The sequence below is a fragment of the Stegodyphus dumicola genome, chromosome X2 (assembly GCF_044657685.1).
Source record: "Stegodyphus dumicola isolate Sdum_Otavi_A_Nest chromosome X2, ASM4465768v1".
Taxonomy (NCBI): Eukaryota; Metazoa; Arthropoda; class Arachnida; order Araneae; family Eresidae; genus Stegodyphus; species Stegodyphus dumicola.
In genome coordinates this window covers 86672824-86817002 of record NC_140781.1, presented here as the reverse complement: position 1 = coordinate 86817002, position 144179 = coordinate 86672824, and the positions used below count along the sequence as shown (strand labels likewise).

At 33.4% G+C, this 144179-nt stretch overlaps 2 long non-coding RNA genes across 4 annotated transcripts in view; both read left to right on the top strand.

The window, feature by feature from the left end:
- The first annotated feature begins 33413 nt into the window (after positions 1–33413).
- LOC118187336 (uncharacterized) lies at positions 33414–103454 on the top strand. 3 transcript variants are annotated; one of them, XR_004757925.2, is made up of 4 exons: positions 33414–33594; positions 35434–35635; positions 61336–61510; positions 102972–103454. It is a non-coding gene; the product is annotated as an uncharacterized LOC118187336 (long non-coding RNA). The 3 variants fall into 3 exon arrangements; XR_004757926.2 differs by lacking the exon at positions 35434–35635; XR_015038869.1 differs by lacking the exons at positions 35434–35635; positions 61336–61510.
- Positions 103455–142386: 38932 nt separating this feature from the next.
- LOC146992809 (uncharacterized) overlaps positions 142387–144179 on the top strand; it is a 6105-nt gene continuing 4312 nt past the window's right edge. Inside the window, exon 1 of the long non-coding RNA XR_015038949.1 lies at positions 142387–142456. This is a non-coding gene — a long non-coding RNA (uncharacterized LOC146992809). The remainder of the gene's footprint in view (positions 142457–144179) is intronic.

The following is a 144179-nucleotide window of genomic DNA, read 5'->3' as shown; positions in this document are numbered from 1 at the left end:
TTGTAGTGTTAACAGTTCTCTATACTACATACGGCTTCCTGTTAATATACGGCCAATCTTCCAAGTTTATTATTCCAAAGTTAAGTTAGAGTTTAGTTAAATATTTTTATATTCTTACGTTCAGACCACAAGTAGTTGGTCTCTGTATTCCGAAGTACGGAAATTATTGTAAAGAGTGAAAAATAAAGGGTTTCGTATACCCTTCCTGTGTATCTTGTCTACTTCCCACATTTATTGAACATAGCTTTAGTAAGCTCCCTGTTCCGAGTCAGGTCTGTGCATGTTCCCAAAGAAAGTAAGACGGAAAAGTGAACCTGATAAAGTGACTAAATTCATTATAACAGAGCTTAGTACACTATGAACAAAAGAAAGATTTTGAATACTATAGTTCGCAGTCAGGTAAAATTGCATTCTTATTTTGGTTGCTAAGTAACTTACAGCCCTCTCGATTGGATAGGTATAGTCTATAATTAATCTTTTTCTTGAAGGCAAAGCATTTCGAAATGGGTGATTTGTTCCTCAGATGCTCAGTATTTCCCGAGTATTGGCTCTTTGGAGAGAAAGAGGTATATATTCCCTTACTAGTGTCAATATTGATATTATTCAGTGCTGAATGAAATCTGGCATTTGTAACAGAATTTTTCGTTTATATTGCAATTTAGTATTGGAGTTAATTTCATTGGGGGCTTTTTGGGGGGGCGGGGGGCGCAGTGGGCAGCTCTAGCCATTTACAGGCATTGACCACTAAACCCGGAAAATATGGTTTGTTTATTATGGAGGCATCTTATATGTGGACCACGGTTGTCTCCTATGACGATATAAGGTATTTTCTACCTCCTTTCTGCATGCCTTCGTGGTGCAACGGTAGCACATTCGGTACACATTCGAGAGGTCTAGGCTCGAGTTCTGGCGAAGGCATTGCTCATTTTTCATACATTATATTTCAAAATAACCTAATGAGTCTATAATGGCGCCCGAACTAAAGAAAACGTGGTGGAGGATGATTCTTCACCACCAAGATTTGGCGATTGGGACCATAATCCTCAGTCACCTCTTAAAAGGGGGAGCATATAAGGTATTTTCTCCCTCCTATCTGCATGTTTTTTGGCGTTTTAGCACCTTCTGCGCATATTCGAGAGGTCTAGGTTCTAGTCTCGGCGAAGGCATTGCTAATTTTTCACACCTCATCTTTAAAAACAATCCTTATGATTCTACATTATCCACCACCTTTTAGTTCGGGCGCCACTCTAGAGAAATTAGGTTAATTTGAAGCACGAGACATGAAATATGAGAAATGCCCTCGCCGGGACTCGAGCCTGGACTCTCGAATACGCGCCGAATGTGCTACCGTTACACCACGAAGACATGCAGAAAGGAGGTAGAAAATGCCTTATAAAGAGAAGGACAAAGTACATCCGTGCTTCCTCCGAGATTCGAACCCGGGTCATTCGGTTCGACAGTCAGAGTCGTAAACACTTTCCCGTCTGGGCGGCATAGAACAAAAAGCAAAACTAGAAAAATTGACTTGTAGTTATAAAATAGTTGTCTGGTATACAAATAATTAAAATAAAATACTTCAACGAAATTACCCTTAGAAACAAGACTATTGCACATAGGAGTGTTTTAACCGTATTTGTTACCGTACATTACTTTTTTCTGTCATTTCCGCGTTAATTCTTCCTGCCAATTGGAGATGGCATCTATCTCTTCCATACGTCTAGAAACCTTTTCAGTGTGCTTCAAATGAAAATAAAAATGGTTGAATTAAAACATTATAAATTCCATTGTCCTTTTCTTCTAGCATGCTTCTAATGTTAAAAATGAATTTTTAATTTTTTTTATCTCTTTGTTGTACGTTAGAGAATCTAGATCAGAAATGAATACAAGTTTAATGCTTGAATGCTTTCTTCAAGGTTCTTGGTTTCACACAGCATCTTTCCTTTTGCCGGTTTTAGGTTAAGTTCTTTTTTAGAAGGTCTTTAAATGTGAGACTAAAAGTAAAATCCAAACTCTATAAATAAGTAAATAGAGGTGCTAGAAAAATATTTATTGCTGAAAACTCAGCAGAATATTCCTTATCTAAATTTCTATGAAAAGCCTGACAACCGGAGTTATTCCACAAACTAATTGAAGAAAATTCCAAATTTGTTATTACTACAGGCTCTGAGATCTTGTTCTTTTATCTATCATGCAAGGAAAAGATCTTACTAAGCCGTACGACTTTTCGCACAGGCATGAAGAAATAGCGCACAGAGAAAGGGTTTAAATTGTCCTTTTATTTGATTAAACTCTTTAACAAAAATGGACCTACTTCGTGCTCACAATAACATCGTCTATTTGCGGTGGGACCTTAAGAATAAATTAACAGTAACTTAAGTGGCAAAGAGTAGTGCTGGACTACATAAAACACACAGGCTGACTCAGCAACCTACACGGGCGACAGTCTTCAAATAAATGGTCAGAAGGCGTATCAGCAACGCAGAGTAACACCAGGAGGGCCAAAATAGCAACGTGCGTTATGCTAGCGAAATCAAGCTCTGACTAACTTTCTCTTTCGCCTGTTTAAATACCCTTCTTCGCTTTAACTTAATTTGCGTCCTGGAGAGGAAATGCGAGGTGTATTTGAGGAGTTCAGAAACGATAACAATGATAAGAATAATTGGTTATTTAAACTAAAAGAAACGCTACAAAACTATAAATAACTTCTGAAGAAGTTAGAGATAAGGAAATGCCAGAGCATATTTGTTTTACATTTTCGTTTATATGTATATGCAAAATTTATGAAGTCGATATCTCATGAGAGATAAACGTGTAGATTTCTGTGTTTACAATCATTCAGATCTCGTAAAATTACTGCAATGATGGTAACAACAAATATTAATGGATGTTCAAGGTTTTAAACTACAAACGGAGCTCAAAATTTACATTTAATATTTACCTTCATTTTTGAAAAGTGATTTTTCAGGTACATGTAGGTTTGAAAAACCGAAAACTTTCTGAGTATGTATACTGAAGGAAAGGACATTGAATGAGACTGAGATCCGTGAGAAGAGTTGATTTTAAAGATGGGCAAAAGAGAAAAATGAAGCTATTCTGCTGCTTTAATAAAAAAATCTTGCTTATTTTATTACCTCTTCTTTTAATCATTAAACCAATAGGGAGCCTATCGCACTATTATTATTTTTTAGCTTGTCACAGCTGAAAAAAAGGATATGGATACTCGATATTGTTAGTGGCACAAATATACTCTTGTAGGTCGTGAAACATGTAAGAGTATAGCACCTTATCTTCAAAATATAAAAGCTACTGTTAGGTATAATTTAAATACAAATTAATATACTGCTTTCTTCTCATATCATATCGAAGAGGTAGTGGAGAATTAAGCTGGCTTCCTAAAACCACCAGCATTTTATATACAGGGTGGTCATAAAAATACTTCCCAAATATATGAACCCCTAGCGGCCTATCCGCGCAACCATTCGAAATGAAATTTCAATTATTATTATTTGAAGGTATGCGCTCGAGATTGTGTTGATTTGAAACAATAGAGTTCTTACGCTTAAGGTTTCAATGAAAAAATTTCTACACTTTCGAAACGCAAGATCCACGTTTTTCCTGCTGAAACTGATTAGCGCACTGGAAAACCATGACGGCGTTGGAACGATACACGTAAATTACCGGTGTAAAACAGTTGCAGAGAAGAGTATTTTAAAAGACCAATGACAGCCGAAGAGAAGAAAGGGGAAAAAAATTGGAATCACAAGTTTTCAAAGTGTACAACATTTCAAGATAGAGACATCTCCCATATCATAATAATATAACATTGCAATTTCGTGGCCATCTCAATCCCCACTGTAACCGTAACAATGAGAGCGCTACTGTTTCAAATCACCATGATCTCAAGCGCATACCTTCATAATAATATCTGAAATTTCATTTCGATTGACTGGGCGGATAGGCCTCTAGGGGTGCATATATTAAGGAAGGTTTCTTATGATCAACCTGTATATATATAAGATAAACAATATGCAAAATAAAAATCCTAGCTTTAATCTGTAATGACCCCGTAAGTTCTTATTTAATTTGGTTATTTCCTTTTCTATTCTAAAAACAGTAACATGCTTACAAAAAATCTCTCTGAAATGTGTTGTTTTAAAATTAATTCCAGCAGTATGATTCTTAAATAAATCTCTTGATGCATTTATTAGCATAACGCTTCAGTCAATAATAATATTAAAATTTGGGAACAAAAACCTTTACTAACCAAGAGAAATAAAGCATAATTATAACTTCAGTATTGCCAGTCTTGTATCATAATGTAGTTTATGCATTTGTGTGATCCTCAGATGTCGCCCGCCGCTTCGGTTCCATTACTATATATAATTTTGTGAATATATGGAAGCTGTGTTCACAGAATACTGTAACACTTCAGTATGTCTGTCTAACGAAATTTAGTTTCGTGCATCTACGACGTCGCCATTAAAAATATTATTCAGCATCATTTCTACATCACCGCCCTTCAAAATGTTTCATTACAGATATGAATAAAAATTTGCTAAGTCCATATATATACTGGTGGACAAAATTAAGAGATGGAACACCTTTTCCCATGTATCTCGAGAAATACTGGCTAGAAATAAATTAAATAGGGTACGGTTATAGTTTATTGCATGACAATAACATGTACAAAACAACAATAAAAATTCCATTCATTAGCAGGAGTTATGGCCAAGAATCCAATATGGTCCAAACCTGAGGTTTAAAGATGGCAGTGAAAATGTGGCTTGTATGGTGTTTGGTCGCCTCTGACAAACAAGATGCACAATGAGTAGCTATGCTGTTAAATAGTGAGTTCAGGAGTGCCTGTGGAAGTCAGACCCAGTCCTCCACTAGACCAGATTTTAACTCCTGAATGGTTCTGGGTGGGGGTTGCCATATTGCAATACCTCTCCCGAGAGCATTCCAAGCATGTTCAGTGGAAATAAGGTCAGAATATTTGGCTGACAATCCAATCGGTGAGTATCCTCGCTTTCCAGATAGTCATCAACCAAGTGGGCCATATGTGGTCGTGCATTATTGTCCAGAAAAATGAACTCAGGGCCAACAGCAGCCATGAAAAGTCGCACATAGGGTTCTATGATATCCTGCCTGTACCTCCGGGCATTCACGGAACCAATGTCGAACACATGGAGCGGTGTGCGGCCATCTTGCATGAGCCCTACCCAGCCCATCACTCCTACACCATCATATTGGTCCGTTTTCATGATGTTGCTGATATGGTATCAGGTCCCGGGTTCCCTCCATATCAATAATCCCCGAGCATCAGAGGGTAGACTGAATCTGGACTCATTCAAGAAGAGAGGAGGCGTTAGTTCAATAATGATGTACTCAGTGTTGGTGTTGTATGCACCACTGTAAACGCTTTCTTTTGTAGAAGAGAGTGAGTGGAAAGTAAATAGCTAGCTTTCGGTTATAGAGTCCTGTTTTAAGAGCCTTCTGGCAACTGTCGTACTTGAAACTGATGTTCCTGTGGCAGTAGAGAGGTCACGAAAAAGTTATGTGGCTGTAGACGTCATCTGGCGCTTGGCTGAAAGTACCTAATACCGGTCGTTATTGGTCCTTGTGGCTCCTGGTCAACCTTATCCTGGTTTGCTGGGCACTGTCCCTCTATTTTTAAACTGATTCCACAAATTAGAGATGACATTTGGTGTTACATCGAGTTCTTATGCAACCTGATCTTGGGACTGCCCTGCCCACGATTTTCCCTCTCATACCTTCTAAGCGATGATGTGTACTCATTTCACCTATAAAATACCAGAAAAGAACAAGATTATTCAAGAAAGATGATAAAAGTCACTTCTGTGTTGCAGAGCGGAATGAACTGACCAGCTGGGACGCGGACCTTTATACCTCCTGCTGGCGTAACGATGCCCAGAGGAATACGTAAACTCATCTCAGTGGACACCAGTACCATAATGACATATTATGGCAACCAACTGTCCAGGTTTTGTGTTGGTATTTTAAGAGAAATATGGAAAAATGTTTTCCATCTCTTAATTTTATCCACCAGTGTATATATATGTAATAATTTTTAATGCGTAGTCGTGATGGCAGAGTGGCAGGACAAGAAGATGACGTTGACGCAAAATGAATTTGACGAATTCCCAATCTTTATATCACGCATATAAAACCATCTTAGTAGATCATTATCTAATCATAATGAAATACAGAAAATTCCATGTACACTGATTTTAAAAAAAGTAAAACGTAGGCATTTTAGATAAGGCAGCATAAGCGAAAAGTGACGCACAGTACTTTGCAAGGTGGAAGCTAGGGAAAGGAATGACGTAGTTTATTGTGCCAAGAGTATTTATACTGAGGTATAGCTAATCTATGATTTTTTAATTTTAGGCTGTTATATAACATAGAACGATCTCGAATTTGGGAGAACAGATGAATTTAGGGGGACAGCACCAAATCTAGAATAGTTAATTCTGAAGTCGCCAATTACTCTTAAAGCAGCTATCGTATTTTGTTATATCTTACATATATATGTGTGTGTGAAATTAAACTTTTGATATATATTTGCAAGGGAAAGGAATCCATATTCTGAGATCCCAGCAACCTGAACGTATGAACGTATAATCAGCGTCTAATGTTTGTTAGTTTCAAGGGGCCCATTTTTTTTTCTCATTAATCATTGGCAAGGTTGAAAATAAATAAGTAATTGTTTTAAGGTCATTAACTCTTTTTTTTCTCTCAGGTCACTGTTTTATGGATAATCTATTTGATATTTCTGATGTAAAGTTAAAAAATGTCTCTGCAAATTACCCTTTTTAGTAACGGCTGCAGAGGCATTACATATTAACACTCATTGTAAGAAAATAATTGTACGTAACTTAACCGGAATGCAAACTTTGGCCAAAGTATCTGTTCAGTGGTCTTACCCATTCGATCATTGGCAACGGAAAAGGTATTAAAAGGGCTTCAATAACTGAATGGAAAGTAGACAAATTTTCGCTATTTAAGGAATAGAAAATGAAATACATTAAGCAGCTATCAATAGTAATTTCACTTTGCAAAATTATACAAATGTAAAGTGTTTTACACCTGATATACCCTGTAAAATCATAAAGTTTCCATACAGAGGCATTCGTGGTTAAATTGTTGTTTAAAATATTTAAAGGATAATATGAAATTTGATATTTTCGAGAGCTTGAAATAAATCTAATCTCTCTATGCCTTTTCTGAATTGTATCATTGCTTTCTAGAAGAAAAATTTTATATAGCTTTATTATGTACCTACCTGGAATTGCGTATTCCATGAACATGGTATATTACTAAAATAACTCAACACAGTGCGACCTTTGGTGTCTCCCTTACTTAAAAATATGATTATTCACTATCTTTATTGTGTAAAATCTCCTAGTCCATAAGAAAAAGAAAATGGAATTTTTGCAGCCCATTCGTTACATGTATGTCTCAGATCAAACTGTGATAGCGCTAATTAAGCATGGACCTTATAAGAAATAGACTAACCCAAACGAATTTTCTTCCTCGTCTGAGGCGTTGCCGGCTGTCACCTTGATCACATCCGGTAGAGTAGGGACGACTTGCAGAAATTTAGCATTGGTTGCCTATTGCAGCGTGTATAATTGTCAAGAAAAAGCTGGTTGTAACGCCTCATTTCGCAAATTAGAATTTCTCCATATTTTTATTTTTGAAATTGAGATTGATTTTTAAAAATTTAGCATATTTATCAAGCATAATTGACGTTCCAAATAATTATAAAGCTATTGCATGCTTTCAGGACTGGATATTTTTTTTAGCTTTTCCTATGCTGTAAGGAAATTTGTAACCACTTCTTTTAGAAAATAATATTTTAAATCTGAACTAATAGAAAATTTCAAACAAGCAATTTTCTCTTGCAATTTTTATGCTTTTTTTTTTTTTTTTTTTTTTTTTTTTTGTGTGTGTGTAAATAAGTAAAAAATACTAAAATATTTAAAAACGAATTTTTTAAAGTTGTGTTTAAAATTCTAAATTGTGCTGCTTTTTTAAAATTATAGATGAGTATTATAGCACAATTTCTGTAAAGGAATTTTATTTCAATTATATTTCATAACACATCATAGTGATAAATACTTTTGACTCCTTAATAATTTTTATACATTTAATTCTAATATTAAAATTGTATTTAACCGTAATAATTAATTTTGTTTGTATTTTAGAGCGATTATTTTTTTAAATTTATTTTTAGTTCTGCATAAGATTTTTTTTATTAGCCTAAAGGGGCGGTAGTCTAGAAAGGCTGTTAGTTTCGAAGCAGCATTTTGCGCTGTTTTAAAATATACAGCGCCCGTGTCTCCTTGCAAATTGTTGTTACCAAATATTATCTCCCTGTATTATATGTAAAGAAATTAAATAATGAAGAATCTGCATGAATACATGTATGTTTCTCGCACTGTGACAAAAACGACAGTATCTAGAGCCATCAAATTTTGAATAATGTAATCCTCCACCCGAACATGGGCATCTGGATGGCCGAATTTCGAATTTGTTTTAATCTATTTCATATTTCGTAAAACTTTAACGATTTTTTATTAACAAACTCAACGTGTTCAGAGCGAGCACTGTACGGAAAATAACATTTTTATCTCCAGTGCGGAAATTCTAAAGATATGCTGTTTTCAAATGGATGTGGTTTACGGGCGAAGAACATGATATTCAATTAATATAGGTAACACACAAAACTTTAAAAAAAGGTTCCTTTTGGGCGCAATATCAAATTTGAGTGCTTCTAGATTTTATTTTATATTTTTTTTCTTTCATTACGCTCAGAAAATTTTATGCTCCTAATTTTATGAATTATTAAAATAACTAATCCACTTTAATGTTAAGAATTTAATGATCATATAATCAAATAAATATGATCGTTTTGTAATGTTATTATAATTTGGAAAATCACTGCCTGAAAATGTTCAATAAATTTTAAAAAAATTATCAGATCTTGTTTAATTTTACATTATTTATTTCAAAGCATCGCGTACTATCAATCTTGTTTAATTTTACTTTATTTTTACGCAAAATTAAGTTCATAAATTTTGTGCTTAGAGTTGTTACCGTTTTACGAAAGTAAAGATGTTTGTATAAGAATTACGCGTGAAAAAAAGGGGCGAAATGCAGTAAAAAGTGCTTTAATGAGATATATTAAATCCTATTTGGAAAAAAACTATGGCTTTTATAATCTCATCACTATACAACGTATCACATTTAATAATTAAAAAGAGTTATGTGATACAAACGCCATAGGTTTCAGTGTTAAAGTAAACCAGATCGTCCCTACTCTTTCTTGACGAAATGTCGGTGACGCGCGCCCCGCCCACTGGGTTAGTCTATCTCTTATAAGGTCCATGTAATTAAGTAAGTAGTTGCATTTACTGGGATGGCCAGGGTCTTGTGGTCACCGATAGCTTGATTTTATGATTTGGTTTGTGTGATTACGGAAGAGCATCAACAGCAAGGAGAGATATGCCTTCGTGGAGGACTTTCTAAGGTAAACTAACTCGTATACATGTTACGCATGGGGAAAAACACGAAAAACCCCATGCAGTCAGATCTTTCGCGGGATTCGAACCTCGGACCGAACTATCAGTGTTCAGCGACGCAACAGCTCGGCCGCTGGTTGGCGTGTGGTCACCGATAAAATATCCCCATTCTTCCAACAATAGCCCACCAGCGGCCGAGCGGTAAAATCGCTAAACACTGGTAGTTCGGTCCGAGGTTCGAATCCCGCGAACAGGCTGGCTGCATGGGCGTTTTCGTGGTTTTCCCCATGTGTAACGTGTATACGAGCCAATTTCCCTTAGAAAGTCCTCCACGAAGGCATCCCTCCTCTTAGGCAGATAGCCCTCGAGGCTTTGCCATAATCACACACACACACACATCTTACAACAATAAATTTTCATGAACCACTAGGTTTTGACAATAACCCCATTTAAGCAGTACGATTATATTTGAAACTAGAATGGAACTCGAAGCACAACTATATTAGTATTCCGTGGATTTTAACTCTTTAGTGATTGTATAGGGTTATTATTTAAATTAACCAATTATTACGATCTCAGTCTTTGCTATAATTTCTCTGTTCTATACTCCTCACCAGAATACATATGAGATAGCCAGTATTTAAAACGTGGTTTGGGAGTTTAAGATAGAGAGTGTTTCTGGCTGTGCGTGCACGCTACATTTAATTCTTTCCAGTTCTGACAGTTGTAGTTATTCGGTTTTGCGTTATGTTCTCTTCCAACTCTTTGATTTTGAAGCTCCGGTAGTATTTCTGAGCCAGCTTCGAGTAATATTTACATTGTGTAGTCATTGACTACTGTTCCACGTTCAACTTAAATCTGACTGTTCTGTTTAGTTGCATCACCACGAGCTGAGGCTGATTGTGTTTATTTTCTAAATTCTGTTTACATAAAGATGTTATCTAAAGTCTTCTCACGACTTTGTAGTTACTTTAGGCATAGAGATAAGTCACTTTACGTGTATTGGGGTTATTGGGTTAATTACCAGTTTCAGATTAAGTGAACCCCCACGACTAATTCACACAGATGATCAGTGATGTTATAATATAGAAAAGAAGAGCATTTCAGAATTAACACTTTATTAAATCAGCGCTGTATAACGTGGAACAGAAAAACTTGAAGTTCATAGTCGTGCATTCCTAAAAAATCTCTAAGTTCAGCGATTAACTTGCTTTAATGTCTGGAGATTTTCTTAATAGTTTCCGAGCCTAATTTGCCTTTTAGAAAACCAAACACTTTATCGTGACAGATATCATCGTAAGGAAAATCGAGAGTAATTATCGATTGGTAGTTAAAGTGGGACAGAATTTGGAGCCTTGAAAATAACTGAAAGAAATCTCTCTTCCTAGTAGTTAGTATTTAACTGCTTCCTGTATTTAACTGCTGCCAAAAAATAAGGAGCAGGGAATTAGAGAAAACAGGCCCTTCCGTTAACAATAGCAAACGTAAATTTCGCAATGTAAATAATAATTGATAATTCAAAATATCCGTATCTTTCTGATCTAAGAAGAGTTTTAATTTTTCTTATAGAAGACTTTTAATTAATTTTCCTTATAGAAGACTTTTAAGTACACGTTGCCAATATCTTCTTTCACTTCAGAGAAAGTACAAAACATGTAAAGGGGTCTGAAAAAGATGTAAAAGGGTACATGTTATAGAGTCTCACTCTCTTTTAGGTAGCATCCACTATGTCAAGACTCAGTGTGCAGACTTCAGAGAAGCATGGCTGTGTATAGATAAACAACAGAACGTAAGAAGGATGTAAAACAGCTTTTTATTTAGAATTCAAATAATTTAACAGAAGGTATCTCTTATGCTTACAAAACCAACCATAATTTATGGCGTAACTCAATAATGAATTCAAATTTAAACTAAGTTAAATCTTAAGTTAGTCCAAAGGCTATACAGAAATGATTAACGCTTAAGTTGGCTTGAATCTATACCGGCGTGACAAGCATTATTGTCAAGAATAAAGCAACGCCGAAGAAAGACTGCTAACGTAAAATATCAACTAGAAACGTAACCTTCGGGTGGAATACGTTCTATCTAAGTAATCTAAAACCTCTCTTTAACTACTGTCTCTTTCTACCTCATTTCAATACGCGCGAGCTAAAATTTACATTCTGGCAGGAAAATGGAAAGAAAAAAATGACAGTAAAGTAACTGGTTACTGAACATAAGCACTGAACATAAAGTAACTGGTTAATTAAAATAAATAAATACTTTAAACTCTTATAAAAGATTAACAGCATCTTTTTCCTAATTTGTTAATCAGAAACTAACCAGTAGTAAAGCTCACTGCTGTAGTTTTTCAGCAGCCGTTTGTCTCTGAAGACTTGTAAACTTCATTTAAGAATTTATCAGTTTTAAATGCTAAAAATGCTCTAATAATGCTCAGATTCAGTTTTATTACTTCAGGTAGGGATATAAGTTATATAAGGGAAAAATCATTAGACTAGAAATATTCTTCCCTTTTAATTTATGCAAATAATGTCTGGATTGGCTCTGTGCTTAATGAAACCTTCAACTGTCTTCTAGAAGGCGAATTCTGTAAGCTTCTGTAAATAAGATCTCGATTTTGGAAAAACATTCTGCTGTTCGTTCACGACAGTCTGCATAGTAATAAACTCGTCACTTAATCTATTATCATATGAAACCTTTTTCTAAACTGATATTTTATTTTTAGTTATAATCAAATTTAAATATTTTTCCAATTTGTGTAGGATCCCTGCACATGATCTTCAAAATTTTAAATTATATATCTCGGCCAATTTTTGTTGTACGAGAGACAAAATTTTGTGTTTGATACTTTAGAATGGGTATACATTACTGAATGTAATTGAATGCAAATTAAACGTTTACTAAATTTAAACATATGGGTCGAGGGGCCGTATAAGAAGCTAGATTTCCTAATTTTTGCAAAATTGATTTATTTTTTAAGTCTTAAACGCCATGATAAGAATATTTTTGTTATTTAAAGCATTTAGAATGTTGGAACTATATATACAGTCTGGCTAAAATGCTTTAGGACTGAGCTCAATAAGCAGTGATTGCAGTAAGAAAATATTTTTTTACCAATTATTCTATATATAACCTTTGTGAAGTTATACATCGGCTGGCGCGATCCGCAAGCCATTTCATAGTGTGTTAGAAGACCTCTGCTGGAATGTCTCTTAGCTCCTTCGTAACATTTCGTTGGATTATCTTGATATCATTGAATTAATGCCCTTTCAGCTTTAATTTCAGTGCGATGCGTTTCAGTAGCCGATCCAATACACCTATGTAAAATACCGCATTAACTGTTTTTCCATCATGAACAAATTCTTGGTTAATCAATCCTTTGCAGTTAAAAAAACATTAACGTTGTCTTCACCGTGTATTTTTAGAAACGCACTTTCTTTGGCTTTGTCGAGTTTTCTCTAACTTATTCTGCACTCTGTCTCTTTGTTTCTGGATCATAGGCGAAGGATCGTGACTCATCTCCTGTGATGACTTTTTTTAAAAGTCTGGGTCGCGATTTCGCATGTCAAGAAGATCCTGACAAGCCGCCACTCGATCATACTTTTTCTTCTCTTGTTAACGAATGCGGAACAAAAAAAGGTGCGCATTATTTCCACCAGTTCTTACCAATTATTGTACGAACAGTTTCTTTATCAATGTTTAAATATTCTGCAGGCATTCTAATCGTTAATCGACGATCTTGATTTAACGCAGCACGGACAGTTTCCAAGTTCGGAGCAGTTCGGCTTGTACGAAGATGTCCCATCCTTCCGTCGTGTTTTACGTCATCTTCACCATCTCGATATCTGCCAAACCACAAAACCACGTAAGGCTGCGACAAACACTTTTCGTTGTAAGAGTTCTGAATCATTCGATAAGTTTCGCTAGCAGCTTTGCCACTTTAAAATAAAACCTTATCCGACATTTCTGTTCCAAGTACGATTCTATTACAAATATAAGTAACATTCGCTATTCGAACAGTTAATATTCAGTCAGTCTTAAAACTTTTCAGCCAGATCTTATATTTATAGCCAATGGTTGCGAAAATAAAGTCCATATGATGACTTTTATGGACACGATGTATATTCATTATACTATATAAAAAAATATAACTCTAAATTACGACACAGGAACTCATTGAAACTAGAGCATTCTCAAGTGATTGTTGATTGATAGCTGTCTCAGTTTATTCTTTAAACTCTGATTATTAGAGTAATCGTACACTTATCCTTCTTGGCCGAACAGTTATGTCACTTTCTTTTGACAACGATGAACCACGAATCTCACTGGCATGGTAGCATAGATGATGATGATGCCGCCAAATTAATCTAAACAGACGCTTTACACAAATTTTAAGCCGCTGGATGGATTCCCCCTAACTGATTCCCACAGATTGTCTACTTCCGCTATCGCTGTTCTCTTCTGTCATTTACTTACTTTTCACCACTCTCTTTTAGCCTAAGCTAAGAAATAGGAAGGGTGCTGCTATGCAAACGACATAATCACTAACAATATGATATTCGCGAACTTGAATAGTACCTTTAATTGAAATTTTGTATTTCAACAAATGTACAATCACATAATTCATTAATTAAATCTCCGAAGATTATTCGTTATGTAATTACACTCTGTCACAAAAAAATATATGCACCCAGAAGGAAACGAACTACTATCACAAAACTTAACATGTATGTAGTATATGAGAAGATAAAAAAATGATTACAAATTTAGAACGAAAGATCGTTTTATTAAGAAGTTATAAAATGAAAACGTTGCGAATCAGTAAGTAGTATAACCAAATCTGGCAGCTATACAAGCCGAAACACAGCGTGGTATCGGATCAAGTAGGTCACCTATGGCCCTGTGCAGAAGATCATACCATAATCTTTGCAACTATGCAGTTAATTCCCCAATATTAAGGGAAAACTGCAATTGCCTTCCAAGCATGTCCTAAACGTGTTCTACTGGCGAGAGGTCTGGTGACTTGACAGGTCACGGGAATATGTCATATCTTTGAAGACATTTTTGGGAAAGTCGCGTAGTATGTGGACGAACGTTGTCTTGCTGATAAATAGTACCTAAGCGACTTGATAGCATAGGCAGTACAAACAATGTTAAAATGTCGTCCACGTAACTGCAAGCCGTCATAGTGCCTTGAAAGACGACTAGAGATAATTATATGTCCCAAAAAAATCGCTCACCACAATGTCACACATTGAGTAATCGCCGTATACAGCTTGACAACAAATGCCGGTTCGGATCGCTGGCCTGGGCGCTTCCTCACGCGTGTGCGTTGGTCATCAGCATTGAGAATTAATCGGGATTCATCGCTGAAGATCACACGCCTCCAGTTGGTCACACTCCAGATTTCCCGAGTTCGGCGAAAGTCCAGTCGACACTGTCTATGGTGTTCAGTGGTAAGCGTCTTAAGGGACGTCGGCACAAGCGTAGGACAGTTGTCTCCGAATGGTTTCCCTTGATATTACCTTATGCTTAGAATGAACGTGGTATATGGCGTCGAATCGATGCTAGCGATGTTGTTGGTGCGGAAGTGGCCGATCTTATGATTGCGCGATCCTCTTGCTCATTTATGTTCCTGGGATACTCTGACCCTCCGCGACGCTAAACTATCCCTTTCGTGATCCATTATCTAGAACATATAGCAACTAACATATTGCTCCGACCGAGGTGTCGGCCGATACGCTTGTTCATCCAACCTGCTTCTCTGAGGCATACTATACACCCCATCTGAAAGTCCGACAATTGTTCGTACTGCCGCCGGTTACATCTCAGAGGCATCGTTAGTCACAATACCGTCCATCCAAGCCGACAGATTCGTTTGAATAAATGAATGCGAGGGGGAATATGTAATTCTGCGAACAATGAATGGAGTATTAACTGCTTTAGACTTCGCATCAGGTGAAAAAAGTTGGAGCACGCTATTAGACACTGACACATTTAAGTCATCGAGTTTATCAAAGCTTGAAGTTTTTAAAGATGACGATCGCATATGGCTCGTTCTGTCTTTAGATGGATCGTTATTTAAGTATGATGGAGCTATACTGGAACCTCTTCTTATCAATGTGGATTCTCTATTAATGCACACAAAAACCTTGAATCACAATACAACTGTTACAGGTGGAAAATGTAAACAAATGTATGGCATTAATCGTCAGATAGGATAGGTAAATAATTATTCTTTATTTATTCCCCCTTCAGTGAGTGGGTACATATCAATTACACAGTGACATGGGGATGGCCAAACCAGTTCTTTAACAATCTTTTCATTGCGAACGTTGCTTAGGATTTATCGAAGAAGGAAGTAGACTGATATTTTAATTACAGAGGGAGGGGAAGTTATTGCAACTGGCTGTGCTTCATCTGGGCTGAAATCATAGTCCACTGTTATAGTATGCAGCCTGTGCTACCTGCCATGTCAAGTGGAACAGCATTTCATTCATTGGTTTTGTTAGACTGTAATTGCTTCCCCCGTTTCTTTATTAGATGTACTTCGAGGAAAATGATAATTTATTTTGTTTATCACCATATTTCTCCTTGTGTAAGACACACCTTGATTTTCAGACCTGAAAATTGAACAAAATAAAGAACGGACTGGTTGACAGACTGGTTTATATTAGCCTGTTGGATTGCAATTTAATAGAAGAATAGTATTGTATAAAGTTATTGAAATTAACATTTATTCACTATACAACTTGTCATCACCGTCGGAATTCCCATCCATTAGTTGGACCTCATCTGTGTATTCCCTAAAGTATACAATATCTTGAAGTGCAGTTTCCCCGAATGCATTTTATCAGTTCATCTTTATTGTATACAGTCTTATCCTTATTCTTTTGCGGTCTCTTATTTTTAGGTTAAAGGCGACTTTATATACACTTAGATAGAAGCTGCTTTGTTAAGAATATAATAAGAAAAAATACCATTTGAAAACTTCACACCAGTATGTTCGTATGAATGTGTGTGTGTGTGTGTGGAGGAGAAATTGTTGTGAATCTCAGAAGGAATTGAAGACTTTTTAGCTTTTTAAAGAAACAGGTGAGCAAAATCCTTGGCATACTAAGAGTTAACATGCACGTCCCGTATGTGTTCGTTGATAAACTTTCACCCTTGGTTTTGTTTGCCGCAATGCCTCCACAGGCGCTGTTATTGTACAAGACACGCCCAGGTTTTAGCCATGAGATTTGTAAAGAAAAAATGCATCATACAGCGGGGACGGTAATTGTTTTGATAACTGTAAATTTTTTGCGTACGTTTATTTTTGAGAGAGAAATCATTTTATGATTTTAATGAGATCATTGAAATTCAATGTTTTCTAGTTTACTTAATTATGTAGCTTATTAATTGGAAAAATTCTGAATTAGTTTTTTTTTTTTTTTTTTTTTTTTTTTTTTTCCATATTTAGTAAGCTAGTATGTTTGGTAGTGCGCTCAGTTTTGTAGTTTCAGTTTTTTTAATCCATTCATTGCTTTAAATTTTGAAACCTATAACTAATGATAAACACGTAAGTAGTAAACAGAAAAAAAAAGAATTATTTTTTTTTTGGTATATTTTCTATTTATGAAGAATTAAATTTTAGTGCATGCTTTAGACAGCTATATCTGCTGTGGTGAGATCTACAGAACTGCAAAATTATTGAATGTATTCGGGCAAATTTTTTAATATCATGCTGCTGGATGTTATTTCTTTCCAGAGTTATATTTTCTATTGCATGTTTTAATTTTTAATTTTTAAATAATTATAATTTTTAAAACTTTTTGAAAAGTTATGATTGTATCTTCTGGCATTGTAACTTTCAATACATGTAGGAAATTTTTTTCATGTAAAACTATCTTTAAACATTGCAATAATACTTTGGTTGATAACTATATTTAGGAATCTGCCTTGTTTTTGACATATGGGGAAAATGACAGAAAAGCTATGCAGTTCACTTGTTAAACTGTCAAGATGCAAATATGGAATGAAATGTTAGTCTCCTGTGTCTAACCTTTATGTTGCTGTGGGCCACCAAACACTTTAGTGGAGTTGGGATGCGTAGGATTATTATTTAAGTCTGAAAATTCAGATTATTTGCTATTGCAACCTTAGTAGAAGTCGCCAAATTCTCAGAATGTGCCGAACTCTGGTAGCCATATGCATAAAGATCTTTCAGTTAAGCAACGTTGCCATTTTCACATACGTCCTTTTTGCTGTATTCCAAAGCCCTACGGCACGAGCGATCATGCTTTAAAACTCTCCCGGCTACGCATCTCATATGCGCATAGCGCGTTTATCCTTGTTTCACTGACGTCGCAATTTTAATAATTTGCATATATCTTCCCACAGTTCATTCCTGCCGAGTGTCGGGATTGTGGCTTTATTGCTTCTGGGTGCATACTTTTTTTTGCGACAGCGTGTATTAATAAAATAATTAAAACACAGAAAATTGCAAGATAAAGCAAGCACAGAGTTCATGAAATTATGTTTTTCTTTACAGATGTTTTTATTACGTAAATTTTTCAATTATAGTTATATCCAGCTAACAGGATTCTACATTGAAATTCCGCATACATGGTTCTACTTTTGAAATATCATTGTAAGCTCTACTTTTGAAGTATCTTTGAAGTAGCATTAGGCTGATCTGTTACGAAACAGCATTACTCCTAAGCTGTAAGAAAGAAAAACATAATTTTTTGGCACCCATTATGGGATGGAGAGACATTCCACGCTGCTGCTTCTTAACGCAGTTCTTGGTTAAAATGGAGTGATGAGGCATCAGTTTCAGCGTTAATGTTCAGATGGAACCAAAGGCCTAATATTATGATTTTTGATTATGAGGCCATTTGAAGATCACGGATTTAATAAAAATCATCCAATATCATGTGCACTATGAAAAGACATTGTGCGACATCATGTATCACGATTTATATAGAAATATTATTTTGGTTTTTCACAATCTTAGCTCGACTGCAAGAAACTTTCGATGATGAAGGCTGCTACATTCTGGATGTACAAGTATAAGATACGATTTTGCTTAAATTAACAGAGTTAAAAATCTTGCATGATAAAATTCGTTAGACTCCCGCCTTATGTTTGAATTATTTCAGTGTTAACTTTCCCATAAAACTCAATGAAATACAATATTTTTTAAAGTTTACTGGTTTTTGGATCATTTTGTATATGCATGTGTAATTCGTATGCGCGCAAAGAATAACATTTCATGCCATACAGCTGATACAGTTTTCATTAAAATAATTACTGAAGTTTCATACGTCTTATTGTTATGAAATTTGTATATATGTAAATAATTTTAGTGAAATTTTGTGTGAAGAAACATGAAATGCTTGAAAGAGAAGAAACTCTACCGGAAAATAAGATTACCAAAGTGAATCTACTTAGTCTAGAACAGTGTTTCCCAACCATTTTTGTGCTATGCCCCACCCAATCCTCTCTAAAATTTTTACGCTCCCCCTAGCATATACATAATTTTTAATATTTAAAATTTGAAATATTCACGAAAGAAACTTGAATGATAGCTTTTAGGAAGAAATGACTACGAAATTTTGTGAGCAAACACAGTAAGTGAACTTTCAAAACATGGAGAACTGAAATTCAAGAAGTGAAAGTTTTTTATTTTAAGTATTAGTAATTTTTATTATTTAAATTTAGCGAGTTCCTTGCACTTGATACTTGCTGCAAAGAAATTTTATGTCAGGTTCCAATTTAGATAACTTGAGTCTCAAGTCTCCCGGTTTCATTATATCCAACCGATTTTTTTTTAAAGCAGCATATCATTTATGGCACTAAATCTGCATTCAGCAAAATATGAAGAGGGAAACGATAACAATAGTTCTCTTGCAAATTTTGTTGCATTTGGATATCTGATTCTGGTTTCCTCACAAAGCTATGTCATCGCTTCTTTTATATTAAACAACGTTTTAATTGGTGTGGTGTGTTGTATTTAATTATGGCAAAGCACACTAGGGCTATATGCCTAAGGGTAGGGATGCCTTCGGGGAGGACTTTATAAGGGAAACTGGTTCGTATACACGCTACACATGGGGAAAACCACGAAAACACCCATGCAGCCAGACCGTTCGCGGGATTCGAACCTCGGACCGGTGTTCAGCGACTTTACCACTCGGCCGCTGGCGGGCCTAACGTTTTAATTGACTCATCATTTTGCATTTCTGCGAGTTCTTCTTTTTGCTGCATATTTGAAATATAAGCCAAATCCACTAGCATTGGCTGCATCATCCAAGTTGGAAAATCATTTTGTTTTAAGTTACAAAATCTTTTAAATCAGCTGATAAAATTTTTAGATGATCGACAATAACAAGTATAGCGGTAGTCACGTTGCATTTTTGGAGCCAATGAGACGTTTCAAAATTTGTGTGGTAAATAGTATATACCTGACATAATTCAACAAAGATAATGAAACCAAATATCTTCCTCTTGCATCATAAGTTTTATTTGCTCCTTGAAGTTGTTTATTTAATATATTTAATTTTTGAAAGATATCGGCTAAATAACTCACAATTGCCTTGTTATCATCCGTTAACGGATTTTTCATTTCAGGTTTATTGCTTAAAAAATAACTAAGAATATCAAATAGTTCCATAAATCTTTCCAAGCAGTTCCCTTTCGACAGCCTTCTTACTTCAGTATGAAGTACAAGTCTCATATAGTCTTTATTTTGTTCTTCATAAAATAACTTGAAAAGACGTTCACATTTGGCCGTAGCTTTAATAGTATTGATACACTTTATAACTGAATTTAGTATTTCATTCAGAACAGGCGAATTGTTTTTAGCTACCAGGTTTTCTCTGTGAATAACACAATGCACAAGAAGCATTTCTGGATTCTCATCTTTTATCAATTTTAAGCAACCCTTTTTCTTATTCCGTGCTTTATTTTATTTTTCAACGATCATATTAGGAGCACCATCTGCTTTACAAGATGTATTATATTTTTTATTGGTATATTTTTTATATCTAAGTAATTTCTTAGGTTACTATAAATATCTTTGGAGGTAGTGGTGCTTTCTAATGATTTACAGAACATTTCTTTGGCAAAATCCCCTTTATGAATATATCTTACATAAGTTACAAGTACGGCCTCACTGTCTCTCACAGTTGGTTCATCCATTTGCACCGAAAATTTTCTTGTTTTCAGCTTTTCAACAAGTTGTATTTCAATATCCTCACTCATTTAATATTTCTTCTGCAAACAGTATTGTTATTTAGTGGCATAGCTTTAACGTCTTTGTCATCTTTTTCTAGAACAGTTTTAAATGCTGATATTGATGGTTTGATTAAATTCTTCCAATATGTATAAATAGTATGGCTTTTCCCAGATTAAGCGATGAGTAATGAAATTTGATAAATAGCCTCCAGAGCACGATTAACAGTTGCATTATGAGCAGTAAATAGACACTTTAATATTACTCTATTTTCAAACATTTTCCTTAAAGTGTGAAAATAATTCGAATCTGAATTAATATCAGCATTATGTTTCGCCTTCAAATGTGCCTCAAGACGACCTAGTTTAATTGATTCGTTGGTGAGGCATTATTGGCATAAAAGACAAAAGTTGACCGTTTAATGGACCGGGTATGAAATCAAATTTTAAATATGCCTCCGAACACCGACGAACGTTTTTTTCTTGCTTGCACCCCTCATTCCACTAAGGGCTGAAAGAAAGAAATATAAGATCAATATAAACAAAGCTGAAAGCAGCTGCTGTTGCCATTCAAGAAAAGAATAATATACCGGTTGCCATTCCTACAGTAAGAAATAAAATAAATTCGTTGGCTGAAATGTGCGAGAATTGTCTGGAAAGCATTGTCAGTTATTTAAATGCCTTTAAAAGCATTTAAATGCCCATGTCTACAGCGAGAGTTCTTTATAAAATATTTAAAATGCACCGCAATTTAAAAACTTTTTTACGTATATATGACTTACACTTTTCTTTATTTTGGGGAATAAAAATGAAATTTCGAAAAATTTTGACTTCATGAAACATATTTAGAACGTCCTTTGTCCCCTTAAACTCTGGACGAGTCCATTTTCGAATTGCCCCCCTTAACAGTCGCATTGCCTCCTTGTGGGGCGTGGGCCCACGTTGGGAAACACGGGTATAGAACGTTTTTAACATTGAGATAAATGGCTATCTCGCTAAACTGGCGAGATATCGCCAAGCTGGCGATGATTTTGCCATTTTGTCGTCAAACTTGGTTAACATTTGGCAACATTTTGGTCAGGTCCCAGTAAATGGTATTGCAATTGAATAACTGTAATTGATCTTTATACGCAACTGTAATCCTATCCTGCCCTTATATGCCGTTCAGTAATTTTGAGAAGTGAAATGTACTAGAGATTTCTCGGCGGCCTGGGCGAAAACTGTATAAGACCAGAGAGAGCATCACAAAGTTCTAAGTAGCTTGAAGCGTAATTACTAATTGTACTTTGTGATACTGTGAAGAGCTGTACGAAACTGTACGACGCTGTTCCTGTCTTTCGGCAAAATAAATGTTATCTAGCTATCATCAGTTCTGTGTACATTCAATCCATTACAAACCCGTACGCATGGAACATTATTATTTCCCCTGGATTGATAAGCTATGTTTCTTAATATTTCTACATATTTTAAACTGATTGAATGTATGAAGTTTTAGTATTCGAAACTAATCACAGCTATACTATATTTTTTTATATTTTTAAAAATGACCATTCATAAAGAGTTTGCATTCGAAAAACGGAGTAACCAATAAAACTTTTAACATTGAGACCATAAAAGAAACAAATGTTATATTACAATAGAAATATAGATATAATTTTAGAAACACAAAAGTTATTTTGTTAGTTTGTTTATTTTTATTATTATTATTGTTTTTATTAGTTAATTTACTCTTAGTTTCTTTGTTTTTATTAGTTTAGTTTATTGTTTTTGTTAGTTTGCTTGTTATTTACTTGTTTTGTTTGTTGTTAAAATATCACATGTAAATCGAAAGTGCCACTTATAACAAAAATGTCTTTTATACTCTGAATCAAATAATGTATTTTAATTATTCAATATGATAAACTTGCTTAAGAAAAGATCAAAATTTATAAAATTACTTGCGATGCTTGTTATTTTCAGATGTTAATGGCCTAAAAGAAAATTTTAAAAATATTTCTGGCTTTGCTTGTAACAAAAAGAGCTCACTTTGCATTCTCAAAACAAATTTAGCCGACGGCCCGTACAGTTTGCCGTTATCGATATGTATTTTAATATTTTGTTAGGGGAAAATTTTAATAGTCAAATCCTGCTTTGCTTTTGCCGTTTCCAAATGATAATAATCCGCGTTTTGTAACTGATGATAATTTGGATTATTAAGAATTTTAGAGCTTTTGTTAAGAACTCTGTAAATAACAGTTTAGAACTGGAAGAAAACACGCATATGTAAAATTTAAAATCAGGAAGAACAGGAACCTTATTCAAAATTTAAGCCCAAATAAGTTTGCTGATTTGCCTAATTTTAAATAGCTTAAAAATTTGCAAGGATCGCTTATTCACTAAAATTATACTTCTTGTGATTTTTCTGTCTTCTACACAAAGTTCGATAGTATAACAGTAAGTTCTTCTTTTGTTAAAGGTTGGTTTGGTTTGGCTTGGTTTATTTAATTATGGCAAAGCACACTACGGTTATCTCCCTAAGGGAAGGGATAGCTTTCGTGAAGGACTTTGTAAGGGAAATTAAATCGTATACACTTTACACATGGGGAAAACCACGAAAGCGCCCATGCAACCAACCCGTCCGCGGGATTCGAACCTCGGACCAAACTACCAGTGTTCAGCGACTTTACCACTCGGCCGCTGGTGGGCCCCCTCTTTTGTTAAAGGAGCATTCGTATTATAATGAGCAAGTAAAACATTTCTTTCACTCAGAGGAGAATTCAAAGAAACTCAGAGAAATTTATTACTTTTTAAAGATTACTAATGAAATTGATAATCATTGATTCAGTTTTAGTTTCCTATAATTTAAATTGAAACAAATTCCTCTCATATGCTGATAGAAAGAAATTAAAATGTATATATCATTAGTAACAATAGAGAAATTACTAGTATTAACAGCAATAGACAGAGAAATGCAGTAATAATATTATTTTTATTAATTAAACTTCCACATGCATATAATGTTGATTATAATGCAATAAGAAGGCCTTATATATACATTCCCATTTAATCCGTGAAACATGATAAGCGTAAGGCTACATTTCCCAAATATTAATAATACATTTTAAGTATTCATTGGCAAAAAGGAAGTTTTAAGCTTTCACAGCAAGAACAAATATTTTTGTTCCAATATTTAGATTCTTGACTATCAGTCAGGCCGTTAAAAGATTAAGTCTTTGGTCTGTTGATAGAAATGCATGATAAATTCTTCCATACTTTAGCTACAGTTAAGTCTTGTATTTCTTACGTATAAACTTTCAGAAACGGAATACATTAACCAAAACCTAATTTTAAATTCAGCAGCAAATCATATCCGAGTTCGTTTTCTCAATAATTACGCAATAGTTATTTTTTTATGTCTGAAATGTTATTTTGATTTGTTTTGATTTATTTGGTTGCGGCAAAGCGCACTAGGGCTCTCTGCCTAAGGAGAGGATGTACCTTTGGAGGACTTTTAAAGTAAACTGGCTCGTATACACGTTACACATGGGGAAAAACCACGAAAACCAACATGTGCAGCCAGCCCGTTCTCTTGGAATTGAGGTCGTCTCAGGTCGAAACTACCAGTGTTCAGCGACTTAACCGCTCGACCGCTGGTCGGCCTAGAAATATGTATAATCAATTTATGTTGTCTATTTCAGTGCTTGATAAATTTGTTTGAACATAATGTAACATCTGAAGGAATCTCAGAAGTACATATTTTCGTTTTTAATTCAGCGTACGAATTAATTACATAATTAATTAGATGAACTAATTATCTAATTAATTAGATAAGTAACGAATGGTAGAAAGGAAGAATTTGATAAATATATAGCATAACTAATTTTACCCACTTTCCTAAAATACTTTAAGTGAATAATATTTACAAACGTGGAAAGTTAATAAACGTGGAAAAGTTAATGCAAAGTTAAATAAAACCTTATGTTATATATATTGCTTAGTGATTAAAAAAATATTCACCGCTTATTAAATATTCTTTATTAATGCCAGAGAATTTCCTTTAATAGAGACTGCCGGGAAAATGTAAATCTAAACTCTAAATTTAATTTCTATATTTAAAACTTTTTTTCCCTAAAATCTCAAACATTTTAATCAAATGTTAATAGTTCAAAATTTTTTTAAAAGATGCGAATAGATACATGGGACTGGAGATTTCAAAATCTACGTGACCACTTGCAGTAACATCAGTAATAAAAATTAACTGCTTTCGACGTCGTTCCAGCCCTAATTTATTTCACAATATTTTCTGCTCAGAATAGAAATGTTAATATCATAAATAGAACGATATAGTGATTTATTAGTTAATGTAGCAATAAAACTGGAAACGTTAATATAAATAATTTAAGAATTATTTAAAGAAAACCGTTCATATTTCGAAGAAAACGTATGTCATATATAAACGACGCTGAAAAGTTAGCCCTTGTGAACTCTGCCGTATTTAATTGAATGAACAAGCAAATAAACTACATTGAATTAATAACGGACTGCTCCATTTCATTAAAATAATTTTTCCGCTACAATAAGAACTGAAAATGTAACTCTTTGATTTATATAGAACTTAAAGTTTTATTTTAATTTGAAGCGAAACTAGGCATTATAAGGCCATATATTTATTGGCTACGGTCGACTTGGAAAGCAATAGTTCTAGAGAATATTATTATTATTAATGATATTTTTGTATGTTATTCAAAGTACTGTTTTCTTTTCTTTTCTTTTTTTTTTTTTTTTCGGAGTTGGTTGTCTTCGGAAAGACGTTTCCTGGAGAAAGTACGTAAAAGGACAGCATTACATATGCCGAATATTCATAAATGCTGTGTTCCACTTCTTAATGCATCACATTAAAAAAATACAACACATTTTTGCGATAAAGAAATAGCTATGGGGCTATATTGAGGGGAAAGTCTATAATATAAAGGTCGCATATGTTTATAATATCCAAGTACGCATAACTGCAGCCTTCGAGCATGCCACAAACGACCATGAGCAGCGTACGTGGCAGGAATTGGAAAACAACTTATGCGCAACCGATGGTGCACCTGTGGGAACATACTGATAAAGTTGCACAACACTTATCATTATGTCTATCTTTGACACATAAAAAAAAATTATCTTCAGCGTGTTTTATTATTTATATGTCTTATCATGCATTGCATTCCTTTTTTAAGTTGTTGTTTTGCATGTAAACCATACCATTAAATATATGTACGATGTCCACGGCTTAATTTCTAAAATTAAAAGTGACCAAGGCACATGGAAGGCCGTCAGGAAAGATAAATAAATATAAATGAATAATTAGTAATCAATAACGAATAATTAAAATTAAATCTAAAGAAACAAAAATTAATTAATAGCAAATACTAAAATAATTAAAAAAATACCATATTTCATCTTATCTAAGACTTCGATTTGAAATATGATGCCAACAATGAGCAGTGAACTACAGTGGGCTCTGTCGAAATTTAAGTCTTGATTGTATGTAGCATTAAATAAAGGTAGAGATGTGGGTATTTGTCCATAAACCTCTTCGTTGTACACACTGGAAAGTGCCTATGATCGGATAAGTATCCCGCCTAAATATGCATGTTGCCCGGCTAAACGTACTACTTTCTTTGCTGGCTAAACGTGCTGTCGGCTAAATGGATGTGTCGGCTAAAACAGTATGTTTGCTAACAGCTGTTAATTAAGTGTCCAGGATGGATATACGACATCTGCGGGTTGTCTGTCCACTGTAATACGAAAGAATATTACCGAGTGTTTGAAAATTATTACTTTTAAATCTGATTTTGAATCTTGTAACACAAAAAATTCAAAACTGGATCTAATTTGGAATATGAGATTTTCTTGCCTAAAAGTCTACATTCATATTTTACGCTTCATTTGGTCAGAATTTCTCCAAATGAAGTCTTTCGTCAGGGTGCCAGGACTATCTCTTTACAGTACTTCTTTAACAAAGTTTTTGTTTATATTCCTCCCTATTTTTTATTTCATGTATTTATTGCTATATTTCCTATACATTTAATAAAAATGAAAAAAATATGACATATATTTAAGAGCTAGAGTATAATTTTAACAACCCTTTTCCTAATATTTTTTTTATTAGTTAGCGGCCACAGAGAAATCGTCAATCATCTTCATGGAATTTTTCCAGCTTAGTGTCCGGGATATTAGTTTCAGCAATTAATTACGATTTCACTACATTGCATTTCATACCTTTAATATTTATCTGCACTGTAATTTAGGACGAAAGAGTGGACACTACAGTCCTGTGTCCTTCTCGCTTAGGCGAAACTCTATAGAAAAGGAAGACTAAATGAATTTGTAAAGTTCCTTACTGACTTAAAGTACAGGGTGGTCATAAAGAAACTTCCTCGATATATGAACTCTTAGTGGCCTATATCCGTTCAATTAATCGAAATGAAATTTCAAATATAGTTATTTGAAGGTATCTGCTCGAGATTGTGAGTATTTAAAACAGTAGAGTTCGTACAGTTCCGGTTACAGTGAAAACATGTCGAAATTTTCGAATGCTAACATTCACTTTTTTCCTGCGCAAATTGATCAGCAGTTTGAAAAACTATGAATGATGCTAGAAGGATGTACACTGCTCAAAAAAAAAAAAAAAAAAAAAAAAAAAAAAAAAAAAAAGGGACAGTGCTATATCTCCCGTTCTACCGGGGCGATTCACGAAATTCAAATTGCGTTCTTCATGTCTCGAAATCGCGACTTAGGATATATATTAGATTTATATATAGCACTATTCTAACATAGGTATTTTGACACAAAATCGGACTTTTTCTGAAATAACATACCAATTTTTTTACATATTTCGATTCTACGACTCAAATTATGCCAGAATACCAAGTTTTGTAAAAATCGTACGAGTAGGTTTTGAAATATTAGCTCTCAAAATTTTAGCTCCTCAATGTTAATTGAATTTGGCAAATATTTATTTATATCTCTTTTTTTATTAAACTTTTTTGATTTTTTCTCTCACATTTCGAAATTTAGGTTCATTCCAAATAAAATTTACCCATTTTTTGTGTTTTATTTTTTAAATTTCTATTTTTAAATAATTTTTATAAATTTTTCGAAAAAAATTTTGAATTATAACCTATAAAATTTTTACCATCATCTTAAAGTAGGTATATTTTTAAGCATATCTGCAAAAAATTAGACTTTTTTATTCAAAATGTTCTAAGATATACATATTTTCGCGTTTTGAAATTTGGCATCTTTTTTTTTTTTTTGAGCGATAATAACGCCAAATGTGGTCTATGGATTTTTGTTACACTGTATTGCCACAGCTATTTTTAACCTTAAATTTCAAGTAAAATTTTATGGAGAATTAATTATATGACATTTTTTCCCTCAATGATGCGTAATAAATATTTATTAATACTATATGAAAAGCTATTTTTTAAAATAAATTTTTTAATAATTTTGTAAATTTCTCTCTATCATCTTTTTTTTTTTTTTTTTTTTTTTTTTTTTTAATAAGAGTAAATTTTTACCTTCGGCGTTTTATCGTCTGCTACTTTACTTCGTTTAAATCGAATTGTCTAAAACTGAGAATTTTCGTTTGATGTTTATTTGAATTTTATGACATTAACTGCACAATTTATTTCTAAACAAACTGATGCTTTTTGAAGTGGCTGAAAGAGCGGCTGGTACTATCATCCATATTTTTAAAGCACAGTATATTTTTATAGAAACATAAGATTTAGAATAATCATTTTTATAAAAGTCAAATTATGATATAAATATACAACCCTCTAGAGACTGAATTAATGGAAGTTCAATGGTTATGTAGAAATGATCTGTAGCTGCTTAATCGCTGGATAAGTCAGCAGATTCCGTGGACAAGTAAGAATAATTATATAAACGACACCCAACATTCTGAATTCAATTAACAAGGAGGATACGATGTTTATTAAATGAATTCAAGAAGTTTTAAAACATAAAAAATCAACTCATTTTTTATCCTAAAATGTATTTTTGTGCGTAGCGTATTTTCATTATTCTACTTTAAAATTCTAATAATTCTTAAAATTCTAATTTAGAATGTAATTGTCAAGAACTGGTTCCTAATCATCAGTAATATAATAAGTAATTATTACGGTTATTAATAAATCCTTCTTATAAAGTAATTGCAAATATTTCAAAATACTTTCTGTCTGAATGCAAATATTTTTAATTTTATATTAATCAAGATTGCACACAATATTATTTATTTGCACTTCAATTCTTAACGTCAGTTCTGGTAGAAGTTACAAATCAATTATATTTAATTAAGGATTGGACTGGATTGGATTGGATTATTTAATTATGGCAAAGCACACGAGGGCTATCTGCCTAAAGGGAGAGATGCCTTCGTGGAGGACTTTCTAAGGGAAACTGGCTCGTATACACGTCACACATCGGGAAAACCACGAAAACACCCATGCAACCAGCCTGTTCGCGGGATTCGAACCTCGGACCGAACTACCAATGATCAGCGTCTTTACCGCTCGGCCGTTTGTGGGCCTTTATGAAATGGAAGGCGATAACTTTATTTAAAATGATTGTCAGAAATACCAAAATGTTTCTAAAAGTTGGATACTTTTTAATATACTTTCAGAATGCTTAAAGAAAAAGAGAAGAAAAATAAATTTTTTCGTAAAATTTAGTATTTGTATTTTTTTTAATTTAAAACTTTTCAGTGTTATAATATTTGATTCTTGCGATTTCAAAAATAAAATATTTGACTAAAATATGAATAACATTTTAAGAAACCAAATGTAGGATAAAATTGTGTAAAGCAATGGGCACAATGATAAAACTGTTTAAAGCAATGTATGCAAGTCATCCTAAGTTAAAATGTTGGTTATACATCTCTCTTATTTATATATATCTTTTCTGAACGGAACATTGAAGGGCGTGTAAAACTGTGCTTTACTGTATTTTCTCTTTTAATATAGCATGCAGTTTTCAATCTCATCGTAGTCTGGGTTACAAAGTATTCTTCCGAAAGAAACGCAGTTCAAATAAATAAAATCAAATTCTGGAAAATTGATATTAATAAATATATTTAAAATGCTCAGTTCGGAGGAATAAATAGGAAATTTTAAAACAATTATCTGAAGAGACAATGCAACACAAACGATTAAAATAAAAGTATAAAAATTTAAAAATTACCTAAAATAATAACTATGACGAAAAATATATATAAAGAAAACTATTTGAAAAAAAAATAAACGCTGCAACTTTATTTACGCAGTTCGAATAGGTAAATAGAAATTTTTAAAACAGTTATTCGAAAAAAAAAAAAAAAAAAGTGCAACTTAAACAATTAAAATGAAATTCGAAAAAGAAAAAATTACTTAAAATAATAAGTTATAATTAAAAATATAATATAAAGAATATTATTTGGAAAAAAGGAACGACGGTGACTTTTTTTCCTCTCACGGGAAAGGAAACTAGGTTGCCATATATTAAGAAATTCGCCAAGTGAAGTATTCTTGGCGCAAACTGACAAAAAAGTGGCAACATAAATTTGTGAATTTCTCCGTAAATTTCGCTCCAAATTTTACAAAATTTCATATTTAGGCGTAATTTGAGTCGTAGAATCGAAATATGTAAAAAAAAATTGGTATGTTATTTCAGAAAAAGTCCGATTTTGTGTCAAAATACCTATGTTAGAATAGTGCTATATATAAATCTAATATATATCCTAAGTCGCGCTTTCGAGACATGAAGAACGCAATTTGAATTTTGTCAATCGGCCCAGTAGATCGGGACATATAGGACTTTTTTTTTTTTTTTTTTTGAGCAGTGTACATGTGACGATTATCACTGACGAAAAACATTTGCAAAGAAAAGCATTGTTAAGGACCAGTGACAACACAAGAGAGGAGAGCGAAAAAAACTTTTATTGGGATTACAAGTTTCAACGTGCCCATCTTCACAGACATCAACGCACTGCATGCAGGAGATTCTCGACAACACAGATGAATCTCAAGAGGAATCTGTATTTCATGTTTTACAGCATCTTTGATTCTGACAATCTCGTGAATTTGGTATGTATACCTTAAATTTCAGATAACACAGAGCCAGAATCAGTCGGTGTGAGGTTGAGGGATCGCGATGCCCATGAAATTGCAAGGTTACGGCAGATGATTCTTTCTCCTGTAACTCTGCCTTCGGCAAGTGCTGCAACAACGCTTGCCTAACACATATGACGACGTGCGGAGGAGCATAATCTTGCATCCATGCAATGTCATTAACGATGTTTCGCTGCTGCAATTCTGCAGCATTGTTGCATACCGAGCACTCGTGGTAGGGCATGTTCTCATACCCGTGGAAAAGAACTTTCCGAAGACGTACGGACCGAGAACGAATGTGCTTGCGATGCCGCACCACACAGTCACTTTAGCTTCATGTAAAGGCCTGGTGTCACATAGTGAGGATTTTCGTCAGCCCAGTGAATGCAGTTCTTGGAATTTGCACCTCATTCCTCCATAATATTGTTACAAAATGTCCAGCCGCAGTAAGATAGCTTCCCCGCAAAGCGGTTTTTGGGGTTGCTAGAAAATGGCAAGGGAAGGTAGGGTTGCCATATTTAATCACCCATTTAGCGACATATGGAGACAAAATTGGTGGTATGCCATAGGTGGAGGGAGAATCTCCTAGAATTGTTGGTTACCTTCTAGAATAGTTACCGGTTTGGACCAGAATGTTCTCGAAGGTAGCCCGAAAGCTATATAAACCCTGCCTGCACACGGAGTGAGTGAGTCAGTCAGTCAGTCAATGTCTCGTCTAGCAAATTGATCGTCAGTCTAGTGCCGAGAGAGTCTCTTGGTGTATCGCGAGTTACTGCATCGCCGAGTTTTATCCTAGAGTTTGTTGAGCTCCGAGAACGACCGAACCCAGTCGGGAGCTGTACTCTAGTATATCGTCGAGTGCATCGCGAGTTGTAGCGTGGAGAGTCTCGAGAGTACGTAGAGCTCCGAGAACGACTGAACCGAGTCGGGAGCTGTGCTCTGGTGCTTTGCCGTGAAGCTATCTCCTCCGCTATAGCCTGATAGCCGGAATGCTGTGTCGCTGATTATTTCAGCGTGCTTGTCGTAGTTTCCGACAACTGTAAACGTGTTTTTGAAGCTGTCCTAAGTAATATTGGCTAAGTAAATTGTGTCTGATTCTTCATCAAGCGTTGCGACCAATCACTTTAAATCTACGAACCCGTATAAAAACGCAGCAATATCCTCAGCGACCGCCTGCTATTTTCCTTATATCTGACAATGAAAAAATTCATGAAGTCGACACGCTGTTGCTCATCTCCTGGTTGCAACATCTGGACGCGCTGAAATCGATAAGAAAACATACGCAAAACAGAGCGCAGAATCTTGAGGACTGTGGTTTTCAGTACATACAAAAACTGCGGGCAACACTTTTTGCAGTATGCAATGAGCCTGCAGTAATCGTATTATGCACTTCCGTAACAACTTCAAAATGAACATATAGTCGTGCGGATCGCGATATATTACATGTGCTCATTTAGCGACCACACACCTTTTTACCAAATTCACATGTTTTTGCCAAATCACGTACAGTTTTTACGGAATATGGGCTTTGTCTTAGCTTATGATTTCGCAGACAAACTCGCACTGTTTCGGTAGCATTTTCCCCGTTGAAATTTCTCCCCCGTTACATATCTGTCAGAAAATAAGCTAACAAGGCTTCGTTGCTTGTTTTTAGTTGTTTTTATTGCCATATATACATATTATATATGCGGAATTCATAACAAAGGTTTTAGAACAGGATCATTAATTTTATGTTTGAAGAAACGATTGTGTTCGTCTATGTCTCTGTGTGCGTGCTTCTTTTAAATGCAGAATTTGGAAAGGTAAAATATTCAATAAATTGCCTTCGGATTTCACTTTTCATTACTATAGTCAATACAAAAACGACATTACACGAAACTACCATTTACTCAAAAAAAAAAAAAAAAAATGCTTTTTTTGCCATTGTTAAATACAAAAACGATAATTTGTAAAACTAATACTCGGTTCCTTCATTAAAAAATATTTTTATTGCCATTTTCAGTACAACAATGGTATTTACCTACGATTATAAGCCATTATTTATCCAGCTATTGAAAACAACAATTGTTTACAGCGTCATATAAATCAATAAAGCAGTTTATCTGAGATCTAAGTTCAAATTAAGAACTTTATACGATTTTGACAAATAACTGATAACTGATATCTCAAGTATTAATTTCTTCAAATGTCTATTTTTCCCGAATGAGGGCTTTTTGAATATTATTTAGAATTACTGCAGATAATCGCTTTTAACAACATGGCATTATAGCGATTCCTAATTTAAATAACTTCCGAAAGTTTAAACAAAAATAGTTTAAAAATCTCAGATTTATTTTTTGCTTTAACTCGCTTCTTTGCCTATTTTAAATATTTCGCAATCAAAGAGAAGGTCATGTTTATAAAATCCCATACCTTCTGCTTTTTAATATTAGCGAATAAGTGTTTAGCAATCGAGTAAAAAACAAAAATAGAACGGAGGCGCTATTCAGGTTTTATCTTCTTTATTTTGCCCAGTCTTCCAATAAGAAGCTCCTTTGTCTCCTCCTTCGAAGTCCAGCTTTCAGAACATGAGTTTTAAAGTGAATATTTTGCATAATTTTAAAATAGTTTGAGACATTATTCTGTAGCAGTCATAACAGTTACATTTTAATGTGCTTCACTAAGCCTATTATTCCACTTTTCAGTGTTGCTGCTAGATGATAGCGCAACAGTAGGTAAGATAGTTTAGATTTTGTACCAGTTGTAAATAAAATGCTTTAATTTTAATTCTGAATTTCAAATAAAGCATTCAGCTGTTAATATTATTGAAGCCTAACCATTAGTTAACCTCTTTTGTCCCTTAGATGATTTCTCCTTTGTAATGCGTTTTTCAAAAAATGACTAATTTTGAAGACTCATCCAACTGATCTAAATAAAATGTCTCAATTTTATCTTCCACATCCAATTTACTGTAAAAAATTTCATAGCCTTGAATAAAGCCATATTCATAGCCTTATTGGGAGCTGCATGGAAAAGGAACATTTCTTGAAGTCCACAGAGCTAAAGCAAAATACAGTGCTTATGGTTCATTAGGCCTTATTATACATATATTCTTCGGGATTAAATGGAACAACTACATAGACCACTAAAAGGAAAACTGCAATCTTAATTGGATGGAGTTAGCCGCCTAAAATTACATTAGCAAGGAAAAGTTCAAAAACCGATATTACATATGTAGAACTAATAGGTTATTCGGAGTAATAGACATAAAAAATCAGCTGCGTCCTTACTAAGATTCAATCCACGTGTATTCCGATTGCTAATTAGACATTCCTTTATATATTTGTCACGCTTTTACAATAAAAATTGTAGAATGTTTTATCCCAGTTTTGGAAACAATCTGTGTAAAAGCCATGAGAAAGTTTTTGATTCAGATAAAATAGGGCAAAAAAAATTCAGTAAAAATACACAGCAAAATCTGTTTATTTAGCAAGAAAATTTATTCATTTGTACTGTTCCTGTAAAAGAAATATACTTAGGGAAAAAGTTTAGAATAAATAAATAATATTGTTTGAAAGAAATATTATGTCGGGAGGAAAAGGTTTTATTTCATTCCCATCCCACTGAAGATGGTTTATTTAACAAAAATGTTTTCTTAATGCAAACATTATCTTTATTAAAGATTTATCTTTTAAATTTTTATCTTTACTGGCATATCTTTATTAAATCAATTTCTAATTCCCTAATAAAGAAATCGCAGCGAAAGATACTTTTGAAATTTTTTAGACTAAATTTGGCACAAAATGCTAATGTAATTAAGAGTTATTATCTTTTGTATATATGAGATATGAAATACTTCTTAGGGGCTGTATTATGGCGTTTTTCAAATCAAAGTTAATACTTTAATACTAAAACCCTGCAAGTGATACATATTTCATTCATTTAGAATAATGTTCCGCTTCGTCTAGAATCGATTGTTTGCAGCTGAAATAAGAAATCATAAAGTGCGAAAGAGGTTACCACTTCTAGGTTCAAATGTTTGACATCATGTAACCCAGCTACCCAGCAAAGTTTTGATATTCGAGTAATGATTGAAAACTTATACTCTGTGCTACGAAACAACAATTGACAAAAAAAAGAAAAGTAATTAGCTATGTTATCTTATTGTGTACTTTATATATGTCTAGCTGTATGTGGATTGTAGAATCATTAAGAGCTTCATATGAAGTTTATTAATATTTTAATGACCTTAATGATTAACACTTGATTCATAATTTTTAAATCAAGTGTTGTCTTATAGATTAAAGGCAGTAGTAATTAGGAATCCGAATTTAAAGATAGAATAATAACGCTTTATAATGTTGTTACTATTGTTGATTTTATTGCAAGGTTATCGACTTTAATGGTAATTATTTCTGCTTTGACTTTTGCAGAAGCATCACTAGAAAGATAAATAAATTGAGAATCTAAAAGTGACGTCTTTTTTAACAGATTAACCATAAGCTTATAAGTTTAACTAAGCACCATTTATTTATTTTAAATTTTGTGCCTCTTTTTTTTTATTTGCTTTCCAGCTTAACCCTGTCCAGAAGTAAACATATTGATTGATTATTTGAGAAGTTAAAACTAGTGTTGAAATAAAGAAGTACAGAAGTATGATTCTTTGTTGATGCCTTCTGTGTGGAATGTCTGTGACCACTTCTTCCGTCCTTGCGCTCGTCTGGCCGTAGATTCAATGAATAATCAAACAGTACAGTTGACAATGCACCTGTAGCAGTAAGTTATTTCAACTTTACTTATCATTAGAAGACGAAATAGGTGAAAGAACTTTGGTTTAAGCAGCCTCTCCTTTAATTGAAATCCCAAGGCATTTAGGCTTACGTTATTGCCACTCAAGTTACTGTTCTAATGCTTGAGCGCTTCGGTAGATCTTTAGTTAAAGTTCCGTTTTGTGCTATTCTCTGAACTGCAAAATCTCTTAAATATATCAGTTTGGCTTCACTTGGATTTGTATTATTTCCGTTAGCGAACAGTAAGGGCGATAAATTGCGAACAAAAGCGTAATCTGGTATGTTGCTAAGTGCCTTACTAAGTTAAAATAAATTACGCTAGGACACCGCACGGTTAGCAAATCACTTGAGAACACCGAAGAATTTAGAGATCTCAGATTAAAGTTCTGGTTTATCCCATGGTAATACAGTCTGTTGCATATAATCACGCAGTCACAAAATATTTTACGAGTAGAATTCTACCATTAGAACATTTCTTTTAGTAAGATATTTTGTCATACCTTCAAATCTAGTGCAAAAGAAAGTTAATTTTTCGGATTTTAGATATCTAGATTTTCAGTTATCTACGTTGCTTTTTCTTTCTAGGCCATATAAGATTAAGCTTAATGCAATTTAACGCAATTTAAATTTATTAATATACATTTAAATATTTCTGTTAATTTAAATAATATAAAACTAAGAGTACAATACATACTTTAAAAAATAGTTCAAATAATTTAAATAAATGTGCAGTTCATGAGTTATATTTTTATGTTAGGTTACGGTTAGGTTAGGTTATTTGGATTATGGCAATGTGTTTTAGACAAATGAAAATTAATTCAAGTGTTTGATTCTGTCGAAAAAGTCACGGTATTTCGCATTTTGTATGCTAAGGAAAGAAAAATCATTTTGTTTTTATTCAACAGCCTGACCGCCCATCTCGTCTAGTGGTTAGTGACGCTGACTGCTGTAGGAATGAGCCCGGGTTCGAATCGCGGTAAAGACATGGATGTTTGTGTAAGCGGGGTAAAGTAGCAGACCTGTTCGTGGTGCACTTTGGTTAACGCTAAATCTGCTCTCCTCGTTCGTCTAGTGATCAGAGGGTCAATGGCCTGACATTTTTTTTTTTTTAATTTAGCAATATAATTTATCATTGAAATAAAATAGGATAAACAAATAAATAAATAAAATTACATTGACTACACATTTAACTTGCAGAAAATAAGCATTTCCCCAAAATCTGCTTTGCGAACTTTGGTATTGACTGAAATCCTAATTAATTTGGATATCTGGAGCTAGGCAAAACAATACACATACATACCAGCTAATTTTTCTTTAAATATACAGTTATATTTTAAGCAACGTAGGTCTGAACTGCTCGCATTCATTCATAAGAAATTTTTTTCTCAGTAAGCACAGGAAATTTATTAGATTAGATTATGGCAAAACACACTTCGGCTTCTGTCTAATGATAAAGATACCTTCATGGGAAACCGATTCGTATTCAAATTACACTTGAAGAACCCACGAAACGCCTATGTGGTTAGTGATTTTCGCCGATGCATATTTGTCCGAGGTGACAATACACCAAGGAAAGCTTTTTTCGACAACCAGCTGTCTTAATTTTCCATCATTTCCCAATTTCCATAAATTTGGTTTTAATTTCAATATTTTTTAATAATCAACAGCCAAACATTGTAATTTATGTTAACTAATGCTTTTGTACAAATTTCGATTAATATAATTTTTCATCAAAGTATCAGACATTTTATTTCTGTCCTTATTCTTTGATTTTGATGACTAGGTAGAAACTGGCTGGTTGGTTAACAGGTTAAACCAAAGCATGTAAAAGCTGTTATACACTGGTCATCAAAATTAAAGGATAATGACAGAAATAAAACGTAATTGATACTTAATGAAAAAATATTAATAGAAATTGGCACAAAAGCATTAATTAACATAAATTACAATGTTTGGCAGTTGATTATTCAAAAAATATTTAAATGAAAATCAAATCTTTGCAAATTGAAAAATGATGAAAACATTAAGTCACCTTGTAAGGATCCTAAGTTTTACTAACGTTTATTTTATTTTAAATCTTTACTATCACTTTTTATTTTCTACTTCCGGCCAGAATTAAAAGCTTTAACTTATTTATGCAAATTTGTCTGGCTAACGTCAAGTACTTAAGTTGTGGCTTTTTGCCAAGCGAGAGAGAGGAAGGAGTTATTAGAAGCAGGCCGCTTGCCATAGCAGTTTTTTACTCGGTTGCTGGTTGCCTTCAAGGCTAGAGGTTTAGTCCTCTTAATAATTTTAAACGTATCGTAGTTTTAACAGCTCTCTGTACTACATACGAATTTTGTTAAATAACGGCCAATCTTGAAGTTAGGCACTTGTATATTAATCCAAAGTTAGTTTTAGTTATAGTTAGTAGTTTTATATTCTTACGTACAGACCACAAGTGGTTGGTCTCTGGATTCCGAAGTTCCGGAAATCTCTGTAAAGATAGAAAAATAAAGGGTTTCGTATACCTTTCCTGTGTGTATTGTCTACTTCACAGTTTATTGAACATAGCTTGAGTAAGCTCCCTGTTTCGAGTCAGGACAGTTCATGTTTCCAAAGCAAGTAAAGAGGAATACAAGTCCTGATAGTGGCGCCCGACGAAGAAGAATAACCATGGCCGAGTTTCAAGAAGAACCTGTGGCGCCTGCAGAAGGGGCTCAGAATCCAGAAATGTCAGCTGGCACCCTGGAAGGATTTGGGTACATCGTCCAGACCATGCGCGCATCGATGAAACCAGAAGCAACATTCAATGGAAACTCACCGGTAACCAGTTTTTTGGAAAAATTGGATGACCACTTCATGCTGTATCCAGTCCATGAGTTCCAGAAAGCCACCTTAGCTACCAGCGCTTTGAGGGGCCAAGCGCTTAATTGGTTCAAATGTATAGGCGGAAACCTCTTGGGTCAAGCGGGAAGCCCCACCTATACTTACGAAAATTTCAAGACTGCCTTAGTAAAAGCCTTCCCTGTCGTAAGAAATCGTTCAAAATTAGAAGCGGAACTCTTCAGCATATACCAGAAACGAATTGAAAATCTCTCCAGTTTTATTTTAAGAAAACTTCACGTCTTTAAACTCTTGTATGGAAGCCGTCCGGATCCTGAGATAATCCAAGTGATTTTGCCGAGGTTACTTCCCCAAGTACAGGACTTTATTGAATTAAAGAATCCGACTACACTGGAAAAGTTATTTGAGCTAGCAATCCAGTTTGAAAGTAGAAGAACGGCGGACATTGAAAGAAGACGCCAGTATGAGCAACGAAGCCAATTTGGTGCGCCAAGACCACAGCAAAGGCAAGAAGAATCAGTGGGCAAGTAAACCTGAGTATCCAAAAACAACCGGCGAACGTCGACAGTTCAATAGTAAGCCAGATAAAAAAGTCTGAAGGCCAGCGGAAAAAGAAGGAAGGCATGGAAAGGAAGAAAGAAAATTTAAACTAAAGCGGATTTCTGCTGACGGGAGGGTGCGGAAATCCGAAGGCCAAGAAAACCCCTCTTCCTTCAAGTTAAATACAGTTATTGTGAAAAATTTGACTCTTCCAAAGATTGAAGTTTTGGTGAACAACATCCCAGCCACCGCACTCCTGGATACAGTGTTCCTGTGTGACAGAAGATTTTTTTAGGAAGTATTTCCGTAGATACCGCATATATAATTCGGATAATACGACAGTGTTAGCTGTGCAGGGAGAAAGATGCAAATGCATAGGTAAAATACCATTATATATTCGTATCAAGGACGAGCAAGTAAAGATCATGTTTTTTATCGTAAAAAATTTACAAGCACATGTCATTTTAGGGATAGATTTTCTTTCAGACGCAGAAGCAACGCTGGATTTTAACGAAGTGTCCCTTAAGCTGACGATGAAACCAGTTCGAGAAGAAAAAAGAGAACCACCGACGTTAAATCTCAACCACCTGCCTACGGGAGAGCAACAAAAAATTCGCCAAGTGGTAAGTGAATTTGCTTCGTTATTTAGTGATATTCCCGGATTTACTGAAGTTACTAACCAGAGTATCGACACAGGAGATTCACTGCCAGTTCTCCACAAGGCATATCGATACGACAAGAATAAAGAAAAAATTATAGAGTGGCACATTCGAGGTATGTTACGTAAAAAGATCATAACGCCCATCTCAAGTAGTTATGCTAGCCCGGTTGTGTTATGTAAGAAAAATAATGACCATCCTGTAACACCTCCGAAAAGGTGGCGTTTTGCAATTGACTATCGTAAATTAAACTCCGTGACTAAACATCCGGTATATCCGTTACCTATTATTGAAGAAATTTTAAGGAACATAACTTCTACCAAATATATGACTACATTAGACTTAACGACTGGTTATTTTCAAATAGGGGTTAAACCAGAAGATGTGCCTAAGACTGCTTTTATAACCAAGTCTGGCACTTATGCATTCTTGCGTATGCCGTTTGGCCTTTCAGGGGCACCGGCAACATTTCAGCGATGTATGGACATTGTGCTAAGGCCTGTTCTAGGAAAGACCACATTTATCTATTTAGACGATATCATTATTACTAGTGATAATCTGGACCAACATGTACAGGATTTAAGACAGGTGTTTTCATTATTAAATGAGGCCGGTCTAAAAGTTAATGTCGAAAAGTGCAAATTTGCAGCCCCTGAATTTAAATACTTAGGTTACAAAATATCTCAGAAAGGAATCGAGATGGACGAATCAAAAATAATCGCTGTGCAAAAGTATCCGCCGCCAAATACGGCGAAGAAGCTCTCTTCTTTTCTAGGACTTTGTTCATATTATAGGTCCTTTATAAAAGATTTTGTAGCTATTGCAGAACCATTGTTAAAATTAAAAAGGAAAAAGGCAAGATTCTCGTTAACGGCAGAAGCCAATAGTGCTTTCGAAAAATTAAAGCAAGCATTAACGCAAGCCGCTGTTTTGAAATTTCCTGAGAACGATGAGAATTTAGAAATTTCAGCGGATGCTTCGGATTATGCGGTAGGAGCGGTACTTTCGCAAAATCAGCAGCCCGTGGCATTTTTTAGTAGAACTTTAAATCAAACACAAAGAAATTCTTCCGCGACTGAGAAAGAGGCACTTGCAGTTCTGTTAGCAGTGCAAAAGTTCCGAGTCTATTTTGGAAGGGCGCTAATAACAGTGTATTCTGATCATGCGGCGGTAACTAGATTGTACTCAGGGAAAAACTTATCCCCAAGGTTAATAAGATGGGCACTCAAGTTACAAGAGTATAATCTGGTAATTAAGCACACCCCCGGAAAGGAAAATATCGTAGCAGATGCCCTAGCCAGAATAAAAATAGATGAAGAAGGTAATACTGTAAAGGTGGCAATGCTCACAGCATGTACGATAAATTCCCGAGAAACTGTAATAACCGAACTGGGTAAGAATCCTGAATTTAAAAATATTTATGATTATTTAAATTATCCTGAAAATTTTAGCCACCAAGATATTGTGGCGATAAGAAATAAAGCGGCCCATTACGAACTAATAGATGGTCTATTATTTTATACAAAAACTACGAATTCCAACAACGAATTTCGACCTGTTATCCCAGCTAGTCTTAGATTAAATATACTGCAGGACTTACACGACTCCCCTTTAGCTTCTCATGCTGGTATTCGAAAAACCATCCAACGCGTTCGCGAAGCAGTTTATTTTCCTGAGCTGCAAAAGTTAACAAGGGCGTATGTCCAGTCCTGCCCAACATGTCAAGCAGTTAATTATATTAATTTCCGCCCGGCCGGGTTTCTAAATAGCATTAAATCGGAGTTTCCAAATGAAATAATTGGCATCGATTTATTGGGCCCTTTCCCAAAAAGTCAGTTAAATAAAAGTCGGTATCTCCTTGTTATGGTTGATCATTTTAGTAAATGGACCGAAATTGTTCCCTTAAAACGAGCCTCCGCGAAATTAGTTACTGATTCTATTTTAAATAAGTACATTTTAAAATACGGGGCGCCCCTAAAAGTTATATCGGATAATGGTCCTCAATTTGTAAGTAATATATTTGAAGACATGTGCCAAAAACTGCGCATACGTCATTTAAAAATGGTCCCGTATCGGCCGCAATCAAATATAGCGGAACGGGTCAATAGAAATATAGTGAAAATTATCCGTAGTTATGTTAAAAATTCTCATAAAAGCTGGGATAACTATGTCAATGAATTTGCTTTCGCCCTTAGGACCGAAAACATGATACGACGGGCAAAACTCCTGCTGAGTTATTTTTAGGCAGAAAGATTATAACGCCGTTGGATAAATTATTTTATGTTCAACAAAGAGCCCCAGAATTTAAAATGGGCGATATAGAAAAATTAATTAAAGAAGCAAAAAAGAACACTGAAGTAGCACAGAGAAAACAGAAGCTTTATTATGATATGAAACGACGGGGAGTAACTTATAAAGTAGGGGATGAAGTGTTAAAAATTAAGCATTCACTTTCTTCAGCACCAGAAGATAAAACTGCCAAATTTTATCCACGATTTGAAGGACCATATGTCATAGAAAAAGTAACTCAGGCTGTAGTGGTGTTAAAAGCCAGGAATGGTGAAACCTGCACCGCAAACGTTGACCACATAAAACCATTTTATAATCATAATAAAATGCCAATATTTTAAGATCTTTTGCAGGATCCGGCACGGCAGGCACAAGCTCCAGAGGTGGAACAACGACAATCACAAGGGCAAGCCATTAGTAGACAGGAGCAATTGAAAAGAAAGTTCCCCCGTTGGAAAACTGAAGGTAACAAGAAAAAGAAGCCGTTCCACCGACCAGAAAAGAGAGGGCACGACCACCCCCAGAATGAAGAAGGGAGAAGTACGACTAATGCAAAGAAAGGCAGGAGAAATGACAGCAACTATAAGACGGCTCCAAAACGGAAGATCTACCCATCGGATAGGAATCTACGCAGCAAATGTTGACGAATTGATGAAGGAAGACCAGCTGCAGATGCAAAGAAACAAGAAAAATTTGAACAGCCAGCAACGAGATCCAGGCAGCAAGGAGAGGCAGATGTCCCGGTTCCGCCAAGACCAGCTGCCTTCAAACGGCCGAGACCACAGGCGGAGGCTAAAAAGAAGGTCTTCAAGGGTGACCGAACTGGAAGGAAAAGAAAGCTCATGGAGGAAGGAACCGAAGGTCGAACCCGCACAAGAAGGAAAATAAACCAGACGGTAGTCTTCGCTACTTTCCAGGACTGGGCAGAAAAAAGGATGTCTGAATATCACAAAGATAAGTAAAACTTTATGTTACTTTGAAACCTTAAGTTAATTTTTCATTCCTACTGCAAGTGGCAGAATTCAAGAAGTTTTACCTCATATGAGGCCTACGTTTATCGCCAAAAAGGCGAGAAATGAGTTGTTACCTATTTTGGTATTGTTTTTCAATTACTCGCGAGTAAAACTAAAATTAATGTATAATAGGAATGTGTAAATACTTGAATATTGTAAAAGCATTGATAATCTTTGAGAAAGGTACCTTAAGAAAATTGTAAAAATTATTGTATAAAATTTTATTTAAAAGATTCTGGCAAGAAAGAAGTTTAAGTCTGAAAGACTTTTGAAATGTAGTATTTCAATGTAGAAGAATTGGCACTTGCTTGGAAAAGAATAGAAGTTAACAATGTACTACTAATGTATGTTTTAAAATGCGTAAAATTAACGGCATGTTAATATGTCCTTATATACAATGTGAACTGTTATCTTAAATGTTAAGAAATACTGTGATATGTTAAAAGTGAAAATATTAGAGTAATGCCAAAAATTTTAACTTATTGGTGTGACTGTAAAAAGAGCAAATTATTGTAAATATGTGTTAAAGGTTGAATGAATGTAGTTAGGCTCTCTGACGCTACACTTCAGAGTTATCCACTTTTCAGAATATTACCTCAGGGTTTAGAGATGAATATAAGGTGTGTTCGGAGGTCTTGTTATGTCGAATTTTAACACGTTAGTGTTTTGATTGCAGGCGGTAGTGTTGAATACTTGTACATAGACACGCTCGTGTTTGGTGTTTTTCTTTACAACACATGTCAGAGAGCACTGGGAGATAATTAAATAACGTCATGAATGAAATAAGAATGTTAAAAGAGAAATATAAGTATTCATGTTACTTGCCATTTGATTGTGTAACATTTCATTAAACTAGTTTTCCTTCCAGATCTCTGGAAGGAACCAGATTTCAACTAAGAAAACTCCTGTTTATAGATGCAGTACAGATGAAATTTACTTGTCCATGGAGTTGATAATGTAAAAACGACTTTTTAATTTCTAGTTTCTAGAGAGAAATGTTTGTAAAAGATTGGCCTCGCGTTAGATTCTAGACCTAAAAGTTTTCAACAAGGTCGTTTTAGACCTCCGTTTCAAACTATTTAACTCTGGCGGGAAGTATGTAAGGATCCTAAGTTTTACTAACGTTTATTTTATTTTAAATCTTTACTATCACTTTTTATTTTCTACTTCCGGCCAGAATTAAAAGCTTTAACTTATTTATGCAAATTTGTCTTGCTAACGCCAAGTACTTAAGTTGTGGCTTTTTGCCAAGCGCTAGAGAGGAAGGAGTTATTAGAAGCAGGCCGCTTGTCATAGTAGTTTTTACTCGGTTGCTGGTTGCCTTCAAGGCTAGAGGTTTAGTCTTCTTGATAATTTTAAACGTATCGTAGTTTTAACAGCTCTCTGTACTACATACGAATTTTGTTAAATAACGGCCAATCTTGAAGTTAGGCACTTGTATATTAATCCAAAGTTAGTTTTAGTTATAGTTAGTAGTTTTATATTCTTACGTACAGACCACAAGTGGTTGGTCTCTGGATTCCGAAGTTCCGGAAATCTCTGTAAAGATAGAAAAATAAAGGGTTTCGTATACCCTTCCTGTGTGTATTGTCTACTTCACAGTTTATTGAACATAGCTTGAATAAGCTCCCTGTTTCGAGTCAGGACAGTTCATGTTTCCAAAGCAAGTAAAGAGGAATACAAGTCCTAATAACCTCTTGTGGAAAAAATATTTCTTTAATATGGGTATGGTCACATCGGATAGATATGCATACCTCACATCTTTATTTCATGATGTGAGGCACGCGTATCTCTCCGATTTCAGTCTTCATTAAAGTATTGATGAAGTCTTAGCACGCCATTCTTCTAAAAGTGCCCTTTCAGCTCCTGGGAGGTCCGAGGAAGAATTTGACACATTGAAATTCGGCGCGCTAGGCATCCCACACATACCAATCAGGTTCAAGTCGGGTGAGTCAAGTGGCCAATACATTCGAGTGATGTCTTCTGTTAGCAAATATTCTGACACATAATCCCCAAGAACTGATCTCCTGGCATTCCAAAGGTTTTTAATCAAAGATAAACATCAGTATCCAAAGTTTCAGAAAATTATGCAACGACTCTCTTCCTACGGCCTAGATCTCTGTCAAGTGTAAGTCCACATACTGCTTAGTGAACTTTTACTTGCTTTGGTTATGGATAAAATGGCTCCCCTCGTGAACTTTATAAACTGCAATAAACCAATATATCTGAAATAACCCATGGGCACCCACCTCTTTAGCATTATTATTACAATTCATTTTAACATTGTGTTGCCAGTACTAATTATAATTATCTCATTATGTTCATCTGTTTATTAATTATGTTTATCTCCTATTTCTGTTGCACCAAATCAGATGTTCAATTTATCTTGTGAATCTCAAATTATATTCCGACTATCTAATTATGTCCTACATCATTATTTTAATTAAATACTGGATGCAGGGCGTACTGTGGGATTGCACGATGTACCATAATAGGCAAACTTTAGACCTTTTGGAAAGCTGCAGTGTATGTAAATTCCTATAAAACTTGCAATTCCTCCCCCTTTTTTTAAGAGTTAGTATGGGAAGGCATTACCAGTTGGCCTATGGTACATCGCTGGTGTCCCCCATACTTTTACCTTTATCTTACCTTCTGACACATAAGCAAGCTTGGAGTGACCCAGAATTGTCACCTATTAGCGAAAACTCTGAGCCATCACGACCCCTAAACAGACTAACATGGGCTTCCAATCCCTCGATCGCATATCTCCGAGCGGTTACAGAACCTCCTTGAATGATATTCGGCTGTGTGCGGCCATTTGTCATAATTCCTCCCCAAACCATTAAAATGCCGTCATGAAAACGGGATATTTCACAGACAAGGGAAGGCAAGTTGCGTGTTCGTTCCTCTCTTCAGATCAAAACACGTGTAGAATCACTGTTCAGACTTTATCTGGATTCGTCAATAAACAGTACACGGGCCCAGTCATTCTAGCTGCATTGAACATGACTACGGCACCATTTTAAATGGGCCCCTGTGGAAGCTATAGTGAGTAAGACACAGGTCATTGGTTTTTTCGGATACCGTCCAACTTTGTTAAGCCTTCGTGTAGCAATAGAACGGATAATTTGATTTCCTGGGGCAGCCTAAACGTGTAGAACCAAATCTCTTGAAGTCGTTTCGCGATTTCTTCGAACCGACAACGACAGAAAACGGTCCTCTGATGCAGTTGGCCCACCAGCGGCCGAGCGGTAAAGTCGCTGAACACTGGTAGCTCGGTCCGAGGTTCGATTCCCGCGAACGGGCTGGCTGCATGGGTGTTTTCGTGGTTTTCCCCATGTGTAACGTGTATACGAGCCAGTTTCCCTTAGAAAGTCCTCCACGAAGGCATCCATCCCCTTAGGCAGATAGCCCTAGTGTGCTTTGCCATAATTAAATACACACACACACCTCTGATGCAGTTATTGCTCTTGGTTGCCCTTGACTAGGTCTATCAACTGATCCAGTGCTTAAAAGGCGGCTACAAACTCTTGAGGGATATTCAAATCTTAGACGTCCTCCATTTGTGTTTGATCTTTCTGGATTCTACCAATTATTCACCACTTTTGATTTTCACTTAAATGATGCCTTTGCGTCATAACTACTGAATACTGATCACTCTCAGAAACCACATTCACTTTAAACAACACTACAGACCGAAATTTCAACATGTGTCCAATGTGCACCACATTGTCAATCAACGAATCTGCATATTTCCGACACTAACTTATGCGCGGAAGGGCAGTTTTGTGTTCATTTGCATTTAATTAACATATATAATTACAGCATTAGATAGCAAGTACATAGGAGTCCCGAAACCTCGAAGTGATGGAAACCTCATGTAGCCCGAGCTTTCGTTGGAATTTGAATGTGCTTTGAAATACCAGTATTCAGCGGTGTTATTAAGTGATCGCTGATGAGAAAGCTTAAATAGGAAAATGTTTTTATAGAAATTTGAGAGAATCAGAAGCACGTAAACAAAACTCGTGCCCTAGAAAGAGTGAAAATAAATTTTGAGGGTGAAACTGAATGCTTAAAATATATAGAAATACGTTTTTTAATTAATGCCAGAAAATGTACTCATATCTACTGCAAAATCTAATCTAATATTTGCTGTGGGTAAAAAAAGTATTTGCACACCTACAGTTTTGTTTGCAATTCATAAAAAGAAACATTAAGAAATAAAAAAATTGGTATTGCCAAATCAGAATAAGTTTAATCATCCAAAACAAACAGAAAAATTACAATAATATAAATAACTATGCTTTTTTGTAACAAAATTAAAATATCTCGTATCAAAAACGTATTTGCACACCTGCATGAATACAAAAGGAATAAAATAAATAAGCAAATTTCAAATAACTAATATTTAGTATGCATTTCTTTAGCGTCTATTACTGCTTGTAATCTTGCTGGCATTGATTTAATTAAATTTTCTGTAACACTAGGGTCAGTATTCGACCACTCTTCAATAAGGGCTTGTTTAAGGGCAGATTTGCTTGAAATCTTCCTTTTTCTTATTTTTAAATCCAAAGAATTCCACAAATTTTCCAAAGGATTTAAGTATGGTGATTGTGGTGGAGTGGCAAGTTTTCTGGGTACATTATAAAGCAACCACATACGTGTTATACCGGTAGTGTGCTTGGGATCATTGCCTTGCTGAAAATAGTACGAATTACTGATACCCAATTTTATTGCACTTTGTGGTAAGTTATCTCGCAACACATCAATATAGGTTCGAGTTGTCATATTCCCATCAACGAAACACAAATTACCAACTCCTTTGCTAGCCATGCGCCCCAAACCATAACAGAACCTCCTCCGTGTTTAACTGTAGGTAACACATTTTCGATATGAAAAGCGGTATAAGGTTTTCTCCAAACTAATTTCCTGCCATCTGATTTAAAGATATTGAACTTACGCTCGTCGGCGAATATGACATTTTTGGGGGAAATCAATTGGCTTATTGATATATTCCTTAGAGAATTCAAGTCTCTTCAGTCTATTTCGTTCAGTTATGAGAGATTTTTTCCTTGGAGATCTCCCATAAATGTGTGCATCGTGCAGGACATTTCGAACACTTTGGGCACACATTTGAACTCCAGATGTTGAAGCGACATCATTGGCTAAAGTAATTGCACTAACAAATGGATTTTTTTTTATGCTTCTCTTATGATTTTTCGCTTCATTCGCAGTGGAAGTTTCTTTGGGAGTCCAGAGCGCAAGTTATTTGATGTAGATCCTCTTTCTTTATGACGTTTTATAACATACCGAACAGTAGAGAAGCAAACATTTACTTTCTTTTACCTATTTCTCGATAACTTAGGCCATTTTCACGTAGAGAAACAATTTTTTCTCGCAACGAAATCGGCAATTCAGATTTCTTAGGTGCCATTACAATTTGAATTCGACAATCAACTGATAACGTTTCGACATCACCTCCTTTTATAGTCGTCTTACGTATGTTATTTACTGCGGGATGACTGTCAAATAATAGCCTAAAAATGCAAATTTGCTAAAGTTGAGTTGAGTGTGCAAATACTTTTTTGACATAAGCTATTTTAATATTGTTGCAAAAAAAAAATTTTTTATTAACATTATTGTATTTTTTGTAATTAATTTAAATGAATAAGCTTATTCTATTTTTTAAACGCCAATTTTTGTATTTCTTAATGCATTTTCTTATAAATTGTGAACAAAAATGTATGTGAGCAAATGCTTTTTGTACCCACTGTATGTAGATAGTGAAAAGGCAGTTCAAATGCAGGACGTAATTTTGTATTTACGGAATGGATCATCCGTTTCTCACTACTTATATTAATATTGTTTCATTTGTAGTTGTGGCTATCAAATAATATTAGTGACTATATACATCAATGTTATCTCATATAGCACTACTCAATCTGCTTCTCCGTACTTATAAATATAGGACGTATCAATAAATACACAGTGGTATCGAAAATGCATTTTCTCTTTCTTATGATTTTTTTAGTAATATTTCCTTTTAATCAAAGAACTTTATTGTAAAAGATACATATAATACACTACTTTACAAAATTATTCATTGATTTTAATTGGCAGTTATGTTATAAGTTTTCTCTTTAATAGTAGGCTCTTAGTGATTAAGTCTTTGACACATCAGAAGTTAAATGTGCCTTTTCAACAGCTCGAAGGATAGGCGCCATTCTGGGATCAGTTCTGTAATTAACTATTTTTTCTGATTAAAACGCAGGATGTTATGTTCCGATAAGACACATTCCGATTTTTAATGCTCTGTAAAAGATAAAATAAGATTCGTGGAAGAAAAACAAGTCCTAAGTAAACTGTTATCAGAAATTGCACTTACGACCTTCGGCAGTTTAGAAAAACGCAGTAAAGTAACAGGTTCAAAATACTGCTCTCTCCTTTTAAATTATAGATTCTGATGCTTTGATAAGCCAAACGGCGACTTACGTTTTCCGAATGATTAAATAAGAAAAACCCTTTAGTAGAGATGAATTTAATTAAGAAACTGAATTAATGACCTGAGTCAATCCAGGAAAATGCAACTGACTACAGATTAAAAGAAAAGCCCTTAAGAAACGTCAAATAAATTCTTAGCTGCGTCAGAAATAACATACGTATATTACTCACATTACCTTTTCTTGCACGTATGTAACTGAATGATAAAAGGGAATCCGTAAGAGATAACAAGTGTGTTTAGTTTTCCCTGCTGTAAAACAAAATGGAAATCGCGCATCTTTTATGTATGTAGCACTTAAGTCGTGTGCGTAGCTAATGTAGTAGCAATAAATTCATGAACAACTTTTGTCCTTCTGGGATGACAGCTCGCAATTTAGTAGTCTACAAATTTTAATCCTTCTCTAAAGATCGCAAGAGATTTCTTCTTTTAATTCTTTCTTTTAATGTTTCCACAAAAATGGCGTTTGACAGTTTTTTCCGAAAGCCTTGAAATTTCCTTCTTCTCTGAGGTTTTATTTTATCCCCTGCTTTTTAACGGGGCCATTAGGTAACAAAAAAAAAAAGTATAGAAATCAAACAGAACTTTCCTGCTATTTCCTACTAAATGTTTACCTGCAAAAGACTCGTTTTCAAGATGAGACAAATAGCCGGTTGGGTGGATTTAACATTCCGAATAACCTCATTCTTGTTTCTGTTTGAACTCTCATGTTCAGCTCGCTTGATAAGTTTATTTTTCAGTATTAGTAATTACATACTCAAGTCAGAATCAAAACAACCATTAAGACTCAAAAGTTGCTAAACTTATTTGCATTCTTCCAGAGAAACTCAGGTCGTGCCATTTGGAATTACTTTCCCTGAGCATACTTGGAATTACTCCTTAAAGGCAAATAAGATTGCTATTGTTACTATTTAAGTTACATTGTTGTTAAGTTATATTGTTACTAAATTAAACTATTATTACTGTTCTTATTTAAGATTTCAGACTCGTTATCTTTTTCTCTACAATTTTCATTAGTAATCGCTTTATTTATATGAGGTATAAAAATATCCGATATTACATGCAATCACATATAATGCTATAAAACTTTGGCTCCTAATAGAAGTGCGAGAGTTTAGCCTGCAATCCGCCCCATTGTCGATTAAAGTGAAGTTTGTTGGCGACTTTAATACTGGTTTTGCTGAGAAAACTGCGGTTAGATCCTGTTTTGGTAAATGTATGTTTGAATTTCTATCACGGTCTAAGCAAGCTCATAGTCTCTAGTTAAATTTTGAGACTTGTTAAACTATACGATTTAAATTGTTGAATTTATACTGATTGTGAAAGGAAGCTTTTAAGTTTTAAACCAGGTCTAGATTGGCTGGTAAATTTATGTTTGCATATTTTAATTTAATCATTCACAAGTGGTGAGGTAGAATAAACCTAAAGTGTTCTAATTCAGTGTATGACTGTTTGATGGTTAGTTATTGTAGAGGTGATAATTCATCTCGTAGAGCATAAATACTAATACCTAATTATTGTTGTATTGACCTGGCTAAGTTGTTTAGAACACACAGCAGGTGTTGCAAAGTTGCAGCACACTGGAAATTGAATTTTGATATGAAGTGGCATAAGCTCTTAATTTGCTCATTTGCTCTAAGCATAATTCCCATACACAGCAACATTTTTCTATTATTATACACACACATTCTATTCATATCATTTACTAGGTTACTATAATGATACTGACTTATGTATTTGCATAAGTATATTATTGCACTTGCATTCTTTTCGATGGATGTTGCTTTCACTGATTTCCGTTTCTGAATTATTAGAAATTGTGCACTAGAGATATATAATTTTGTAACGCAAGAACTGATATATTCTCGATCTTTTAAAGAGAGAATTCGGATGATCACGAATATATTTTGTTTCGTTGTTGCTGAGTAGCTTACAGCTGTAAAGAATTCGTTCATATTGAATAGAATAAAGAGCTGTTTAGTTAATGACAATGGTTGACACAGTTCTTTACCAAAGGACTGCAGAAGAGTAAACCTGTTTTTGAGACCTGGCTGTGATGAGCAGTCTTCAAACGACATTTGAAGGCATAATGATCTGGATTGCCTCTCTACCCCAAATGTCATTAAGAGAAAGATTCGTTTTATAAAATTATGCCGCAAAGGACCGAACCCACTCTAAATTGTAATCGTGGAATAGCGAAGGCAGGTTTTTAAGCCTTTAAACTTGTAAATATTTTGAGTCGTTTCCTCGTCGGCCTAAGGAACAGTGCCTAAAGTAAGAACTCAATATTCACTCAGTTTGTTTCTAGAAGTTTAACTCTCTGTATTACTACTCAATTTAGGTGTCTCATAATATACGTTTGTAAAATTATGTTACGTTTGCAAAGTGCATTTGTAATGTGTACTATTCTAAGTGTATGTTCTGCTGTAAAGTAATCTGAGTATATGAAATAATGTAATTAAATATATAAATTATATAATTACGTCCTCAGCTACAACAGCAACAACATCTTACAATGCTATGTCATGTACCTCCTAATGTTAATATGCGGGGAAGGCGAGACAGTACCACTTAACCTCTCTAAGTAGAATGATTGCCTCTCCGTCTCCCGTCATCTGTTAGTGTTTTTCAGTTTCTGTCACTTCAAGATGAACTTCAAATAAATATTTTAGTCACTTTTATATTTGTCGAATTGCTTAGTATTTTGGTGCTGTAAAGTAAAGACGGGATGATAATTCATCTAACAGTCTTAGAGGATTAAACACGAATTTATATCAAGTTAAAGTGAATTGAACATTATAATATTCCTTTTGATGATTTACGTCTTTTGACATATTCATAGATCTTTTAAACTGTTTCGTAGAAGTCAACTCTTTAAACACTCCTTACCTTCATCATTATGGTATTTTGAATTTCTGAAATTCTCTCAAAATGGTACATTTTAAGAAACTAAAAGTAAGGTGTGCATGTGAAATCTGGTGACTAAGAGGAAAAGTTTTAAAATAATTGTATATTTCGTTAACGACAGTTACAGTTATGGGAGAAAAGCTGATTTGCTTCTCGCTGTTCAATCATTAAATTAACTACAGGCACTGGCTGAATAAAATCGAGTAAATAATTCCATTCAAACTTTTTTGTGATATTTTAATAGAAGCAGAAGGAGGTAGTGATTGCTGACACTTCTTCTGGAAGCTTCAGTGGATTGGTTGGGAAAAAGAAATTAGTCCTGAAATTTTATGGGCGAATTGCGTTTATTGAAATTGTTAAAAAATGAATTATAATTGACTTCAAGATTTTGACATTATTTGCTTGAAAGAATTCATTTTTGCACTAGGTTTTCACATATGAAAGCGATTTTATTACTCTATGTTCTATAATTGACCACTTTCAATGTATCCATTATGAACGCTACTTACTTTGGTTTGCTCCTTTCTTTCGAGTACTTTTCTGTTGTGTAAAAATAAAATTGGATAATGAAGATGTAAGATATAAAAGAGGGGTTTTGGCATTAAAATAAAGTAATCATTTGTTATCTTTCTCCCTGGAGGGTATAGAAGCTAGCAAAGACCAGCTGCAAATACGAACTCCAAAATGCAACTTCAAATCCTGCTTAATGACTTGGTTGAATATATGTATCTTTCTCCTTTCGGATTGGTGTAATATTGTCTACTCCTTGTGGTGCACTCTAAGTAGAGCTGTCGGTGATTAAACAGCTAAATGGACGATGTATTCAGTTACTCTCGACAAATTTTGAGGAGCAAATGTCCAGCTATTTGAAAAGAAAAAATAAATAATTTATCTGTGATTAATTGTTAAAAATTACCTCAGTAGATTAGTGTCAAATTATCTCAGAAAAACAGTGTCAAAATTACCTCAGTAACTTTGGAATCAAATGTAGTCCGTCATGTAGTCAAAAATAGTCAATCATGCTTCGAATTTGTCAGAATTAGTTTATGGATCTTCCACCAATGGGACTCTGTAGCATTTAGGATTTCAAATCTGTATGCACCGCAGTCGAGGATTCTGGTTTAATAACCCTATTAATACCTTATATTCAAGAGGTATTAAAGCCTTTGAGAATGTAAAGTAAAAGATCAGGAGGTACAGAAACTGATGCTAGTACCAGCAAGCTCAAGCGTAAATGGTTAACATTTAGACGGCGGAGGTACTGAAAGCGTTAAAGAAAGGAATATCTGTAAGACACTCTGCGAGTATTATGGGATTGGGATTATTCAATTATGGCAAAGCACATGAGGGCTATCTGTCTAAAGGGAGGGATGCCTTCGTGGAGGACTTTCTAAGGGAAACTGGCTCGTATACACGTTACACATGGGGAAAACCACGAAAACGCCCATGCAGCCAGCCCGTTCGCAGGGTTCGAACCTCGAACCGAACTATCAGTGTTCAGCGTCTTTACCTCTCAGCCGCTGGGGGGCGCGAGTATTATGGAATTAAATCGTTAACTGTGTATAACTTAAAGGAACAAAAGAGAACATTATTTGGTACTATTACGTTTCGAGGACCATAAAAAAATTGCAGCAAAAATGTATGCGCAAAAGCGCCAAATCTAGCAAACACGCCCGTTTAACAGCGCGCCAAATCAGGCTTACGCGCTGATTTCAGATTGCGTAAGTTTATATAGTTTTATATTTCTTAAGACGCCATTGAAATACTAGTTTAACATTTTAAATCCTTTTTTGATTTAAAATTTTTTTGATATCCTATGGATTTAACAATTTGGGAATTGCCCATGACGAAAAGTGTGCAATAGAATTTTGGGTAAAGTGCAGAATCACCCACTGCTTGACGCATTTTTAAGAATTCCACATACCATGTACACACCGTATCCATGTACACATCGATCCATTTTCACTTTAAAAAAAATCCCAGAATTGCACAAAAATGGCACTGCGCACACCCTTGACTTTATCTATGTACACATCGACCTATTTTCACTTAAAAAGTAAAAGAAAATTGACAAAAATCCAATTGCTTTTACCCTTGTAAAAAGCGGCAAACAAATAAGTGGGCGATTCTGCACTTTAACCGAGAATTTTTTCAAAGAAAAGGCATCATTCATTATAGAAAATTATGTTTGAACAACCAACGAGATGAAATTATGCTTTAGCGATAACTCGGTAGCGAAATAGCGATGCAGGCATCCATTCAGTTATGTTTAGCAAATTTTATATAAATTATAATAATGACCTGAAATAGTTATTTACTCTTATGCTTCCATTCAGTCATGTTTAGCTTTTTTATTTTTACGGCCCTCAAAACCGAATAGTACTATTATTTTATTCTGAAGTGGGGAGAAAAAAGAAAGCACGAAAGTTTAAAGGCATGAAAAAGTCTGGAAGGTGCCAAGAGTACGAAATCTATTGATACGAATTCATTAATAAAGCGGATTGCGCTCGACATAATGTAGGTTTAAGCATTTGTGAAGGGACAGAGCATAGTTAATATTTTCAAAGAGTATTAAAGCTAGACTATTATCATAAATATTCTCAAATACTGTTATACACACTTAAGCTGACATATAAGGCTTCAGTACACAAAGTGGCTGCAAACGAAGATGATTCAAGTTGAGTTCAAATAATATTGAGTTCAAAATTATAATTATACGAGCTCCCGAATAGAGTTTGTAGGCAACTTAATCAAATAAATAGTTTTTTCCGTAAAACGTTACTGTAAAAGCGTGACATAGTGGCTTTGCTCATTAATGTGCAAACATTTTGCATTTGCGAAATGTTTTACGAAAAACCCTTGCAAGAGTTACTGAGGGCTTTCCATCAGAGAGTAAATATCCAGATGTGCGATAACCATCCTTGTCTGGGCCACACCCGGGGCCGAGTGGTTAAGATTGCTGAACACTGGGAATTTGATCTCAGCTCGATCCCAGATGAATGGGCTGGCTGCATGGTTGGCTTTTTTCCATGTGTAACGTGCATACGAGACTGGATTGTTTAGAAAGTCCTCCACGAAGGCACCACTTTCCCTAGGCAGTTAGCCCATGCGTGCTTTGCTAAAACTAACAAACCTATTATTAACCATCCTTGGCTATTACATTGCTCAAGAAAATAACAAAAGAAAACCGATCATAACAATTAGCAGGGTTCAATAAAGGGCTTTAAAGGAGGGCAGTGCTTCCATTTATCTACTGTGGTAGTAAAAAGGATTGGATAGCAGCTAGATGTTTTTTAATGGTACTATTATTACAACTAGCATAAACCTGAAGAACACTATAACTCATTTAAACTCTACCCAAAAGGCAAAGAATTTTTGATTTCAGCCAAAATATTGTGTGGCATTCTCCAAAGGCATAAACTTTGAGAATAATTCAAATTTTTTATTAATGCCTACTTTCTAATTACTTCCCAATAATTCAGCCTTGTGATTAGTGGATGAAAGACCTTCTGTGGATAAAAACACTGCATTTCAATGACGAGAAATTTGTCGCAGACTCGATAAAAGGAATTAGGTAACAGAACAAGAAATCATGCTTATTCATTTGATTCATTCAGCAACGTATTCAGTATTTCAGTAACGATTGATGAAGATCGTTCATTCAATCTGCCAAAACCCTATCCAACGCAGAAAATCCACTTGCTTGCACATCCTTTGCCCTTGGTGTGAAGCTACTTGTGCCAACCATGGTTGGTCTATTGCAGCGATTCTCAACCGGTGGTAACCGTACCACTGGATCGTACGCAAGAGAAAAATAAGTGGTACGCAAAAGGAAACAAAGTACTTTTAACTATTAAATTTAAAAATTAAATACCCCAACATCCTGTTTAAGCGTTTTCTCTAACATTCTTAAATTTATGCGATTTGAGCTTTGTTCAAGGTCAATAGCCACTCATAGACTTAAGCAAAACATTTCGTTTTATTTTCAAAAATATTCTTTTAGCCACAGACATTGCAGAACATGTCATAAATGTTTTTAAAAGGAGTAATAGAAATGAATGTTATAGTTAATAGGAAATAAGTCCGTAAGATAATAGTATCCCATTAATTCTTTTAGAGTTGATCGATTTATTAGCATGTCTACAGTTTACGTGACGATCACTTCCAGTCCCATATTGCTCTATTTTCAATTAGAATAATTTTTTACGTTGATTTGCTGTCTCTAACAACAGGTATTTTGTCTTCTTGTTGCTTTGTATTCCTTACTTTTCTATGCGATTTGAGAATATCGTCGTCTGTTTTTGAAGAACTTGTAATATATTGTACATTTAAAAATATTTGTGAAAAAATAGCAAAACAAACCCAGATTTTCGAAACGGAAAAATTTCTAGGATTGACTAAGCGGAAAAAGTGATGATTCACAGGTGATGGATCCAAGACAATATACTAGCACTTATAATATTGAAAAGAAAAGGAAAATTGTTTATAGGAAATGTAATGAACGTTATTTATCATTTGGGTTTACTTGGAATGGAGATGAAAAAACTCTCAACTTCAATGTGTTGTTGCGGTGAACTATAATCCAGTCAAAGTATGAAACCTTCGTTTCTTAAAAGACATCTTAAATCTAAGCAATTTGAAAGCTAAATCTGAAGAATATTTTAAGAGGAAATTATCGGAATTCAAAATTAGTAAACAAGTAATGTAAGGTTTGTTACTTCAAGAGAAAAAGCTTTGGAAGATAGTTACCTAGTAAGCCTAAGAATTTACCAGCCTGGGCAGGCTCACACTATCCGGGAAAACCTTATATTACCAGCAGATAAAGATATTGTTTTAACATTATTCAACGAAAAAACGGCTAATGAATTTAATAATATTCCGTTATCAAATTGCACAATAAGTCAAGGAATTCATGAAATGGCAAATTCCATAGAAGAAACAGTTATTCAAAAAATAAAACACAGTTAGTTTTTCGAATTGCAATTAGATGAAATTACTAATGTAACGAACTTTGTTCAATTATTAGTTTACATACGTTTTGAAGAAGATGAACTAATTGCCAATGAATATTTATTTTGTGAATCTCTTCATGATACAGCAAATGAAATTTTCAAAGCAACTAACAGTGATATTACTTGGAGTAAGTGCATTGCCCTATGCAGTAACCGAACTCGGGTTTTAACAGGAAAAAACATTTCGGTGTTTTTTTCTCAAAAGACAGTCGTACCTGAAACTAAATTTAATCATCGCTCGATTCATCGTGAAGCTTTAGTAGCCAAAACAATCCCAGAAAGCCTGAAAATCGTTTTGAATCAAGTTGTGAAACGTCATTAATTTTATTAAAAGCCGAGCTTTAAATTCCAGAATATTTACAATTTTATGCCAAGAGATGAGCAGTGAATATGAAACGCTTTTGTTACATGCCGAAGTAAGGTGGTTATCCAGGAGCAACGTTTTAAATAGTCTTTTTGAACTTTGATCAAAAATTCAAATTTTCCTCTGTTATTCAAAATTTGAATTGCAAAAATGTTTATTCAGTGAATTATGGTTGGCGCGTTTAGCATATTTAGCTGATATTTTTGGAAAGTTAAATGAATTAAATTTAGGATTACAAGGACAAAGTGACTATTTGTTTACCATTAGACATAAAATAAATGCAATGATAAAAATCTCGAGTTAATTATCAAAGAATTAGCTGTAATATTTTAAGCTTTTTACCACTCTTAGAAAGTTTTCTAACTGAAACTAGCTTGAAACTAAAAAAAAATTAGCTTCTGACATTAAAAATCATTGTTTTTTTATTGATAAACTATTTTTAACATGTATTTTTCGGAGGGGGATGAAAAAGAAAATTGGATTAGAAATCCATTTTGTTCAAATGCACCTGAAATTTCATTTCGTGAAGAAAAATAACAAGAATTGATTAAAATTTCTGTGATCGAACTCTAAGTGAAGATTTCAAAAATAACACACTTGTTAACTTTTGGCTGAACCGAAAGAAGAATTTAAAGCATTTTAAATAAAGCTATTGAATTTTTATTGCCTTATTGCACAACCTATTTGTGTGACTGAGGGGTTTCTTCCGTGTTATATTTGAAAAATAAATTCAGAACAAAGTTAAAAGTGGATCCTAATTTACGGTTAAAACTAAGTAAAATAAGACCAGACGTAAAGAAACTGATCTCTCTTAAACAGGCCTAAATTTCACCCAAAATTTTAGAATTAAAATATTATGACTTAAATTTTGATAATTAAAATCGTAACCAATTTTTAATCTAATATTTTTTATGTGTACATATTTAATACAAATAGCCGATATGTTGTGCAAATGGCAAAATATATTTTTTCAATATTTCTATTGAAAAATAATCATTGTAATATGTAGTTGTGGTACTAAAGTTTGACACGTCCGATCTTAGATATTGGTATAGTTAGTAGGTAATCTGACGTATTGCTTACGGGAAGGCCCATACTGCAATATTATTTTAAAATTTAGGATTTATATTGTGGTACTACATGCACAGCAATAAACGCGAAATTGCATTCTTTATAATCATTAATTAACATATGTTATTCCTATTTTAAACTTTCTTTTAGCTTGATATCGCAACGATACTTATTGGGAATGAGCTGGCAAGCACTCTTCCCAAGTTAGTAGATACATTTGGAGATCGAGGCCCACCACCGGCCGAGCGGTAAAGTCGCTGTGGTAGTTCGGTAAGACGTTCGAATCCCGCGAACGGGCTGGCTGCATGGGCGTTTTCATGGTTTTTCCCCATGTGTAACGTATATACGAGCCAGATTCCTTTAGAAAGTACTCCACGAAAGCATCCCTCCCCTTAGGCAGATAGCTCTAGTGTGCTTTGCCATAATTAAATAAACCAAACCAAACCATTTGGAGATCCTTTAAAGGTTCGATTACCGTTTTCTGTGCTTCGATAATGGCCTAGACACAGAATAGCTAGATTAAAGCTGTATACTCTCTGCGTTTCGTAGAAAGAGAAATTTTGGGGCAAATGTTTTTAAATGAAATTATAAAAAAAAATTGTGGATTAAAAAAGGCTTCAGAATAAATATATCATAATATTCTTAAAATTCATGTCCATTCTGAGTTGTTAAACTTTGTAGCGAATTTGATTTTTTGATTTTTTGAAGTTTGATTTTTGACTGATATTAGCGTGTTCACAGAAGCGCGAAAACTTCTGAAAACTTCTGTTCAACAGAAGCGAGAAAACTGAAATTCTGAGTATGATTAAGCAATTAATTGTGCACCAGTAGATGAGCACAAGGACCAGTTTAAGACGTGTGTTGATGTCCGAGTCGAAAAATACGCTTTATTCAACCAATATTAAGTAATATATTATTAAAATTAATAACAGGAAAAATTTCAAAATGCTGATTTTACTCACTAATAGTTAGTGTTGTAAATAAATTTGTAACGAGAACAGAAGAGACTAAATGCAAGAAAGAACATAAGAAATATAAGAAATTCAGAATGCCATTTTGAACACTTTAAACCGTTACAAGAACATAAATAAATATATACACGTTAACAAAAACGTTACACTATCAGCACTTATGAAAAGTAGCAGATTTATCAAAATCAGTTTTCACATGTTCTCTTTCAGAAATTTTTACGTGTACACTGCGTCTGTGCGCTGTGTATCTGTATAATTCACAATATCAAAAGGAAGCAGAAAAATACTAGCATAGTAGGAAGTCCACAGTAAATAATATAATTTGTTATCTTACAACCACAGTAAATAGTATAATTTGTTGATCTTACAACAGTGGATATCACTGGTGTACACCAAGCCTGTCGAATTCGCTGCTTGTGAGCCGCATACGTCCCTTGAATAATTTTTCTGTGGTCCAAGAATATAATAAAAAGTATGCAATTATATTATATTAATAAAAATTGGAACTTCATCCAGTATCATGGGTCCGCTAATCTCGGGTACTAAAAAGGACGGTTGAGTCGGTCGCTTTAAAAAAATATTCTCTCAACCGGTGTCAAGAAAGTACCAGGTCATTTACAGATGAAATTAATAGAAATTCAGTGCAACTCAACTCTAAATCAAATATTCAGTAAAGTGGGTAATCGCGAATTCTTCAAATATTTGCTTGCGTGATTCCCAGAAATTCGCAAATTTCATTGTACATTATTTCTATGTTCGGTAGTACGTATCAGTGTGAAAAAAGCGTTTCGCATTTATGAAAACGAACAAACTCCCAGCAAGGTGAAGGTTAACAGGTATTAATCTTGTTTCAGATGTGACATCGTTAGTCCAAGCATGTCTCCAAAAGCTGGTTCTAGGTTTGTTTGGCTTGGTATATTTGATTATGGCAAAGCATTTGAGACTATCTGTCTAAGGAGGGATGCCTTCGCGGAAGACTTTCTAAGGGAAGTTGGCTCGTATCCACTGTACACATTGGAGAAAAACACGGAAAAGCCCATTTAGCCAGTCCATTTGCCTGAAATCGAACCCAGGTATAACCATCAGTGTTCAGCGATTTTACCGCTCTGCCGCTGATTGTACGCCTGGTGCCGGGAGAGAAACAATAGGTATCCATATACTATAAAGTTTTCTTTATGTTCTTTCTCTCTATATATTTTTTTAAAGAAATAAAGTATTAGAGGAGATTTTATGTGGTAATTACTTTTTCAATGCACCATTGACTAAGAAAATAGCATTTTTCCTTTGCGCCCCGTCCTATTTTATGCTGATGACTATTTGGTTCATTTGAGGTGCAGAGTTTGACATGTGTAAACGATCATACTCTTTATATGAAACAAAAATGCGAAAAGTTTAAATATTTTTTTAATTGTTTTCATTTTTCTTAAAATAATTTTCTGTCGTTCTTTTTGAATTTCATTTATGTGAACTTCATAAAAAATTCATATATTTAATAGCATGAGATTTTTTGATGCTTAGACATTTATTTCTTTCAGTTATCAGCTTTGTGATCACATATATGCCACGGAGAGAGCGTTTAGATGCTTTAAGAAGGTCCAGAGATGCCCATCACTTGCCTTTAGCAATAAGCAAGCCAAAAAAAGAGGGAACAATTTTTCTCATGAAATTAAACAACTTGATTAAAAAGAAGGACAACGTCCGTTAATTATGGTAATTTTTTCAAGAAATAAATTCAAAATGCGGCTAAATTATTTTTAAAAAATATGATGTGGGCATCACATGACTTCTTTGTACGGCGTATTAAATTACACCCATTTTAGCTCTACTTCATTTAAATTTATTTTCTCAGATTATTATGACTTAACCTAATCCTGAAGACAAGTTGAAAATGAAATCACAAACTGCAAATTTTGAAATTAAATATCCCGGTTAATTTTTGTGGTACGGGAGTCAAGCTTCTTATAATTTTATTGCTTCGTAACCAGTACAATGCTTTCCCAAATATGTTAGATTTGTCCAAAATTAATTTTATTTTTAAATTTGACATGAGTAAAAGCTTAAATCAATGTCTTTTCAGACCTTAGTAGTGTGACAAGCGAGTTATCACTCCAGCCTAAACTAAGATGACAAATTCCTACGAAGATTAAAATAACATTTTAATTAATTCTTTAAATTTAACAAGAGACACCACTTGTACTCATAAAACAAAATTTCGTCACTTGCGCGTACTTAAAGAAACAGATGCTGAAGTTTAAAATGTAAGTATCATAGTCTGAAACTACATAAGCTGGCTCAAATACTTAACGAAGCACTTTTAATGTTGTCCAGAAAAAAGGCAAAACCTGGAATAAACTCTGGCATAGCTGGCGAGGAAGTAAACTAGACGCTAGGTTGCCGAAAATTCTGGCTCTAAGATGTTCAAATCCTCGGTTTAAATATTCACGTAGCCAATTTGCATTTTCGTGATGACTATGGAAAGATGATGTTTCAAATAATAATAATTGGTTAATGAACATAAAATGCTTGCAGCATCCTCTGTTGTGTTTCCCATCTAGTAATTAACAAAGAACCATGAACGTATTGCGAACTAATTTAATGAAACGCAGTCAAGGCCAAAATAACAAATGTATCATTAATTTGTTTCTGTCTAATCATAAATAACAAGAGAAAGGCTCCTGAAATGAAATTCTAGTATTTGCTGAAAGAAGATTTATAATTGCTGGTCGTTAGCAGAAGTTTAAACTAAACATTAAAACAAATGTAAAAAAAATAGTATGAAAAGCATTCCAAATATTTGTTTACCTTAGTTACATCGTTGTTACAGTCCCGTCGACACGTAGATCTTTCGGCACATACGTGTGGAATCTGATGATAGCCAAAAAAAGTGCCGAAAGATCTAACTGAAGTAAACAAATTTCTGACCGAAGCAATTTTTTTTAGTTTAATAGTTAGCTGTTGTTTAGTTTCATTTATCTGAGGAAGATAAATGGATTGGATTGGACTGGATTATTTAATTATGGCAAAGCAAACGAGGGCTATCTGCCCAAAAGGAAGCGATGCCTTCGTAGAGGACTTTCTAAGGGAAACTGCCTCGTATACACGTTACTGAGGAAAACCACGAAAACGCCCATGCAGCCAGCCCGTTCGCGGGATTCGAACCTCGGACCGAACTACCAGTGTTCAGCGTCTTTACCGCTGGTGGGCCAGGAAGATAAACGTCAAGGTGAAAATTATGGTAGCGGTAAAGATGACAGACGATGATGATGACGATCTTTTCCAAATTATTTCCCTTTTGTGCCCTTTTGCGTGTTCGTATGAAATTTAACATATACGAATCAAACGTTTGAAAATTCTTTTAATGCAAATTTAAGTAAGTTAAGTTAATGTTTAAGGCATTGGAGCTTAGTGCCAGATTTTTCTCTATTTTTTGCTTTATAATCCGCTTAATTACATGATTTTATTTACTGATCTTACAGCATGAATCTAAAGATGTAAAACAACCGATAATTGATTAGCGCAAAATTTTTATTCAATGAAGATTGGTTTACTTGATTATGATAAAGCACTCGAGGGCTATCTGCCTAAAGGAAGGCCTGTGAGGAAGATTTTCTAAGAGAAAAAGGCTTATATACACGTTACACATGGAGAAAACTTCGAAAACGCCAATGCAGCTAGCCTGTTCGAGGGATTCGAACCTTGGACCGAATTACATCTGTTTAACAACTTTACCAATCAGCCTCTGGTGGGCTCATTAGTGAAGAATGAAACTAGGAAATCTTAATGATTGTAGGGTTAGAGCGTAATTCGTAAAGCTAATTTGGTTACTCTATGTACCTTTAAATAGGAGAACTAATTCTCAGATTCGAATTGTTAATGATTTCTTGAATAAGCTAATTTTAATAAAAATGACGGTATTGCCTCAAAGTTTTACCTGTTCTGTCTTATATACTTATTTATAGAATTTATCTCATATAAAAATATAGATTTAGATTTACAAAATATGATTACTTTAGAATAATTGTGTCTTTTTATAAATAAAATATTTAGGGTTTTGGTTTGGTTTTATTAGATTACGGCAAAGCACTCGAGGACTATCTGCCTTAAGGGAGGGATGCCTTGGTGGAGGACTTTCTAAGGGAAACTGGCTCGTATACACGTTACACATGGTAAAAACCACGAAAACGCCCATGCAGACAGTACGTTCGCGGGATTCGAACCTCAGTGTTCAGCGACGTTACCACTCGGCCGCTGGTGGGCTAAAATATTTATGCATATATATATATATGATAGTATTATATTTATGGTATGCATAGTATGTAGTATAGTATGTATTTTATGGTAGTAATTATCTACTTCTCTCCTTTTATTTTCATAAAAGTAAAATTAAGTAAAGTTAAGCCCAAGTAAAATGAAGTTTCTTTATAATTTCTTTGAGATTTCAATTTTTTCATCAGTTTAAATAACGTACAAAAATTATCTAATTAGCATGTTTATTGTGATACGTATTTTTTTTTAAAGCTGTTAAATTAACTTCGAATGATGTGTACGACATGTTGCCCGGCCGACATTGTTTAGCAAACATATTAACATATAATAACTATGGGTAAAACGACTGCGTCTTTTAAGTAATTTTTTCTGTTTAATTATAGCCTTCTTGGAGAGATGATAGATTAATAACTGAGTTTTAACTCCACTCTTGCTGGACTGTAATTACTTTAATAATACGTATTATATTGTTGATTTGTTTTCTTAATTAGTTTGTATCACTAAAATATATTAGTTTAATAAAAACAGGTTAGGCTTTATGTTTTTACTCAAATATAAATAATTCCTTCTGCAGGTGTAGGCTTCTAGTCAGTAGAATATTTTGACGTGCGAAGATATGTTAACATCAGAAATTCAGTTGATGAAATAAACACATATATTTTGCTAATAAAATATTCTAATATGTTATGAACGTAACAGCTTAGAGCTGCATTTGCATATAATAAATGTGAATAGTATAAGGATATTTGCGATCTGACATGAAGACAAACATTTAATGTTGATTATTGCTAAGGTAGAGAAATGAAAAGTATGAATTACTAACGCCCTCTAACAGAGAAAATAAATACCATTTTAAAAGAATTTTTATACAGTTCAAGTAAAACAAGATCGTTCGTTTCGTTTTACGGATTAGGAAATTAAAAATTAATTCTAGTATTTTGTAGGGTATTTTTTTCCTGCTTCGTGAGAAAGCGCGCCAGGTGACAAGCCCCAGGAACGGATTTCGAATGCCGGAGAGAAAACTGCTGATTTTTCATGTTTCCTGCCCCGAAATAAACATTATGTCTCTACAGTGGCGCCCGAACTAAAATATGGTGAAGATTATTCGTCACCACAAGGATTTGGCGAGTGGGTTCCTGCCCTCGCGACGTGCATTTTAAGTGGGGGAGAATGCGAGGTATTTTCTTCCTTCTTACCGCATACTTTCATGGTGTAACTGGAAGCATGTCCGGCTAGCAATCAGGAGGCCCAGAGTTCGAGTCCCGGGGAAGGCATCGCACATTTTTCATATTTCTCCCACAAACCTAATGACTTTACTGTTTATCTTAGTTGAAATAGAAATTTAGTGTGTGTTTATGGAATTGATAAATGGTTCCATAGTTTTATTTTGTTCAAAAAAAGATGTTTTCACTTTCATTACAGTAAACACCCTATTTACAAATCGATTAACTCCATAAAACAAAAAGTGGAGAAATGCAATGAAATAATATATGTTGTTTTTTTAATTCCCTTTAAAATATTAATTCAAATAAATATTGTAAAGTGTACAAGTACAGATATAACTGTCATCTAACGCTATATAAAACTAATAAGAAAGAATAGCCAAAAAGTAATCATCAGTAATGTTACAGTTTTTATGTGACTGGGCAAGTTAATCGATTTGGTAAGTGAGAAAAGTAATAAAATTAAATTCAGTGTTCAAATTTTTTAGTTTCTTATTATATAAAAAGATAATTATTATATATTTTTGTTACATATTTTCGTAAAACTGAATATTATCCGATTTGTTATAACATATTTTTTGTGATTAACTCTTCAGCGATATAAATGATGTTTTCTTCCTCATCTATATGTGAAAATTCATCATTTCGATTTGTTCTCAAGTTTTTATACTAATCATATTTAACAGCAGGAACGAATTTCAGCAGTTCCACCATGCCTGTTATGTTACGTAAGGCGTTACGTTCGAACAATGGCTAGCTCAGAAGGGATTCGTAAGTCATCTACCCGATGAATTAACAGCTATCTTGTCATAAATGGAGTACTTCATTGAAACTTAAGCAAAAAGATTTATTTACACATAAAGACAAGTTAAAAGAATATGAAATATTTATCTAGCTACAATATCTATCTAGCCACATCATGCAAACATCGTTCTTAGCTAACTAAACCGGAACTGTTCGTTTTCCTCTGGCGTCCCATGACGTCAGTCTCTATCTGGCTTTTGATTCGTTGGCTTAGTGATGCCATTCCCAACAATGCCTTTTCTTTTTCCCCTTGTTACAGTTCTACCTTTAGAATATCATAAAGGCTGATCTACTTTTTTAAAACTTTGCTGTCTACCTGTTGCAGATTTACTTAAATGACATTAAATTCTACTTTATGACATTAAATTCTACTTTATGACATTAAATTCTGAATCTTCATTATATTCACATTTGAATTGTACGAGTTGGGGTTTGGACCTTTCTAACTTTATCAAGAGCATTTTAAGCCAATTTACTGGAAATCTTCTAACGGTTACTTTTGAATGAATGAATTTTTCAAAGGTTTTGTTGAGAAAGAAGTCTTGATGAGTCATTTGGATTACATTAAATGGCGCTTTGTTTTTACTTGTTTAGATTACATCATGTCAACCATCTAGTGAAAAAATATTTTGAACTTTTTCGTATGTGACTTAAAATGGCAAAATTCGAATCATAAGGCAAATAGCTATGTCCACTTACCAAACATTTCAATTCAATTGACTCAGCTCTTATTTCCATACTCTGAACAAGTTTCAATAAACTTAAGATAGAATAGAAGAGAAACACGCCAGTGTGACAATCAAAATCGCAATAACAACCTTGTATTTAGCGTACATATATTAAAACACTCAATCGGTTTCGAAGGCAGCTAAAGGTCCCTCCTCATCAGCAGAACGAAATTACTAGAAAGGGGAAAAAGAAGAAAAATAAAGCATTGGCAAAGGAATCTCAGAAACACGTGATCGTTATCAGCAATGCAGGTGGTCGTAATCGAATTTTGAATCAGAATTACACTGGCCGCCTAGTTTTACTGAGCCAGGCTATCTGAAACTTAAGATAGTTTAATATCTCTATTTCGTCCGGTACATAAATCTGAATATGGTACTATTTTTTATCAAAATTTTTAGCATAAATTTTTATGAACTTTATTAGGCATGACGAAATTTCTTGACACCTATGAGATCCTTCACTTTCTGGCCAAACAAACATGTGGTTTATATTTTTATCGAAATCATGGCAATTGAAATTATAAACATATAAATTTCGCTCATAATAAGCTACGGATGCGTTCAATTTAGTTGCGACTAAATTGAAGCTTTTTCTAAGTAAAAAGAAAGTACGAAAACATTTTCGGATGCTGCCATATGACTACGAGCTTGATCAGCCTCTTCTCAGTGAGTTTTCCTTTTAATTTCTGCCATCTGAATTCCCTCACCATCTGAAGACTAAATTTTTATTTGCAAAGAACCACAAATCTGGCATGTAGCCTTAGACGGTTGTTTAAAATGTAAATTAAATTTTGGAGAGAATGCCTTATAGTAATATTTTTCTTTCATTGGTACTACATTTTCCTTTTTACATTGCGTGACGTATAGCTCATACATTTTCTTAAGTCAGGATCTAAATATTACAGTCTTGGATTTGAGCTATGGTGTACTGATTAGTGTAGACTGGAAATGACTCTCTGTATTTTAGAATATGTGTGTTGTGGGGTAGCATTTTATTTTTTTAACAGTTGATTTTGATTTTGGAAACAGCCTTTCCTTTACATTTTCATTTTCCTACCTACGCTTTCCTGCCAGAATGAGTTTTCAGTTTCCTGCTTTATGCAAAGTAGGGTAGAAAATACTGTTTCAGCTGAGATTTAAGCTACTTCAGACGCAGCGTGTTCTGCCTTTCGGTCGCGTTGTTGCTACTAGTTAAAGCTTCCGATTTTACGGATGTGAATGTTAATAGCCTATTAATCTACGTCTGTGATATTAGCCAAAAAGCCAATTACGCATTAAATAGCTTTGTGCAGCTTCGGCAGATTATTCAACTGAAAAATTAATTATTTTTATGTTTTCTACTTTTAAGTTAAAACCATAAGTGCTGGCTTTCTTACGCCCAAGTGGAACCATCTGTGAATATATTTGAGTTAAAATAAAATAAAAGGGTATTTTAACTGTTGTTGTTGTAACTTTTATTTTAACTGATTCTGTTGTTGTTACTGACTCAGTAGAACTCAGCGAATGATCACTTATCAGTTCCAGTAGGTTCTAGCAATCAAGTAAATTTAATTGGTACTTACGTATTATCGCAACCAGGTTGGCGCGATTTGTAAGTTTGAGTAAAAAAGTATGAATAGAAAGAAAATGTACATTTATTAATTACAGATAATTTTAATACAGTTTTTTATATTATTTTGTTTTAAAATATAAAATAGCAATTAAAGCCTTCCGGTTTCGAATTTGAATAAGTTGCAGAATTATTTTTTCGGCGGAAATCTTTTGGCTATTGCTTTTAGCACTGATTGAAAACCGTATTCGCCATAACCATGTACACGTCGACTTATTTTTACTTAACATCCCAGAATTGCACAAAATGGCATTGCGCACACTCTTGACTTTATCCATGTACACTGCTATTTTTTGCTGCTAACTGAAAAGATTCACATAATTTTCCTGCATTTTCGTGCAAATTTTTGTAATTTATGAGAAAATAGCAGTGTACATGGATAAAGTCAAGAGTGTGCGCAATGCCATTTTTTGTGCAATTCTGAGATGTTTTTTTAAGAGTAAAAATAAGTCGACGTGTACATGGTTTCCACATGCTCTTTTTACAAAACTACGTATAACACGTAGGGTTGCCGTAAGTAGGGTCGCCAAATTTGGCAATTTATGCGAATTTTGGCCTGGTTGCGTTAATATGTAAGTACCATTTAAGGTAGCTAAATCACAATAGTGTCCTCTTATTTTATTGCTTACAACACGGCCATTGCGCTGATCAACCAAATACGTAACTTGTTCTTTAGAAGAACGTTTGTATATATCTGCTCGACATTCACCTGATAAATGTCCCTAAAATATTTTTTGTAAATAGGAATATCATGTCTGTCTTTTCGAAAATAATATGTAAAGGAATGTTATCTTGGTTCTTAAATGTTATTTGTAGGGAGCCTTCTTTTTTATTTCTTTAACTTCAATGAAACTTCTTAAGAAAATATTTTGCTGAAGTTGACTATGTAAACTATAAAATGTCTTCATGGAAGCCTCTTTCTCATCCGAAATAATTTTTTGATTGCACTTCTGAAGACATTTGCATATTAAATCGGCCAATGTTTTTTAAAGTATTAAATTTCCTCCTCTATTCCTGTACTGCAAACTTTTTGTAAATATCGAGCCCAATTATCAAGATTACAACTTCCTCCCAACCAATGCCGTTTGTTGCAATATTTTTACTGTTGCAATCAGAAGAATACGAAGAAAAACATAGCTGTTTTCTTGAGCCAGACTTACTGTTAACAAATAATATTGAAGAACCATCAGGTGATTCACTATTTTCCACATTCAGAATGTTATTAATCTCATTCATCTTGATAATATTAGTTATAATATTTATTTTTTTAAAACTATCAAACTGAACTTGTTATTTATAATAATTCAAACACAACACTTGATTCTGTGGCTACTAGACTATGACTGACTAATTTATTTTGCTTTAATTTATTATCATTCAGCATGTGCTAGTGAATTTGAGTTGAATTGTTGCGACGACTTTGAGTACGAAGTTGATTTATATGGCTTCTTAAAAAAAAAAATATATATATATATATATATATATATTATTTAAACGGCGCCTACCAGCGGCCGAGCGGTAAAGTCGCCAAACACTGGTAGTTCGGTTCGAGGTTCGAATCCCACGAACGGGCTGGCTGCATGGGCGCTTTCCTGGTTTTACCCATGTGTAACGTGTATACGAGTCAGTTTCCCTTAGAAAGTTCTCCACGAGGGCATCCCTCCCCTTAGGCAGATAGCCCTAGTGTGCTTTGCCATAATTAAATAAACCAAGCAAATTATTATTTAACGTCCAAAAAATTGTTATTTAATGATGTTAATCTTTATTATTTGGAAAATTTATTATAAATTAAAAAAGCTATGACTTAGCCAAGTGCTTTAATACTTAAATTTAAGAATATTTCAAAAAGTGGAGTTAATTGATTTGTGCTGTGAACGGCTAAATTAATCCGATAGTTTTATTTAACAAAATTTAAAATATAACTAGTGATGCCAGCAAAATTTCCACAACACCTGTAGAAGTTTAATTTCTTGTTATAATCACACATGAAGATACTGTTTGCACTGGGTGAGCTAAAAGAAGGAAGGCCTTTCGCGAAGAGCTAAATTACAGAGGCATTTAGTTACACTCTTTATTTCCATTGTACCATGCTATCTGAGCCTTGAAAGGCGAATTCCTTTTGTGTGGTCATTGTTGCTGCTGCATTCAATGAGGCGGTTTTATATTCTGTCATCGCTTAAGCTAAGTGGTCTCAAACTCAAACTGCACGAGGGCTGAATTCACGAAATAAAAGCAGCTGACAGGAAAGAATATTTTTTTTCCATCAAAATCAAAACTTTTGTTAACAAAATAAAAGATACTTTAAATTTCTCTTGCTAAATATTTATGAAAACGTACATAAACAATAGTGATAATGCCGCAAAGGAAAAAAATTCAAATTTATAATTTTTTTCTGATCTGAAATATAAATTTTGCTAAAGATATTTTTGTTGATTACACTTTGTTATTCAAATATATCGATAGCCAAATATTAAAGGTCTTAGACTAATATTTCTATCATACAATTCTAATTAATTAATCATTAAACCACTTATTTTAATTTAAACTAAACAAAAAATGTAAAAAAATTCTTATTTTAGAGTGATAATTTATCAAGTAGAACAAAATTTGAGAATAAATAATGACAACCTTGTCTCTTTCTTTTATTTATTAAATTTTTCTTCGATGCATAAATAAAAAACATGTTAGTATATTATAAACATTTTACTCCTTACTACAGCTTGAGACTTGATGACGTTCCGATACTGATAAAAATTGTAGTCTTGGAGAGAAATTACTAAAACTAGCTTCATCACATATTATAGATGCTTATCGGTCAATCGATGTCTTTTGCTAATAATTTTCAGCCGCGAAAAGAATTTTCACATTTAAGCGTATTCCCAAACAAAGCGATTTTTCTTCGTGCAAAAATTCATAACTGAGCTCATTTATTTTTTGACAAGTACGAATAAAAATTAATAAAATCTGTATTTTTAAGTTATTTTCAAGTCTTTGAATAAGCTTTATATTCTACTGTAAATTAATTAGCTACATTTATAGATTATGTGGAGAGTTATTCATGTTCTTTTTTTAATAGAAATGAAAATAATACAAACTCTGATTTGAAATAACTAAATCTTCAAGGCTTTGCAACAAATACATAATGAAAATGTCTTGTCGGGCAGCATAAAATTATTTCGGGAGCCGTTAGTTTGAGACCACTGGCTTAGATCATAGGTGTTCATAGATAGCAGTTCGGTATTAGATTCAAGGCATTGATAGAAGTTAGTACCAGAAGATACTGATGGAATTAATGTTTTTAAGAAGGAACGTAAATTATATCTCTTTCAAGGGAAAAGAAGTAAAATATGTCTCAGTCGTCAGAAGAAAGGTATCTTCGGCCAAACAGATAAAGCCTTTTCTGTGACCTGGTTGCAGACGATTTTAATGACCCTCAGCTGCAGCGGAAAAACCGTGCTGCGACATAACGTATGTTGACAGAATTCTAAATGGCGAATCTTACAGAACAGGACCCAGTTTTAGATAAAAGAAAATTCTACAGCTAGCCTATTTCCCCATCGAATCGAATCAGATCTAACCCTCGTGTCGCCCCCGGCTCTCTTTTTTTTAGATGAAATTGTTTTTCTTACGTTACCACATTTCTGAAAGAATTCTTTACCAATTCGCCAGAATCTAAAAATTTATAAGAAATCACGAAAATGAGAAATTAAATTACAGTTTATAAGTTGTAAGTAATTCTATATTCATTTCTTACAATTTATAAATATCTATATTTATAAATTACAATTTATAAGATGTAAGTAATTCTACATACAGTATTTTTACAATTTATAAGTTGTAAGTAATACACACAAAACCTTCAATAAAAATTATATGCTTAATCCTTACTACCTCTTGTTTAAGACAGTATGACGCGTAATGTGACTTATTGTCTTACATCACGTACAAAAGTTTTAATATAGATAGTAGGTTTTTTCATTCTGTGAAATAATCCCCACGAATTCGACAGACACAGACTCCACTATTTCCCCAAACCTGATGTTCGGGAGATAAAAAAGGAAGTTAACGAAAATACGATTTTAGCTTTAGTCTTTATTTCCCTAAATTAATCTTTTATATTATTTGTAGTAATGCACGTAAGACAAATGCTGCAAGCAAGTTATTTTGTTCATTATTAAACAATAATCCTCCATATACAATCATATTTTTTAAATGCAATAGCTATGTAACAGCTTCAAGTACTGGATTATGCACAGTCTGTTGCCATTGCTAGAAGTAGTAATTATTGAGCTGTAAATTTCTGTAAATATCTGAATCTATTTGATTATCTTTCTGTTTCTGTGAATTGATATAATGCCATGAATTGGTTTTATTCCATTTTGCGTAATCGAATTTGCAGCACGTATTTGCGTGAGTCTTTGTTTCGTATGTAGGAATCCAGATCTTGTAGTTCTGAATCCATAAATGTTTCAAATCTGAAAGCAGCTCAGCTAGAAGCTGAGACAGCGGAAAACTCTAATGATGTGCGTTGAAAAAATTTTTGATAAAAATAGCGACATTTGGTAATTTCTCACCAAATCGATGGCCTTCTAAAGGTTTCTGGAAAGGCATTTTTAAAGTTCTAGTAGCGATTTTTACCGAAGCTTCCAGATGGCCAGACAACTCTATATAACTACGGCTCCAAGAATCAGTGCGAATGAGTTGCTTAGATGTTTTTAAGAGTTAATTCCGTGAATCGTGTGCTTTAGAGATTACTTTGTGAGTGATATCGGTAATCTGAGATTTTTCTCGCTGATGTCCTGAAATATCCTTATCCTAAAACAGTTTTGAGGATTTTATTCCTGATTAATCGGAAATAGCTTTTAATCCTGATTCCCGTTTGGCCTTCTTTTTCCACCTCTTCGCATAAGTTAAAAAATCTGATGTGTACACCACATGACTTCCTTGTACGGAATACTAAATTATGCGCATTTTTTCTTGCATTTCATTTAAACTTATTGGATTGAATTAAATCTACTTCGCCGACAGCGCATAAACCACAATAGAATAAATGCATTCTTTAAAATTCACTCTAGTATTTGTTTACCATAGCGACACTCTGGCGCTAGATTCACTTAACAGTATTATATTTCGTTCATATTATAACTCATAATGCACAAAATTTATGTCATTTAAAGAATAGAATTATCTAATCGTTGCTACATGTTCTATTCAAATACTATAATAAAGCTAGAACGATGTATAAAAGAAATTAAGCAAACAAAACAAAAACAAAAAAAAAAAAAAAAAAAAAAAAAGAAACAGTTTTTCACAGACGATTGAGTATTTCTCATTCAATTAATTCAGTTCTCACTTCGTATATTAAAAATTACGAAGTAAATCTTAAACACTTATTTCCTCGAAAAAATTCCAGAAAAGATTAAGCATGATTTAATTGGCAATAAAAAATGAAGGCGTTATCTTTGTTGTTGCGAAGCTAAGTTTCTCTAGATTGGCAATAAATCCACTAGTCTGCTGTTTCAAATGTAAACAATCAATGGCCGCCATAAAAAAGGCTTAGCGGCACTTAAAAAACTTTAAAATTGTTGATAATTCTAAAAATATTGCATACAGATTTATTAAAGGCATAAAAACCTTAACCGGAAGATAAAAACAACATAATTCAATCATTTTTAAAGCAAAAAATGTACAATTTACAAACATATAAGAGTAAAGAAACTGAGATCACTGAGCCGGGTAACAGAGTGGATATATATATATATATATAAATATATTTATATACGTTTGGTGCGGCCGATTGGAACCAAAATACGAGGTGCATATCTACATGTTATAGCAGTCCTATATACAAAATTTCAACGTTCTGAGGCTACTCGTTTTTGAGTTATGCGATATACGTACGTACGTACATACGTTCGTACAGACGCCACGAAAAATTCTCTTCAGAATTAATTTTAAGGCAGTTTTATAATTTTTTTGGAGGAAATGAGTCTTTTATTCTGTTCTTACGTACAGATATCACTCAAAAACATCGTTTAATTGCATTCGATAGCGGTCAAAATGGATATTTTCGTTAAAATATGCTGCCTGAAACTTTTCGCGATTACAATACTTCCTTTTTACTTCGTACAAGGAAGTAAAAAGGATGAGTTTATGACATTTCACTTTCCGTTTGTTATACCAAGTCAGTCACATGTGGCTCGCTCGTCACATTTGATCTTTCTTAAAGACCCATTTCTAGAAGCTGGTTTTTTTTTTTTTTTTTTTTTTTTTTTTCCCCGCCCTATTTTGTCAGCTTGTCGCACTATACTGAACTGGTTACGTTAAGAGTTCTGTTAACAAGGTCTTTTAGAAAAATGGAATATACTCAAACTCGGATGGACCAAAAAGCCCTAGATTATGATGGTAGGTTATTTAGATTGAAACATATGTTGGAAAGTACAAACAAGCAATGGATTTTCCAATCTTTCCAATCTAACATTTGCAATAGAGGTATTCTAATAAGTATAGAAGAGATAAGAAAAGTCATGCATGTACAAGAGATTAATCGGAAACTGAAATACAGAAATATTTAGTTTTTTTAGAAGAGGTCGGGAAAATTAACAGCCATTCCGACGATATATAAGAAAACCTTTGCACATGATTTAGAAAAAAGGTTTAGATTTCATTACTAATGTACCAAACTTTGTATTAACAGAAACATCAATGTGTAATCGCCATAAGTCTGTAGAGACTGTTAGGTATTTTTTGGGAGCAGGAGTCATGAAACGTGAGCAACTCCTTCGCCGGAAATAGAACCGCAGACCACTGGAATATGCGCCCAGCGTGCAGACCACTACACAGCGAAAGCACGCTAAGAAGGCGGAAGAAATATCTTATAAGTCCCTTGGCTTTCATTCACTTCCAAATAACTTTGAAGATATTATTAAAAAATCCGCTGAAATTAAAAAAAAAAAAAAATTGATGATGGTCAGAAAAATAGAATTCTTGCATTCGGAAGTGATAATACTATGAATAGTTTAAAAGGAAATGAAGAATGCTTTGGAGACCGCACTTTCAAGTTATGCCTATTACACTTTAGTAAGGTTTAGAGTATTAATGTAGATGTTGGGATTTCTTATGATTTAACAAACAGAAATGACTGTTACATGCGTTACTCCAAAACAAAAAGAAAAAACATATTTCAGTTTTTTTTTCTTTATTGAGTCAAAAAATACCACAAATGTTCTCCAAATCGCTTAGAGTCGTTTTCGACTTATTAGTTCTGTTAAGAAAAGTACTTCCTTTTGTTGAAGCAAGGGCTGGAATTTCCATAATAATCAATATTTGTGAAGGAAGGGGTAAAACTTAGGTTTGTCGCAGGTCCCCCGGTGTTTGGTCCCAAGCGAACTTAGTACTCATTTTATAAACCCACTCCAGGGCTGAAAGGCTGAGTCAACCTTGCCCAGCCCGGGGATCGAACTTCGGACCTGTGGTGCTGCTGCTTCACCAGGCCTATTTTTAATGTTAATGTAAACGTAATTAAAATAATAGAGTAACAGGAACTTCAGTTCGAATGACTATTAAACTAAATTATGCATTTATTATTCCTAAACCGACTTCTTTCAATGTATTGTACATTGGGAAGTGCATTTATTTGAAGCTCTTCGAAAGCTGTCTTTTACAGTGAACTTATTGTAAAATGTTAACATGAAAATGTTCTTAAAATTCTTTAATTGGGGGGGGGGGGGTTGGAAAAAAAGAAACTTATTTTGATGCTTCAAAATTATGATAAAATATTATTAATGGCTAAGATTTTTGAGATACAATAATAAGATGCCTTCTAACATATCCTGGAAACGTGTAAATTGAGGTTAAAAGCTTCCACGAAAGTAATACAAAATAAAACTAAAGCCACAATATTTATATAATATTGTTTTCGTGCATAATCATTTCCCAACAAGCTGAATCACTATAAAAAAAAAATGTTACACCGTTGAAAGCATTGACTTTTAAGTTCCTTTATTTATAGAAGGAGGTGTAAAAACACAGACTGTGTTACAGGAGAAATAAGGGAATATTTTCCAATCCGGCTAAAAATGGAATAAAATTACTGTCTAAGTCTATTCTTTCCTCTAATCATCTGAAGTAGGTACTGAAAAATCTCCACGAACCTATAGTTCGCAACAATGTATTTGTAGTTAGGAGTATCGCAAGTAATGGCTAGTTATTGCAATAAAAATTTTAGTTATAATTTAAATGTGGAAAGATTTGATATCTCTAAAAAGAATTATAAACCTTTTGCTCTCTGTATTGTACCTAAGTGTTTGAACTACAAATAAATTCGCATTTTGTATTGAACCGACGTTAGTGTTGATCTGGCGAGTATGATTGGAAAATTACTCACCATTATTTTCACGTATGATATGACAGATGCACTTACTCTGAATAAATTGAGGGGGGAAATTATGAGAAAAGAAGGAATTATGTTTTCCAGTACAAATTCCAAAGAAGAAAGAGGAAGAAGAAGGGAAAAGAGGATAGTAAGGTAAGAAATTAAGTTAATTTTTGATACCTTAAGGGGGTCGAAGTGAGCAGGAAGTGAGATTTTAGGGCTATACCTGAAACTTTTAATCTATGTTTCCTAATTTTGCATTGTATATATAAATGAATCAGGTTAAATTCCATTTTCTTTTTAATTTATAAAGATACATTCTGCATACATTTTACATTGGCTGCATGTGTATTTGTTTTATCATTCATCTCTCAGACTCTTAATTAAACGGTTATCTTTGTCTATTGCTTGTAAAATACTACACTTGAAGCTAATTCGCCTTCAGATTTTTATGAAAATCATTTTAATGCATCGTTCTTAAAGATTTACATTCTAAGTATAAGGAAGTAGTTTGAATTGTACAACGGAAGTAACAGTACATCGTTCTACGATGGATTAACACATACATAAATACAAAGTAGCGTTACTGTGAAGCAATAGATCTAATATTTTAAATGTAAGGAAATATCTGAACCATTTTTTGATAATAAAGATGATTTAGAATATATATGCTGATGACGATCGCATACAATATCTACAAAAGTGTATCAAATAACTGAGAACCTTTTTTGTATGATATCAATTATAAAAATGATTCAGAACTTGTTTTGTACGATGTCAATTGCGTAGTATGCATATATGAATCAGGTGAAATTTCATTCTCCCTTTAATTGATGAATATATATTCTGCTTGTGTTTTACACTGGCTCATATGACAACACTGTCGGTGTTACTGACATCATATAAACCAGCTACGATTCATTGCTAAGCGATCATACCTCATTACTCTTACAGTCTGATTCACTATTAGGGAATAATGCAACACATTTTTGCTACTTCTATTCAGCAGTATTTAATAATTTTACTTGCAGTGACTCTTAAAAATTTAGTAATGTAATCATTGTACCATAAAAGTATTTCAATGAAATATAGTAGCGTATAATTTTTGGAAAATATATTATGCTGTAATTTTTTTTAATTTAGCCCTTAACAATATTTCAATGAATTTTCACCCCAGTGCTCTTTCTGAAACATATACCAATAAACAAATTTGTATAGGACTGAAAGGATTTTAATGAACCTTTTTTGAAGATGTGGGGTGTTAACACTTTGCGGCACAGTGTGTCCGGTCTGGACACACCTAAAAATTTCCTTCTGTACGCACAAAAAAATCGAATGAAAAAGGATTTATAGGTTACTATAGGTTACTCTGAACCTTCTTTATTTATAGTAGATGACAGCTCAACACAAATCAGTCCATATATTTTAGCCATGTTTAGTTTTTAAGACCCTCATTCTTCAAAAAAATCTTCCAGATATTTTTAGGGTATAAAAGGAATTGTTTGAAAAGACATTTCTATGTTATTTTTTTGGCTGTATGCTAATCTCCTTATTCTATATTAGTTTTAAATGTTTACCTTGAAATCTTTCCTAAAATCAAACGGCGAACCCTAGGTGTGCCAAGACCGGGCTCACCGATAATCTAGGACAACTGTAATTTAAACTGTATTTTAATAGAGGGAAAAAATGTTTAATATATTTTTTACGATATAAAAAGCTTAACAATTTTGTATTTCATTTCTTGGTATTTTTTAAGAATCTTTAAATGCGCATCTAATTTTAAATATAAATTCTTAATTTATGGTAACTCTAAAGCAATGAAGTATTTTTGTTTCCTTCCTGTTTCGTTTATAAAATTTATGAGGGGTATGGTTCTTTTAAAAAGCATAATCCTTTTCTACCTTGAAATATAATTCTGTGTATAGAACTAAAATATTTGATTTATTACCGGTACAAAACAAAACTATTTGATTTGATGCACCTTGATTTCTATATGCAGCATGGATTAATTTTTGAAAATACAAAAAAATTTTTTCAACTGTTTCTTGCATTCTTTCTGTTTCTAAATATTTACTGCATAGCATAGTTGTCAAGTAAGCATAGTTGTCTGCATAAATGCATAGTTGTCAAGTAAAAAAAATGTAATGTACAGTTAAGTACGGTATACCATCACTAGTTAAAGAAGTTACTCATTTTCTGATAATAAATAAGTGAATTCAAATTATTAATGTAGCGTTTTACTCTTTAAAATTATATAAAAAATGTTTATCAATTTCTTTATTAGCATTGAAGCTACACTCTGCATTAAGCATATAAAAGTATGTTTTCACCTAAAGCAATTAACAAGCCAATAAACTTTTTACACTTCATGAATAATTTACAAGAAGATGAGGAAATAAGCTGAAGATAGACGAATATTTTATTTTATTTATATCTCATCAATATGAGGCTTTGTAATCACTTTTATCTCTTTTCTAAACTTATTTCATGTAAAAATCAAAAAGACAGAATAGGCCATTACAGGCAAGTTAAACAGGAAAAGAATTAATTTATAATTTTTTTATTACAACAGTCAATTTATTTACAACAAATTTCGTAAAAGCATAGAATTAATAAAGATAAAAACTTAGTAACATAGAATTAACATAAAAACCCAAACCATTTACAACAAATTCATGGTAATATAGAATTGATACGGCAGATAACAGCACACTTGAAAACAAATTCCAAAGTTATCCACAATTGTAAAGATAAAAATATTCATTTACACATCTCATCCAGAAAATTATGCTGCACATATTTAAACCGTTTACAAAATATTGTAATAGATAAAACAATAGTAACAATACCGAACATACCTAAGCTTATTACATATTAACACATACATATTATTATTTGAATATATTATTTCATGTTTATTTTAATATTTTCCACCTTTCGGTTTTATTATTTATTTACTATTTATTTATTCATTTTTTATTTTCTATTTATTTCCAGTTGTAATTCTTATGTTTCATTTCTGCAGACGAGGGTGAGTTATTATCCCAAAAATTTTAAGAACTTTAATACAGATTAGTTTAAATGTAGAGTGTTATTATTAATATTATATTAATTTTAACTAAAAAAGATTTGAAATACATGTTCTAGTACCATACTTTTTAACTTAATCATTGGCTTATTATAAATGCTGTGAGTTTTAAAATATTAGGTAGGGAAATAAAAAGAACATTGCTTAGTAGTAGATTAAAAGCAGACTTAGAGAAAAATCTATGATATTAAATTATTGTGATGTTAACTACTACAGTTTTTGTACTTAATATGCTAATTATAAAAATTTTGAAAACGTTATGTTCATACTTCATTCTTCCACTTATAATTTCCTTTGCTTCAGTTTTTTTTTTTTTTTTTTTTTTTTTTCTCTTAACTTTTCGCTAACTTATATACAACCACATGTAAGACATGGCTGTTTTGAATTTCAGCATCCATTCGTAAAATTTTAAAAGCTATTAACGGCATTCCGAAAAGAAAGCTTTTTAATCCAGAAGATACCATTATCACAAGAGGGTGCCAGCACCAGTCATGAAGAAGCTCTGAAAAAAAAAAAAAAAAAAAAAACTCCCTTCATTATAGATTCATTATAGATGAACATACGCAGAAGTGGCAGACGCCAAAAAGACTGTTAAGCATAAACTTGCCTATCGCGAATTATCAGAAATTAAAACGTAAAATAAGTATGATTTTTTGTAGTGATGAAGAACTGGTGGATCATTTAGCTGCTCCGCAGAAAAATAATTACTCGAAAAGAAGAAAAGGATCCTTTCCATCATCCTCTAAGAGGCAGAAGTTGATTGGAAGAACCTAAGATTGATTTTTGTGAACTTTTACATTGAACAATTTGATGCTCAAATTAAGGCAGTAGAACTTAAGATATTTCTGAAAAACAGTGATGACTACAGAATTATAGCAAGACATTCTGTTAAAATGAAATTCAATTTCAAACTTTTAAGACGGCTAACGAGAAAATGATGAAAGCAGTTGTCAAAGGTCTTCCTCACGATATTTCTGGAAATGACTTATTTGAATAAGAAGGTGAAGTGGTTTTCTAAACCTAGATACGGTAATGCCAGGAAGATCCCAGTCTATTTCATCGAGTTACCTATGCGAGAAAATTTATAATATTACGGATACCTTCAACATCAGAATTTCAACAGAATCTTGCCGACCAAGGCCGACCCGAAGCAGTGCTATCGTTGCTAAAGGTCTGGCCATACACTAACTGACTGCTACATCAAGCTCCGTTGTATCATGTCTTGATAGTCATCTTTCCTACGAATGAAAGATGCAGCAAAAAAGATAAGGCAAGAACTATTATCCTGTTCTACTCCCCAGCGAAAGCAAGCCTCATGAAAATCCTCTCACGAATGGAAAGACTACTCGCTCCTACAGTAATATGTGGCTAAAGGGAAGATACTTTGAACTGCTTTGCTTCAAAAGATACTCGCAAATTTTAAATAAGTCCGAGGTACGACCACTATTATCGAGAAGGTCATAATTGGACTAAATGTAGTTTCTTTCCTAGGGGAAAAAACAAGGACATTTTAGTAGAATAAATTTTCATATCTATCGATAAAGATGAATTGCTCTTTTAGTGAAGATTCATTCCTGCAACTTTCGCCGCAACACTCGTTCGTAGTGTTCGATCGAAGGACGGTGCGAGATGAGATGGATTATTTGTGATTCGCTAGATGCCTCTGTTCGTAGATGCTGTCACAGATCGCAGGTCACATAGATAAAGGAAGTAATGTTTGGGATCCAAATATTCGGTAGAGAGTTTTCAGTGAACAAGCACGAACTAAGGCCCTCACAACTCGTTTTTACTACGAGTATTTTTCCAGTGTTGTCTGTGTATATGTGTATGATCATCCATTGTTAGATCAAGAACTGTTATAAATAAATCTTCCAAAAAAAATCTGTTTTCCGTAGTTGAGCTTTCTGCATTCACATAAAGAATTCATTAGATTTTCGGCAACATTTGGACAACCGGAAATGGTACTTTATTATTTGAAGCCCATAACAGTTTTGTAACAATCAAACTAATAAACTGTTGTAATTCTACGAGCATTGTTTCTCATATTTAAATATCGCGGGGTTATACTTGAATATCAAAATTTAGATTTGTTTACATTATAGAAATAACATAGAAGAAAATGTAATTATGGTATTCATTTTAAAGTATTTATTTTGAATATATTATAAAGATTTAACTTAATTAAAAACCAATTAAATTATATGTAATTTAGTTGCCCAATAAAATACAATATTTATTAAAAAGAAATAAAAGGGCAAACATTTGAGGACGTTGATATAAATTTAGAAAAAACAGTTTTTACACATGGCCACAATTTTTACAAATTATGCGTAATTAAATACGCTCAAAAATTTCGTACTACAGACCTTTCTACTAGGCACATCCAGAAAGTAAGTTTCCCCCCTTTATAGTAAACGTTATTAGCCATGCCAATTGGGCATGCGTAACAGATCTATGACGTATCAATCATATGCCAGCCGGACAGGTTCCGCCTCGTGGTAGCAATGGTCCGAAATGAAAGCTCTTATTCCTTCTCCCGCCGTCTGCGATGTTCAGTCAGTGATAAAGTTCTTGAATGCACAAAGCATCGCGCCAATTGAAGTTCATAGTCAGGTCTATGGGCCGAACATCATGATTAAGCAGATGGTGCGTCGCTGGTGTATGCAGTTTTCGGAACTCGTCAAAGTGTCCATGATGAAGAGAAACCCGGAAAGACCCCGGAAACCAAGCAGCAGTCAATGCATTGGCGGCATAGTGAATCTCCGGTCAGGACGAAATTCAAACAGACGCTGTCGGTACAGAAAGTGATGTACACGGTGTTCTGGGACAGGAAGGCCATTCTGCTCATTGAGTTCCTTCCACGTGGTGAAGCAGTAAACGCTGTGAAACACTTAAGGCCCGTCCACACGAGTACGCTCGAAACGTAGCTGACGAACGCGCTTTTACGTTACCAGCGTAAAAGCGTCCAAACGAGTACGCTTGCGAAGAGTGCGTTTAACCAATAGAATTATTTTGCGCAAAAATCACGTGGCGCTGTAATATAGCGTCAACAGAGCTGTATCTTATTACTTCGCTGTGCTTCTGTATGTTTTGCGGCAAGTTGTCCGAATCAGATGATTTTTTTATAGCTGAAACTTTACTATTAAGTTCAATTATTAAGCAGAGGCAAAACCGCAGAAATGGCAAGAATGGGTCCGAAAGATTTATTTAGAGCGGCCTGTTCAAAGAGATTTTTTTTTACTGCCTCGTTTGCGAAATGAATATCCGGAATTATTAAATTCCTACTATTAGCTCACACTCTCCCTATATCTTGTTCAAATTTTCGTACATAAAATGCCTTTTATTCATCCACTCAAGTTCAAATACAATTTTTTGTACTCGTAGTGAATGACACTTGATGTTAATACAGCTTTTTCAGATATTAAAATTTTTTTTAATTTTTAATTTAAAAAAATTCTGTTTGTATTTTTATTTATTTATTCATTTATTTTTAAATTTTTCTTTGTGGACCTAAGTAGGAATTGACTCTTTTTTTTTTTTTTTTTTTTTTTTTTTTTTTTTTGTATATTACTTGTTTTTTAATTACTTCAGGATGACTATCGACCAGTTTGACAGACTTGCAGATTCTATTATTGTATGAAAATTAGGATTTGTAAAAGAGAATTAAATTACTTAATTCTCTTTATATACACCATCCACCATATAATAAAACCAACTTCATATTTTTTCAACTCCCCCTCCCTTGGTCTTTTGTTTTTCTTTTTATTTATTTTTGAATTTCGAATGAGGTTCAAACTTTGGACAGTTTATGAGAAATTATGTGCATGATAAAATATGCAATAAAGTAAAAATAAAGAGAGAATTTATAGATGATATATGACAAAGAGATGCAGATATATTATTACGTAAGGCACATTTTTAAACTAAATTTAAATTTTAAATTTAAAATTTAAAAATGTATGCACATTTTTAAACTAAATTAAAAACAATAATGAATAAATTAAGAAATGAAAACAATAATAATAATAATAGGTAAAATAAGAATATAATGATTCATGATTAAATATAAGAAACACGTTTCAAAAAGAGAAAAGCCAACTAAAGTACATACTGTCCACGGGTGAGGTTCGAACTCGCCACCTTTCCATTTGCAAAGCAGCGCGCTGACCACTCAGCTATCTGTGATAGCAGTGTTTGTGAAAAATAATGTAAGAAGTAGAAGTTGCTGCAAAGGTAATTTAATTAAATTTCAATATATGATTGCTGTATGGCACAAGTTGTAACTTTCCTCCAAAATTTCGTAATTGTATTTTATTGAATGCTCTTTCACAGTCAACTGCTTTATTTTAGAAGTTGTTATATTGCTGATGTTAGTTTTTGGTGTATTTAATATTGGGATATTTGTAGAGCATTTTATTACATATGATATAGCCAATATTTATAATAATTAAGGAGAATTTCGTAAGGGAGAAACTTTGATTTCGTAGAAACTGTAATTTATTTAGGTTCCTGTTACTTACGGTGTTATAAATAGGTGAAGCATATGGATATACTACTGGTCGGATCATTGCTTTATAAATATACAGTTTTCCCCTTTAATGAGAATTTTAAATTTATACCAATATATACGGTTTGAGAAATCTGAAGATGGCGTGAACAATGCTGATTATTTTATTGCTGTATACAGTTAGGATATTTCTAAGCAAAAACTCATCTCTGTGTGGTTCTGACGCCATATTGAAACGGGTAAGCAAGAAGGTTTTCTGATTATGACACGTGATACGAACTCGGTCGGCTATTGGCTATACGTGCGCGTCGCGGGCGAAAAGGCTGTGATGGGTGAGGTTCGAACTCGCCACTTTTCCATTTGCAAAGCAGCACGCTGACCACTCAAAAATTAGACCTTCTGAGTTTTTATATTTGTTTTAAGTGTGAAGGCACTTATTCTTAAAAGCTTTTTTCGGCTTAACAAAATTTTTACCGTATTAGAAAATTCCCTCTTTTGATGGTGACATTTTATTCTTCAGATGATGTGGAGGTAAAGGCGTTTATGCCTAAGAACTCCGTAACACGAACTTCCTTGATCCTTGATCCGAAAAAGCTGAACAGGAGCGAACTCAGTTTTACGTCTTCTGCGTCACGCGAATTTACGCCGGTGTCAAAAAAGTTGCGTCAACTACGTCGCGAGCGTACTCGTATGGACGGGCCTTTACTGTGAAACACTGCGGAAATTGCGATGTGCCATTCAAAACAAGAGGCGTGGAATGCTTACTACAGGTGTTGTGCTCCTCCATGACAATGCTTATCCACATACGGCTTGACGCACAGCAGCTGTTTTGACGGAATTTGGCTGGGAGTTGTTTGATCATCCACCCTACAGGCCTGATCTTGCTGCTAGCGATTTCACGTTTTCTTGCACATCAAGGAATTCCTGTCCTCCGGTGAGCGTTTTGGCAACGACGAAGAGCTGAAGACGTCTATCACACGTTGGTTCCATTCATAGGCGGCAGAGTTCTACGAAAGAGGGATACAAAATTTGATCCCACGATACGAAATAGCTGAAACATTGCTGTACGTATTGCCAATAAATATGTTCCTGAAAGTGTGAGTTCTGTTTTAAAAAAAAATAGGGAAACTTACTTTCTGGTTGCTCTACGCATTTATTCCAACAAAAATTAAATTTTGTTTACTAACGATAACAACGATAATATACTTAAAGCTCGTTGCTATTTAAAACATGAAACTGATGGGAGGTCATGTTCTGGTCACAACAGACCTTTTTCCTTTTTAATCTGATTGATTTAAAAACAAATGTTTTTAATTCATTATATATCTGCTTAAAAATGTTGAATATTATTATAGACTTACAATATATATATATTTTCACTTTTCAAATATACAATGGATACAAAGAAATTAAATAAATGTGCATGTTTAAAAAAACTGACTAAGTTGTCAGTTGAGAAACTTAAAAATAAGTCACAAGCTAGCTCTAGCGCTAGAAATCACAAATTTTCAAAACTACTGTGAGAAAGAATTATTTATTGATTTAAATGTCAAAAAATACTTTTGGCTATGATATGCTAATATGCTTAACAAATGAAGTATTCAAAAGTAGTATTAAATTGAAAAAAACTTGTTTACTCTTCACTTCTCTTATGTACAACTAAACGCAAAAAAATATCGTAGCAGATTCATTTAAATTGAGTACAATTTTCAAACAGTACAAAATTTGTGAGCACCTTACACAATACGGATATTATCATAAATGTTAAGAAATGCATAAATATAACTAGGATGACATAAATATAAACATGAAATTAATAAGCACAATATAAGAAATATTCCTATTACAACTTATCTAAAGAAATAAAAAAGTATTTTAATGAACTTTTATCAAAAACGTGTGGGGTGACACTGCTTTTTAATAGAGAGAGAAAATGCTTAATATATTTTTTACAATACAAAAAACTAAAAAATTTGTTCTCATTTTATTTCTTTATATTTGTTTTAAGAATCTTTAAATTCTGATTTTGGTTATAAATCCTTAATTTTGATAACTTTAAAGCAAGGTTCCTTAAACTGTGGGTCGCCAAAAATTTTAGCAGTTTTGATACTTCTTTAACTTATTATAATAATTTTACAATTACCAAATATTTTTACACAATGTATCTGAAGATAGGTAAAGGTAAGGCAATACAAAGAAAAAAACGAAATCGTTTCAACGCATTCTTTGTATAATGTAAAGTTCATTTTCCTTGCTTTGCACGTGACGCTGTCATTTCGTCTGTTACTTACTTAAAATTTTCCCATTGTTCTATGTCTTAAAATTAGAAATTAATGACCTAAAACTGCAATAGTATGTTACAGTACAAGTGAAAAAAAATTGGCAGTTTCATTCACGTGTGTGTCGGATTTACGCAATACTTATGGGGCCCCACAAAGGTTTTGTAAATATTACAGGGTCCTGGGGGTCGCGAAAAATTCTCAGTTATAAAAAGGGGTACCGACTGAAAAAAGTTTAAGAAACCCTGATATACAGTATAGCTCTAGTTTTTTCCGTGCTTCCTGGGATTATACTTATTCGGAAAATTATCCGATAACCTGAATAATTCTGTCGTCTTTCTCTCCTCCTTCTGTAGACAAACACTATTTACGAATACATAGCAGTAACCCATCTGTACATTAAAAAATGTCTCTTTTCAAAGACTAAATCATTTTCGATAAGAATATCCGAATAGAATACGGGGATAAAAAGCATTATTTTTTCTAAATATTTAGTACGAGGAATTTTTGATACACAGCTTGCAACAATTATGTTCAGTTTGATATTACCTAAACTTTTTGTATAGTTCGAAACTTAACGTTAATGAATTTGATGCAGCTTTGTTTAGTTTTGCATAGCTGCGTAAAAGCCTGTACTTAAATATGAAATATTCAACAGCAATATTTAAATTAAATAAATTTTTCTACCTTTCATTCCTCTTACCTGGCATTAAATGCAAAAAACACTGTTAACGTTATTAAATCGTTATTAGTTTAATAAATTCAATGAAACTAGATAGAATTTTGAGTAGAAAATTTGTAATCATCTTATATAATAAGGTATTATCATAAATATCAAGAAATGCACAAGTACAACTAGGAAGTCATAAATATAAACATGATATTCCTAAGCGGAAAAAATTTAATACAAGTTATCATGTGCATTGATATGAAATGTCACAAAGTAAAGTATAACTGTAAAATACAAATATGATAAATACAAAAAATTTAAAATTTCTTCTGATACATTATTAATTTAACAATGATCAATAATTTTGAGTAATTTTTGTGGGGGAAAAATAAATACTAAATAAATCCATATTTTAACATAATTGACTAATTAATTAAATTATATGTCAATTAAATATAATTACATAATTTTAAATACATTCATAAAAAAGTTTTCAGTGTTATAAAAACGATAAATTCATAGAGTATGATTCATACAAGTGGGCAGTTAAGTCAAAATTGTTGGAGAAGCATTAGTTAAACATTAAAACGTTTATTAAGAAGCATCTACTATATTAATTTGAAATCATTCCGGTTGTTAAAGGCACTGTACTGATTATAATCTCAAAAAAGGAATTAATAATTTGAATTCGTGGAATGGCAATTACTTTCAGAGCGAAAATTTTGCCAAACTGCTTAGATGATCAGGGTAATATCTGATATAAATTTATGGAATAGATATTCCATAAATAAACTCAAAATTATCCCCTCCCGTCCCCAACATAAGCAATGTACTAATCATATATTGCTTATGTATAACTTCTTCATACATATTACTGCAACATAAAAATATCAGTTATTATGAGGAAGAAATATAAAAATAATTATTATAAGAAAGTAATGTAATTAACTGGTAAACAACTTTAAAACATTTAAAAGATTTTATTCCAACAAAGAATTTTTTGTTAAAACATAAGTTTAGCATTAATAAGTATATTTTTCGAAACAAAACTCTAACAAAATGCTAAACTGACATATTTTTACACATATTTTCTAAGCTTCTTGATTTGTAAAAAATAAATAAATAAATAAAAAGTAAAAAACTGAAACAGAAGAAGTGTCTATAAAAAAGTTTTTAAAAACAAATAGTAATAAACATGAGCGTAGCCAACGGGGTGCAGAAAGGTGCCCTTGCACCCTGCAAACAAATGCAAATTTTTCTGTTAAATATTAAACTATAAAAACTAGTGAAAAATTTGTTATTTTCCTTATTATTCTATTAGGCTATTTCTTTTTCTGTACAAAAGCTATGGACTGATAGTTTTAGTTTTTCCCAACTTCAAAGCCACTGTAAGGTTGTTATGTTAATTAACGAGCTATTATGGTTTTGATCTTTACTGCAACTTCTTTCCGGATTCTTCACTAGAATGGTTTGGTTTATTTAATTACGGCAAAGAAAGCGAGGGCTATCTGCCTAAGGGAAGGGATGCCTTCGTGGAGGACTTTCTAGGGGAAACTGGCTCATGAAAACGCCCATGCAGCCAGCCCGTTCGCAGGATTCGAAACTCGAACCGAACTACCAGTGTTCAGCGACTTTACCGCTCGGCCGCTGATGGACCCTTCAGCAGAGTGTAAATTAGCTTTTACTGCATTTAAGCTGAGGGTTTGAATATTAGAGACAGAGCGCTTGGGGCACTCACGTCAGCTGTATCGAAATTTGATATTCCAGCTTTTGCATTCTGGTCTGCCGATGTTTTAAACTTACGCGCTGGTAAAATAACTGGGCCATCTTATTCCAATGCATTTGTAGTCTTGGACTACGTTGCCCGCGTTTGAATTTAATTATTTGTTACTGCTTAATTTGAATAGCCACGAGTGGTGATTTCTCTGTAGCATAAGTTGTGGCCTTTAAATTCAGCCTAAATAGGACACTAGCTATTAGATTTTCGAATTACGGTGTCCTTGAGGTTTATAGTATCTAAGCTATTAGCCATGTAGTAATCTTTGTAGGCAGTTGTTGAAAAATTGCACACCTATGCACAATCGTTCACGCATCACAAAAGCGGGAGTACGCGGAGAGAAAATTAATTTAGAGCAGGAAAAATGCGCAAATGGTGACACATTATGCGAAGTTTGAAAAGATAATCTGAAGAAGCTGTAAGTTAAGTAAGTTAAGTTACTCATAACAAATGTTAATTATTATTCGATAGGGCTCGATTGAGACAGTTTCATGCCCTAAGTATAGTATTCTTTCAGAGATCCCCAATATTTTCTTTCACTGCTATTTGTGAGAAAAGAACAGTGTCATGAACGGTTACACAATGACTTACTTTGAGTTACATAATTACTTTTAAAGGACTTCAGAAGTCCTTTAAAAGAAGACCTAGACCTGAGAATTATGGCACTGGCTTGAATCAGCTCGATTTGTCCCTATGCAATCTAAGAATATATGCATAATTCTTAGGATGCTGTGATTTAAAAAAAAGCTGAGCACAAGTCAGAGAATATTTGCAGAAATCTGTAATTTCGACATAATCCAGATAATGTAAGCAATGAAAGCCATTTTAATGAGGCTAATATGCATATAGCTCTTGCCAAAGCAGCAAAGGAGGCAATTTGGCTTAAAAGGTTTTTGCGAGATTCCCACGAAAACAAAACTGTTTACATATTCTAACCCTCTACGAGGAAGTTAAACAGGGACAGAGGCAGTTGGAAAAATAAACAGACAGACAGTGAGTATAATTTTGTGAAAGATATTGTTTAAGATAAAATTTTTGACCTCCGATATCTGCCCTCTAAAGAAATAAATACTGCCATTTTTACAAAGCCATTACAAGCAAACTAAAAACTTCTAGCCAAGATCTTGGACTATGTTTAAGGTATAATTTCAAATTTCGTTGTATGGATGTATCTCAAGGTAAATTATTTTCTTTTATTAAAGAGAATGATTTACCTTGAGATACATCCATACAACGAAATTTGAAATTATACCTTAAATTATACCTTAATTGATGAGAGGTGTTGTTATTTTAACTTCCGGATATCCTGAGATGTAACGAATAGTGTAATTTGTTTTCTTTATTAGCTTATTGCTCACCTATCACAGCGCTGTGTAACGTAATGTATTGTAAGGATTATGATTATTTTATTAACAGTTAAATTTTGAGTTAAAATTCCTTTCCTATCGATTCTTAACTTCAACTTACCACTTCCGGCCAGAACGTAGTTTTGGAATCACGTCTGAATACATAACGAGGAAGAGCGGTATTTAACCGCGAAGTTCTTCGGTCTTAGAGAGAGAGATACCAGGTATTCTGGCTGCACGCGTCCTCCTTTTTAGGCTACTTTCTCGTAAGCTATTATCATGCTCGGCCGTACTTAGTAATAACACCCTCTTAATCAGCAGATGTTCAAGTTTGAATTTCCAAGTAAAATAATTCCTGTCATTCAGATTTCCGATGAACAACTGATTTAGGTGCCTAACCCTCATTACTGCGCAATCTGTAGTTAGTTTGTAGGCCCTTGATAGCTTCGCAGTCTATTAACGTTAAGGGGCCAACTCTGTTAGAATTTTGATAGCTTCGGCTATACCTCTTTAGTTTAGATTAGTTTAGTATTATTCTTAGTCTCTTAAGTTCAAAGCCCAAGTGTCGGCTTTACTATACACTCCAAGACGGAGTTTTGTTAAATTTTAGTTGGAATAATAAAGGGTTAGTTTACCTTTCTATCTTTTTGTTTCTTGTCACACGAACTCAAGCGATTATTCGCTTAACAGTTCTTAAGATTCTTCACTTCCAACAGTAACTTAGAATTACACAGTGAGCAACATTAGAGTGTTAATGTATGTTTTTGGTAGACTGCCATAATTAGCTTGAAACTATTGTAGTTCAAATGTTGATCGTTGCAATATGAACTTTTCCATTCTCTTTAAGAATGCTTTGTTAATCTACATACATGTAGTTACTCACATCAGGGTTTGGGCCCACTGGTTACTTTCAGAAAAGTGTATAATAATTTTCAATTAGCAATGTGAATTAAAAATCGATGAATAATAATTACTTTCGTTTCTTCCTTCTTCCCTGAACGATTGTGCAGTAATGAGGGTTAGGCACCTAAATCAGTTGTTCATCGAAAATCTGAATGACAGGAATTATTTTACTTGGAAATTCAAACTTGAACATCTGCTAATTAAGAGGGTGTTATTACTACAGAGCTTCCATCACCAGTAAAACAAAATGCATTATGAAAAATGGAAAAGCTAGAGCAACAATAGGACTTTTATTGGAAGAAAACCAATTAGGACACATTCGAAAGTGTACGTCTGCGAAGGGGACATAGAATGTTCTCAGACAGTACCATGAAAATTCAACAATATCTTAAAAAGGAAAACTTTTAAAAAAGCTGTGTAATCTGCAGTACAGCAATAAAGAACAAACGAGTAATCATCTAACGAAAATGGAAGCTATTGCTGAGCAACTATTAGCGCTAGGTGAGAAAATTTTAAAAAATTTACTTGTTGCATTTATTCTGAGTTGCTTAGCTGAAAATTATATTATGTTAATTACATGTTTAAAAATAAGATTAGAAACAGATTTAACAGTTGAATTATATAATAATAAATCTGTGGAAAAGTACAATCGTCAAAACGAAACTAAAGAATGTTGCACAGGTAACCAGAATAAAGCTTTAAAGTCATATTCCTCTTCCATGCCTAACATTTTAGCTGACAGAAATAAGGACCCACTTGATTCTTTTGCAAGAAATTAGGACATGCAAAGGCTGATAGTAGGAAATATGCGAACTTAAGCATAATCAAAAGCAACAATTCAATGCAACTATGAATTCACGTGCCATTAAAGAAGCGAAACGAGTTTCAAATCATCATTGTTTTACAAGTGTGAATAATACATATAATTACTGGTTTATCGTTTCTGGAGCCACTATTCACATGTGTATTGATAAAAATCTGTTACTATCAATTTTGATAGTAATTCCTTTCCTGAGTCAATAACTTTAGTTAATAGATACACAGTATTTAGTTAGGGAAAATTAAACTGTTAGGTCAAATATCAAAATAATCAAAATGAAGAAATACAGATTACGATCAAAGATGTACATTATGTTCAGAAATTATCTGGCAATTTATTATCAGTAAAGAAGTTAACTGATAATGGACATGAAGTAAACTTTAAGGCGCATAATGTCATATTATTAAGAATGATAATACAATAGCTTTCGGTTACAACAGAGAAAGTTTATACGTTCTTAAAGAAGGTGAATATGAACTTTGTACGAAGCAAATCAATGCAGAATGGATTCATGATTGGCGTATAAAATTAGGCCACAGAAATACTTCAGATATTTTAAGGATGTGTACAGAAGCTATGGCTGAAGATATGAAAATTACGCCCTGTTTCGGAGCATTGATATCTGAAGATTGTATTGCTATCAAAGCATGTAGAGAACCACCAGAAAGTCAGCTTCACAAACTTTTGAAATATTCGATTTAGTGCACACAAGCTGTTTGTGGACCAATGTAAACCCCAATTTCAGGTAGTATAAGATGTATACTAAGAGCAACTAATGATTATAGTATAAACGCTACATTTTCCCTCCTGAAGCACGAAGAAGAAATTAAATAACATATCGCCTACTTCCTCAAACAAGTATTAACCAAATGTGCGAAAACACCAAAACGACTGAGGTAAGATCAAGAAAAGAAAAATTAAGCAATGATTCTGAAAACTGCTAAAAAAAAGGAATAATACATGAAAAAACTGTTCCGTATTATCTTCAATAGAATGGAATCACTGAAAGAAGGAATCGCACAATAATTGAGATGACAAGAACGATGTCAAAAAGCACTAATTTCCAAACAAGTATTGAGTTGAAATGTTATAACAGCAAAATAGGTTGCCTACAAAAGAACATAAAGTAACTCTTAATGAAAAATGGCACAAGAAGAAAAATCATTAACACATATACAAGCATATCGCACTCCAGCATATGTGCGTATACCGAAGGAGAAGAGGCAAAACCTTGACGACACTTCTGTTAAACTAATCATGGTCAGATATGAAGAAGGAAAAAAAGGTTATCGTTAGCTGGATACAAATACCGACAGTATCATAATTAGTAGGGATGTAAATTTATACTAAAAGATACGCATCCAAGAGGATACAGAACATCTAACAAGTTTTAAAGATAATTCAAGAAAGGAGGTTATTTCCCAAAATACAAAGCTAAGTCGATCTCCAAGACGAAACAAAGGTATACCAATTGATAGATACAACATTAGTTCATTCCCAGCGCAGCCGGAGGAAACAGCAGCATCATACATAAAGCTTGTTCGGAGGCGAATACGAAGAAATGGAAACAAGCTATGGAAGAAGAGATTATTTGCTTTAAAACCGACTAGGACATGGATTTTTGACAAATGCTTCTGAAAGCACGATTATAGGCTGTGAACGGGTATAAAAGACCAAAAGGCTAAAACGGCTGTGCAAGGATTTTAGCAGAAATACGGACACGACTATGATGAAGTACTTGCTCCTGAAGCCAAGCCAACTACACTCATGTTCATAAATTAAGGATAATTCGGAGTCACGCGGAAATCGAACTCTAAAATAAATATATCACCTGTAAAATCACTACACACATCTTCAAGAATCATATGCAAATTTCTGGAAGTAACCAGGTGACACCGATGGTACTTCACAATGACGAGAGTGTAAGAGGGTGATGTATAAGGAATACAGGCAAAGAAGTAAAATTGTTTGCAGGCGCTTTATAAGCATTTCAGTGCAATAACCGAATAGTTATGACACAAAGGACGCATTTGGATGATTTTTTACGTGGTAGAATTATCGGTTGTCTGGAATGTGGGCGTACCCAACTGGAAGTAACAGACGAACTTGGAATTGCCCAGAGTGTCATCTCCAGGCTTTGGCAATGATTCCAAGATGATGGTAATGTGAGTAGACGTTACAGCACACGTCGCCCCAGAGTTGCAACGCCGAATGAGGACCGGTATTTGACAGTTACTGCCAAAAGAAACAGGCGGAGCACAGCCTCAGACCTGTCTCGTCAGCTCTCTTCAGCCACTGGTACGACAATTTCAAGGCAGACCGTGTACAGACGCTTAGGACAGATTGGTTTATATGCACGTAGACCTGTCAGATGCGTTCCACTTACTGCAACTCGCTGTCGCCTGCGGTTAGCCTGGAGTAGAGAGCATGCATTGTGGACACCGCAACAGTGGGCTTGTGTGATGTTTTCCGACGAGTCCAGGTTAAACTTGCAGTCTGATTCTCGCCGGACTTTCATATGGAGAGCTCCAGGTACCCGTTACCACCAAGAAAACGTCATTGAACAACACCGTTATGGTGGTGCAGGAGTGCTCGTTTGGGGTGCAATTATTCTGGGTTCCAGAACTGACCTGCATGTTCAAATTGGAACCATGACAAGCTAAATCTATCGGGACGTCATTCTGGAACAACATGTACGTTTGTTCCGGGGCGTCATGGGCGCACAATTTGTGTTTATGGATGACAACGCCCGTCCTCACCGTGCAAACATCGTAAGCGAATGCCTTCAATCGGGGGATATCACCCATATGGACTGTCCAGCATTCTCACCGGACTTGAATCCAGTAGAGCGCGTGTGGTACATGCTTGGCCGACGAGTTGCAGCCCGTCAACCTCCTCCTACATGTCTACCGGAACTTCGGAGAGCATTGCTTTTTGAGTGGTGTAATATCCCCCAAGATCAGATCGATAATTTGATACTCAGCATGCCTAGGCGTTGTACGAACTGTATTGCATCGTCTGGGAGACATACAATGTATTAACAATCATACCAACCATGTAATATTGGTTTTTTGTAAATAGGTTTTTTTGTAATTTGCTCCAGGGAATATCAAACATATAGCATCTTTTTTTGCTCTTTACCTTTTGTTTAATAAATAAGCTTTACAAATAAGTCAAATTTGTTTTCCTTCTAACTCTTCCTTTGCCTGATTTTGCATTATCCTTAAATTATGGACATGACTGTATTTTGAGAATGCCTCTTACTACAGCAGAAAGAAGAAAAATGCCAGAGCGGTATTATGATTATCCATTCAGCATATTTAAATATAATTTAATAGCATGATATTTGGTTGAAGCAACCTTCCGGATTTGAAGAATGTGATAAGAATAAAGTTTTCAAGCTTGTAAAGAATTTATATGCATTCAAGTAAGAAATAAATGAATGAACTAGAAAAATAAACGAAGTTCTCCCAATTAAAGGATTTCAATGAAGTCAAAATAATCCTTGTGCATATACAAGACAAGATAAAAAAGGATTTGTATACATTACTTTAGATGTGGATAACATGATAGCTAATGCACAATTTACTTGAAAATTTGATTACTTGAAACTTGAAAACTTGATTTAGTTGAAAATTTTGAAAACGAAATTAGTGAAAGTTTCACAATGAAAAATTTGGGAAATCTTCATTACAAGTATACGCTTTGAACGTGACAACGAGGGAATCTTCTGCATAAACTAATCAAATTACATTTCGAGAAAGCTGAAACAGTATCACATGAATTGATTGTAAGACATCTCTGTTTCTTATTGATCCAGGATACTATAAACAAAAAAAGGATTCAAAAGCTTACACTAATGCTGAGGAATGTAAAAGTGCAATAAGATCGTTACCGTATGCAAGCAGTCAATACCAGACCAGCTACTGTTCCCATCTTAGCGAGAAAGGTGTCAAACCTACAGATGTCGTCAGGACCGAAATAAAAGACTTGAAATGAAGTAAAGATTTTAAACTGATTGTAGAAATTGTAAGCGAGAACGAAAACAACTGCCTGCTATGTTATGTAGATGCAAATTGGAGAAATGAGCCTACCAATAGGAAATCTAATTCTATATATTTCTTTGCATATTAAGGTAGTGATTTTACATGAAACTGCAGAAAATAACTATACGTGCCAGTCAACTGCAGCGAAATTTATAACTCTTGTCGAAGCTGGAAAGGAAGCAATTTGATTTAAAAGGCTTCTGCAAGTTTTTCATGAAGAGGAAACTGCAGTTTCTATGTGAATAATCAAAGTAGCATCAATATGTTAAATAGGGACGGAGGCACTGAGAGAAATAAGCATATAGACACCAAACGTTATTTTATGAAAGAGCTTGTAAAAGTTCAAAATTATAAACTCCAATATCTTTCCAGTGAAAAAAATGACTGTAGACATTTCTAGAAAGCCATTACAAACTAAAAATATTTAGGCAAGATCTTAATATATGTTTGAGATGTCCTTTTATTTTACGTATTAATTCATTATATGTATGCATCTCATGGTAAGTTCTTTTTAAAGAATTTTTATTAACGTTATTATTTTTTTAAGGATTAATTACTAAGGAGAGGTTTTCTTATTTAAACCTCCGAATGTCCCAAGATGCAGTGATCAATGTGATTGGTTTTCTTTATTAGGCTTTTTGTTCAACTGTCCACTATGCCATTGTTAGCTTAGAAATGCCATAGTTGAAATGTTGTTCCCTGCAGTGTGACTGCTTGCTTTTTTATTCTCCTAATAAACGCTTTATTAATCCGCTCTGCATAAATTTAATTACATCATTCCTTACGCCTCCGCATTTAACCTTCATTGGAAACCTGGCTACGTCTGAGTCAGGTATTCTGATTTTGCAGTGGTGGTAGAAGGCACTGACGGCAGCAGATGATGATTAGAAAGTGTGGAAAGGTGATACCGGTAATTGTCTAGTATGTACAAACGCGTCGCATTTTAGCTTTCGAAAACTAGATGTTAGGTGAACTTTTTGCATGTTCCTCTAACAAGTACCTCGAACCATCTACCAACCCCTCGAACCAAAGAAAGGCTGATCTTGTCGATCTTAACAAGACTAAGCGGATGGCACTGCATGATGCACTACGAAGCGGGTGTATGATTCAGAGAGAGTGTTATTTAGTGAGCAAGTGAGGATGTTACCCGATGACCCATGGTCCCTAACGCGTAATGGCAGACCGCACATTGAGTTGAACAGTGTTAAACGAATGTCGCATACTGCGCATGTCCAGAAAACAATTTGGCGTAATTACTGTATTGGCGCGATTTGAAAAGAAGATAAATACGGTATATGGTAGATGTACCGCCATCTGATTGGAAACAAATCTGGCGTTTAAATCTTCGTAGAGTATAATGTAAATGTAAATTAATTACTGTGTTAAAATACTATTTTTTGCTGTACTGCTCAAACAACTAGAAAGCTGAAATTATTGCGAAGTAATGTGAAGCAGTGTTTGCATTCAAAATGTAAAATATAATACCTATGAAATTCTGCACATTCCTTTGGAACTGTACAAATTTTCGTTCAGAAAAAGATTGAAATTTAGGATATATTAGTTGAAAATTTATTCATTATACTTTTAAGCAATAAAAACAATTTTACCATACGTTCCATTCGTACATACATAAAGAAACACTGAGTACGTACATAAACAATACATTCGTACATTACATTCGTACATACATAAAGAAACGTTCCATTCGTACACTGATTTACCATACGTTCCATTCGTACATACATAAAGAAACACTGAGGAATATAACAAGTGCTTGCAAATAACACTGAAGAAATTTTACAATTCCTTAATGCTAGTTATTAAATTCTTTGAAATGAGAAAATAAAAGCGCGAATATACGCTAACAAACTAAGCGAGATACTCCAGTTTACAATTACTGAATTATAACATGTAAACAAATTACATTTAAATAACGAATTATTACGAACATATGTTAACAAATATTAAATGCACTGTTATTGACAAATTACAATGAAATATATATTAGAAAAATAAGCAAGTGCAATCGGTATGGACGTTAAAATAACTAATAAGCAAAGTTCCACAACATTACAGTTGTAAACATCATTCGAACACACTCGACAGCCATGGTGATCACGAATAAGCTAGCGTAGGGTTGCTTAGTCGCCAATATTTCTCCCCGCGCCAAAGGTACACCATCAAGCATGCGCAGTAAGCGAAATTTGCTTAACATTATTCAACTCAATGTGCGGTCTGCCATTACGCGTCCCTAACGGGTTCTGCCCTAATTCTACCTGTAACCTAACAAGCTGTTCCTGTCAGCGGGAACTTGTTTCCCATGACTCGCCAACATATTTAACGCCTGTGCCCGCCATTTGAAAAAAAAAATGGCCAAAAAAGTATGCTCTATACTGAAAATTAATATATTAAAATAACTAAAAGAAAAAAATAGTAAACACAGGAATAAGTAAAGGGGATAGGAGTAACTCCAAGAATTAATAAGTAGACTAGTAACAAAGTAGCAATAGAGATGAAACGCTAGTTAAATCTGAACTATAATAAATAAATAAATAAATAAAAAGTACTAATGAACACCCAAACACATTAAGGTAACATTTAATTTTGGATGTTTGATAGATTATAATGAGTTAAATTTATTTATATAAAAATTTGAAATTATATATCTGTATCTTAAATATATTAGTGAATAACAAAATAAAATAATGCAAACATTTCCTTTTTGTACTAAAACTGCGCTGCTTTTAATTAATGTCAAATGAAAAAAAAGAACGCATGAAACTTAATTACGTAAAAAATTAGCAATATTCTTAGCACAGGTGTGACTTTTAAACAGCAATTACCTTAGGTTCTTTTTTTTTAATTAATACAAATTCCATATACATCAGAATTCATCACCAATATTTGGTGGGGAGGTAAGGAATAGGAAAAGAAGCAGATTTCACATAGGAAAGTATATCCGCAGACGAACGCATGGTGGTGTAGAGGGCGCTGTGTGTACACAACTTCCATACATAAGAACAGCTGTTTGACGTGTGCAGCCAGTCGTCATTCGACTAGGTGAATTTTCAGAAGTAACATGAAACGGTATACGTGAAATGACCTTGCAGGTATGCATATAAATGCCATTCAAGAATCTCTTTATCCCTATTTCGCAACCTTCAACAATCTCCTTATATTTACATATTTGAATCCAATGTTTATTTGCTCTTTATTTAATTACAGTAAAGCATGCAACGACAGCTATCTGCCTATGGAAGAGGCATACATTCGTTGAGAATTATTTTAGTGAAAATGGCTCTTATTCGCAATACACAAGAAAAAAGAAACGAACACACTCATGCAATTGGACAGCCGGCTAGGATTCGAAATTTCTTGAACCGAATTATCAGTACTTAGCAGTTTTGTTTACTCGGCCGCTGCTGGTCATATTCAAATTCATTTTTAGTTTAGAATTTTTCTTCAGATAATCGTTTGCAGATCTAAGATCGTTTTGCACTTCCTGGATTAAAGTCCTGGCCACGCCCATGGTAATAAAGTAAAGAATACAAATGCTATCATTACAAAAAAAAATCATTTTTAATATAACAGTTGTTCAACTGTGTAGGAGACGGCTGCTTTAGACAGACGATTACGTAACGGCTGCGTGAATTCAACAGGAGCGCCGCTTTTGATTGGACTATTTTTTATTATTCTTATTTTTTCTTTAACTGGGAACTAAGTGGGGAATTCCCTTTTCACTGAGTTATATGTATGTACTAGTTGACCCTTGCTGTCACCTGTATGTACTAGTTAGAGTAATGTAAGATATCATATGTGAGATATCCATATTAAAACCTCCCTTCTATGATTATTTAATTTGTTTCTCAGAGCACGTTGTAGCCCTGAGAATTGGAACAACCTGGCTCAGTGGGAGTCAAAATATGGTAACCTCTTGAGTTTGCTCTTGCACTGTTTTGATGCCACTGAATATGTAGATCAAAATTAGAATAATCTGAAAATGCTAATTGGCAAATATCGCAAACTTTTGCGTCTAAAAGCATATGCACTAGCAAATGTTTCTCATACATATACCTACGAGTGGCAAGCGAGCCACATCGGTTACATACATAAACCATGTTATCGATTATCATTTTATGACAAAACATTGACGTATCGCGTTTTATTAGTAAATTTCTTAACAGAGGATATTGGTTGTAAGTCTAAGTGAGTATGCTAGTTTGAGAAGATATTCTGCAGCCAGTATCTTGCGATGCTGGTACACCATACTATCTTGTATCACCACAAGCAGTACGAGTCATTGGAGTGACCATCGGAGGGCCCCCTAATAGTTAAAGGGATCATCCGAGGATTACTAGTCATTGAAGGCACTATCTGAGAGTTCCTAGACATTGAATGGACTATCCGAGGATCCCTAATCATCGGAGGCATTATCTGAAGGTCCACAGACGTTGAAGGGACTGTCCGAGGGTCCACAGACGTTGAAGGAGCGGTCCGAGGGTCCCTAACGTTTTCAAAATATGAATACTATGATGATTGTCTAGGAAAAGAAACACCATCTCTGAAAGAAGTAGAAGTGCTAGCCATCCGATGGTCATGTGTAGATTGTAAATGTGAATACTGGCCTTGTGTTGCTTCTTGATTTTTCACAATGACGTTTTCATGTGGCGGGGAACAAAAATGCTTTTTTTGCCTGTGTTTTTCTAGTTTCTTACTGCTTGAGTAAGAATGTTCACACACGTCACATGCATGTGCCTTCGCTGTTTTGTATTTGGAAAGCGCATTTTTATGAAGCCGCTGCTCCTGTAAATTCGCTTGACACGATTTACACACTTTTTTCTTTTTTTTTACTTTTCACAGCCTCCGCTTTATCATTTTCAAGCGTTACAATGTATAGAACCGGATTCTTACAAATTTTACATAAATAGTTTTTGGATAAGCGGAATTTTTTTGATGAAGCAGTTACCTGGTCAATTCTAATTTCACTGCTTTTGCTAGACAGAACTATACTGTTTGAGCTTAAAGTAATTACCTCTTCAAGAAAAACACAGTCACTGTCACTTTCTTGCATTTCAGTATTGCTTGATCGTTTTTGTTTCCAATGTGCTTTCTTTTTATATCTTCTTTTCCTTTTCTTCCCAGCAGTCCTGAAATAGAATATATATTGATAAACAACCTATAAAAACAAAGTACTATTTATATTTTTAATGCTGTAACTAAAAACTAAATTTTTATTGTACAGGGTAGAAAATTTAATTTAACTACAATTAACACAGATTTCTGACATAAATGTATGCATAAACCTTTCCTTGAGGTACTTGTAAGTGCTCAGAACCTAACGCTGATCTAATAGCTGGTTTGGATAACTGACTGTTCAAGGCAAAATACACCAGAGCCTAATGAGAAGAATGACTTCATGAGGGATTTTTTTAAAAGCAAATGGTTAGTACTTTCATTACATATCGAGTAAAACATAAAAATTCAATGCAGTCAGTCCTTTCGCTGAGATTTGAATGTGATCGTATTATTTTTATCCAATAGTTTTATGTACTAGGAGATCACCAATGACCGAGTAGTACTATCATTTTATATTGATTGTTAGATCCGTGTTCAAATACTGGGGAACAAGGCATTCAAATATTGGTGAACAAGGCATTTCATGATTTTCCTCATATGAACGTGAATAGGCATTTCCTCTTAAAAAACCATCCATAAAGACATTCATTCCCTTAGGCAGATAGTTCTAGAGACCTTTGCTTTAATCAAATAACCTAACCTAACTTATGCATTTTATGTGTGAGATATATGTGTGAGAAGAGATTCTGATCTAGGCAAAATGAAGCAAAATTGCTGTTCATTTAAAATTTAAAAAGTGATTATAAAGAGTGTCTATAATTTAATCACCGGATAACAAAACTGCATGGAAACGAAATTTCACGAAATAACTGGAAATAATGTATATCAATATAATCTTCAGCTCAAGGAATTTCATTTATTCTAAGTTTTGTGAATCAACTGGGAACTTGTTTGTTTACAAACAAAATGGCGTCACGCAATGAAAAAGCAGTGTGCGTTCCTTAGTAATGAGAAACGAAATCTCCGAAAACATTTGGAAGACGATTCCGACGTGAATTTAATAAATTTTCATCAATGCACCGATCAATTAAAAGGTGGTTAGAACAGTTTCCAGAGGCCGGATATGTTTTTCCTGAAAAAGGTGCAGACAGTTCAATCGTCAGTGATGAAAACGTTTCTTCCATTCGACATGTGTTTGTGCGCAGTCCCAGTAAATCGATTCGCCATGCAAGCCTACAAACAGGCATTCTGAGGTCGACTGATCATAAAGTTGTTTATGGACGATTGAAACTGATCGCGTATGAATTGCAGATTTGTCAAGTCGTTCGTAAGGAATTTTCCGTAGATTTGCTTGACGGTATCATTAATGATAATCAGTTTATTCAGAAAATCGCATTCAGTGACGAAGCAACAATTTATATTTTACGAGATGTTAAATCGACATAACTACAGGATATGGGGATCAGAAAACTAGCACTGGGTAAGCGAAACTCAGAGAGGCAGCCCTAATGTTTAATGCGCACTAACTCACAACAAAGTGATTGGTAGTCCTTCTTAGAGGCGTCCATTAATTTGGACGTTTACTTCGATATGCTAAGAGTGTATGCTGTATCGCAATTAGAAGAAATAAGGCCAAACTTTTTTTCTCTCAACAGGATGGGCCCTCTGTCATTGGACTACACACGTGCATGATTTCCTTGATGTTTCTCAGATTGCTGGATTGGTACAGCTGGACTAATTTCATGGCCACCCCGTTTTTTGGACTCACACCACTCAACTTTTTTTTTTTTTTTTTTTTTTCTGGAGATACCAGAAGAACCGAGTTAATGCTGCAGAGATTCGAAGCACAGAAGATTTAAAAATCGAATCGCCACAGAAACAGCTGCTGTGACTCAGAAAATGCTTAAGTCATGGAGGGAAATCGAGAAAAGACGTGATATTCTCCGAGCAACTAATGATACTCATGTCCAAGCGTTTTATTACAAAAATCTTTGAAGTGCTAGATAAAATTCAGTTAGTCTTTTTTCCCTGTCTTGTGGGGAACAACAAGGGAAACGTCTCTAACAATTATTGTGCCCTTTATTTTGTATCATTTATAACATACCTGTATCTGGTCAATAAATTATGGACACCCTGTATTTTGCCTATGGTGTGTTATTTACACATCACAGAGTTTAGTACTTTGTTTATTTGATGTAACACACTGGACATTTGATATAACCCATAACAATTTAATAGCGGCCTCACCCATAGAAATCTAATTGAACTCTAAGGCCTTTATGACGAAATTTTAATTTATCACTTTATTAACATAATTTGGAATAACATAAATTTGATTTAATTTTATACTTCACATAATTTCATTACTGAAGTAGAATTCAAACGAAGTAAGTAGGAAGGACAATAAAAGCACTTATAAGGCATTTCTCCCGCCTTCTTAACATGCCTTCTTAACATGTAATGGTCAGCACGCTCGGCGTGTATTTCGAGATGTCCGTGGTTCGATTCCTGTTGAGGGCATTGCTCATTTTTCATCTCTCCTGCTTAGAAATAACCTAATGTCTCTACAGTGGCGCTCGAAATAAAAAAAGGTGGTGGATGATGCTTCTCAACCACCAGGATTTGGCGATTGGGTCCCCTAACCCCAGTCGCCCTTCAAAAGGGGATGTATATGAGATATTCTTCCCACCTTCTTAGCATGCCTTTCGTGGTGTAATGGTCAGCACGCTCGGCACGTGTTTCAAAAGGTCCGTGGTTCGAGTCCTGGTGAGGGCATTGCTCATTTTTCATCTCTTCTGCTTCGAAGTAACCTAATGTCTCTACACATGTTTAACTTAAAATATTTAATGCTGATTGCTTTTGCTTTCAATTGTAAAGAGCATAAAAATAAAAGCGTAAAGACAAAGCTATTCGAAGGGAAATATGCGAAACATTTTATTGTGATCAATAATTGTTAGAGACGTTTCAGAAAGATGTACAAATTCCTATTTACAAAGAGATTACTAGAATTGCAATTAATATTGAAACCTGTAAAATCATGAACTTATCATGGATTTATGAATAAATCCGCTAAATATCAGTAGTTAGTTTCAGGTTTAATTCTCGGCCAACAGTCTGGCAGAGTCAGGTTTTCGTATTTTTCTCTATATGTAACGCGAATAATAGCTATTTTCCCATAAAATATTCAGCATGATGGCATCTCATCTAAGGCTGCTAGCCTTCACGTCCTTTGCCATAGTTGATAAATTATTTCCAAGTAGCCCGATGACGTAGCAATCTTGTCGCGCATGACGTTGTAAATGACGTAGTAATCTCGCTACGTATGATATTGCAAAGGCGTCACATTATATCGTCTTTAAGACGCCCAGATGTCAGCAAAATTTTACTCTTTTGCGACCTTCTCAAACATGTCGATTACACATTCCTTTTAAACAAAGATATCGCTTTCGCACCTTTATATACCACATTCTCATGGCCAAAACGTAGGATGTTACACTGTAACGACGTCGTATAGCGACGTTTTATGATGCCTTATTGAAGGTACCTTTATTGTAACATTCGCCCCTTAAAAAGTTAAACTGCAAAACTAATACCTTATTAGTTCTGTAATTTACTTTTAGGGGATAGTTGAAAACATAGATATGACGCCTTTTTGCAAATAAAATCAATTTTATTGTGTCATTGTGTTTATTAGAGTATTATTTAACTATTTAATTTACTGGTTTTTCAAATTCTGACATATATCTACTTACTTGTTATTCGAAACATCTGAGTAAAATACATATTTAATACAAAACCACATATTTTAACAAACTATTAATTAGATAAGAATTATTTATAAAATAATAAACTTAAACTTCAGACATTTTCAGATCATCCAGCATACAATATAATTAACCTAATAATGTAAGTATCATTATTAATAACTGTTTACTGTTTTATTTTAATTATTTCTCTTAATACGTCTTCTCTTCTTAGGTAGCATAAACTAGCTAGACCTAAACAGACTGTGTAGCTGAATTATCCCTAAGTCTTAAGTACGACAAAGTCTAGCGAAGGGTGTAAAGAATCCTTTATTAATTAAATTATGATTCTCAGATGGCACCGACTCGTGCTTACAAAAACCAACACTTTTTGCTTAACTCAAAAGGTAACGGGTAACGTAAAAAAAATAAATGGAATTAAGCTTAGCCTAACGGGTTTTCACAGATTACTCAGCGCGCAAGCAGCTCTGACTCGTAAAAGTCGACGTAAACAAGCCCAATGGCAAAAATCGCTCAACGTAACAGAAATCTAATCATTAACAAAACAAAGATAGCAACGTGGTCTTCAGGCAGGTAGAACACTCTCTAAAATCACCTTCCAAATATCTTCCCTTAAATACTAGCTTCTAACTCATTTGAATACACGCGAGCTAACTCATTTACATTCTGGCAAGAAAACGTGGGTTGAAAGCAAGAGATATAGGAAAAGTTGCTTTAAAATAAAATTAACTGTTAGGTAAATTATATAAATCCCCACATTTTTCCCTGCCAAAATTTAAGTGTACGCAAAAGAGGTCCTTAACGACCTCGTTAAAGAACTTAAATTCTAACTATAGTACAGCTCCATTTATCCGAACTACGACTATACGAATCGCTTTCAGAATTTCAGAATCAACTGAAGAAGATAAGGAAAAGGAGAAATAGGAAAAAGAAGAAAAGGAAGAGACAGGAGAAGATGAGGATGACGTGACACTTGAGGAATTAAGAAGCATTCTTTTGAAAATTCCTGGATGTTTAGAAGCTAGTGCTGAGGATACAGCAGAATGGATGCTGTGGGCTTCGTCATATCCTAGGTTTCAAATTCTAAATGATGATGAACTTCAAAATCGCAATAACAGCCTCGTATTTAGCGTACATATATTAAAATAATCGATTTCGAGGGCAGCTAAAGGTCCCTCCTCATCAGGAGAACGAAATTACTAGAAAGGGGAAAAAAGATAGGAAATGAATGATGATGAACTTATTGAAAGTGTGAGAGAAGAAAGTGTCGAGGAAGGAGGTGACCTTAATGCCGAAGTTGAAGCAGACACGGGACCATCAGCTAGTGAAACGTTTGCCGGCCATGAAACTGCACTGAAATGAATGGAGCCGTTAGCCCCAGTATGACCACATGCAATTTCTCATTGTCAAGCGGATGTGCGACATGGCTGTTAGGCCTTTCTCGAAGGCCTAACAAGCGAAAGCGGTAACTGAAAGTGAATAACGAACTGCAAGCGAAGCGAATAAATGGTCGGTATATTCTCGAAGGCCTAACAAGCGAGAGCTCTCGGCACTTTTACCCGTAGTTGATAGCTTTGCACCTGCTCAGCTGCACGGTTTGACCGCCACAGAATCCCCGATGGTCCTCCCTTCTGAACTTCAGGACCCAAGAACGTTAGAATTTCCTTGGCGTCTCAGAGGCTTGTTTGGCTGGCCACTTGTTCCTTAGCCGTCTCGATGTCGGTTCCTCTCCGTACTTTGGATACACTGCTGGAACTTTCCTTTGGAGATTTTGCGTACGTTGGCTCTCCTTTGGCAGTTCGCGTCACCTCTTGGATTCATTGCATCTTGGCCTTTCTTGGTTCTGTTTGCTTCCTAGGTTTCTTTAGATGTTCCTCTGTACTCACAGTTGCCTTTCTTTTTGTAGATGGCATTTGTGCTTCCATTAGGTGTCTGCTCGACTTCGCTGCTCCTTGTTGCATTCGCGTTATCCGATCGAGTTTCTAATAGCTTGAAAAATCGACTTTTTATTCCGGTCATAATATGGTTAAATTTGATTCACATTTGCAATTGTTTGTTCCCCAAATTTATATTTCAGATACAGCACAGCTTCCCTGATCCTTTCAATTACGTATAGGCCTTGAAATCGAGGACATAATTTGGCTATTCTTTCCTCCCCTTCCGATGATAAAGAATGCTTGATTTTGAGTACGTGGTCTTCCACCTTATAATTCCCTTCCCTCCGATTCCTGTCATAACACAATTTTTGTTTCTCCCTTGCCATGTCTGAACTTTTCACTGCTTCATCTATTATTTTCTGTATATGCTTAATGTGAAATTCTGGTGTTCTCTTCTTCACAAATAAGAATTAATCCAGCGGCATAAATATCTTTCCGCCTAAAAATAGTTCCGCTGGAGTTTTTCCTATTGTATCAATGCTTTGCCGTTCTTAAATGCATACGGTAACACATTGACGCCGTTATCTCACCGCTTATCATAGTCTTTCACATAACAATATATAATTTTGACTATGTTCTTATTCACATAGCAACCTATAATTTTGACTATTTTCTTATTCATTCGCTCCTCTATGTCTGTTTGCAGCCGATAAGGTATCGTTTTTAGATGGCATATGCCAAGTCTTGAGCATAGCCCTTCAATACCTGACTAACAAATTGTTTATCATTTTCGGAAATTGATTTTTACACAGAGCTTTGTATTTTAAGACATATTTATTTAAGAACGAATCTGTACCTATTTTAGCCGAGACTCTTCTCAGTAGGATTATTTCAACAGATTTACAGAAATAGCCTGCGATAACAAGTAAATATCTACTTTAATTGATTTCTCTGTGGAAGTACGGACCCAATAGATCGATGCAGACCAGTTCGTTAGGGAACGTTGCTTTTATATTTTTAAGTACCCGGCAGGGCTATAATTAACATCCTTATTTTACTGACAAGTATGTCCCGACCTGACATGCCCACTTACGAACTTTTGTAATTGTAGAAAATACACCGTCTCACGAATTCGTTGTACTATTTTTCTAATTCCAAGGTTGACAGACATGGGCAAATCGTGTAATTCATTTAGAATATTTAACCTTAAACTCGCTGAGATAACTGGGTTAAGCTCATAATTTAGATTTATAGGCTTTGAGTAAAATAACGGATTATCAACGAGTTCGCAGTTCTCGGCTTTATTCCGTATCGTCGTAATAGCCGAGTATTCAAAATAATCCGGATCCTTCAAGTAATAATAAATATTTTTAAACACGGGATCCCTTTTCAATTCTTCTAAAACTGTCTCGCGCGAGTCAAGTATTTTCTCCATCAGCATAGTGCTCTTAACTGTGTTGCCTTCGTCATCCAACTTTAATCTTGAAAGCTAATCGGCCACCGTATTTTCCTTCAGAGGAGTGTGTTTGATAATTAAACTAAACTCTTGAAGTGTCAGGGTCCATCGAATCTACCTTGGCGACAAAGTGTTTCTTGATTATAAGCGTCCTAAGGCTGCATGGTCTGAATAAACTGTTATCGGCGACTTCCTTGTGTAAATTCGGACTTTTTGTACGGCTAACAGAACTGAAAGTGTTCCTCGCTCCGTAGTTTCTTTGCCTGGGATTAGGCTTTTAGTAAAATATGCCACTGGTTGGCCGTTCTGCATGAGAACAACTCCCACTCCATAATCGGAGGCATCTGTCGAAATTTCGAAGTTTTCGTCGCCTTCCGGTAATTTTAACTCGGGCGCTTGTATTAGGGCCTCTTTTAAATTTTCAAACGCCGTATTGGCCTTGGCTGTTCGAGTAAACAGGGTTTTCTTTATCGTTAATTATAATAATGGTTCGGCTATTTGATCTAAGTCTTTAATGAAAGTTTTATAATATGAACACATTCCTAAGAATGAAGACAGTTTCTCTGCAGTGTTTGGCAGAAGGTAGTTTTTAATCGCAATTATTTTTGAATTTTCTGTTTCGATGCCTTTACCGGATATTTTGTATCCTGAGTAACGAAGTTCTGAAGCAGCGAACTTGCATTTAGAGGCATTAAGTTTTAATCAATCTTCATTTAGGAGCGAAAATACTTCCCGTAAATTTTCAATATGCTCGTCGATTGTTCCGTTAGTGACTGTTATATCATCTAAATAAATGAACGGGTTGCGCCAATTTTGAGTCGCTAATCATCAAGTTTAAGACATGCATAAAAGATCCGAATACATCTAATTCAACAATTATAACTCATCATAATTTATATGGGTATCGCTAATTTGTTATAGGTCTTGATAGAAGAAAACTCAAACAGTCTGTAGTTTATAGAGTAGATGATGTTGTTGATCGCTTCCTTCAAGGTATGCCCAAGAAGAGCAGTTAATAAGTGATAGTTTGAATAATACAAGACTGATGGAAATATCGTTTGAGGAAGAAGTTCTTTTTCAGCAAGCTAATGTTTACCTCGTGTGCGGAAATTCTTTAGCCAAAGAAAGTATTCGAGATCATGATTCTAATAAGGGCAAATATCGTGGAGAAAATGTAATCTGAATTGTAATCTTTCAAACAAATTCCGGGTATTTTTCTTGGATTGAAGAACTATGATGGTCATCCAACGGCGTAACTAGAACTCTTGGGCCCCTTTCCCAATAAATGTAATGTGCTTAAAAATAAAAAATTAAATTAAAAAAAACGCGAAAAGTTAAAAAAAAAATCAAGGATTCCAGGAGCCAGTGTTTTCATGAGGATTTTTATCACATCTGGATTAATTGTTAAAAAATAAAATCGCGTTCTTAGGGAACCAGTTGAAAAGTACGTAACATGAAGAAAGAATAAAAAGGAAAATAATTTTCCTTGACCATGTGGTGGAATGAAAATTTGCTTTAATCTGGGTATTTGACGTCAGATGATTTTAATTCAGTTACTTAAGACTTTTTGTGTGAGTGCGAGAGACAAATTTTTCTCTCCTTTCACTGAGATGCATACTGATAATAAATGAATAAATCTATATAAAAAAAGGAACATGTCGACGTATAGCATTAAGAAAAGGAAGAAAGCCTAGATTTGCGGAGATTTTTATATAAAATCCAAGAAGTTTTACATACTAATGTTTTAAATTTTTATATAAAATCTGCGCCTATCGAAGTTTTTTCGCTTAAGTTAGCAAACTTATAAATAATTAGTTATATTATAAACTGACAGACAAGATAATTGATAAACGTACAGAAAAGCTATTACATTAATGTATAGTACTCTGTGATTTACTCAGCTTATGAACATGATTTATGCAATAATATACAAGTAATAAATAAGAACTTTTATTATGTAAATGATACATTTGTTAAATATAAAACATATTTATCATAAACAAAACTATTTGAACATACAATTTTTGTAGAAAATATGTATGGTAAAGTGTTTTCTGTCTTTTTGAAACCCTTTTGGTACACTAAACTACTTGAATACACGATTTTTATAAAAAAATATGAATGCTAAAGTTTTTTACTGTTTCCTTTTCATTTTCCTCAGTCCGTACTGCTCTTCTTCTTTAATTTTTTCCTCCCTCAGTAAGTGTAATAACATTGGTGGCCAAAATTGATCATAAAGAAAAAAAATCCTTCTTTTAAAATTTGCGTCCCCTAACCTTCATTTCCGCAAAATTATTTATCAATACTTTAACAATACTACCATTTTCTCAGCCATCTCAGCTTCAACGCTCAATAGTGAAAGGTTTGACAACCAATCTTGTGTCATACTGTTCCTTAAATATGTTTTTATTGGTTTCAGTATTGAAAATGACCTCTCACTCGTGGCTGTGTTTAAAGGTAATGATAAATACAATATAAGTGAATTGCGCACTCCCGAATAACTGCTTGTCATGTCATAATATTTTACCATTGCTAATTTAGCTAAATCCTTAAAAAATTTCAAATTTTGAATTTCTATTCTGAAAGTATTTATAAATAATAAAAGTTATACTTCCAGTGCAAGTCTTCTTTATATGTTTTCTGTATTTTTGAAACATCATTAATAATTTCCATGTTTGCTAACAATGACAATGTTTTAAGTTCTTTATTTCTCTTTTGTTTTTCAAATTTAGTTTCTATGCCCATTTATTTGCAATAAACACAGCTTCTTTCATAATGTCTTCAAACTTGTTTCTCACATCTTGCATATTAATAGAAACGCTTTTTAGATGTTGATGAGCTCCATTCAAGGCGATAGATTTTCGATTGTCGAACCGAATGATTGGTTGATCGATCCTGCACTATAGCGCAGGACGTGTTTAAAAAATTTTGGCCTGTTATAATGTTTCTTAATGTATGGAAACATTGATTATATTTATATTTCATATTTATCGTAAAAATATTTCATGTTAATATAACAATACGTTATTAATTATTAGTAGACATTTGCATTGTTAATGGTGATAATTTTGGATTTTTCAGATAAATGGATTAAAAGTTTAGCTGAATTGAATTTTCAGCCAGTTTTAAATTATAAGAATTTAGTTTATGATTAATTTAGATATTACAAATCAATAACTTACCTTTATAATGAAGAATTATATTTGAGATTACTTTGAAATTTAATTTTAAAGAAAAACTTCTGTTTGTTCTCGGCATAGACTAGACAAATGGCATTAGAATAAACAAATGGCATTAGAATAAAAGCAAGTTTAAGTTCAGTTTACTGTTCTGAGTCATCAGCCAATTTACAAGTATAAAACTTGAGGGGTAGCGTTTCATACTTCAATGCCAGGACTAAAGAGAAGGGCTAGCTCATAGAGCGTTTCCCCCTGAAACATGCAGTGAGGAGTGATGACGTAGCAATGATGCCACCGAGCGCGGAAATGCAATTGACAACATAGAAATTAGCGTTTTAAATTTGAAGAACCAGCGTTTAAAATGAGCTGTGTGTGAAAGATAGCTATAATTTGGAAGAGACAATGTTACTGCAGTATGCATTTTACACTGAACATTACAAAATTTAATAGTACTTACTCAATTTTAAAATAAGAGATAAAGTGCGTTACTCTTAGCATAAAGTTCCTGTTTTTATTTGCAGGGATTTTTTTTTCTTTAAATGCCTGTTTGTTTCTAATCATTTCTTTATCTACATGTTAACTAAGAGAACTGTACTACTGCTTCTAAGATAACTATAATAACAGCTATTTAAAATTAATCAAAAAACAACCTTAAATTGGCATAGTTTTAAACATGTATGGTTATATATGGCAAAATTTCTGCTAATCTAAGTTTGAGTTTCAGCCTAATTGTAAATTTTACATTGGCATATTTTTATCCCGATTCTATATAATAACATATATTTTTTTTTAAATAATTTTGTAACTTAGGCTTACATCAATATTTCATTTAAATAAATACATGTAAGATTCTTATCTTAATTTAGACAAAACAACTTTACTCACAGTACCTAAAATAATTATTTAATTTTTCAAAAGTGGGGGTTAGGGGGCAAATCTTCTTATGCCAATTACTTTAATATCATACTTTATATATATTTTATCTAGAATGCTAAGCTAACACAAAATCGAATCAATAATAACAGAGGATACAATAAAAGCTGGAGCGACTTTTTGTCTCTCGTTTCCCTTGACCATTAAATAATTTGGTTTTAGTTTGTGACACAATTTAATTTCTCCTGAATCTTTATTTAAAACCTCTTTAATAATATCAACATTTAAAACAGTTCCATCTTCTAAAACAAATCCTTTGTCTAAAAAGTGGTTTCTCAGTAATTTGAGGCAGTGCGCTAAATCTGCAAAAACCCATATTTTTTTCGTTTGGAATACTGGATTTGGAAACTGAGAACTATTAATCGAAATTTGTAACTCTTTCCACAAAGTAGTAGATCCTCTTAAATCAGACACTATTGCTTTCACTTCTACCCCAGATGATTGAATATGTCTTATGAGTGAAAAAAGTTCTTTCTTCATTGGAGTGTTAAAATCAAAAAATATTGGTTGTTTCCACTGCGAAATGAGACCTCTGATTAAAACAAACTGCACTTTTTGAAAAGGACCGAGAATTTGGTCCAGTTTAGAGTCATAGCAGAGTTTAGAATCCATGTGCACTTCGTCGAAACTGAGAACGCATATTTTTTCTACAGAATTCAAATATTGGCATCTTTCCTTCATTACAGCTAGAACATCACTCTGAATTCCTGGACTACATGAAAATTTAGCGCACCATCTCTTTAATGTGCTAGTGCTAGGTAAAGGAATTCCCATTTTTTCTTTCCAAAAATCGTAGCTTTTAGATGACAGAGCTCTTATGACAATGCAACGTGAAATATCTTCACTAGTCTACCTGATTTTTTCCTTCTTTTCTAGCAATGCGTTAATCTGCGTCTTTGTAAAAATATGCTTTAGACGTTTTTCCAAATTCTCCGATCTGTTCTGTTTTTTTCCTAAATTTCGCTGTTTGGGATTTTAATTTCTGAATTTCCGATACAAATTTCTTTCTAGATGTCGTCCACCTTCTTTGTCGCTGAGCAAACATTCTAAAATTTTTCTTTTCTCTATTTTTCAATATTTTATTACAATTTTCTAAGGATATTATTTTGTTCTTCAAATTATCAATACATTCTTGTTTATCTTTACACTTAGGGCACTCAGGGATATTGTCACATAGGGCATTGTCACTTGTGAGTTTTATTTCAAAATCATTCACATTTGATTTATTATTGTCAGCTTCAATTTCATTCTCGGCCTCAAAATAAATTTTCTTTGTGCTTAATTCGTGTAGTCTTTCAAAAGCACTCTGCATTAGTTTTCTTTTCAAATGTCTCCGATTTCTTTGTGTTATTTCGTTTACTGCACACGATAAATTTACTTTCGGCACAGCATTGCATTTCAACAGTTTCTTTTGCGGCAATCCAAGCAAGCGATTTCTCATGTCATCTTCATAATCACTGCACAGAAAATGTTCGCTGCAAATTCTTGCGTTTTTCACATTAATAGAATCTTGTCTTCGACATTTATGTATCCATTCTTTCGTCAAAAGCAAATTATCCTTTGGGAAAGAATGAAATACAATATCTCTTTCTTTCGTATTTCTATAAGTGTTACGGCACGTTGCTACAGCACAAGAAGCCATATTACATAAAGGATACTTTAAATATAGAATTTAAAAGGAAAACTGACTAAAACTATATATATATATATATATATACACACACACAAATTATTTTAAATATTTGCATTATTAGAAAACAAATATGTATGATTAACATTAATTTGGGATATGCGATCTCCAGAAAATCGTCTCGCAAATGAATGAAACTACAGTTTTAAAGGCGCGAAATCAGAGCAGGTGCAACAGAGACACGTCAGATTACTTCTGGTTCCCCCCCTCCATGAGGCTCACGTCGGCGAGGAGTCGAACAAAGGAATGACCTAGCCCTTCTCTTTATCCCACTAGCGGCTCAAAACAGGGATGGCTGTGAACGGCTCCCTATGAGAAAATCTTTTGAACGAACTGCGCATGCGCCGTTTCTTTTTATCGCCAACAAATGATGGTAAACCTATTGTAATTTCTCGCCAGCGTTTCGCGTTTTATTTGAATTAGCGTAGGTGTTATCAGTGAGATTAATAACAACGATAATAAAAAAAGTCATTTCAAATGTTTACGCAAGGAAATATTTTTTGCTCTTTTTCACACTATATATTCACACATCGATAGAATTAAGAACTTTTAGTAATTAGGTCAAAATTAATTTTAACGTGTAAATTTCAAACTCACAAATTTGAGTACAGATTTTCATCAGATGTCTGAAGGCAGTTACTATATTTCAGTACAGCAAATCCTGGAATATAAAAGAAAAAAAATTTAATTTAAGTCTATTCTTCAGCTTCATTCTAATTCCTATCGATACATCTCTCTAAAACAGTTTATTACAGAAGTTTCAGATGTAAAAGAAGTTCATAAAAGTATTAATCAATGAAATTATTTCCAATGGTCGGTGAAATTGGTTGCAGTTTCAGACACTGTTGCAGAAGTTTTCACATACAATTGCTGTTTATTGTGCAAGTAATATTGAAACTAACTAAAGTGCTTGCATAGATTTCTGCATCTTGGCGGAAAAAATGGAACATTAGTGGAAAAAAATTATGTATATATTGATACTGTAAAATTTGGGAGGTTTCAAAGACCCAGCAGAAAATATGGTGGCATTGATATCAGTTACATATTTACTTTTCCAGACTATTATATCTGAAAAGTACGAAAAGCATTTCATCTACACCATCAGCTTCTTACAAAAATAACTGAGGCTCATCTCAGTTATTTTTGTAATATAGTATGTACGTATTAATAAAAGATGCTGTGAATGTAATTTGCTGTACAAGATAATAAACTTGAGTGTCGTCAGGATTTTTAAATATATGTTTGAACAATTATGTACAAAACATTCCTTCAAATTCACTTGAAAGAAATGAGGAAACGAAACTGAAAAATTCAAGAATCAGTAAAAAGCAACTTTTTTTATATTTGGATGATATTTTCTTAATGCTATGTTTAAAATCACAATTTCTTAAACTGTTTGTTTTAAGTATACATTTATACTTCTTGCAGGGTTAAAGTGGCCCTAAATCAACATAATTTATTATATTATAAATAATGAAAATTGTACATTACTTATATAAAGAGAAACATAAAGTGACATAGTATGTTAAGATAGGTTTGCAAAGGTAATTTAAATATTTTCATTGTGCAAGACTTGTATGCTTAAGAATTTTTCAATCTTGGTGTTATTTATCGTATAAAACATCACGATTCAAATAAAAATACTATTTTGTGGTATAATTCCATTATAGGGGCCGTAGCAAATTGCAGCAAAAATATATGCGCAAAATCTAACGAAAGCGGCGATTTCACACCACGTAAATTTAAATAATTCTATATTTGTAAGTCATAGCCCACACGATATATTGATTAGGGAAGCTGACTGCGATACTACAAGGCCTAGGCTCGAATTCCGGAGAAGGCATGGTTATAACTGCTGGTTCCTTCATAGATTTTTCCGCACACCCCTATTGGTTTATTAGGTGCCTCCATAATAAAGTGACCACCACCTGGCCTTAGTTGTGGCCAAGCCGAAGGCCCGCCATTGGAGGGGGGGGGAATATTTGTAAGTCGCCATTGGAATACTGGTTTATTTTTTTTTAATTCTTTTTTGATAATGATATGGATCTAACAATTTGGGAATTGCCCAATGACAAAATGTCTGCAATATAATTTTTCCAAAGAAAAGACATCATTCATTATAGAATATTATGATCGAAAAACCACGAGATGAAATTATGCTTTAGCGGTAACTCAGTAGCGAAATGGAGATGCAGGAATGAACCTGTATTCTGAAGAAAGGATTAAGAAGTCAGATATTGGATCGAAGGAACAAAAATCCCCTTGCTTATAACTGATAGGCAGGCTCACCTATTTTTGGTATCAAGAGATGACATCTATTGAATTTTGTGAACTCCAACTGAAGATGAACCACAATACAACTGTAGACTGGAAGATATGCGTGAGGTGTGTGCCATAGCTTTAATTTCTCAGCCTAAGTTGAAATTCGGTGGATGTGGAAAAAATTATGAAGCAGACAAAAGCCTTTTCAGTAGAAGCAAGAATAACATTGGACGTCTTCTTCTGCCACAATGGGTTTTCGGTGGATTGTGCAGAGAATCAAAAGAATGTTTTAGTCGCTATTCCAGATCGATCGGTGAAAACCTTATGGAACATCATAAAGGTTTGGTTTGGTTTATGTGATTAGAGCAAAGCCTCGAGGGTTATCTCCCTAAGGAAAGAGAGGCCTATGTGGAGGACTTTCTAAGGGAAACTGGCTTGTATACACGTTACACATAGAGAAAACCATTAAATTGTCCATACAGCCAGCCCGTTTGCGGGATTCAAACCTCAGACTGAACTACCAGTGTTCAGCGACTTTATCGCTCGGCCACTGATGTTCGAACATCATAAAGGAAAATGTCACAGAAGGAAGCATTATTTATACTGACTGCTAGAAATCATATAAGTTGGATGGACTGCGATATGTCGGCATTGAACATTTTACTGTCAACCACAACTAGAATTTTGTGGATCCCGAAACGGGGACCATACGCAAACGATACAACGACTGTGGGGCAGTGCTAAATGGCATAATAAACACCATCGGGGCATATTTCAATTCTTATTTGTCCGAGTTTATGTATAGACATTTGCACACACAAAAAAAAAAAAAAACTTAAATTTTTTTCTGCGATGTTGCAGGATCTTAAAAATTTTATGCCTCCCGTTTAATTTCACTTATTTTTAACCTTTTTTTTTAATAAATTAAATTAACAAAAAGTGTAATATATGAAGTTAACCTTCCATCAACTTAAATTAATAATCTTAGATAGTTACAATAATGCTTTCTTACAGTTACAATTAGCCGTTTGTTTATATTAAATTATAATAATAAAGTGTATTATATGAAAGTAAACTTTCATCTAAATTAAAATAATACTCTTAGGTAGTTATTTTTTATTATTATGCTTTTCTTGAGTTAAGGTTACCATAATTATTTTGGCATCAACAATAGTTTTGGTAATTTTTTGCGGTCCCTATAACGGAATTGTACCGTATTTTTAAATGAAAATCTAGTTATTTAAGTCCTTTTTATCTATAAAAATACATACTGCAATTATTTACTTAAGTCATAAGGCCTTTTTCAAAAGTTTATGTCTAATTTAAAATAATTAGTTAATGTCAACTTAATCATATATATAATTATTGTAAAATCGTGGTGTTTAAAATGCTTTTCGCTACTGAAAAAGAGTGTTTTTGTTATAACTTTATAGAATTAAAAATCCCTCAAAGTAGTATATTTATATTTTAAAATGTTTGTTAATAAAAATTTATTTATTTACATGATGTTTCTTAGAGTGAAGTAAAAAAAAAAAAAAAATGATTGCTTGCTTATTTATATTCATGAAGGTATATTTCTAATACAAGTAATAATAACTTTTGAAAAATGTTTCATGATTCGAGTAAAATCTGGATATAAGGGCCTTTATAGCAGTCGAAACAATGTCGTTTCTTGTCAAATTGTATGTGCCATGTTCAAATGCATGATTTATGTGAATTCAATCACAAATTTGATTCTGCTTTGATCTGAGTGTTTCATGATTTTTTGCTGTATTGAAGAAAATTTTTTGGAAATTAGTTAATGGCATTAAGGTTCTTTAAATTAGTGTGTTCAAGCTTCGGCGTATATGAATCTATTCATGCACATTATGTTTCTGAGAATAAAATCAGAAAACTGTTATCCTCCTTATTTATAAATATGTTGGTAATTTCAAATGTAGGTAATAATGGAACTCTGATGTAAATAGAATTATTATAAAAAATGTTGTATAATTCTGACAAAATTTGAATGTAAAGGGTTTTTATATCATTTGACACAAGGCTGCGGTTATTCACTTAAATCAATTAGGCCCTTTTCAGATTGTATCTGCCATGTCCAAATGCATAATTGATGTGAATTTAATCACAAGTTTGATTCTAATATATGGAGTTTTTCTAATTTTGAAGAAAGTGTTTTGGATATTGACTAATAGCATTAATACTCTTTCAAATAATGTAGCTATTATTTAATGTAGAGTTTATGTGAATCTATTCATGCATGTTGTTCCTGAAAGTGACATCAGAACATTAAATACCTGTTTATTTATATTCATGAAAAAATATTTCAAACCTAGGTAATTATTTATTACTATTGTATGTAGAGCTAATATAAAGTGTTTCGCATTTGTGTTAGAAGTTGGATGTTTGAAGTTTTTGCTTTGCAAATTATTTCAAACCTTAAAAACTATGTCTTTAGTATTACAAAGTTTGCTTTATCTAAGTGTAATCGTATAACAAGTTAGGATATATAATTTAGATCTTTTATGCTTGTTCTCAGCATTAAAAATCAAGTTAGGTTATATGCCAAAAAAAAAAAAAAAAATAGAGAGAATCTTTTCAAATTATGTGTCTAATATTCAGATGTTTGATTTAAGTCAGTTTATTTGAAAATGAAACTGAAGAAATTTATTACTTGCTACTGCATTGGATTTTTTATTTTCCCCTGTCTGCTGCAGCTGCACTGCCTCCAGTTAAAAAAGTTACTACAGTCAAAAGTCGTTAATTCGGACACCCATAATCCGGAATGATCTATAATCCGGACCTCAAAGCTACAAACTTTAAACCTGCGCATGCGTCGCTTTGACGCACGCGCATAGGCGTTTACCCGTGCGCGTAAGACCTTTACGGCTGCAAATATATGTGTGCGCATGCGCGTTTAATGTATAACGGACGGTAAAAGGTAAGCTAAAATTGTCTAATTCAGTTAATGTTGCAGATTGCGTTGTTCCTTAATCTTCGAATTGGATCCGGCTTATTATTTTTTGCAGATTGTTAGAACAATTTTATAAAAGTAAGCTTGAACTTTTGATTATGTCAAATAGAATTTCCGATATATATTTACTAATATGTAAAGGATTTACAAAGCGAAAGTATGTTTCGAAATCCGAAATCTGTTTATCAATTTCACGCTGCTCTGCGGCGGGGGGAGGGGGGGAAACGCCGTGAAGCGTAATGAATTGGAAGTTGATCTGTCAGCACTATCCTTATCTTCACGGCAGATGTTTTTATTTTATTTGGCTTATGATTCCTTACTAAATGTAGTATTTCATGTCGATGTACTCCGCCTTTGATATGATTTAAAGCAATTATAGGACTTGAACAGCGGAACTTTGTAACTAAACAAGAAATTATGTCTGTTTAATAGAATTAATGAGAAAGTATTATCACATGAAAGGAAGCAACTTAAACAACTTACATTGAAAGAAATGTTTAATAAAGTAAACAAATAAATATTAAGCTTTTTTTTTTGTAAATTTTGATACCCTATAGATCATAATTGTTCTTTATTTCATAAATTACGGTTTCATATTTTTAATTTTGTAATTTCTGCATGTCATCTTACCAGATTTAAACTGATGATCTATAATCCGGAAAAATCGATAATCCCGAATCGCCGAAGTCCCGACGAGTCCGGATTAACGACTTTTGACTGTATTATTAGTATGCAGTGTAGCTGAAAATCAAGTAAAAACATTTTATGATAAAATTTTTGTATCCGAAACTGCAAGATAATTTTCTTTTTTCCCTTTTTGTAATTTATTATGTACTTTAAAACTTGTTATTGAGTTCTTACATTTCCTTATTTTTCAAGTGTTAAAATACTATATGAAATTTTTATAGATGATTACTATATGATATACTATATGATTTTTTAGTAAAATAAAAATTTATTTTTGATTTGTGCAATTTTCTTACTTTATGAAATCACAAAACTTGTTTAAGAACTACAAAACTCGTTTAAGAACATTTTATTACAAATAATGTTTAAACATTTAATACTTCTAACATCTAAATTTATAGGTGATGAAAGCATAAATGAAGAAGTACGTCATACTCAATTAATCACACTACATAAGAGAAACATTTACGAAAGTCAGTAAACATGTATTGCCACTATTTCATTATTATTTTTTTTTTAATTTGCATTTTTAAAATTCTCTAAAATGGGGCATAAATAATATAACGATAGAAATAAAATGACTGCATAATAGGTATATAAAGCGGTTGAAATCTGATGCAAGAAAGTTAATTTTACTATATTATGCAACGATGAATTTCAATCATGAAGTTGGAAGGTTTGTTTAGAAGGAGATTCTGATATAACCCTAGAGCTTCTGTGGAAGTTTCTATTGTTGGTCGTGAGGCATTCCTCCTTAAGGCAGATATCTGTAAAATACTTTTACATAATCCAAATAATCCTAATCCCTTAGTTTTCAGTGAAGATATTCCTTCTGTTAGGTAGCTAGCACACATTTCATCATTCTCAATTAAACTAGCAAACCTCTTTAAATGTAATAGCTTTGATTCCCATAGAACATTTTAAAATTTAGGAAAATATTTTTTTGTAATCTACATGAGCATTAAAGTTATGTATGAATGGAAAATACTCAAATAATTATTCCAAAACTAAATAAATATGATTATGGTTATTAGAGAAAAAATTCTGAAATTTGTAGGTTTTTTTTTTTTTTTTTTTTTTTTTTTTTTTTTTTTTGTTGTTGTTGTTGTTAAGGATGTCTTCAAATCAATCCATAATAAAATTATTACTTTCAGGTTAGGTTAACTTCATATGGACTATCTGCCTAAGGGAAGGGATGCTTCCATGGAGGACCTTTCTTAGGGAAACTAGCACCCAAAATATTTATTTTTATGACAGGAATTTCTCTTATTTTGTTCTCAGAAGCACTATCAAAATATTCGAAAAATGTCTCTTCTGCCAAGTGATGGCTCGGAAGCTGAACGTGAATGTTTTCACGGAAAGAATTTTAATATTTAACTGTTCAGTTTTCATTGTTCGCAATGAACTCTGTCTAAATAGCAGATCTTTCATTTTCAGCATTTAAAACAGTTATCATATGTGTGAAAAATATTATTTATATATAAAGTGAAAAAGGAACCACTCTCATATTCGAATTTTCCGATAATTGATAGAAACAACGCCAAGTGGCGCATAATAGCCAAATGTAGTAGCCCAATGATCATTTGAAAATAAATACATTTCACCATGTCCGTGAGCATGCGCATAACAGGCCTTCCGTAAGGAGCCGCTCAGAGCCATCCCTGTTTTGAGCCGCTAGTCTTTATCCCTGCTTCAATGCAGTTGTTTAAGGAAGAAAGGGGTTTGGTGTCGTTTTAGCCAGTGGATTTTTAGCCACGTTGGAAAATCGAGAAAATAGTAGACTTTTAACCGGAATTTCTTTCCCTTACACCAGAACATGGACATGCACCAGAAGGGTAAATCGAGGCAGGTTCAACGAGATATATACTACTGTTATATGAAGTCGTTGGGCAGGTTACCATAAATAAACGCTCCCCACTTAGCCAAGACTTCGCAACTTTACCCCCCCCCCTTCTTTTCCGTCTTTAACTTTTTCTTAAGTCCGATGTCTCAAACTGGCTCTAGATCGATATTTCTGTGTTCGACACACTATTTAACAGCACTTTAATTTTAATTTACAGTTATTTAATTAAATTAAATTTCATAGCAGAAAATATGAAAATCGTTACACTGATATGTGTTATGACTTCTAATTGTTATTTAAAAAAGGAAATGAATCAACAAGCTTAAAATGTATGGCAAACGGCTGCATTCTGACCTTTTTAGCTCATCTCATGTATGATATTTCAGCGGCACAGATATTGCAATCAGCATTAATGAATAGTTAAAGCTTTGACACTGAAAATAGTTTAAAAAAAAAAAAAAAAAAAAAGATTTTTAAAACTAAACTTTCGAAGATTAATTCGAATTAATTTATCTCGGGAAAAGGAAATTATATATGAAATGTAAGCATATGTAATATATATATGTACACACACACACACACACACAAAAAAAAAAAAAAAAATAATTATGCAAAGCATTCCAATAAAATGAGAAAGAAACTCAAAAGACCGATTAGTAAAGTTAATAGAAATATGTTTCTAAGAGATAAGATCGACTTAAATGCGTAGCTCTCGAATTAGCTGGCTCTATAAGAGTTTTCTCCGTGTGTAAGATGAATGGAAGCCAGCCTCCCTTAATAGATCTCCGACTAAGGCATCCTTAATTTATGAAAATAGTGCTTTGCCTCAAGCTGTTAAACAAACTGAAAATGCACTGATACATTTTTATAATAATTTGTTGTTGTATGGTCGAAAATTTTATAATTATTTAATAAAAACTTACTCCAGCAAACTGGAGAGCCCGTGCGGCTCTCTTCGTACTAAGCAGCAATTTTATTTATGAAGAACATATAATTAAAATTTAAAGAAAATATTTTCGCGCCACGACTCTTGTTTTTATGTATCAGTAACGTAATTTTTTGATAATATTTTACGTATAATAATTTCAAAATGCATACAACGCTTTAAATGAAGTAATAAACGAAAGATAAAAATTTCGCTTCTGGACTTTGGAGGCATTGTTTTTAGAATAGACATTGACTATCGAAGCAGCATAAAAAACATATACATTGAGAATATAACTCTACCAAGATATCTTACTGAATAACATTATGGAAATAACAGAAGAAAAACAACGTCTAAGAAAAGGCAAGACTATTCATGTATTCCAGACATTGTACAACCAGAAATAGGAAAATATAGAAATGAATATCATACAAACATAATCACGAAGAATTTGGCAGAATTATAAAGAATCGCTTTCTAGATTATTTGATAAAGATTTGGATATCAGAAATTCTACAATTCTACATTATTATCAATATTAAAGCCGGACAGCTATAAAAATTACTGGCATGATTGAAACCTTGTCACAGCACGTAATAGGAATGTATTTTAAAGCTGAACCGGTAAACGATACAGTTAGTTGCTACAGAGAAATGACCTAATGTGAAAAGGACAAACAAATATCTGCAGACATCGAAATTTCTAAGCAATGAAATTGAGATAAATATGCGTTTTTAAAAATTGTTCATAATAAAGAAATTTGAATTTTTAAATTGCGTTTTATTTATTGAAAAACAGGAAAGGGAAAAAAAAGATTTTTTTAAACCTATTATCCTACTTTGTATGTATTGATTTTTCAGTTAGTCCGATTTTAAATAGTCTGTGTAATGGTGGAGCGATTAGCCAGGCTGTGAAAGATTTTTGTTTTCAATTTAAGGTTAAATTACATTTTATTGTTAAGCAGTTTCAAATCCATGTGAATTTTATTTTACCATTATCGGGTAATTTCATGCTTGGAAGAGTAGAGCAAAACGTGCTTCTTATCTTCCTTTTTAATTTTAAATTATTAGCGCAAAGGAGCGTTGACTCAGAAAAGCTATTAATTTCATTTTGGCATTTTGCGTCGATTCACGATAAGCGTTGTTTTCCTTTTCAAATTGTTGCTGCCAAATATTATCATCCTGTACTGTATTTAAAGAAATTAAATAATGAAGAATCTGCATGAATGTATGTATGTTTCCCGCACTGTGAAAAAACAAATGTGCCCAGAGACTTCAAATTTTGAATAACGTAATCATTCAAATTTCACTTCACTCAGGTATAAGCATCTCGAAGCCTGAATTTGTTTTATTATCCAGTTCATATTTTGTAACACTTTAAACGAATTTTTGATTAACAAACTCAACGATTTCAAAGCGAGCAATGGCAAATATATGGCCGCTTAATGTTTGAGCATCTGTGTGTTCGTAGTATGGAGGTAGGAACTTGAAATACCCCCATATGCGGTCAGGTCGTAAATTTACGATCCCTTTTTTCAGGGGGAGAGCTGACAAGGAGGGGACAATCTTGCTCCAGATCTTTTGAAAATGTGGGGGTTGTTAAAACATCTAACTTCTCTACATTCAGTTTTATACAGAGAAAAGTACAAATTGAATTCTTCGAATGAATGCAATTTTGTACAATGAAAATGTATTACTTGACGATAAACTGTAAGGTAAATAACATCTTTTTTTAAAGCCATAGGTGTAGAAAGACAGATATTTGTTACACGAATGAATTTGTAGTAAATATTGAGTTTTTCATTTCGAATGCTATGTTCCATGTATGCGAACTAACTGAGTATGTGAGACAATAGTCATAACCGAATGACTTTCAACCTTTTCACGGCTAAGGACTGTTTCTCAATTACATTGTGGTCGCTGCTTTTTAGTTAATTTTCTAATGACATATAACCAATAATTGTTTTTATTTGAGACTTATGAATAAAATAACGCAAACTGGACTGCAGAAAATTCTTAAGAATGAAGTTAAATAATACTGAAAAATACATTATTGATGCACTTTTGTGTTTTATATGTAGTAGTATTAACTACTACTATAATCCTTAAATGGAATCCTTAAATTATATATATCTATGTATAGGTATATATAAATGGAACCAAATATAGAACAAGGTATAAAATATCTTTATTATACAGAGTTCATTACCATACCTATATTTACGTAATATCAATATAAATAGTTAGTTAGGTTTCGTACATATATAATTTATTTTTATATTTTGTATTTTTTGTATTAGATTCAGTATTGTATACGTATCTGAAGTTTAATTTTACTTGTTCTCTTTTTGGGTTACGACTTTAAGTGAGAAAGAATTGTTAGGGCCGTCATAGGGATTACATTATATACAATCAGTTAGGATTCGACTTTTCCTTTCTTTTAACCCTCTGAGCGTTATGACCGGGTTTAGGCGGTCAAGACGGCCTACCTCGAAAGCGTTACGGACGCTTCTAGGCGGTCACTCGAAAAGTGTTCGAAAGCGTTACTGACGGTTCTAGGCGGTCAGTGGTGAAGATCTCGAAAGCGTTATGACCGCCTTAAAGCGGCCGTGCAGATGTCTCCTGCCCCCCTTATTTCTGGAACCCTGGAGATCTCTAAATGACAGTTCTCAGTAGGAGGGAAAGAGGGTTGCTCTTTTTTGTTTTAGACCGATATGTTTAATCGCCAAGAAAACGCTTGAGCATGTAGTGGTTTATAAACAACAAACAAACGTGGACATTCTTCGCGAAATAAAAAAGTAGCATGTAAGCATGTTTTTTCAATACTCTCTTTAAACAGATAACATTTTCATAAAATATCCTTTAGTTTTTAAATTGAATGTTCAGAAATATGCGAAATGCTCGTGAATTCAATTAAAAAATAGCATTAGGAAATATTTAAACAAATTTACTTATGGATATATAGATACATAATTAAAACCGACAAGTTATAAGTTTTAATTATTCGAGCGAAACGAATAGCGCATTTAATTACTGCATTTAATTTAATACTGCATTTAATATGAATTATATATAATTACATGTAAAGAATAACATAATTAAGCAATAATTCAAATAAAAATTAGCCTTCAACAGTAATTTATAATAAGCGTATTTTGAACGGGTTTATGAAGCATAATCTAATTTGATAGTAAAAATAATAATGGCGAATTATTTATTCATTTTGGAACAATATTCGTGGCTTATACTAGTTTGATGAAGTTCTGTTCAAATTCATTTCAAATATTCCATTATTTCAAATGAATTTGTACATTGATTTCAATGCGATTTTTATTAGAAAAAATTCAATGAGTTTGATTTTCTAACATAATTGTAATTACATTGTTCAACGCAAAATAACTACAAGCAGAAAGGCAAGGGTGTGTTAAAATTTCTGTATTTTGCTATATAAATTATTAAAATAACCAACCTATAGCCTAACAACTGAATGTCCGAAATATAACCCGCAACTTTTCTAAAAGTAACAAATTTCAGTTAAAAAAAGCCGCAGTAAATAAATAAAACGAAATACTATTAAGAAAAGAAGCACGAATTTTTTTTTTTTATTATTTATTTTTATTTACTTACTTTATTTTTAGTTCAAAGGGGCAATTTGCCCTGAAGGACTTTTAATTTCGCTTTGGCATTTTTCATTGAAAACTATAAACGGCGAATCACTTTTCAAATTGTTGCCGCTAAATATTATCGCTCTGTATTATACTTTAAAAAATTAAATATTGAAGAATCTGCAAGAATGTACGCATGTTTCTCGCATTGTGATAAAACAAAGGTACTTAGAGCTATCAAAATTTAAATAACGTAATCTTCCATACAATATGGGCATGTGGAACCCCTAATTTGAATTTGAAATTTGTTTTATTATCGATTTCATATTTTGTAACACTTCAACGAACTTTTGATTAAAAAACTAAACGATTTCAAAGCGACCCATGGCAATACCGTACAGAAAAAATCCCATTTTTATCTCCAGAACGAGAGACTCTAAGATACGCTCATTTTAAAATAATTTTGAGATATGGCTGTTGAACTGAACTTTATGGTTTGAGTACGTAGAACATGATATTTAATCAGGTAACACACAAAACGTTAAAAACGCTCCTTTGGATGTAGTTTAAAATCTGAAACCTTTCATATTTCTATTTATTAGTCCAAAGGGGCGTATTAGTATTTAAAACAATAGTCCTTGAGAGACTATTGTTTTAAATACTAATACTGTTCTTGTTTTTGCGATTTTGCGTTGAATCACTATAAACGGCGAAACACTTTTCAGACTGTTGCCACCAAATGTTAGAGTGCCGCATTACATTTGAAGTAATTAAATAATGAAAATCTGCGTAAATGTGTGTATATTTCTCGCATTGTGATAAAAAAAAGGTTTGAAAAAAGGCCATCCAAGTTTGAATGACGTAATCCTCCTACGAATATGGGCATGTGGAAGATCAAATTTGAAATTTGGAATTTGTTTTATTATCTATTTCATATTTTGTGAAACTTTAACGAATTTTTGAGTAACAAACTCAACGATTTCAAAGCAAGCAATAGCAACACTCTACGGGGGTGGAAACCTTTTTATCTCCAGCGCGCGGAATTTTGTACCGGAAATTCTAAATATATGCTCATTTTAAAATTAATTATCGACATTCCTATTGAACTGAATTTTATGGTGTAAGTGCAAAGAACATGATATTTAATAAATAAAGGTACCATACAAAACGTTAAAGAAATGTCCTTTTGGACGTAATTTAAAATCTGAAACCTGTCAGATTTTTAAAAAATTTTTTTATTGTTTTTTGAATGTGTGTTGTTAGCGAATGACGCAGTAGTCGTGTATAATCTGAATATATAATAATTATTTGTGCTATTTTTTTATTTGAAATGCATAGAATTCTCTAAAATAGTAGCATTCTTAGATTGAATATTGTCTAAGCAGGTGCAATGATATTTTAACTTAATTACCATATCAAATACAGTTTCTTTTTAATTTAAAAACTTCGTCAGCGCTCTGAAGCACGTTTTTGAATTATAGGATGAGTTTTAATAAAATTTGTAGTAGTCCGAATTTTTATAAGTATTCAGAATTACTGAGATAAAAAAAGCTAAACTTTTTAGAATTTCTTTATCAAAGTATTACATCTTAGGCCAGCAAGACCTGATTAGTAAAATTTGGGAAAGGATCTACGATTGTCTAGTAAGAAGTAAAAAAAAAAGTACTTTAGGTCTAAGCAGTAAAAAAAAGCTTGTCCCTCTATCGAAAATTGTCACGTATGTTAGAAAAGATTTTGCAAAACATTAATATTTTAGCTCAAACATAATTTTTTTTAATTTAGTCTCTTGGTTTGGAGATAATGTTCAAGCATTTTACCATAATTTTATTTTCACATGTGCAGAAATTTTATATTTTTTATTGATCGCTGTATTTTTAACTTCCATAGCATAAATTAAAGAACTACACATAGCAACTTCAGCCATAAACAGATGACTTAAGAGAAATTTGTTTTGACATATTATGCGAAAGACTAAATAAATATTAAATGCTTTTGCATTTATGTTACATGACAGTAATTAAAAAACAATAACTGTAGATGTGCAAAAAACCTGTACTTATAACCTTCTGTATTTTTAAAGAAAGTACAAAATAGTTCAGAATAGCAGATGGCTTTGAGATCATTCAGTAATGTCATCGTAAATATATTCTCTTTACGTTTCGAAGGAACTGCAGTAGTTCAGATTTGTCGTAAAAGAGTAATTACACCCCTGGGGATTGGCGTACTTACAGAACGGAAAAACAAGCTTTGAAACATACTCATACAAAAGTCCTACCTTTTCTTCGACAGATAAATGACAGATGTGATAATTTGAACACATGCTTTCAATCAGTTGTTTCTTTCTAACAAAGCGTCTTGTGCGGCTAGCAGGATCCTAGCAAAGTCTTGTAATAGTCTCTTGTTTTAAATATGCTGTGTTCGAACTCAAATTCTTGATATTGTATTTTATGTAAGACAGGCATTTAAAGATTTTATTAATGCTTTTTTTTTTACATTCGACGATTCAATATTTGTTAAAAAATTAAACACATAAATAAACTTGCATAGCAGATCAAAATTATGTTGCTGTGGAAATATTTTATCAACAGTTATTAGTAGTTATAACAGCATAACTAAATAAGCCCATTTCGAAATATGGATGATATTGCATTCATTATTTTTAATCTGAAACAATATCAAGTTGTTATTACTAGATAAAATGGCTTAAAATAAGCTGACACATAATAAGAAAATTTTTTTTAATGAAAATTGGATTCACTTTCTTTCACATAATTTCTGACCAGTTCTTCCAAAATATTTTAAAGCTTACTTTACTACATAATGGAAATGTCTCCACGTTCGTTGTTTTTAGTTAGTAATTTTAATTGGGGCTGTTATATAAGAAGGCTATTTATCGTTGTTGTTGTGTTATAGTACTCATTTTATTGTATAATGCAAATTTTGATCAATTGGTTAATTTTATAATGTATAGAGGAACTTCAAAAAGATCAAAAGTAATTTCCACCGTTATAATATGTCCTTAAATGGTTCCCAATAAAAACATAGTTAACTAAGTAGTAATAGCAACATAATAACTAAACATAGTAACTACATTATATTAATTAATTTACTAACCAAATAGCAAAAACATTTCAAATTCGAAATCCATCTTTTTACTAAGTACTTTTTGCAAAGTAACAAAAATTCGAATTCCTTTGTTGTTTAAATTAAAGATAAATAAAAAAAATGTGGTTTTTTTTTTTTTTTTTTTTTTTTTTTTTCTTCCATGAAATGCTAATTTTATGTTATTTGATAAAAAATGGGAAGTGCAAAATCAAAATCCTGGCGAAATACATATACTTATGAATGAACACAGCACACAAACATTCCTTCACCCTAAGCACGAACACAATATTTTAAACAGCTTAAAATGAATCCACTTTCAAAGTAGTTAATTTGTGATAGATAATGACAGCTGAAAACTTTTTCCAATATTACAAGATAAAATAAAGTTATTTCTCAGATAGTTTCACAAATAAACTCACAAAATAAAGAACGCTTTTTAAAATTTTTAATTTGCAAAATGTTAGATGCTTTATTGAAGAATTTTCAATAGTATCGTTCCGATTTTCATTTTATCCAAGATTGCCATTATTTTTAACTGATGAGCAACTTGCTAATTATTAGTCCAATGTAGAGTCCTCCTTCTGTTTTCTCATAAAATCGCCTTTATAAATTTAGAGTTTAATTTAGCAAAACGTTTTCCACCTAAGTGGTAAAATGTCTTCGTAAAGGATTCCCTAACGAAATCTGCCTTGTATTTATGTTGCATTTAGGGATATTTTCAAAAACACACACTGCTGATTGTTATTTTTAATAGGTGAACAAAAATATTTTTTTAAGAAAGAATATAACTTAACTGTAAGCCATATCTTATTCCTAGATAGCGAAGCTTGATTACAAACTCAATTCTTAAAATACATTTCATTATCTTTATGCTTTAAAAAATACCTTATCTGGTAATTGTAAATGCATAAATCACTTGTTTTTTAAAACTAAGTGATCCACTCTAAGTTGAATAATTACAAATAGCATAATGTGAACGATCAATGAAGCTAGAACCGCCAGTTTATTCTTATGTAACTAATAAAAATTTCATTGTTTCAGCATCCTAGTATCTTTCTTCTTCCATACTAAAGCTCACACTTAAGCTTCAGAAAATAATCATATTTCTTTCGATTACCATCCCTCAGTCGAAACTGATGAATAAGAGTTTTTATGCATAACAAAGGTGTTTTACTGGGTATTCGGATAGAAAAAAAAATTCTCGAAAAATCTGAGTTGTTAATATATTTTTGGATAACATCCTGAGAGGAATTCATTAATAATAGTAATATGTAAAGCCACAAAACAGTTAAACTCAAAACGTCCTTGGAAGGATCAAAATCATGATCAATTCAGTTACTTAAATAACGCAAAGCTGCGAGGGCTACCTGCCAATGAGGAAGGATGCCTTCGTGGAGAACATTCTGAGGGAAACTAGCATATTATACAGGGGGAAAAACACAAGAACGAACCATGCAGCCGGTCAGTTCGTTTGTGATCGAACCCAAACCAATTCGAAGTGCCAGTATTCAGAGGTGTATCTTAACCACTGATGAGGCTTGGATCACAATCATGAATCTTCAAACTTATTCATCTAGACGTGCTGTCAATTTACCTTACAAGGGCACGAAAAAAAAAAGATCATTCCTTATATTCTCTACTACTTGCACCACCACAGGACGCAAGGTAAACCAGTAAGTCTTTATAAATGTACTAGCACGTCAGCATTATATTAATTGTTGGGCATTTTAACTTCGAAAATTAGATTAGTATTTGAAAATGAATATTATGTTCAGTTATTTTTAAGTTTTTATGCAAACTGATCGTTGCCCTTTCCAATTAAAAAAACTTTCGAATCATATCTAGATGCTAGATATATCATTAAAACATTTACTTGATTTGGCCACCCACTTAACTTACACGTTGACCATTTAACCGCTTTGCCTGATTATCCCGAGTTATTAATATATATATTGCAGTTATTTATTATCTTGTGAAGCAGTTTCTTTAAAAAGTTCTGGGGCCCACCAGCGGCCGAGCGATAAAGTCGCTGAACACCGGTAGTTCGGACCGAGGTTCGAATCCCGCGAACGGGCTGGCTGCATGGGTGTTTTCGTGGTTTTCACCATTGTTACTAAAGAAAGAATTTATTTTTGTGTAAAATTCAGATTGCTTGAATTTTAATAATTCTCAGAAACGAAACACAAATAACAAGAAACTAAAAATATATTCATAATTAATTAGGATATATAAACGATGTAATCATTAAGCATATTTTTAGTAAGAAAGAATATTTTGTAATAAATAAATGAAAAATATATTTAATATTAAAGAATCCTCTATATATCTCTACAAAGTATAAAAATTACAAATATTTTTCAAGGTGCATGTGTATATATACCTGATAAAAAGATTTACATTGTTTATTATTCTAGCGATATTTTTAACCAGGTGCATATTTTCCGTGAGGAATTTTCCGGAGATTTTTTTCCCCGATATATATTTTCAGGATATTTTCTTGGCATTCGTTTTACTCAAGTGGTTAGATTTTAAAGTGTTATTTTGTATGCTGTGAAACCTAACTAGAATTTATTTTCATTCCATAGTTGCTTCACATAAATTTCGGATTTCATGTAATATTCAGTTTCATAATGGCACTATCATTTTGAAATTTACTATACTTTTCAGTTTTTTTTTTAATTAAATGTCGTCTACAACTACTTTCAATAAAATACTGATATATAATAGGGAAATATAACATACACGCGCACACATGCATACAAACATACATCACCATATGTATACACAGTGTTTTGTGTGTGTGTTTACATATATATAGTTTACATACAAAAACAGTTTTAATAATTCCTACGAAAAATGTGATAAATTTTCACGAAATAAACTGCTTAAATTTATATATATATTGCGCTTTCCATAGTTTTAACAATTCTGCTACAAAGAATTTTTTTTTTGGTTTCTGTTAACATCTCGATAATGCAGGTAGTATATAAATACTTGCATTGTAACTCATATATAGCTAATTACAAGGAAATTGCGTTGTAACTCGAAAATACATTTATTTTCTCAAGAAGCTCCTTTGACCAAGCTATTTACTTGTTGCTACCCCCAAAGTGATTTTACTCTATAAAAGCCGAACTGCCTGATCTCATTCATCAGCCACTTCATCTATTCTGCTGTTGAATTATGCGATATACATGCATACATACGTACGGACATACGTCGCGCTAAAACTAGTCATAAGTCCCAAATATAAAATTTCAACATTTTATGTCAAGTTATGCGACATACGTGCGTGTAAACGTCATGATGGAACTATTCAAAATGGAAATTTCCTTTGAAATATGAAAATCGAAATGTTTCGCGATTACAATACTTTATTTATTTCTCACAAGTCAAAACGGTGTCATAAATAACTAACTACTAATAAATTTATGATGCAATCTAAAGAATTATTTAAATCTAACACTTTAAACTGGAATAAACTTATAATATTTGAAAATTAAATATAAACATAATACTAAAATAAGTTGCGAATAATTTGTATTCGAAAAATTGGAACACGAGAGAAAAAAATTCTCACAAAATTCCCTTTGTATATTAAAAAGTATTTCCTCAGAAAATAAGGATAAAAAAATGCAAGATTAATTTTTCACCTTTATCGAAGCAATTTCTTAAAGAAACTGGAAATTTAAAGCATTTTACGTAGTTTCTCTTACTGATGTATATTGACTAACTTTCTGTATTCGGCACATATCTTGATTTAAGGTACGAGTAATATATAGCATATGTGTTAGTGTGCAAATAATAAAGTAGCCAAATAGGAGATAAAATACTATTTTAGCAACCAGTCTTGTGACGAAGATACCATAGGGATAAAAACTAATTTCACTCGCTAAATTCAACGGAGGGGAGAATTAGCTTAATTATATCCACATGGTAAGGGGGGCCCGCTTTTGAAGCAGTTTGAGTAAAAATGCTTGCCGCTTTCGCGACAGACCTGGTAAGAAAACACGATTATTTTTACGTCGTTTCCTGAAAAAACCCGTAACGCTCGGGGGGTTAATCATTATATATATTTAAATACTACTTGATAAGTATGCATAAAATATAGCAGTTTTTTAAGCTACTTATTTATATATCTATTGTTTGGTCTTGTTCGTTTGATTATAGCAAAGCATTCGACGGTTATTTGCCTAAAGGTAAGGGTGCCTCGTGGAGAACTTTCGAAGCAAAACTGACTCTTATGCACGTTACACGTGGGGAAAACCTCGAAAACGCCAATACAGCCATCCCCGTCGATCCGGATTCGAACCCCGGATCGACCTGCCAGAGTTCAACGACTTTACAGCTCAGCCGCTAGTGAGCCACACACACACACACACAAACACACACACACACACACACACACACACACACACACACACACATACATTAAATAGTATTTACATGTCGTTTATAAACTATAATTGAGTGCAATTTAATCATAAAGAGTTAGAAAATATTCTACGGAATTACTTCACTTCGTAGACTTTTTGTTAAGCTTCACCATATTTCTTAAAGAGAATCTCAATGCTAGTTCCATTTCCAAGCTGTTTATGTACCTTATTTTTCATGCTTTGAATTCTATTTAGAAAATTATTTCACTTAATTATAGCTGAAAATGTAGTTTTTTTATTGAAGAATTTAAGGGTAAGAAGAGAGTTATGCCCTTTTCTAATTATTCTTGAAGCATTTAAATTTTTTTTAAAAAAAAGCGCACATTAATACGGATCACAGAACTAAAGTGCTCGATACAGGACAGATTAATTAGCTACTAAATTTTGATTTTCATTGAGTAAAAATGAATTCATCTGCATTCTATAAGAAAGTAAATATTCAAAAAATGTTTTTTTTCCTATTCTCGCAATCATAATATTTTTCTTAAATATTCAGCTAATTCATATTCAAATATTCCAATCCATTACAATTGGTAATAAATCGATACAGTAAATAAATAATTAAAATCAATTAAATGGAATTTTAATTGATTTTAATTAACATTTTCCCACTGATAAACCCCTCTTTAGAGTTTAATAGCAGTCGATCAGCTTTTGTTGGGGTTCATTTTTCTTTATGGTATGCTTACGTTATATATGTATGTATTATGCATTGCTCATACTCGTCAATTGCAACTTTTAATATCTTTTGGAAAAAAATCAATATGAGAATTCAGAAAATGATTCTTAGTGACGCTAAAACTATTATTACTAGGCACTGTCATGCCACAGTGTTTAAAAAAAAATCCCATTGTTTAAAGGTAGATTCTATGCTCATATCCTAGTCTAAAATTAAAAGCTGCGAGTCAAAATTAAGGGGGTTGCTCTTAGAAAGCCTCAATTAGAAGTAGTTATATGAAATGTTAATCAATACTTATAATCTTACGGATTAAACACTTATTCCCTATTTGATCACATGTATGGCAAACAGATATTCGTCATTCATAAAGAAAAGAAAGGTGAATCAAAATGAGTTTTCAAGCCCTATTGCATACATTAGCAATATTTATTCTCGTAATAACAGATACGTATGTGTTATTCTCTTTGTAATTTTCAGTACATATATTTATATTTATAATTAAGAAATCTTTTGAAAGCAGCGTCAAACAGCTGTGAAAATTATATTTTAAAATTATTATTTAGAAATGCGCTTATAATGGTTTTTATATTTACGAAAGATACTCCCCGTTTACTCAGGCTCACTGTATTCAAGTCGATAGGACCAATTGAATGGAAAGATCGATTTGTTAATTCATTTCCAAGTTTCAAATCGGATGAATGGAATCGCGAATAAAATGGCACATTAAAATACGGTCACTGAACTACAGTGAGCTATGAAAATTTTAACAAAGGTTTCGTACTTTATCTTATGAAAACAAAATATCAGAATCTAATTAAATGTTTCACTTATTAGAAAATAGAAAATATAAATATTTGTGAATAAAAAGAAATTATCTTTAAAAAAATAAAATTTAAATGAAAAAAAATAAAAGAATTACAAAATATTGCAGAAATTACATAAAATAGCGAATAAACTTATTCGGCACAAGCTCGCTAAATGTAAAACAGATTGTACAGTCAGAAAGCTCGCCTTGTCACACAAATGTACTGTTCATCGGATTTAAAGGTTATTCAGACTAATGTGCGAAGTTCAGTGAGTAACTTGTATTTTCCTTTGAATGTATAAACTAGCCAAAAAACACTTTTTTAAAAAAAAAAATATATCTCCCCTTATGATCCCTGACACAGCCGTTTACTTTCCCCTTCCGTAATTAACGTCAGTCTCCTGCTCTTGACCGCATTTGCCAAGCCACCACGAAGTTAGATGGATTGGCCCTAAGCCGGTTTCCTCACACCCTGCTTTGAGAAGCACTGGCGATCCCTTCTTAGGTGACCAAAACATTGGGTAATTTACCATTGAGTTCAATGGGTTTTGACACGATCGGATGTAAATATTTTGTAATTACGTCGTAAATATGCATATAAATGTATATATTTTCTTTTTCTACAATACTTCAGAATCCTAAGTATATGAAAAGAATACATTTTTAAACAACATTTCATTCTGAACGGAATTATATGCTATACTTTTCACAGAACAGTTTGCTCAGAATGGTTTAATTTGAATGAAATATTTTCACAAGTTTTCGTTAATTACATTAGAAAGAAATTTTAAGGTAATTCGATTTTGTTCGATTAGTTTATTGTATTATTAATATTAAAATTATGCATTATTTCTTTTCTATTTATAGAGCTTCTTCCTAAAATACTTTCTCAAATATGACATGATTTTTTAGCTTCTGAGGCATCTTTTAAATCGAAAAATATAAGTCAATTTATAATTAATGCTCTGTTCGGTCCATTTCAAATTAGAGCACCTTTTATTTTAATAGCGAAATACTTTAAATAGCACTTAACTTTATCTGAATATTTCTGAAAGGGAATAAAATAAGGAATTTTATTAAAATAGTATTTAAAACGTGTGAGTTATTATAAAGTGTAAGCGGAATAATTCTTTTAATTATAGTTGGATTTTTTTACCCTTAATTTCAACAATACATATTCCAAAACTCTTCTTTATTACTTTAAGTACGCATCTCACAGAAATTGCTTTACAATACCTTTTACAGATTGCTTTCGAGTACGAACAGTCCTTGCTTAAATAGCTTTATAACGTATTTGTCAACAGGATGTCAACTTATGTTTACAATTCAATGTTAAGGTTATTTAAATAATATTTATAATGATTATAAATTTAGATACATTTAATAATTAGATTTCTTCACAGTAGCTTTCACAATTGTTTATGAATGAATAAATCCTTCCTTTCAAATACATTTATAAATAATTTAATAAATATTTACGTTTTTGTTAAAGGCAGATGCATGCTTTTTACAAGCACATGCATAAATACCCATACACATTTCATAATTTTCATTTCCGGCATGTAGAAATCTTTAATTTCTGTGTATTCACTATGTTTTTCGAATAAAGTAATTTACACTAATTTTAAAATGTACATGTTACAATAATATGTGGATGTGAAAAAAACTTATTTTATTTAAAACATTTTGGCGTTCGAAACATAAAATAAAAGTAGCGAATACTCTATCAAGGGTATAGAAACATGTATACAATTTTAAAGGTATGGTGAGGTATTTTTCATTCTTTAAGCGTAACTTTTCTGCTAAAATCTATATTTTTGTAGTTCAACAGCTTAGAATTTTATAAAACAAATTCCTAATCAAAATCGCTGTGCTTAGTTATCGAAAAATAACCAAGATGTGATTTTTGCGTAAATGTCACTAAACTATACAAATTGCTATTATCCATCACACTATGAATGTTTCTTTTATGCGGAAGTGTCCCGTTTTTCGATTTGTATGGAACTGTCGTGAGTCTAAATACTATCAGAGCGCTGTCAAGCTAGCTTCTGAATGTAAACAAAAAACACCCCATCTGGTGACCGAAGCTTCGGAGCAGTGCTTCACTTCTAATGCCGGTTAAGACCACTCTCCTTCCTTTCTTACCTCCATGGTTCGTAGCCTGTAGTAAAACTCCCCCCCCCCTTTTTTCGGACCTTGAATTCTTTCAAAGTTCCCTAAACTGAACGGGAAATCTCTCCTTTCCCAAGGAACCTCTTTGTATTTTTCAAACAAGGAAGTTAGAAATCAAATGTGGTGCCATAAATTCTTTGCGTTTCCTGGACTCGAATGGCATTTCGACATAGGGGTGGGGCAAAGTCCTTTCATGCCACAACTGCTCAACTTACGTCAATGATTTTGTGTCCTTAAGAAAGAAAAGCATGTATTCTGGAGTTAGCAATTAATACTTAAGAATGATTCCCCCCCCCACCGTCTCCATCTTATTAATGTAAAAAAGAGAGGGAAAAAATCGATCTGCCTTTAACTTTGCCATTTTGTAATGTCAATCGTGCTTCTAAATCCAAAATGTTTCTGTCCCTTACCTTGCCCCTTGGTGCCACTGCACAGGTTGCAAGTACCATCGTTTTTTGCATTGTGAGAACTATACATTCAAACATGCAGATTCTTCCTTATTTAATTTCTTTAAAAATAATACAGGGTGAGGTTATTTGGTGGCAACAATTTGAAAAGTTATACGCCGTTTATAGCGAACCAACGAAATGCATGTTATATTAAATTCTAAGAATCATTCACATTAATAAATTCAATTTCAAATTGAATATTAGGACATTTTTGGGCGCGTTTAATGGTAAAGCTAGTAAGAGATTCAATATATGAACAAAATTAAACGCTACTGGAATGACATATTATGAAAATTACGAACTGCAAATACTATACCACGATTTCTCTTAACTTGGAAAGTTCATTCCAAAGTACCAGAATCCTCCCTAGTTACTTATTTGATTTATACTTAGAAAATATGTCTACTGATTATTCGATCATAATGCGAATTATACAGAAACAAATTAATATATAAAATAAGTACTTTATAATAAATAGTTACAATTAATTTCCAATTTCACAGCTTTTATATTTGGAATTGCAAAAGGAGAAACCTTTCCTTTAGGGGGTCGCCTTTAATAATTTTCAGGTTTGAAACTAAGAAAGACAAAGAAACTTTTCCTATTTTCCGCTCACTGCTATCCCTGAACTGGGGTAGGTCATGAAGTTATTATTTCATTGTCGAATGCTGAAATTTTAACTTTTGCAAACACTTGAATTTAGCTGTTTCAGGTGCTTCCAAGGACCTCCTATCTGCGTCATACAGAGAATTGCGTTCCTGCACCATATAGGTAGGGGGCCCTTAAAAACTTAAAAGAAAACGAATTCTATTATCTACATATACTTAAAGATTCTAAAGTTGAAAGTAAATTGGAGTCAAATCAAGGCTATTCCTCAACTATATTAATATTAACAATCGTGTAAAAGGGGTTTAACACAAAATCAAAACATATCAAAATTAAGATAAGAATTTATAGTAGTACAAATTCTAAAAATAAAAATGAAAAGCAAAAGGGAAAAACTACAAGATAAAAAATATAAAAATAATAATTAATCTTCTTTTATTGAAATTCTAATTTCGAACTCATCAAGGGAAAATGAATTAAAGCTTCTATATATATGTAATGAAATCAGTCTTTTAAGTTTAAACATGTAAATGTAGTTCAGCAGGACATTTAAGGGCCCCCTAAGCCTTCGGGCCCCCTATGCGACGGCATTCCTCGCATACCCTTATTTACGCCACTGTTTCTAACTGTATTACACTCTTCTCAGAATTTTGGTTCTTAGGTCAGACGATTTCAGTCGTTCCCATGAAAGTGGTAATGCAGTCACTGTCGAATTTATTCATTTGGATTATCATTTATTGAGTATTCGGATACATTCTCATTAGCTAATGCAAACAACATTGTGCAATAGATAGTCCAAGTTATAGAATATTGACACGTTAGTCGATATGCTTAAGTAAATAAACCTTGCTCAGACAGTTTTAAGTAAGACAAGAGAAGGCTTATATAAGCAAACCACACGGCTTTTTTGGGGAAACGAGCTTGTCCTCACCTACACTGCTGGCCATTAAAATTACAACACCAGGAAGGAATGATGTGACAAACGTTAAAATCACGTGAAAGGAAGAAGAGGTTTGGATATGCAAATGATTAGAATTTCAGCGCATGCAGAAGGGAGAAAAAACATCTGAAATATTGCATAAAAAAGTTGTATATTTAGTGCATAAAAAAAGTTGTATAGCTAGCAGTGGTTTTCTCATTCGGAATGTGCTTTGTAAGGTCAGAGTTTTCTCAGAATATCGTATTATGCCTCGAATATTAAGACGAAATTCTTACCAGCAAGAGTCGGAATTTGATAGAGGCATGATTGTTTACCATAGAGAGTGTGGATTATAGTTCCGTGATATCGCCCGTCGCATTGGTCGACATCCAGTCACTGCCATGCGAATATATAATCAATGGGTTGCTGAGGGTCATACTGAACGGTATGCAGGATCTCAACGCCGTCTCCTGACTAACGCCCGAGAGGACAGACATATTATGAGGTTAGCCTTGGCGAAAAAACCGCACAAACACATAATGAACCATTAGTTAGGAAATGGGTATGTTTGCAGTACGCCCAGTATCCGGTGTGTCGACGTTTGCAGCGGAGCAGTGCCTCCGGTACTTCTCAATTTTTAAGATAAATTAAAATTCTAGCCGGAGCGCACTGGAGCCCTTAATAAGAAGGCTGCGGCAGTTCTTTTATGTAACTGAATAACAATTTCCGTAGAAATTTTAACTCGAAAATTTTATGTTTAGCAATAAAATTATATTAAAAATCGCTTATTAGATTTTAATTTGTCACTTTAGATTTAATTTAATTTTAATTATTTCAATAAATAACAATTAATTATCTAATAATTATAAATTAAATTCCCCCATAGCACAAAACATCCTCAGGATGTCCTATTTAAGTCGCAATATCCCGGGACATACTTAGGATGTCCTAAGGATGTTGATTCTCAGATGTCCTGAGGAGATCGTAATTTAACATCCTGAGGATGTCTTATTTAAGTCGCTATGTCCCGGGATATGACAGGATGTCCTGAAGATGTTGATTCTCAGATGTCCTGAGGAGTTCACCAATTTCACATCCTGAGGACATTCATTCTGCATTGTCCGAAGGACTTTCGTTGTCAAACATTTTGAGGATATTTGTTCTCAAATTTACCAGTTTTAATTTTTTGACATTGCACATCTGAAACTTGCACATTATTTTATTTTTCATATGTATTTTACTAAGTTGTTTCTAAATGCTGTACATTAAAAATATTGATATGATTGATGATTTATTCTTGTTATTTTGTTATTGATTTTAACTGCTATTTTTTCTGACGTTTTTAAAAATTTATTTAGTCATGGAAAAGATTTTTTTTCAATGGATTAGCATTTTCTAGAATATTTGCAACCTACTACAAATATAGGTAAAATTAGATATATATATATTTAATTACGGAAACGAATTTTTTTTTTTTTTAAATTTGGGTATAGAGACATTAGGTACTTTTTTTTTTTTTTTTTTTTTTTTTTGGAAGCAGGAAACATGAAAAATTAGCAACTGCCTTCGCCGGGAATCGAAGAACGGACCTCTGGAATACCGGCCCAGTGTGCAGAACCACTACACCATGAAGAGACGCTAGGTGTGGTGGTGGTGTATTTAATTATGGCAAAGCACACTAGGGCTATCTGCCTAAGGGGAGGGATGTCTTCGTGGAGGACTTTCTAAGGGAAACTGGCTCGTATACACGTTACACGTGGGGAAAACCACGAAAACACCCATGCAGCCAGCCCGTTCGCGAGATTCGAACCTCGGATCGCACTACCAGGGTTCAGCGACTTTACCGCTCGGCCGCTGGTTGGCCGAAGACACGCTAGGAAAGCGGGAGAAATACCTTATATTACTTCTCTTTTTAAAGGCCGACTTTTTTTTAAGGAGATCCAATCACTAAATCCTGGGTGTGGATATACCTCATCCAACACCTTTTTAATTCGGGCGCCACTGTAGAGACATTAGGATGTTTTTGGGAAGCCGTAGAGATGAAAAATTAGCAACCGCCTTCGCCGTGAATCGAACCACGGACCTCTGAAATACCGGCCCAGCGTGCAGAACTATTACACCACGAAGGCACGCTAGGAAAGTGGGAGAAATACCTCATAAGGAAAATTTTTTTCCTCTAATTACAGGACAGAAAATGTTTTTCAATCGCGCGATCTGTTATTGATATTGAATTACAGTCGTGCGATAATTTCGCAGTAAAGATACATCTCCGATGACTATCCAAGATTCTAGAAACTTTGGTCTTATATAGAGATGGTCGTCTTATAGAAATAATGCTTAATATCAATATTTATTTATAATTTCAGAACTATTGGTCACTTTCAGAAGTGCTCGTTTGAGAGGCGATATTCTATATATTTATTTACTGATACTCTCAGATTCCAAAATTTGTTTATATTCTCAGAAATATTGGATGGATGGTGGTCCTCCCATACTTGCAAAATTTTACATTTCATTAAAAATGAATTCGGCATTATTTAACTATTTCCCTATTAATTAATTAATTAGATAAAGAAAAAATTAGGAAATAGTACTGTTTATTACGGAATAATGTAGGAAGTTCTACAGAACTATATTCTTTCGCGTCATTGCACATTGTATCCGGCAAACTACTAGTTCCTCGTATTCTTCCGCAAATCCGTAAACATCACGGAAACGAAATCCAAAATGGTTGCGCCATGAGGTTAACTTGTATGGATATTTTTTGTTGCATGAAAGGTAAGTTCAGTTGCAATACTGGTATGTTTACTTTTTTTGCTTTTCGAATTTATGTCATTTTGACAGTTAAATGTTTCACAGCTTTATGAATTGTTACCATTCTGTCGTGAATTACGTGTATCTCAATGGCTGGCTGTCTTTTCAAATATCTAATTTGCCCTGCTATCCAAATGTTTATGACTGAATTTTTTTTAGTCTAGTTTATGCATTCAGTTTCAAAATAATATGTGTGATCAGATTGCTTATTATTTTATTGCAGCAATAAATTTATGTTAAATAGTTTGAAAAATTGTAAAAATAAGAGTTTGCATTGTTTTGTCCAAAATATGTATGGTTGAAACATTATCTTAATCTAGTTTGTAATTCAAGTTTTTTTGGGGGTACTGTTCTGTTATTGGGACCAGAATCGGAAATGTATGAACCTGTGTTCGTAAGTATGTGCATAGATGTGTATATGTAGACACACAAACATACAAATATACAAGCATACATAAATACAATTCTGAACCCGGACCTGATAACAGAACAGTACCTTTTTTTAATCTTTTTTGAATATTTTATAAAAGGATTAAGCATTTTTCAAACTGCATATCATTTTAAGATTTGACTTGCAGGAAGACAAAATATGGTCATTCAATCAAATGCTTATTGCTTTAAACATTTTCTCATAAATATTGTTTGCATTTTTATTTATTTTAGATACTTTAGTTATGTAAAGTGAACATGAGAATATTAGGAAAGCTGAAGAATATGAATAGCTACCATAATACATGTATTTTTTCATCAAGCCCATTGTTTTAGAAACCAATGCACCATTATTATGTGCTGGCTTATTTTATAGTTATATGCAGTTTAATTTTATGTTCATGTTACTGTAGTATTGTCATTATTATAAAAGTATTGATAATTTTTGTTGAATCTTGCAAGTTGCCTAACATTCAGAATTATTACTACCGAATTTTACTGATAGGTTTTTTCGAGTTGACATTATCTGTCTGATAAATAAAATAAACTGGTGTTAAGATTATATGCATTTCTCTTAATGTTTCATTGAAAGTGAGATGGAAATATAAATGCTATCCAGAAAAGTGAATTCTTTTTGCCTGAAATAACAAACTGTACTAAATAATTAATGTTTATATCATTTTAGAAATGTCAATATTAAAGTTTCTCCCCCTTCTCTTCTTTGATTTTGAAATAATTTATAATAAAATAATATATGCATAAATGTAATTAATGTAAAGTGTCATTCAATAATATAATTTATTTTTAATGATATTTTTATATTATCTGGGTTTTCTTTTGGTGTTAGAAGGAGGAAAAGACTGTAATGTTTTAATTAAGGAAATAATTAAAACATTACAGTCTTTTAAATAACACAGTTACAGTAATGTTTATTGAAGCAATCAGTACTGTGTGATTGCCAGTGATTGAATAATGTTAAAATGCATTGTTCATAAGGAAATTTGCTTATCTTTGTGTTATAGATTTTATTTTGACACAAGCTGAAATTTGAATTATTGGAAGCACTTTGAAAACCCGAATTATTTCCTGAATCATTAATCAGGCCAATATACAACATACAAATTTTCATACAAAATTATTTCTTTTAGCATATTATAAAGAGCTCATTTAATTTTATTATTTGTACAAATTTTAGACAAAAGTAGCATGTAACAGTTAAAGATTTATTGAAGCCTACTTGTTACTTGTGGTAACAAAG